This window comes from Carassius gibelio, chromosome B9, assembly GCF_023724105.1.
Source record: "Carassius gibelio isolate Cgi1373 ecotype wild population from Czech Republic chromosome B9, carGib1.2-hapl.c, whole genome shotgun sequence".
NCBI classification, from domain to species: Eukaryota; Metazoa; Chordata; class Actinopteri; order Cypriniformes; family Cyprinidae; genus Carassius; species Carassius gibelio.
In genome coordinates, this window is record NC_068404.1 from 26452855 (window position 1) to 26561232 (window position 108378).

Consider the following 108378-nt stretch of genomic DNA (forward strand, 5'->3'; position numbering starts at 1 on the left):
CAGCTTACTGAAACAAGCTTACTGAACACATAGGGCCTAGCTTACTGAAAAAAGTTCTTCTTTCAGATGAAAATAACAACAACTTGATGTCTAGCATTCAATAAAAAAGGTCACCCAAAATACTTGTTTAGAGCAATTGAAAGAATACAGTAACCAATGTGAACTTGAGGGCTTTAAGCTAATACAGAGAGTGCTTTTCCAAAAAAAAAAAAAAAATTAACAGTGGGAGCCAGCAGCCTGTCATGGAGAAAAAAAATCTCTGAATGCTCCACATGAAACTTTGGTGTTTCGCCCTTTTTCTATCGTGTCTAATGATTTTGATTAATATGCACAAGGGAGAGAGAAAGCAATAAGCGCTCGTGTTGTTTGAAGACTGTGAGTGCTCGCGCGCAGCCGGGGCTCTCTCTCGTACGCGCCCTGTCGGGCGCAGCGGTCATTCTATTCTACATCACTCACTGATCAAATAAGGCTTTGACAGCTGGCACATTAAAAGATCAATGCAGAAAAACTCCTGGATTGGTTATATAACGTTGGACAGAATGTTGATCCGGCCATCGCGTATATTCAGCGCACATAAGGTAAACGTTTTGCAAACGTTTTTTAGAGAAATAAAAACAGGACGACGAATCGATGCGCATATTTTGTGTCAACATATTTTTTGCGTCGACGTCATCGATGACCTCGATGCATTGTCCTAGCCCTAGATCCAAACTATTAATTTTGTCCACATACCGGTCCAGGGCATCCCTATTTAGCATATCCCAGTAAATTCCACAAACTTTCACGATTTTAACATCTTTTTCTTTCTCCCAACTCTGATTCTTCTCATTTGACTTGCTGTATGTTTACATTTGCGAGGCCATCAACATGTCCGCCACTTTCCAGAATGCAATGCAGCGCCCAAGCCCTATTTGCTTGGGAACTAATGTAGTCGGAGTTGCGTTCTCTATCCTCTCAAGTGGTGGACTTCTACGTTCCGATTGATTGCTGCCCCACCGCGTCATATCTCATTACCATAAAGTTGCCCTGATTTCAACTCTCCTCGATGCTCTCAACGGCCTAGTCATGCCGCGCCGCTCCTCGCCGCTGCTACATGCCGGCTTACATTGAAAATGAATGACTTCCGGCCACTTTGATGCTCTCGACGCTGGCGGTGTGAACGCATAGTAAGAGCACGTGTAGCATCATTTAACAGATTACAGATTTAGGTTTGGATTTTTTAAGCTGCAGAAGATATTTAAGTCTTAAAAATCAGTGAATACATCATTAAAACAATGTATAAGCTCTTCTGCATATGATTTAACAACAGGAGATGATAAAGTCACAGTAAATTAAATAGGGTTATGATCTAAGAAACTGTAATCACCTAATTCATTGTCCAGCACTGAAAAGCCACGGTGTATGACCATGTGAATGAGTGGGATTTTTCACCAGTTTAACTAGATCAAATGAGTCTATAAGCCTAATGAAGTCCAAGGCCAGCACACATGAACATTAAAGTCTCCAAGAATTAAAAACAAAATTAGGAATAACACCACTTAAAAACACCGAAAAATTAGCAAGAAAGTCTTTGTGAGGTTTTGGGGGTCGATAAATCAATGCAATCACCAAAGGATTAGTTCAAAGATATTATAAAAAAAAAGTCCGGGGAATTAAAAATGTACATCTGAAACTGACTCATATCCCTGGCAGTAAACCAGGTTTTTGTAACAGAGAACGCAAAATGAAGAAGTCATTGAGGTTAAAAGTCTTATTTGCAGCTGATCTTGCATTGACCAAAGCCAGTCTTACCCGCACCAGGCCATCCGCTAAAGTGAGCGGATATTGTGCACACACACCGCCATGATGAAGATGAAGCAAATGGGGTTGGGGTAGCTGATCAAAGCTATTCATTATTAAATTCTATTTTCACATTTATCTTGAGTGAGGGGGCAGGATAGTCACCCCCAATATCCACCCCACCCTCCCCCGACACCATGCCTGAATAAGTTTACAGTTGTTTTCGGTTTACTCTCTTGTGAAACCTAGGTGCTGATGATATCTTTGCTCTACACCTCACTTTCTGATTATTCACACAGGAAGGAAAGGGACGGGTAGCCTTGTAATAATCAGTTGTTAGCAACCAGTCACTCTCAGAAAATTATCAGTCAGTATCAAGCAATTGACTAAATCCTGAGCGCTATTAATCAGTAAAATCACAGAAAACGGTAAGATAATACTATTTTTGTTTTGTATCATTTACAATCTTTTAATTAAAGATTGATGGATAAGCCAGTATGACTTAATGTGAAATATTTTACTAAATTAAGTATACTTTTTGATTTATGGATTTAAGACCAGTCAAAACTGAAGACATTTCAACACATTTCTGTATTATTATTTTTGCACTTTTAGAATAAGTAATTTAGTTCTTTTATGTTTACAATACAGATAGTTTCAAAGCAGATTCACAGCAATGAACAAGAAAATAACTTATGTTGCACATATTCAACTATAAAACATATATCTTTTCAGATGTAAAGCAGCTTTAAAAAGACAAGTGTCTTTATAGAGCTCAGAGTAGGTCAGTTTTAACAGTGTGAATGTTGCAAAAAAAAACTAAGTAAGTTGATTGTTGTTCAGTTTAATAGCACAAAGTTAAATTAACCTTAGAAAATGGTTGTTTGCACTAAAAATGTATTGTTAATGCTGCCTTAAAATTTTAGTTTATTCAACACAAACATCCAAGTTTTCACTAAGCGCAACTTTAACATTTAATTTTGACTAAACATAAAAAATTTAAGGCAGCATGAACACTTTTTAAAGTTGAAACCGTTTTTTTTTTTTTTTTTTTACAGTGGATAACAAGCTTAATTTAGTAATAAGCAGCTCTACAAAAGGCAGTTAAGAGTTTCATTAAAACTATAAAATAACACAAAATATTTAAGTATATTTATTTCATAAATCACATATTGTACCGAATGTCCAAATTTGTGATGATTTATAATGATTTATAATGATTTATATCTAAATATGCTGGTTCTAATAAAGTTTTCCCACTTTAGTTGGCAGGGAAACATCTTAAACATGGAGACTACTACAGATTTCATTTACCCAGATTTAGTACCTCCCTGCCCAGAAAACCTACGGAATATGAACAGCTTGGCTTTGGTCTTAGTTTACGTCATAGTCTTCTGTCTGAGCTTGCCGGGCAACTTGGTGGTGATCTTCGTGGTGTGCTGCATGGAGAACCGCAGGACATCTACTGATGTTTACCTGATGCACCTGGCCATCGCTGACATGTGCTTTGCCCTAACTCTCCCATTCACAGCTGCTGACCTTCACGCCGGCTACTGGATGTTCGGCACATTTATGTGCAAACTGATTTCAGGCTTGCAGGAAGCCACATTTTACTGCTGCGTCTTCCTGCTAGCATGCATTAGCATTGATCGTTACCTGGCCATCGTGAAAGCAACCCAATTTCTCGCCCAAAAACGCCATCTGGTTGCCATAGTGTGCGCACTGGTGTGGCTATGTGCCTTTTTGTTGTCGTTGCCCATTGTGGTGAATCGAGAATCCTTTATCACTGTAAATTCGGATGTTTATGTATGCCATGACAATTTGACCGCAGAAAACATGGATAGCTGGAGAATAGGTTTGCGGATTCTCCACCACACTTTGGGATTTTTCCTGCCATTAGCCGTCATGGTATTCTGCTACGGTTTCACCATGTGCACTCTCTGCCGCACACGCAACAGCCAGAAGCAGAAGGCCATGCGGGTCATCCTGTCTGTCGTCTTGGCTTTTATCATTTGTTGGCTGCCCTATAATATCCTAGAGTTCACAGACAGCCTGATGCGAGGCAGCCAGGTGATGGAAACGTGTGAGCTGAGGGACAGCATAGACGTGGCCTTATACGTCACACAGGCAATGGCTTTTACCCACTGTGCAATAAACCCTATTTTGTATGCCTTCATTGGAAAGAAATTCCGCAACCAGCTTCTGACGTCTCTCTTTAAGAAAGGCCTGTTGGGGAGAGACACAATGTCGAAATATCGAGTGGGATCTGTTTATAGCTCTGGAAGCACTAGACAAATGTCTGTGACTATGTAGTAAACTGTTGTCCTCTTTTAACTTCCAAATTATACATTTTCTTCCTCTTTATGCTACTGTAAAAGAAATAGTTTAGCCAGAACTGTTATCTCGTTACTATCTCATCCCTGTCTTAAAAATACAGTTTTGAGGTTGAGTCAGTAATGACAGAATTGTCATGTTTAAATGAGCTTTAACTTGCTTCCATATAAACTATAGATGCCGGGCTGTGGATTACGCGGGGGACAAGCTAAACACTCATGTCATCATACTCAAAACTAGAGGGGGCGCTCTCGAGCAAAAAGTAATACGAGGAAATTCAAAAGTGTCCAGCTATCACTGTATGAAAACATGGAAACATGAAAAACATTAAACATACGATTGTGACAATATATAGTTTATTTGTGCTTTTCAAGTCATCTCCAGCAGGTAATAAATAAAGTATATGAACAATGCAGTGTTAATTGGCATAGCATTTATTACAGTATAGAAACTATCCTGCCTTGTTATGTGATAAAAAAGTGTTTGTAGTATATAAACAAGTCATTATTATTTGATATTGTTCAACAGTTATAGATTTCTAAGCCAGTTAAAAGAAGTTTCTTCTGTTCACCAAGCCAGCATCTATTTGATCCAAAGTACAGCAAAACAGTAAAATTTAGAAAAAAAATTTACTAGGCTATTTAAAATAACTGTTTTCTATTTAAATATATTTAAAAATAAAAAACAATTAAATTGCAAAGCTATATTTCGCACATTACTCCAGTCACGCGATCCTTCAGAAATATTTCTGATCCTGATTTGCTGCTCAAAAAACATTTATTAATATTATGTTAAAAACAGCGGAGTAGATTTTTTTCAGGTTTCTCTGATGAATGGAACGTTCTGAAAAAAGCATTTATCTGAAATAGAAATGCTTTGTTACATTATAGATGTCTTTAACATCACTTTTGAACAATTTAAAGCATCCTTGCTAAATAAAAGTGTTAATTTCTATAATTTCCATTCCAAAAAAATACAAATTATACTGACTCTAAGCTTTTGAATGTTATAGTGTATAATGTTACAAAAGCTTTTTTTATTTCAGATAAATGCTGATCTTTGGATCTTTCTATTCATCAAAGAATCCCAAAAAAACTGTTTTAATATTGATAATAATAATAATAATAATAATAATGATAATAAAAGGTTTCTTGAGCATCAAATCAGCATATTAGAATGATTTCTGAAGGATGTGACACTGAAGACTGGAGTACACATAGAGTACAATACAGCTGCGCATCACATAAACAAATTACATTTTAAAATATATTCAAATAGAAAGCAGTTTTTTTAAATAGTACAAATATTTCACAACATTACTGCATTCATTTTACTTTAGATCAGATAAATGCAGGCTTGAAAAGCAGAAGAGACTTCTTTATACAGCATTAAAACTCTTACCTTTCAAAAACTGTTGACTGATAGGTTATATAGAAATGACAAAAAATGTATATTGTGTTTCATATATATATATACACACACCATTTCTGTCCCTCTCACTTCTGAAAAGGTGGCTATGCCCCTGTATAGATGTAAAAGTATAGATAATAGTGTGTTTGTGTATCTTTGACCTTCTGTAGCTTTTTTCACTTATGATATACATCTTTAAAAGATTTTTTTTTTCTGTGGTTAGAGGCTTCAAGGCAAGCTTGTGCTTTGAACGCTGTGTCCATATCAAAATGATCTGTGAAAAACACTCTGCAGAGGTTTCAGAATTTGTTGGATATTAGTAAAAGGGGAAAGTAGAGATTTTCCATTTTGCATTTTTCTATTTTATTATTTTTTAATTTTGGGATTGGTAAAATGTCTTATACTCACCGAGGCTGCTTTTATTTGATCAAAGTTAGTGTTTAGCAATGCAATTCATTCCTGTGATGCCATGATGAATTTTCTAATCAAGAATGTTTTTTCACCACAAACATTTGAAATGTTTTATTAGTTGCTTGTTTCAGGACTTGCTATTTGTGTTCTTATTCTAAAATAATGTAAAAAAAGCAAATTACATTTTGGCTTCAAATGTGTAAATAAAGTTGCTTAAGGAAAAATATGCATCTCACACTTGCAAATTAAACTCTGTTTGGGTAATCAGTCTGCTAGCTCTAGGTCAGGCAATGACTTGATTTCATTATTGTCACCACTTCCTTTCCAAAACAAAACAGAGAGAAGTGAAGAAACCTGTTTTCCTCCTTCAAAGAGCACAGCCTTAAAAAACATTTCAACTTACTGCACGTACAAACAGATATGCAAAATATGAGTAAACTGCAAAAGAGGTATTATGTTTTATCTTCTAGATATATCGATTTTTGTAATATGATTATTAATTTGAATGGCCATTTTGTGTGTTAAGTGTTAATCAAGATAAAATTGCACCTGTCTATGTGGCACGTCATTCATCCGTCTGGTTTGCACAGTTAAAGTCTTGAGAAATGGAAACAGGAAAAGGTGCTTTTGAAACAATACATTCCACTTCTGTATTTTTGCATAAACTCTTCTTTAAGTCTTATTATGCTGTGTCCATCCCATAATCTCTGGTTTATCCTCATAATCTGTGTTAACCTCAGTTTAACCTATTATCAATTTACATATTTCTGTGTGTGTGAATTAAAGCACACTGGTGGTTATTTCCAATATTAATACATAAATATGACTAAAAGAGGGATAAGAATTTAGATATTATTTAAAGAATCAGTGGAAAATGAAATATTTTAGCTAATAATCAATTTCCGCCCTGATGCAAGCATGTCTTTGTGTTGTTATTTTCCAAGAAGGGTCCAGGATGTGGTTTTTCTCTCTTTGTTTTCCACTGTAAGTCAAAAATAGACTAAAAGAAGATGGTTAGACTTTAGTAACTATTGCTGCATTACATGGAAAATTCCAATTGATCTCCATGTAAGAATGTGATGCTGCCATCTTTCTTAAGTCATGTTTTCAAATTTCATACATATATAAATATATATATATATATATACACACACACACACACACACACACACACACGCACACATCGTTTTTGTGAAAAGTGGGGATATCCCATAGGCGTAATGGTTTTTATAATGTACAAACTGTATATTCTATCGCCCTTCACACAACTACACCTAACCCTAACAGTAAACTTTGTGCATTTTTAATTTCTCAAAAAAAAAAAAACTCATTCTGTATGATTTATAAGCGTTTTAAAAAATGGGGACATGGGTTATGTCCTCATAAGTCACCCTCTCCTTGTAATACCTGTGTCATACAGTTGTGTCCTGATATGTCACAAAAACAAAAGCACACACACACACACACTGGGTTTCCATGTTTTATGAGAACATCCAACAAGAATGTTTTTTTTTCTGCTGTACAAGCTATTTTCTATCCCCTAAAACTACTCCATACAGGAAACTGTCTGCATTTTTAGATTAAAAAATAAAAATGTAATTCTGTATGATTTATAAGCTTGGTTCCTCATGGGAACTTAAATATCTCCCCATAACGACAAGGATTTTGGATATTGTATTTTTTTCTATCAGAATGTCCCTATAACATAATTCTTCCTGCCATTAGCTGTCATGATGTTCTGCTGTGGTGCACACTTTGTAATTGTATTTATTTATTTTTTATATTTGTATTTATTTATTTTTTAAAGGGACAATACACATTAATTAACATGAGTAAACAGGTCTACTATGTAAGTGTGCCAGAATTAGTCATTCAGGCTAATTTTCATCCCTGCCCATATCCTTGAAAGACCGTCTGCGTTCGGGTTGGCCGTCCCCGCTCGGTGTTGTACGGTGAAGTGGAAGTCCTGGAGCACGAAGAACCACCGAGTCACCCTGGCATTTGTGTCCTTGGCTCGTGCCATACATCTTAGAGGGGCGTGGTTGGTGATTAGGATGAACTGGTGGCCGAGGAGGTAATACCGGAGCTCCAGGACCGCCCACTTGAAGGCCAATGCTTCTAGTTCTGATATTGAGAATGAGAAGTTGTCGTCATAGCACAAAGCCCCTCCCTCAATATCACAATCTCCGCCATGTTGGCAGAATACCGGTGGCGAAACAGGATTGTTTACATGTGTTGTTAACTTGGTAGTAGAGGAGGTTCTCGCAATTCTGCACTGTTTTACCATGCCTGGAAGTTACTGCTGCGTTAAAAACTGCTCCAGTACCTCTCACGATACATATGGAAAACATAGGAACAATGGAATACAGTTTTTTTTTAGGTTACACCAAGCGCAAAACAGCGGTATTTGGAGAAGCGCTCAAGCATCCAAAATATCGACCCATACGAGCTCCCTGCAGCAGCACAGAGACCTGGACCATTTACCTCATGCACACATATGGACATTGGGAATTATATTGTTTTTGGTTTAAGTTACTACACAATACAGGAGTTTAAAAGCCACAAGTCTTTGGAAAGTTACGAGGCTTTCTGCTGTGGCTGGGTCCATCTTCAGCAGGTGACGAAAACAGTGTTGTACTGACCAAAGTAAGTTTGTTCACATGCATTTTAGCGTATTGTAATTACATTGTCATTTTGGTCAAGAAGTGCATTCTATATGCAAAGTAATTAACTGCAACTGTTTCGTAAACACTAGATTGTAACGAGATGTTCAATGTATACGAACGTTTCCAACATGTTTTGATGTAAGCTAAAGCTGTGTATGTTTAGTTATGATTTGATTTTAGCCCAGTGACACATACTGTACCAGGTTTTTGTGTTGGGGGCTGCAAAGTGGACAAACCAGTTCTGGGTTAGCTAGGGTAGTTAAATATGTGATTGCTAGATGTAAATGTCCTGGTTAGATTAAAGCTATTAACACCGTGAATGCGAGGTGACTTACATCATAAAAAATATAATTTCCAATATCCATATATGTGCATGGAGGTAAATGGTTCAGGTCTCTGTGCCGCTGCAGGGAGCTCGTATGGGTCGATATTTTGGATGCCTGAGAGCTTCTCCAAACACCGCTGTTTTGCGCTTGGTGTGAGCTTGTTCCTGTAAGGTCCCTTTTCTTTCGCCTTATGCTTTTGCATTGCTTTACTTTCTTCCTTTTCTTTCTCGTATTCGTAGATCCTTCTCGATCTGTTCCGCCGACAAAATAAATGCGCAAAAATGAAAGCGCTCTGAAATGTTTAGCGGCGCCTCTGTGAAGTTCTGAAGGCATTGCTCCTGGCAACCGATAGCGTATCCTGCCATCAGGGCCTATCGGCTCAAACCCCTCCCAAATCAACCCAAATCGGCACGTGACTCCTCACTCTCAATAGCTGGTCTTATCTCCTTCTTTCAGGCTGCCGGACTCGATAGGTGACGGGGGCCGATCCTTTCCGTGATGGTATAGGGACCTTGTAAGCTGGCCAGGAATTTGCAGGCAGCCGTGGGGACTTGGGCCATAATGTGATCTCCTGGCTGGAACTCCCGTGACTGTGCCGCCCTATTGTAGTGTCGTTACTGAGCTTGTTAGGCCTTGGCGAGGTTTTCCCGGATGATGGGCATGACCCTGTCGATCCCCTCCCACATCTCCTGTACGTGTTCCACCGTGGTTCGGTGGATGACTGTTGTTCCCAGGCCTCTCTGGCTACGTCAAGCAGGCCGTGGGACTGTCGGCCAAAGAGGATCTCAAATAAGGTAAAGCCGGGGGATGTTTGAGGTACCTCTCGGATTCCGAAGAGTACATAGGGCAACATCTTGTCCCAGTCCCGCTTGTCCTTGGCAGCCACTCGATGTGACATCTGTTTTAGCGTTTGATTGAACCGCTCGACCAAGCCATCCGTTTGAGGGTGGTACACGGTGGTGCGGAGCTGTTTGACCTTCAGGAACTTGCAGAAATCAGCCATCATCCGGGACATAAACGGGGTGCCTTGGTCAGTCAGTATCTGAGTGGGTAGGCAGACCTGACTACTCAGCAGGAACAGCTCCTGGGCGATGGCTTTTGCGGTGGCCTTACGGAGGGGGATGGCCTCAGGGTAGCGAGTGGTGTAATCCAGGATGACCAGGATGTGTTCATGACCCCGGGCAGACTTTGGCTTCCAGGTCTTCCCGATTCGCTCAAAGGGCACCTAGATGATGGGCAGCGGTATCAGCGGGCTGGGGAGAATGGTGCGTGGATGCAGGTGGGACAGTTAAGGTGGGGCAGGTGGCACAGTAAAGCAGGCCGTATTTCACAATGAAGTGAGGAGTTGGATGGGGAGCCGGCTGGAGCTCTTTCCTGTCGGCGGTCCTCACCTGGGCCCAGCAGTGTTTCATGTGGTCATCCTCATGCTGCCTTCTGGCGAAGGCCCCAGCCCCAGTCACCTGCTGGAAGAGGTCAAAGTAAAGATTAGGGTGATGAGAGGGTGACTCATCACCACTGGGCAACACCAGCACGGGGCACTGTCGGGGCTTCTTTGCTGTCTTCCACTTTTGGCGGTTCCCGGCAGGGCTGACAGGCTGGCTGGTGGTGGCGAGTAGGCGGTCAAATCCCAGCCAATCTTTCCCGAGGAGAACCGGGACTGGCAGATCCCTGATGATCCCGACTTCTACAGGCCAGGCGCCAGGGTGACGCTGACGAGAGCTCGGGACACATGTCACAATATTTATTAATTCTATGGGTAAAGTATTCCAAGTATGTATAGCTCTATAAGAAAATACTGATTGCCCAAAAGAACTTCTTCTATGTGGTATAATGCAGTCCCTTCTAGTAGTGGCTCTAGTAAAATAATTAGAATTTAAGAGTAAAATATCTGCAAATTTAATCATATTTTCCCAACTTAAAACCCCACATTTAGTTAACATTTCACAATGATGATATGAATTAGACCTGTTATCCAATATTTTCAGAGTCTGCTTATAGAGTCTTTCTATTGATTGCAAAATAGTCCCACCTGTCTGTGTCCAACTGGAGAGCAGTAATTCATATGTGAAAGAATCATAGCATTAATGTATAACTTTGAGGCCTCAGTGGTGAAATTATTTCTTATATATATAAAATTTGCCAAATTTAATTTAATTTTATTCCCAACTTTTTAAACTTTTTTTAACATGTAAGTTGTGAATCAAGTATTAAACCTAGTTAACTGATAACCCTTTACCTTCAACTGTCACATCTGGATCTGGATCTATCCGGGTCTATTTGCAGACTTTGAAAAAAGCATACATACAGTTTTGCTAACATTAAGACGTAAACAATTTTTTAAACAATTTGTAATCTTAAAATTTCTGCTAATAATTAATCTGCAAACTTGTTTTTTTAGTTTTAGCATTCAAGTTTATTATTGTATCATCAGCACACATCTGGCAATTAACAGCAGGTGCACAAACATCAGGCAAATCATTAATATAAAACTGAATAACAGAGGACCTAATATTGATCCTTGAGGTACACCAACTGAATTTATAAGTGATTGTGAGATTTTGTCTACTTGAACACACTGTTGTCTATTCATTAAATATGATTTTATCCATTCAATTATTCTTGTTGAGAAATTAGAATTAAACAACTTTTTAATTAAAATCTCATGATTTACTGTGTCAAATGCTTTCCTTATAAACCTAGAGAAACAACTCCCACCACACCAACTTTATCTAATTTTCCTTTAATATTTTACAAAAGACACTTCGCGGTTTCTGTTGAATGGTACTTTCTAAAACCAAACTGCATCGACTGCAATGAAAATTATGTGTTATTCAAATGTAATATCTGTTCTGAGATCTTTGCTGCACACGCAACAGCCAGAAACATAAGGCCATGTGGGTCATCCTGTCTGTCGTGTTGGCTTTTATCGTCAGCTGGCTAGAGTTCATAGACACCCTGATAGCATAGACGTGGCCTTGTACGTCACACAGGCAAAGGCTTTCTCTCACTTTGCAATAAACTATATCCTGTGTGCCTTTATTCGGAAGAGAATCTCGCAAACATCTTCTGACATCTCTCTTTAAGAAAGGCCTGCTGGGTAGAGAAACATTGTTGAAGTATTGAGTGGGATCCATCAATAGCTCTGGGAGCACTACGCAAATGTTCAGAAGTCCACCTCGTTCTCCTCAACCAGAGGCTTTGATCCCTCAAGGACCACACCAGTGAGTTTTTAGATCTCGCTCACCAAACCCTCTAACCATCACTGGTCTTTATAATCACAGCCACGGCATGAGAACTATGGCATTAGCTTATTTAAAAAATCTGACCCATGTTATTTTCTTCCTACATAAAAAAAAAAATGTAAAAGGCAAATTATTGTGTGTTGATATTGCTTCACACATGAAAATAAAGTTCCTTCTGAAAAAAAAGTTTACTTACAGTTGTACATAAAAGTCTGTTGAGAAATCGGTCTGCTCTAGGTCGGGCAATGACATGATTACACTAATGTCACCACTTCTCTGACAAAACAGGAGAAATTACAGAGAGAAGTGAGGCATCTTGGTTTCCTCCTTCACAGAGCAAACATACTTGCAAAATAAAGTTACACTTTTAACTTTATAGGCCAATAAAGAAAGTGTGTTATTAAATTCTATTCTTTAAATTTAATTGCAAATATATGAATCTGAATTATTTTCACCCATGGGTTTGTTCATATATAATTTCCTGGTTTTTGTAAGGTTTTGTTTTCAAAAAAAAAAAAAAAAAAGGAAATATGCTGTGGTCAAACACCTGGTAAGACATGATAAGCCTCTTGCGTATATGATATTGGGTTAAAGTTAGCAGCTGTTCACATGAGGATGCCAACTTGAAATATTTTAAGCTGGTATCAATTGTAACAGTCCGGTCGGTTTCTGTATTTTTGTGAAAGGATGGAGTGTTTTCAATTCACTCAACCCAACTAACAGAATTTGTTACTGATATTTGTATAAGTATAGGCTATTTTTCTATTATATTCCAAATTCACCAACTGAAATTGTTATCTGAAACTGCTTAGAATTTGTCCTGAACAACTGTACATTATCAAAGTGAATTACAAAAGGAATAAGGAGTAATTTCAGGCATGGTTAGTAGCAACAACAAAACTTTTTTTATTGTATTTTTTATTTGTTTTTTTACTAGGTCCATTTAAAAATATATATAAAATATTTAAAGTTGCAAGCAGCGATGAAAGGGCCCTAACACCCGTTGGCTTTAGGAAGACAGCAAGCAGTGGGAAATATAAATTGGTAAATATAATTGGAATATGTCAACGTCATTTTTATGTGCCGAAGTTCCAGCTGCCAGCTGGTGGCGATTATAACTAAATGTTGACATGTAGATATCTTCAAACTTTGCACAAGCACAAAATGGGCATGGAAATGTGCATATGCAATTTTCCACAAACATATCAGGATTTATAAAAAGTAAACTAGGCGTAAATATGTGCACACCGTACAGACACTCTAGGCTGTCTAAAAGGTCACTCTAAGTGCCCTTTATGACAAATTGCATAAATTAGAATTGTGAGGTCTCAAAACGCATTTATAGTCTGTATTTCATATATTTCTAATTTATTGTAGGCCTATTCTTAAAGGGTTAGTTCAGCCAAATAGTAAAATTACATTTTCAATGGAGGGACAGAAAGCTCTCGGACTGAATCTAAAATATCTTAAACTGTGTTCCGAGGATGAACGGAGGTCTTACAGGTTTGGAACGATAAGGGTGAATCATTAATGACATAATTTTCATTTTTCGGTGAACTAAACCTTTAACAACAGCAAGACAAAGGAGCAAATTGTGGACTTCAGGAAGAAGAAAGAAAGCACGCATGACGCCATCCACATCCTAACTCTAAGTTTGTGGGTTCAAGTCTCGGGCCAGCAATACCACCTATAGCACCTAACTGTTCCCTGGGCACCACAGCATAAATGGCTGCCCACTGCTCTAGGTGTGGGTTCACGGTGTGTGGGTTCACTACTATGTGTGTGCACTTTGGATGGGTTAAATGCTCTTTGAGATGTGTGACCATAGACCTCCATTATATGAGTCACAGACAAGAACGGTTTGACCTAAAAATATCAAAATGGGAAATACTGCGGAAACAAAAAAACCTACATCTTGGATGCCCTTGAGGTAAGCTAAAACTTATCCAAATTTAATTTGAGACTGAACAATCCCTTTAAAAATCATGTCTGGTGTGTGATACATTTTTGGTTTGACTGTGGATTAATTCTTGTTAAAACTACGAAGTAATTTAGTCAAGAGCAGTGAGGGATTTTCTTTCTTTCATTTTCCTGGATTAACATTACAGCAGCTAGTAGCTAAATTAGGTGCGGTCACTATAAGAGACAATGCATCCATTATAATGATACTCATTCCACCTCTTTCTCCACTGTTTACTTTCACTTATGACATAACCAACAGTTTTTTGACATAATTGTGTATGTATTTGTCAGTACAAGAGACAGAACAGGCAAATGTGCCCCGAGCACACAGAACACCATGTGTGGGTGCTGAACTGGCCTTTTACTGTTGCATGTTTAAACTGTCATTTGTATTTGTTTGTTTAGGTGAAGGAGAGCTCGTTTCAGTGTTGCGGTCTGAAAGACGTGGCTCTCTGCATGCGCACAGAACACAGCGCGAGTACTCATTCAAGTTTTTCCAAGTCTTGTGTTTGAATGCTTTAAACTCCTTTGAAAGTTTAAATTGGCGAGGCTTAAAAACACATGCAAATGATAAGCTTTTGTGACCATACACAGTAATGGCCCGTCTACTGTCCGGGAATGTATTTCCCATACAATGACATAACTAGCCAATTTACCACCATATGATGTATTGTTGTTGAAATTAACTCGTTATGACGGTTTCCTGAACACGGTCGCATTTCCTTTGTTTAAACCAGAGCCATATAGAGAGTTGTGACAACGGAAGTTTGAAATGTTTGGTTGTCACGTGATTCGTGTCGACTTCAAATAGTTCTAGGAAGCGCGTTGGCGGCCACGCGAGTCAATAAATGCATTTATTTTATATATTTATACAACACATATTTATGCAGCATGAGTATGTACTTTTTACGTTACATAGTTCTTTTTTTTCACTGATCTCATGGTAATCTCATATTGATGACTTTCAGGTAGTACAGAGACACGCTGGTAACAGGGGATTTTCAGATCGCACCGCACTATGGGTCAATTAACTGTTAGCAGCAGTATTTACCATGTTAAATAAATGTAAAATTAAGCTTACTGTTTATAATTCTTGCAATTACATATAGTAATATAATTATTTATTATATCTAGTATAATTCTTACAATACTTATTCATGTACACAATATATTCAGGTTTAAAACAACTTAAGCATGTATATAAACATGTTCACTGCCATTCAAAAGTAATGATGCTGAAAATTCAGCTTGGCATCACAGGAGTATATTACATTTTAAAATAGAAAACTGTTATTTTAAATTGCAATTATTTATTACAAGAATACTTTTTCCTTTGTATTTTTATTCAAATAAATGCAATTAACTATTTACAGCAATTCATGAATACATTTCTAATAAATGTTATAGCATGCCAAGCATTCTGTATGTGTCCTTTTTTCATGTTGTCCTTGCATAGTCTTCACCATGGTTTGCTGTACTGCATGGGGATTCTCCACTCGGTCAGAGAAAGGTGTGCAAATGTATGGCTTCCCCTCTGACATGGAGGAGAAAATAATGGTTGGCTCAAGTCAGCAGGAGCAATTTAAATATATAAAAATTACAACAACAAAAAAAAATAGTTAGATAATTATACTTAAATTCTTATATATATATATCAATGTATACTTAACTTTTTTACATGGAAAATGATTTACGATGATTGGAGGGAGTCATTAGTGTTACCTATAACTGTGCATCACCATGTGATATGTACTGTATGTGGGTAGACCAAAAAAAAAAAAAAAAAAAAAAAGTTGAGGCAAACCAATTTGTCATAACCAAAAAATTCAGGAGTAGGCTGAGACCAGATGCTAGTCGCACAATCTTTGTACATCGTCCTGTGGTCAAAAAGAGGATGGCCCTACTCCACGATGCACCCCTAAAACAGTAAACAAACAGCAAATGGCTGCTGATTACAGCTATATTATTTCAGGGAAAACATATATAAAAAGTACAAACTCGTACTAGTTGAAGTAATATTTCTTATTTTGAAGTGATGTGATATTTTCAATATTTAAAATTAGCAATACCATGTAATCTGCCTCTATCAGCTTCAAAGGTTGAGGAAAAAAAAAAGAATGGAGGAAACTCAGAGAAGGGAAAGTGACAGTGAAGAAATAGAGGACATGGCTAGAGTACGGTGTACATTTTAGGACATCCTCAGACCTCAGTCATCAAATGAAAAGGCGTCATGCCTCAGACTAAAAGGCTTCAGTCATCGGACAAAACGGCATCGCGTCTCTGACTGAAAAGCTTCAGGTCTCAGGAAAAACGACGTCAGGTGTCATACAATTAACGTTAACATCAGACGAAACAGACTCAGATAAAAAGTCATCAGACAAAACGGACTCGGACAAAGTGTCATCAGACAAAACGGACTCAGACAAAAAGTCATCAAACGAAAAGGACTCAGATGGAGAATCGCGTTGCCCCGCCCCATGTGACGTCACACGCACGCCGTTCACAGGAAGTAGTAATGGTTGATTGATGGCAAAAGGAGGTAAGCAGCGTCTGATATTTTATATTTTATTCAAATGTTACACTAATTAAGTTATATAGGGAAGAGAACATGCTTTTCGAGAGTCTTGTGTGCACGTTTAAGAAGTTAGTTAGCCATATTGCAACTAGCCAGCTTTTATTTTGGCCAAGTAGTAAAATTACCCTTACGAAAAAAAACATGATTTTACTATCAAAAACCACAAATAAATAAATAAATAAATAAATAAATAAATAAATAAAACACATGGTCGATATAGTTAAATCATGGTATCCACAGATTAACCATGGTTTTGCTACTCACCATAGTTTAACCATGGTGTTTGTAGTAAAACTGTGGTTATACAAATGGTACGTTAATCATTACACTAAAAAAACAATGTTACTACACTTTTACTATAATAAAACCACAATGCATTAAATATAGAAAAACTGTTGTTTCATCTCATAAATAATTATAACAATTATACGTATAAAACTTATACTTATTTAACTTTATAATGGTTTATAAGTCTTATATCGTGACATTATTTATTTAAAATATATACAGTATCTTACTATCTTATTGATATTACAATAAATATTGTTAAAATCAAAAGTGCCATATTACACATTCATCTAATCAGATATTTGATATGTTGGTTGTTTAAGGAAAAATAATATTTTTATTTTCATTATTATTGTTGTAATTATGTATAGTGGTATTTGCCTGCTTTGAGTAAAGTAACAAAACAACAATGCCAAGATATGAGACTTGTATTATATCTAAGGGAAAGATTCTATTGTAAGTTAAGTGGATGCATTATATTCATTGCGTATTATAAATCATAATCTTAAATGCTATAACCACAAATAAGTAAACATTATAACACATTAAAACTGTTGTTATGATTACTCATGAGATGATATGACATATTACAAAGTTTTTTTTCTAATACATTATGCATTCATCATAATGCCATAAGAATTCTCTTATAATTTGTTTTAAATACGGGCTTCATAGGAAGTGTTACCGTTAAGTTTAATCGATAATGTACTTCTTCACTGATGTTATACAATATCCTTATACAAATGGAAAAAAAATGTTTACAGCATCTAATGCTTTTATCTTGCAGTGAAACACATCTAAGAAGATGAATAAAATCAAGTGAGCCACAGAGATGGCATCGTCCAAGAGCACAGGCTTGTATTTTTCTTTTTTCTGCATTGGTAAGAAAACTATTAACTCAAAGAAAGTATATGTAAACATTTAAACATCATATACTAATAATGAACAAGAGTGCAGATTAAGTAACAAATATATAAATGAAAACCACCCAAGATCAGTAAACAATCTTTAACTATTACTGTATTCATTTTATATTAAGGGAGTTCATCCAGAGGCAGCGAGTGAACTTTGTGTCCTGAAACCAGAATCAGTTGGGAAGAATGGAACCAAGTCTACCCAATTAAAAGGCTTACACAGGTAATTCACAACTCTGTTTGTGTGTGTGTGTGTGCGCACAGCTATAGCTTAATGTCTTCATGACTCATCATTTGTGTTCATTTCTTTAGGTCCCCTTCCAGATGCTGATGTCTTGGCTTCTGGTGCAAAACTACGTCAGATTAATCCCAAGCCTTTGCTGCCGCAAATACTTGAGGGCATGTCAAAAGTAGAGTTGTACCTCTTGGTAGTCCACTTTCATTCCAGTGTCCCCGTATAGCTGCAGGTGTTCCTGATCTTAATTTCCCCCCACTACCTGTGCTTGGTTTTCAGTTTGGCTGTAATTTTAAATTTGGCCAGACGGACGAGTGCATGATCCATCTGAAACATTCGTTTGGACTAGTGGAGGTAAAAAGCACCTCTGCTGAAAACATTGCTCAGGTTCCATTTATGAAAATTCAAAGAGGACTAGCCAAACTTAAAGAGACCCATAAGTACTACTGGCAGGTACAAGGTCAGACTGCAGAGACTGGTCTACACTGGTGTGACTTTGTGACTGACACACAATCAGATTTCATAATACAGATGATCTGGCGAGATGATGCCTTCATAACATCAATGAAAGTACTGTTATAACGTTTATCTGGATGTGTATCTTTCAGTGGTATGAATGGACAGATTCTGTTCATATTATAGTATGAACCTAAGATTTATTTTTACATTCATAGTAAATATATACTTTATGTAGTTGAGTAGTATGTAGCATATTTTGTAGTAGATCTTTGATAACATATTAGATACATCACAAATTATAACAATAAATATATTGTACTTGCTATTAGATAAATGTACATACCAAGGTGAATACTTTTTGTATGAAATCTTCTGTAATGTATATGATATGCATATTCTTTTACTACTTGCGTATATTTACATTTGATACATTGTGTGATATAACAAAGAAGATTTTTTTCATGAGTTATTATAAAAATACTTTTCATTGTGAACTTTCATTGTGTCTGTGAAATTATTTTCAGGGACATTTTATTTAAATAATTTCATTATACAAAATATAAAATTTTACATTACAATAAAAAAAGGAAAAACACATTTAATGGTGGTAGGTATGCATTGCAACTAACTGAAAAGGTAAAAAAAATGTAATAAATAAAAAACTACTCTCAAATGTTAACACTGTAACACTACTATTGTAATAATATACATTCACTGCTCAAGAAACATTGGTCCCTGATAATAAACCATAAAACAGCAATTATGCCAGATCTGATTAATTCTTCCTGACAAGGTGAGTGGCACAACAGAATCCCAGATGTGTATTTCCTTGACCCTTCGAATCACTCTTTCCACCAGAAGTCTGAGGCGTGCAGTGGTCCTGTGTTTTTTCACAGTCCTGTTTGCTGAACTGCTTGGCACATTTGAAAGGTGGAATGATCCGTCTAGCACCAATACTGGAGAGCATATATTCAATAGTGAACCCCTTGTCTGTCATAACCACATCTCCACTGCACCACACAGAGCGACCCCAACCAGACCTTTGAATGTGGTAGTGCACTTATAACTTCAGAGTGGAGTTTCAGTGATGTAGGGCTTTCACAGCAGATTTCTGTACAGTCCAGGATGACATGCAGGTTTTGATTGAACGAACAGTAATTCTCTGGCATGGAGGAGCTTATTTGTTGCCTGGAAATCTAAATGGGTAGTGAATCCAGGTAATCGTCCTGCTCAGCATAGCCACGCTTACCCAGAAAATGTCAGCGATAACTTGATTGACTGAAACAAACAAATATATATTTAATTATAAGACAGAACCATTGTATTTACAAAATCATTTAATTCAACAACTGGTGTTAGACTCATACAGGTATGTTATAATTAGACCAAGATTTCAATCTAATAAATTGAAAGAATTTGCTTTACCAAGACGTAAAGTGACCATGGTTTTATTATAGTAAAAGTGTAGTAACATGTTTTTTTAGTGTAATGATTAATGTACCATTTGTATACCCACAGTTTTACCACAAACACCATGGTTAAACTATGGTGAGTAGCAAAACCATGGTTAATCTGTGGATACCATGATTTAATTTTGTGAGTGTGTGTGGTTTTTTTTTTATATAGTAAAATCATGTTTTTTTCGTAAGGGTAATTTTACTACTTGGCCAAAATAAAAGCTGGCTAGTTGCAATATGGCTAACTAACTTTTTAAACGTGCACACAAGACTCTCGAAAAGCATGTTCTCTTCCCTATATAACTTAATTAGTGTAACATTTGAATAAAACTGTTAAAATATAAAATATCAGACGCTGCTTACCTCCTTTTGCCATCAATCAACCATTACCACTTCCTGTGAACGGCGTGCGTGTGACGTCACATGGGGCGGGGCAACGCGATTCTCCACCTGAGTCCTTTTCGTTTGATTACTTTTTGTCTGAGTCCTTTTTGTTTGATGACTTTTTGTCTGAGTCCGTTTCGTCTGATGACACTTTGTCCGAGTCTGTTTTGTCTGATGACTTTTTTTCTGAGTCTGTTTCGTCTGACGTTAACGTTAATTGTATGAGACCTGACACCTGACGTCGTTTTTCCTGAGACCTGAAGCTTTTCAGTCAGAGACGCGATGCCGTTTTGTCCGATGACTGAAGCCTTTTAGTCTGAGGCATGACGCCTTTTCATTTGATGACTGAGGTCTGAGGATGTCCTAAAATGTACACCGTAGTAGAGAGGAGAGACAGGGACAGGTGACACTACCCAGTCAGCCAGCAGCAAGTCAGTCAGCATTCCAGTGAACTGGGTCTATTAAAAAAAAAAATTTAAGCGACAAAAAAAAAATAATTGGTCCCCTCAGCACTCCTGACCTGCATTATCACTGATGCTCCATCACAGAATAGTCCAGTGGCACCACTAATCCGCCACCTACCAGCACCCACAGAATGTTACTTTTATACGCTAACAAGTTTAAGTATATAATACAGTAGTATTATAATAGACCGGTTATATAATATAGACAGGTAATGGTAAATTAATCACAATGACTAAAAACACTCCACCCATGTTTTCGCAAACTCAATTCATTCTAAACTTATATCAATAGGGTGCATTTTATTATTAAGTAATTTACTTATTTAATACGTGTAATAAAGAAACGTTATAACCTAATTTTTACCACTTCCAGTCACCGCGGTCACACGTTATATTGAACTAACGTAATAGGCTATGTAACGTTAGCTAACTTTCCCCACCCTGCAAAAACAAAAATATGTTTAGACTCCTTTTTTCTAATTCCAAACACGATGGATGAAACTGAATTAAGGGAACAGATTTTACAATTAATAGGTTGTTCGTTACAAACTTTATTCAGCTCTAATCCTAGCCTAATCTGTTATCTGATAACATCCCTTAAATCTACTCATTTAATGAGTAATAATCTACTTAAAGGTTTTAATTTGCAATTTATTGTTATTAAGATGTACTGATAATATACAATCTTATCATTTAAACGTCTTACCTTTTAAAGAGCCACACAGATGGGAAATCAAAAATTACCTGTATTACAGTATATGATGTAGCTGTCCATCAGTGTAAACAATGTGCAAAGTAATTAAACCAAAAAGTACACGATTTATAAAGTTATTGGCTTCTAAAGTAAGGAGTCGACTCTGAATCGCTGAAACGAGTCGTTATAGATTTCAAATCTTTTGCCCATCTCCATGTACGTCACTAGAAAACTTTGCATAATAATCTCCGCCTACCGTCTGGGGAGAAACGGAACTCTGACCACCTGCCCCACCCCCCACACAGACGCTCTGGTTAGCAGTTGGTGTGATGGCATCATGTCGAGGAGTAATTTTCCCGATAACCCCGAAAAGAACTTATCGGACGATTACTTTCAGATGTAATCGTACGGATAAGAGCAATACATCAATCGAATCTGTAAAGGGTCTACTTATTTTTTGGATACAGACATAACTTTGTGCAGTTATAAAATAAAGATAACAAACAAGGTGTGCTGTCTGCAGCCTTTGTCTGCGCTGATCTTCATTTACAAACAAGTCATTAAAAAGAAGTGTAACTCCGTGAACACTCAACGAAGAGACATGAGAGAGATATCTATAGAAAGCTTGACCTGTCTACTTTAAAACTAAACAAGTGCTGCCAAAATACAGATATTCTGTGATAAAGTAATCCATATGAAAACAACGCGATGTCTGTTTTTCATGTCTCCCTTCGTTATATCTAATGTGACCACGCCCCCACGCTGAACGCGCTATTCAGATTCAAACTGAAGCACGCGGCTTAAATATACCCACAAAGAAGAAAAAAGCAGCGAGACTGTTCAAGTTTTTTATTTTACCGTTTGCTTCGCGATGAGAGGAATAAGACAATTCACCCCAAAAAGATGCTAACGCATTGTTTACCGTGAAGTTGTGTGCGGAACAACCAATCAAAACTATGTCAGTTGACCAATCAGAACACAGTATGCAACCGAAGGGTGGGGTTTAAGGAAACTGAATATTTTGAACAGCTTCGCGCGAACCAGATCTCTGAGAATTGAAGTAATTTTAACATGATAATTTGACAAAATGACAATGTTTTTTTAACCTTGGATTTAAACCTGTTGTACAGGATTTATAAACAGTGATGGGAAGCTTAGAATTGTCATATTACTGGCTCTTTAAAAGTGCGTCGCAAACGGTTTTCTTTCTGCTGCATCTCTACGGCGCAGCATCGGTTTGCTGCAACTTCCAGGAACTATTTAGAGGCTCCACGAGCCGCCATTGCTATAAAAAAAAATAAGAGCGTTCCAGTGGCGTAAATGGAGTTGTCGCAACTCTCTCTATATGGCTCTGGTTTAAACCACCCTAGTTCTACAACATAGGGCCATTGTTAATGAAGTGAAAGTGACGTGAAAGTTCAAGGTGCTCAAGGGCACCTCAGTCATGGTATTGCCAGCCAGAGACTCAAACTCCTCAACATCATACTCTTTAACCATTAGGCCATGACTTCCATTTGACGTTGCATGCATGTTGAGGAAGAACTTCTGCTATTTAACCAATCAGACAGGTTATAAGATGTTGCTGTATTGAACATGGCACCTGATGACTAATTTACTATGTTTTGTAACATGTCATTTTGCTTTATTTGATGTTTGATTCATACTGGCTTCCATCTCCCGTCATACTCCGGGGTTTAATGGATTTAACAAAGGGTAACTTACGTCATCGACAGGCGACTGCACTGCCCCGTGTCACTGATTAAAATGGGAATTTTCTCATGATTTACAAGTAGTTGAAAACATTAGAGATAGTTAGTAATCAGCTGGACAAAATATAACACTAGCCTAGTGGTTTTTGGATATTTTACAGCATATCTTACAAATTGTATCTTTAAGCCCATATATATCACTTGCTAACCAGCAACTATGCTTTAACCACGGGGTGAGAACTGTGGTTACTACCACATAAATTTGCAATGCTGTTTGTGAAGGTTCGTTTGAACTATGGTTTAGGGCAGTGATCCTCAAATCTGGCTCGCGAGATCCAGTTTCCTGCAGAGTTTAGCTCCGACTCCAATTAAACACACCTGCCTGTGATTTTCTAATGATCCTGAAGACACTGATTAGCAAACTCATGCGTGTTTGATTAGGGTTAGAGCTAAACTTTGCAGGAAAGTGGATCTCGCGAGCCAGATTTGAGGATCACTGGTTTAGGGACACACAGAATCGGTATGTGCAACGTCGGAACTTGCGACCATCGTTCATTGGCTAATAATGCCTTTGGGAAACTCACCCCTGTGCAGAGGGGTTACCAGGATGTCATGTTTGGGGGGGCATTTGGCTTTTTTGGGGGGGCAACATAAACAACTGAAGAAATCGGCGCAAAATTAAGCTATACTACACACAATCTGTTTTAGTGCATATCTTTTTCTAAGCCAGGAACCCAGATATAGGTACAGGGCCCCTATTAGACTATAGGGCTGTCACATAAATGTTAGTTAAACCCGGTCAACATTAATAATATGATGATGATATTATTATTATTTACAAATTCATATATAGAACAGATCACGGTGATTGCCTGATGATGAGTGACAGGTTTGCTTGTGAGAAGACTTGCTACACGAGTAGGCTTTTTAAAAATTAATCTGAAGTCACGTTTGTAGACAAGAGGTAAATTAATTTGTTTCTTCTAAGCTGTTCCAGACGTAGGTGCTACCATAAATTCACCAGTTAGCCTCTTATAAGTTTCTTTGTGAATGCGGCCCCAGGAAAAAAAAAAAAAAGGCATATGCTCATTTGAACAGTATGAGAACAGTATTTGAATGGTATTCTCTGGTTGTAAGTGGCTTTGGATAAAAGTGTCTGCTAAATGAATAAATGTAAACATGTAGGCCTAGATAAAAGGGAACATATTAGGCTACAGGGGGTAAGGAGACTTGGAGAGTTGAAATAAAAAGATATTTTTGTGAAACTATAAGAACTGAATTTATGATCTCATTAGCAGAGGCAACATAACTATTTTTAAATATGGTTTTATTTTTATTTTATTTGTTTATTTAATTTTATTTATTATTAGTGGTGCTTGACATAGGCAAATGCTATTATTATTTTACAGGGGTGTGGAGTCTGTATGGGTTTGTTCTCCCTCAGGGGTTGAGTGATATAATAAAAATCTAATAAGTCTGTTTTTATTTTATTTTTTAGAAATCATGATTTTATCCTGATTCTTTGTCATGTTGTTTTTTCTATTTTGCAAGCTGTTTGAGAATCACGGCCAAACTAATTTCCCTATTATAAAGCATTTTAAGGTAACAAAATATGAAAAAGTATGGCAGATATTTAGGCCAAAGTGCATGGGTGAAGAACATTTTATCTTTGTTATTAAAAAATGAGAACAAAGAATCACATTAAAAATACAGATATTATACAAATAAAGTGTTTTATTTTCAGGTACAAGAGATGTATTTAGCAGGAGCATTAAAAAAATTAATGAACAAATATAAAAATAAAACACTATATACACTGATTCCTATTAAAGCAGCATGTACTGCCTACTGTCCCTTTAAGACTTGCATGCATAGACATGCATCCTCTTTCAGTTGTTTACTTTCATTCTAGACATATCCAACTTAGTCTATACATAAACCTTGTGTGTTTCGACAGTATTAGCACAGAACATAACTTAGAAATCAGGCACAGTTTGAAGGGCTTTTTCGTTTTCGTGCCGCGCTTTGATTAGAAGAACCGAACGTCAGAAAAGCACACGAATGAAACTTTTAAATAAGCAGTAAGGATTTAAAGCAGATGCAAAATAATAATAATAATAATTTTGTGAATAAGTGCAGTATCCTGTTTGAGTAACTCTACCGCTGAGATAACACGTATGTTAATGTATAATAATAATTCCGTGGCGCCAGAACTGCAGATGATAGAATGTGCGCTGCGGCACAACGCAACAATATTTCTTCAAAAGCAGATCGTGGAGACATTTTTATCGTCCACAACCAAAAATATTAATATACTACCCTCGGCAGAAATTGAGGACAGGGGGCAGACCGGACCGCGAGGCACTTTAGCGTTAGACCTCAAAGTCGTAGTTGCAGAATTCTCTGACTTTCAAAAAACCCTGTTTCAGTCAAAATCACGATGTTCCGCTCTCAATGCACTTCGAACCCATACGCTGTTTTGGGGTGTCAACTGGAGTGGCTAAGCTCATTTGTGCCACTGCTCTAAGGCTCTGCCAGGTAAACATTTCATTGGCGTTCTATTCTCACATGATGCACTTTTTCTGAGCCCGTAAGCCTGAATCGCGCGCGCACTATCAAACAGCGCCAAACTGAATTTTGTTGGGTCAGACTCATCTGCTACTGATGGAAAAATATGCACAAAACAATCAACTTTTAAATGTTTATTTATCATCAGAGGGACAGTCCGTTTCTCGGGGAGGCAGGGCTTATCCTAGGGGAGGCACTGCCTCCCCCAGCCTCCCCCTAGACACGCCCCTGCCCCTGTGTGTCTTTTTAGGCTTGCCTCAGCCAGTTGGTGGAGGTCGCAGGGGGGGCCTGGGCACCTATAATCATCACCACCTTTCACCCTTTCAGTGACGGCCCTGTTAAATAGCAAGCCCTTTGAGTGTCTTGTTCATCATTTATTTTCATATAAAAGCAACAGAACTGAAATTCTCTCATGTTTATCAGTAGCACAGCTCACAAGGAAACTTTTGCAATGCAAGTTAAATATTATAATTTTTTTTAACGTTTTATTGGTGCAAAGATGAGAAGTGGTGAGGTTATTTTGTACAACATTTGCAACTGCTTTATTGATCACTTAATTAGGAGCACCACAAATTAAAATTATGTCATGCTATTTGGACTACTGAATAGACATTTAGAAGTTGATTTTAAAATGCTAAGTATTTAAAATTAAAATAAAGCTATGTAAACACTTGAATTTTTTTTTCAAAAAACAAATTGGACACTTGGCCCAAATACAGGAAATGCATCATTTTATCAAGTTGTCAAGTGCAAAGACCACAAGTGTGGGTTTTTGGACAAGGCAATGCTATGTTTGAGTAAGTGTAAAGCATGAAATATCCTGTTGCAAAACAGAATGCGCTATGATTATATCTGAACATTGACGTGTAGATGTGTTCAGGCCAGTATTCTTACCATGCCTTTGGGAACCATAATGCTGACTGTGCGCCCTGGCAGTAATCAGACAGCAGATAGCGCTAATACTCTCAGCTGACGAGATCAGCTTGCAAAAGTAGAAGTAGAAAACACATGCATGTTTTCATTTTTGATCCAACATTATTTTCTACTTGAACAAAAGTCACTTTCTCACCAGAAGTCTGAAGATCGCTCGTGACATCATGATCAGTCGACGTTTCTCATCTACTAACATTAGTGTGACCAACAGAAACAGACTGAATGAGCTGATCATCTGATGGACATATGAAGCTCAAAGAGCTAGAAAGCTGCCTTCAACAGGTGGATGGATTCGAGGAGCCCAAAATACTCCTGGAGCAGTACCCCACGAGTCCGCATATAGCGGGTGAGCATTATAATACTTTGATACACTTAATTATGATGTTGTTAATTAATGTCAGATGTGTCGAATTTCTGGAAGTGGTCTGCTTATGCTTCGCATTAGTATACTTGGATACTGTCCTCACGATTCCTGTAGTGCACACTGTGCGCAGTATGCACGCTTGATTGACGTTTCCTGTGTGACCAATGATCAGTATTTTCTTTGTTAGTTTTTTTAAGAGGTTAAAGTTGATTTAAAACATTTTACATAAAATTGGGTTAACAATAGAAAAGTTACTGTTTCGTGCAAAATAACAACTGGAAGCCTTAAAAATGTAAAATAATGATAATAATAATTGTGACTTTTTATCTCTCAGTTGAGACATATATTTCTCAAAGTTATTTCACAATTTAAAAAAATAAAAAACTTGCAATTCTTACTATTTGTCTCAGAGTTGCTGTTTATCTAACAATTTCAACTTTAAAGCTTGCAATTTTGAGTTCGTTCACTTTTTATATTTAACTTGCAATTGTGCAAAATAAAGTCAGAACTGTTGTAACCTCACAGTTATGAAATGAACTAGGGTGGATTTTTAAGCGAAAAAGTTATCATCTTTATATTTTTTATTAACTTAATATTTTTATATTGTGGCACAAACAGGTTGACTGTAGCCACTGTTCACATGCTACTTTAAAAACGGTGGACATTATACATTTTAAATTAAATTAAAATTAAATTAAAAATTACATTTATGCATTTAGCAGATGCTTTTATCCAAAGCAACTTACAGTGCATTCAGGCTATACATTTTTTACCTAACATGTGTTCAATGGGAATCGAACCCACAACCTTTTGTGCTGCAAATGCAATGCTCTACCACTGAGCCACAGGAACAAGAAGTAAGAAAGTACAAATTTTAGAAATTGTATGATAACATTTGGGAGTCTTTCGTCTGGGATAGATGGCCTTGAGTGCTCTATTTGTTTTAACATAATTCATCATGTGTTCTCACTCACTGCAGGCTGTATGTTGTACACCATCCACAACACATTTGATGACATTCAAAATAAACTAGTTGCAGACCTGGGCTGTGGATGTGGGGTTCTGTCTGTAGGAGCTGCAGTGCTTGATGCTGGGTAAGAGCAACTCCATCCTCCATACTCTAGTTCTTAAAATATATCTACAAAACTAATCTTTCCTCTTAAGACTGTGTGTCGGATTTGACATTGATGAAGACGCCTTGGACATATTCAAAAGAAATGTTGATGATTTTGAACTGTCAAACATTGACATGGTCCAGTGTGATGTTTGCTCTATTGGATCCTCTTACGCCAAGAAGTTTGACACGGTCATCATGAACCCACCATTTGGCACGAAGCACAACCAGGATAAGAGTCATCTTAAAGTCAACAAGCATTGATGTCAACATAATTTGATGCATTTGCAAAACTGTCAAAATAATATCTGTTGTCGAACAGGTTTCCCATATTCAATTGGTCGATGTTACTATATACATATCTTACATTTCAGGCATTGACATGCAGTTCCTGCGGACAGCGATTTCTATGGCAAGTACAGCAGTGTATTCCCTTCACAAGACCTCAACACGAGATGTAAGTTGCTATATTATGTCATAATTTCACAGCTACATTTCAGCTATATTCATAAGAAAAACTTACAATTGAATTGCATTTCCACGCAGCACATTCAGAAGAAAGCAGATGATTGGAAAGTGAAAATGGAAGTCATTGCAGGTAATACTTAGTGAATCTATAAACATACACTAAAGATTTGGAAAGGAATATTAAAAAAGACACATTAAAGTAGTCAAAAGTAACAATAGAGTCATTTATAATGTTAAAAGATTTCAGTTTCAAAACAAATGTTCTTTTGAGTTTTTATTAATCAGAGAATCCTGGGGGGGGGGAAACACACATATATATATATATTCAAATAGAATGCAGCTATTTTAAACCGTAAGACTATTTTACTATATTTCTGTTTTACTATATCATTTTATCAAATATGAGTGACTTTATAAACATTATACATCTTGCCAACATAAAACTTTTAAACGGTGGTTAAAGTTTTATTGTCTGAACACCAAGAGCATGAAGGATCTTATGCAGAACGCTGTAAGTTGTAATAAGCTTTATAGCACATTATAATATGATGTTATTTATCCTCAACTGGTGTCATCCCTTCACAGAGCTCAGATATGACCTGCCAGCATCTTATAAGTTCCACAAAAAGAAGTCGGTAAGTGAATATTTTGCTATAAAACCTACAAGTAAATTGCCACAAATATTGCACTGGATAAAGACAAACAAGTAACGTGTTTCTTTTTTTCTATTTTATTATTTTAGGTTGATATTCAAGTGGACTTTATTCGATTAACTCTAACATAAACGGCAAAAAGAAATTTGTGTTGCTTTGCAAAATTTTTGTATGTATATATATGTGTATATATATATATATATATATATATGTGTGTGTGTGTGTGTGTGTGTGTGTATATATATATATATATATATATATATACATAAATATATAACACACACACTGTTCTTCTAAATAAATGTTATAAATGACCATACTGCATCATTTTTGGGTGGATACCACAAAAGTAAAATCCTAGGTTCACAACTGTTTTACAAATACAAAATCTTCCAAATACATATAAATAATAGTAGGGAATAAATACATTACTTGATTTAAAACACCAAACAGGTGAGTTTTTTGCAAATATTACGGTCTAGAAAAAAGTATTGTGCAAATATCGAAGTGATGTAATCTGCTGTTCAGTATATATTTAGAAACAGCTCTTTATTTTCCAGCACAGATAACATACAAACTGTGTCTCGCATATCATCAGTGAAATGTTTTAAACAAATATAATATCATTTGACATTACACTACCAGTTTAGAAGAGTGGGGTCTAAAACTCTGACATTTTCAGGATAACAATTCAAGTGATGAACTGAACTAAAAATGAAGAATTCCTATTAGTTTGTCTTCCTTTTGGAGTTGGTGTGAACAAAACCTGATGCCCATGTTCTCCAGCATGATCTGCTCCAAAGAGCATCTTGAGCTTCAGTGGACAAACATCTAACCTACACAAAGAGTCATATAATTCATGTAACTAATTTGCAGCATTCCTACACAGTATGGAATTAGATTTTTAGCCATTTCCAGGTCTGGATAAATATGCCATTTTTCCTTGTTTACTAAAATATAAAATTGATCATTTTCAAAAACACGTCATTTTTTTCATTATTTGGAGCAACAGTCTGTGCAGGCATAAGTTCAGTAAATGTGAGAGTGGATTTTTCACTTTGGAAGTATTTACAGATGATGCTGAAAATAACCTAAAATAATGTTATGTGGATGAATACATTATGGGTGAGGATGTGAACAGAGTAATAAATGGAAGCAACCATCATAATATTGGATGGCATATTCTGCTACCATAATATTTTAAATACAATGTTATTTTTTACATTTAATAAGGTAATCAGTGACATTATTTAGTGATACTATTACTTCAAATATGTACATGGCTACAATTATTTAGCAAAATAATAACATGCATGCATAGTAAACATGTTAACAGCTGGATTTTTTATTCATTTATCAGATGTTAATTATGGTCTGGAAAAACTTAGTAACTTACTTAACAGTAAAACTATGTCACACAAAAAAAGGGACAAATGTAAAATGTAGCATAAAAAATATAAAATTGTTTTGGGGTAGTCCTTTTTATGATTTGTAACTTTTTTTATTTTAGCCTCTTCTCAATTTCAAACTTCATTAGTTGACTCTTGTCTGAAAGTATACTAGTGTTTTTACTGGGTTTACAAAAATATATTTATACTTTTTTATATTGAGCAAAACAAAATTCACCAAAATTCTTATGACAATTTGGAACCGGTGTTATTTAGCAACATTGAGATACTATTAAAGTTTAATAAAGTTTTTTTTTTTTTTTTTTTTTTTTTTTAATAAAGTATAATAACCCATCGTTTTTGCAACCAACCCAGAATAACTAATGATGAATGCTAATGATGAAAAAAAAAAAGATTACTGCATTTTAACTTCTAATGTTTCTGACAAAACTATGTAAAAACAAGCTTACCCGACTCGCATAATGACTGATTGACACTCATCCTTTCTTTGCTGGAGAAGTTTTATCCCCAGCAGTGTGCCGTGTGCTTGGACAGATCAGACGTGGTCCCTGGATTTAGTGTCAGCCACTAGACTAGACAATGTCAAGCTCCTACAGGTGCATCTCAATCAATTAGAATGTCGTGGAGAAGTTCATTTATTTCAGTAATTCAACTCAAATTGTCAAACTCATGTATTAAATAAATTCAGTTCATACAGACTGAAGTAGTTTGTCTTTGGTTTTTTTAGTTGTGATGATTTTGGCTCAAATTTAACACAAACCCACCAATTACAATATTTCATAAAGAAAGCGAATTGTTGGCCTTCTGGCTCCTTTTGCTTTAATTACTGCCTCAGTTCAGCGTGGCATGGAGGTGATCAGTTTGTGGCACTGCTGAGGTGGTCTAGAAGCCCAGGTTTCTTTGACAGTGGCCTTCAGCTCATCTGCATTGTTTGGTCTCTTGTTTTTCATTTTCCTCTTGGCAATAGCCCATAGATTCTCTATGGGGTTCAGGTCTGGTGAGTTTGCTGGCCAGCCAAGCAAACCAAGACCATGGTCATTTAACCAACTTTTGGTGCTTTTGGCAGTGTGTGCAGGTGCCAAATCCTGCTGGAAAATGAAATCAGCATCTTCAAAAAGCTGGTCAGCAGAAGGAAGCATGGAGTGCTCCAAGATTTCTTGGTAAACGAATGCAGTGACTTTGGTTTTCAAAAAACACAATGGACCAACACCAGCAGATGACATTGCGCCCCAAATCATCACAGAGTGTGGAAACTTAAAACTGGACTTCAAGGAACTTGAGCTATGAGCTTCTCCACCCTTCCTCCAGACCTTGGTTTCCAAATGATATACAAAACTTGCTTTCATCTGAAAACAGGACTTTGGACCACTGGGCCACAGTCCAGTTCTTCTTCTCCTTAGCCCATGGTCTGTGGTTCCTTTACACGTCTGTGTGTGGTGGCTCTTGATGCCTTGACCCCAGCCTCCATTCCTTGTGTCACCCACTACTAGTAATTCAACACAGCCGAGTCCTTCAACCATGTGACCAAACAAGCATCCCATCTTCAGAAATACATGTTCAAAAAGCCGCAATTTGGATTTTTCAGTTGACTGGGAAATAAAACCAGTTTTCACATTTCAGTTCATGGCAGTCTGGAGCGTGTAATCCTAATGAGGATTAAAGCCATTGCACAATAAAACCTAGGTACGGTTCCAAGGGCAGACGAGCACCAAGAATTAATCCATTCTAAATGCTTGACTGTTTTCTTAATGCAAGAGCATTTGTTTATAGCTTAGTGATGGTGAATTATTGGTGTTTAGTTGCCACTAAGTCCACAGGGTATAGTAAAAGGAAAGAAATAACTCACAGTTACCGTGGAAACATATTATATTAAAATATTCATATTTTTTAAAAAATGAAAAGAAAGTTAATAATGTCCTTAGATTTATCATCAGTTCAAGCTGAAAGAGGAACAGAGTGACATGACAGACACAGTGATGAATCTCGTATGTGTTTGCAGTTCACAAGCCATGAACGGTTAAGACAGCTGACTCCACTGTTTGACTCTCGCTCTCATCTCTGTCACAAACACACACACACACACACATACGTGATGCACAAAACTCTGCATTTGAACATTCAATAGCAAATACTTTAACAAGAAAACATAGTTACAGTCGCTCATTCAGAAGGGTCAGACTGTCGTAGTAAAGTCAGAATGACCTCCTTTATAAGTTCATGAAATGTTTCTATTCTGTTGTAAATAATTGTATAGATTCCTAAATGCATCTACTTTTGGAAAGCCAAATAAAATGCTTTTGCTTTCTCCTAGATACACACACATCTCCCTGACATGACTGCTTCAATACTCAGTGTGTAACTGAAACCACGCCTTCTTTCTTTGCTTGAACATTTGGGCGGCATTATGCAAAGATTTCCACATAGTGATGTAGACATGTGGGGGCGTGTTTAAACAAGACGTTTTAGCGGGGCGTGGAAGAGTCTTATCTTTGATAAAGAATATATCTTTGGATATGATACTTTGGTATTTGCAGCTTTACAGATCTTCACTGTGCCCCAAGAGCTTGTTACACTACAAAGAAAAGGGAAAAATTGAAATTGCATCATATGACCCCTTTCAATTTTTGTCATGTGATTAGAAGCAAGAAATGTCCATCATATATCTGACTGTAAAGAGCGCACCAAGCACAAATATTCAAACATATTTTGGGGAATGGAAAGGAGTGTATATATGTGTGTGTCACACACACAAAAAGCACGTTGACAGATTGATTGATTATGCTGAACATTTTCACACTACGCTATTTAAAATTCTTCTTGAGATCTATGTGTGAACCTGACCATCCATGCAGAGGGTTTCCCCACCAGTGGCTCAAGACTTTGGGAAAACGCCCCATGCAGCTCCACACCACCTTAATAAGGACAGACAGGATTTAAAACACAGAAAAACCTAAGTGTTTGGTATATATATATTGGCAGCACAAATTGGCATCAGCTATTTAATGTAATTTATTCACAAAAGGGACTAAAACTCTTTATTGTGTGTTGAAAAGAGACAGACTCCACTGCAAAGCACAGTTTGTTGTTGTTTTAATCAAACACTTTTCACAAATCTGGAATACAGTGGTTTTAGTTAACAGTAACAACAAAAAAAGATATTTTGCCATACTGTCGTTTTAGAAATTGTAGTGTTATGAACAATGTGAGCAACAGTTTGCAATGAAACTCAGGCTAGAGCTTAAGATGCTGGAATGTTATGTGGTTCAGATCAGGATCACTGACAGGTCTTCAGACTGTGAGCTGTGCCGCCTCTTTCACTAAGGGCTTCAGGGCACCGATGTCCCCCAGCAGTGAAGATATGCCCATGCAGCACCACTGCTCACCACCTCCGGCAGTAGAAGCACTGAAGGACTGCAGCTCCACACCTGCATCTGCCAAAACTCCTGACAAAAGATAGGAAAGCATCAATTAACGAAGCACTTTCAGATCCCTGTTTTCTCAAACAGACTTTAAAGAGTCATTCGTCACCCTCATGCCATTCTAAACCCATATGTGACCCTAGACCACAAAACAAGTCATATGGGTAAGTTTTTTGGCAAAATATGGTTTGTTATAATAGGACAATATTTGACCGAAATGCAACCATTTGAAAAAAAAAATAATAATAATAATAATAATAATAGTTTTGAGAAAAATCACCATTACAGTTGTCAAAATGTAGTTCTTAGCCATGCAGTTTACAAAAAAAAAAGCCACAGATCTTAATCAAACATAATCTTTATTTAATATTCTAATGATTTTTGGCATTAAACAAATATCTATAATTTTGACCCATGCAATGTATTTTTGGCTCTTGCTACAAATATACCCATGCTACTTTTGACTATTTTTGTGGTTCAGGGTCACATATGTCCATCTTTCTTCCTACATATTTTAAAGACTGTTTTATCACATATCATGAAAGTATATAGTGACCAAGGGGTAAAGACATACACATGACATGCAATTTGTTATGCAAGTATATTATATATACACATATACATCCATATACAGTATATATTGTTATTGGTGCAGAATGTGAATCAGCCTTTACTGGTTACGGAGAGCAGGAGCTCAGTGGAGTTGGCAGCTTTGAAGAACAGCAGGTGTCCAGTGAGAGGAACAGGCTGTCGAAACACACTTCCATTCAGCTCCAGCAGCACAGGAAGCCCGGCTTGCACGGAGCCAACAGCCTTATAGCTGCTGCCGTTCACAGAGACCTCCAGCACACATGCCTCACACTCATTGCCTTTATGATCCGTCTGCACCTGGAGGTTTGTGACATAGGGACAGAATGGAGCACTGCTGGGAAAATAAACCACCTAGATGGCGCTTATACTTTAACTTAACAAACAGATTATGTTAAGAATGAAAAAAAAAAAGGTTTTGTAAGGTAGTCTTACTGTAATTCCTGTCTCTGCAGCTAGGGGCAGTGCATTCACCAAGTTAGGGCCTTTCTGAGGAACTTCAGTGAGCAAACCAACTACAGCTGCTGAGCTCAAAAACCCAGTGGACTTCTTCAAGGACTCCCCTGAACAGCAAAAATAAATAAATACAGATTTTGTAATATTATATTTACACTATATAATACAATGCTATAAAACAGATATCTTGCCACAAGATAGTATCACTGTAATGATTCAATTGTAATGCCATTTGACCATAACAGGGTTTTATATTTAAGAAAAGATAATAATTAAATTGATTGTAAATATATATGTATAATTTCTGTTGTGCAGCCCTATACATAAAGAATTTAAAATTAAAATAATCTTATTTTGTTACTTCCATGCCACAATGACCATTAACTGACATCAGAGAACCAGAAACATCAAAATGCATCGTTCAATCATTAAAAATATAAATTCTCAGCCAGTTAAATATTTTACATCTAAGGGGCTCTGCTGACAAATGTTGGGAACCCCTGGACTTTATTATTGTTCATCCAAAAATACAAATTCTGTTATCATTTATATTTAATTATGTTGTTAATTTCATCAAGATTAAGTTTCTATAATTTAATGTGGATTAACAATTTGATTCTCAGAAGTGTAGCATAAAATATGTTTGATAGACCACAAGCTCTGAGATGTACATATGGAAGGGTAAATATTTAAGTCTTGTGTTTTCTGCCATGCATCATGGAAATGACGCGTCAAGCAGTAAAAGAAAATGTACATACTCTCCTAACAATAGGATTGATTTCTTGTCATATTTCTTTTAAGAACTCATTCAGTTAATTTGTGAATGAAAACAATTTTTGACAATATATTTGGGTGAAATATTCAACCTACCAAGTGATGTGACATGGACCTGACTGAAGGGTTCTTTAGAAGCAGTGCAGGCCTTCAACACTCTGCCCATAGACTCTCCCAACAGGATCCACTGATGAGAGTCAGGAGAGAAAGAACTGGCCAACACCTGAGCGTTCACCTGAGGATGGAGAAAAGTCTTCAAATTGTGGTCTTTCCTTCCGTATAGTGACATACATCCGCGTGAAACTGATTATTGAAAAAGAAAAGAATGCAGGGCAGGGACTGGGTTTTATAAATCGGTCGATCACTGGATGAAGATGGAGCTGAATGTGACCTTGCAGCCAAATTTAATGATTGGAGAAGTCCGGCATGTGTCATCAGAAAAAAATATATTACTTTTCCACTTTAAGATCAACTTGCATTGAAAATTCACCCCAAGTACAGTTGTAGGTGATTTAGGTTTTTGCTGTTAATATACTTCCTCCTGCCCCAATTTAATAGTTAATGTAATATTTTACACCATTATCAGCATCAAAGGCTATATTAATGGAAAACTGAAGAATAATGAGATCTAAAATTATCGTAATACTTCAGTGAAGTATACACAATAAATTAACTGTATTCTTTAAATAATTTTCTTTGGGATTTTAGAAAAGCAGTTTTGGATAAATATCGGTGGTGAAAATCACTTCAAAAATATTTGATGTTTGTCTTAAAATAAATGTGCATTTACAGCTACTTCTGTATTTGATAGTTGTTCTTAATCATTCAGATTAAACTTTTTCTTTCCAAACTTTTTTATTGTGGCTGAGAAAGAAAAAGTCCTCATAAATATACAAAATGTCCATGAAAAACGTAACATCCTTTCATAAAGTGTAATTTGTGTCACTGTAAAACTAAGTGTGACTCACGGCTCCCACTAAGGCTTTGCCCGTGGCCATGTCCACAATCTGCAGGGCGATCTCCTTCCCACAGCGAGCCTGTGCTTCTTTAGTGCTGGCTCCCAGATGAGGACAGCTGATCACATTGGGGTGGTTCACCAGCGCCCTGTCCTTTGGGGGCTCCTAGACATCATTAGTAAGATTATTAAATTTGTCTGCATGCAATGCATTAATCAGCGGCAAAAAGCTAAAACCCTTCTCAGACTAAGTGATCAACAAACTCTTACCTCCACAAACACATCCAGCCCTGCTCCTCCACACTGTCCCGACTCAAGAGCCCGGAGGAGAGCGGCTTCATCAATGATGCCGCCACGGGCACAGTTCACCACCTTCACGCCCTTCTTACACTTAGCAAATGAAGCGTCATTAAGGAGACCTGTGTAACATCACCAAAGGTCTGATTTTACACTAGGACAATTCAAACTAAATTAATTAAATAAGAACTGCAAAATAGTCTATTAGTGCAATTATTAAGCTGCATAATAATAATAATAATAATAATAAAAATAATAATAAATTCACTCATTCCTTTTATTATTAAAACAAATTCATATTATTATATAATATGTTTATTATATAATAAATTATATATTTTTTATTTGGTTATAAAATTAACAATGTTTATTAAAATTAAATAAACTGAAATAAAAAATTAAAAAATTCAGCCAACTGTCCAGAAAACATTTTCTTTTTTATTTGTTAAAAAAAAAAACCTTACCTTTACTTTAACTAAAATTTAAATGGAAATTATAAATATAAAAATAATTCATTTTGAACCAGTTTTATAAATTTGTAGATATTTTTGAATGACACCTTTGTATACAAATAAACATACACACTCAGGATTTTAGTCTTGGCTTTTACTGAAATGTGCAAAATGTTTGTGTGTGTGTGTGTGTGTGTGTGTGTGTACCTGTGGTGGCGGGCATGAGTGGAGTGTGGACTGTGATATAATCACACTGTGGCCACAGCTCCTCCAGAGACATCTGCTCCACACCCCAGCCCGCAGACACCTCTGAAGGGGTGATGGGGTCGTAACCAATGGTCTATCAGGGATGCAAAAAAATAGAAGCTTAAACTGCATTTGCATTTCAAGACAGGACAGTTTTTAGGACTCCATGATCTTACCTTCATACCAAAGGACTGCATTCGTGTCGCCACCTCTTTGCCGATTCTACCAAGCCCTACAATCCCAAGAACTTTTCCATACAGCTCTGCGCCCATGAACTGCAAAATCATTAGCAAAGCACTCATCCATTTACTATCTACCATAACAACACATTCAGTGATCACAATCGATTAGTGTCGACTGGCTTAACACAGATGGGAAAGTATGGCTAAGGAATCACAACTCCTGAACTATATAGTTCCTGAACTATATGTACTATGCACACATTCAGTATGTGTAGAATACATGGATGATTTGTCAAAATGTGCAATTTACAACATGATCGTGCATGCAATACTCTTATCCAATAATGCAATGCCCTTAACATCCTGGCAACAGCCACACAGAGGACAAAATGTGCACATACCTTTTTCCGATCCCATTTTCCATCCTTCATTGACATGACAGCTTGTGGGATATGTCTAGAAAATACAGAAAACCTTGATAAATATTTGAAATATATTTGAATATATTAAGATATGAAACAGGAATAACAATAGGAATATAACAATAAATCAATCTTAAAGGGGTTATATCAGGTCTTTTTAATCAGTTTTTCCCCTCTGAGGCCCACTTATACATCTAGAGTCCAACGCAGCAAAATTGAGTTTAATTAACTACCCTTTTTTTTTTTTTTTTTTATTGAAAATGATTTTCTACCCTATTTTAGGCACAGAGACATCAGAGTTTAAAAGAATTAAACCACATTTTATAATACAGTTAATTTTTTCATCTTAAAACAATGAACAGAAGTCATTTAATAAAACAAGTTATTTATTAATTTGACCAGTTTACCTAGACAAGCTCATCAAAAGAGCACAGGTGAGCTCAGCAGCACTGATTGTGTTTCCACTCGGAGTGCTAAAATTAGAAAAGATAGAAATACGAATAAACAAACAGATTATATAAAAAAATAAACAAACAAACAAACATTTAGGAAAGGAACTCCTGGCCATTCTACTTTAAGGAATAGTTCATGAAAATGATGGAAATGTACTCAGGCAATTCCAGATGTAGATGAGTTTGTTTCTTCAACACCGATTTGGATCAGCTGTTTGGACTCTCATTCTGACGGCACCCATTCACTGCAATAGATCCATTGTTGATCAAGTGATAGAATGGCAAATTTCTCCAAATCTGCTCCCACAAAGAAATAAACGCATCTACATCTTGGATGGCCTGAGGGCGAGTTCCTTAAGAGCAAATACAAATTTCTGAGTGAACTATTCTTTTAACATCTCCTTCGATGTTAGCATGGGAGGCAATAAATGTTGTCAATTAATTTCTTTGTGAACTACTACATTAAGACAAGAAGTAAGAATGGTGCACAACTAGAGCAACCTGCTTTAGCAGTGAAAACAAACAGAAATGAGGTCAGAGCAAGACTCGGCATGCTTCATTACTTCATGACAATAATGCCTCTCTTAGTCGCTGCATCCACATCCACGTTGTCTACTCCGGTTCCGGCCCGTCCAATGATCCTCAAGTTACTGCCAGCATTGACGACATCAGCAGTAACTTTGGTTGCTGATCGGACCACCAAACCATCATAATTCTTGGGAGTAAAAAAAATAATAATATATTATATTTGAGACATGTAAACAAAACTGGCATGTTGTTTCCCCAAGAAGAAGAACATGTGACATGAAAATAAATTACACATCAACATGCATTCAGCTTTTTAACTTAATGCACATGCCTTCCTGATAAAAGAAAAATGATATGCATTTTATTTACATCCTATCCGAGCAAATACCTAATAAATAAAAACACAATTAAAAACTCATGCACAGAGCAAAACAGGTGCATTATGCACTGGAAAAACATACTTCGGATAAATAAGCTGATGCTTTACTTGGCTTCTATTAAATCATTAGTTAAGGAACGAGTCATATGGTGCAGATACAGGCTGCTGTTGCATCAGACTCGTGGAGAGGAGGAGGAGGAGGGGGGTGACAGTCACACACACAGACTTCACCACATCCAACTGGCACACATTCATGCTAATATTTTACCACACGCCAAGCTGATGTTACTGCTGCTGCTTTAAAATGACGCCATTCAAATCAACGCACTTTATATTCCAATGAAGTTGCATGCGCTGAACTTGAGAGTCAATCAGTTAAAGAATCACTTGACGTTACCTGAATCTCTGCGATCAGCTCTTCTTTTGTCATCTGCTGCTTCTCCGTCACTTCAATGCCGTTCTCCAGTAGAATGGTTTTGCAGCATGGATCGACGCTTTCACTGATTAAAACGCGTTTGACTGATACCGGAGCCATTGCTGTTTATTCGGTGACTCGACTCTCCTCAGACTGACTGATGCTCCGTGACGCTTTTTTAAAGATCTCTCCACGCATAAACTCCGCCCTTCACGCGCCTCCCTATAAGTTCGTCCTATAACTTTATTCATTTACAATTTTTTGCATTTAACTTGTATTCTTTCATGCATGCATGTGTTTATTTATGTGTTCAGTTATTTTTATATTTATTCCCACAGTTATTTGTTTTAACATTACTTTTATTTATTTATTTTTTAATGTATTTTTATTTATTTTTTTATTTCTGCAAGTTTGAGTCTCTGTACTATAGTACATTTATTATACAAATAATATTTTTATTTCAGATTAAAGAGAATGGAAGATGAAAAAGAAGGTTAGAACAGGTCAGTTGGACTAATTCTTCACACAAGATCTTGCATCTGACCAATTACATGAGCACATGACATAGATTTAAATAATTTGTTAAAAATAAAGCTATCGTTATATTTACTGGAATAGAGCGTGTGACAACTAGTCATGCATAAACTATGCAATACATTAAACACACACACACACACACACACACACACGCACACACAGGTCCTTCTAAAAAAAAATGCATATTGTGAAAAAGTTCATTATTTTCCATAATGTAATGATACAAATTTAACTTTCATATATTTTAGATTCATTGCACACCAACTGAAATATTTCAGGTCTTTTATTGTTTTAATACTGATGATTTTGGCATACAGCTCATGAAAAACCAAAATTCCTATCTCTAAAAATTAGCATATCATGAAAAGGTTCTCTAAACGAGCTATTAACCTAATCATCTGAATCAACTAATTAACTCTAAACACCTGCAAAAGATTCCTGAGGCTTTTAAAAACTCCCAGCCTGGTTCATTACTCAAAACCGCAATCATGGGTAAGACTGCCGACCTGACTGCTGTCCAGAAGGCCATCATTGACACCCTCAAGCGAGAGGGTAAGACACAGAAAGAAATTTCTGAATGAATAGGCTGTTCCCAGAGTGCTGTATCAAGGCACCTCAGTGGGAAGTCTGTGGAAAGGAAAAAGTGTGGCAAAAAACACTGCACAACGAGAAGAGGTGACTGGACCCTGATGAAGATTGTGGAGAAGGACCGATTCCAGACCTTGGGGGACCTGCGGAAGCCCCGAGTCTGGAGTAGAAACATCCAGAGCCACCGTGCACAGGCGTGTGCAGGAAATGGGCTACAGAGAAGCAGCACTGGACTGTTGCTCAGTGGTCCAAAGTACTTTTTTCGGATAAAAAAGCAAATTTTGCATGTCATTCGGAAATCAAGGTGCCAGAGTCTGGAGGAAGACTGGGGAGAAGGAAATGCCAAAATGCTTGAAGTCCAGTGTCAAGTACCAACAGTCAGTGATGGTCTGGGGTGCCATGTCAGCTGCTGGTGTTGGTCCACTGTGTTTTATCAAGGGCAGGGTCAATGCAGCTAGCTATCAAGAGATTTTGGAGCACTTTATGCTTCCATCTGCTGAAAAGCTTTATGGAGATGAAGATTTAATTTTTCAGCACGACCTGGCACCTGCTCACAGTGCCAAAACCACTGGTAAATGGCTTACTGACCATGGTATTACTGTGCTCAATTGGCCTGCCAACTCTCCTGACCTGAACCCCATAGAGAATCTGTGGGATATTGTGAAGAGAAAGTTGAGAGACGCAAGACCCAACACTCTGGATGAGCTTAAGGCCGCTTTTGAAGCATCCTGGGCCTCCATAACACCTCAGCAGTGCCACAGGCTGATTGACCTCCATGCCACGCCGCATTGAAGCAGTCATTTCTGCAAAATTATTCCCGACCAAGTATTGAGTGCATAACTGAACATAATTATTTGAAGGTTGACTTTTTTTGTATTAAAACACTTTTCTTTTATTGGTCGGATGAAATATGCAAATTTTTAGAGATAGGAATTTTGGTTTTTCATGAGCTGTATGCCAAAATCATCAGTATTAAAACAATAAAAGACCTGAAATATTTCAGTTGGTGTGCAATGAATCTAAAATATATGAAAGTTTAATTTTTATCATTACATTATGGAAAATAATGAACTTTTTTACAATATCCTAATTATTTGAGAAGGACCTGTATATATACATATACATATAAAAATATATCAAATAGAATCATTTGAGTCAGGTCGGGAGTTCGGAGCGGGATCGCGAATCATTTGAGTCAGTTCGGGAGTTCAAAGCGGATTCGCGAATCATTTGAATCAGTTCGGGAGTTCGTAGCGGGTTCGCGAATCATTTGAGTCAGTTTGGGGATCGCGAATCATTTGAGTCAGTTTGGGACTTCGATACGGGATCACGAATCATTTGAGTCAGTTCGGAGCGGGTTCGCGAATCATTTGAGTCAGTTTGAGGATCGCAAATTATTTGAATCAGTTCGAGAGTTCGGAGCGGGTTCGCGAATCATTTGAGTCAGTTCGGGAGTTCGTAGCGGGTTCGTGAATCATCTGAGTCAGTTTGGGAGTTCAAAGCATGTTCGCGAATCATTTGAGTCAGTTTGGGGATTGCAAATCATTTGAATCAGTTCGGGAGTTCGTAGCGGGATCGCAAATCATTTGAGTCAGTTTGGGGATCGCGAATCATTTGAGTCAGTTTGGGAGTTCGCGGGATCGCGAGTCATTTGAGTCAGTTCCCCAGCAAACAGGGGACGTCCCCGGACGTTCAGAACATCCGCTTATCAGGTCCGCAGTACATCTGCTTTATAAAGTTCGCTGGCGGGCGTTCGGCGAACGTTTGGATTTGACGTTGTTTCATCCCTCATCTGCCATTTCCATTCCAACACTTTATGGAGATGAAGATTTCATTTTTCAGCACGACCTGGCACCTGTTCACAGTGCCAAAACCACTGGTAAATGGTTTACTGACCATGGTATTACTGTGCATTGAAGCAGTCATTTCTGCAAAATGATTCCCGACCAAGTATTAAGTGCATAACTGAACATAATTATTTGAGTCAGATTCTGAAATCTGAGAGTAATCAGTGTTGAGTCTGTATCATTCACCCTGCCTTCTTTAAATGATTCAAAATAATCAAAATTTGAAAACAATAGAAATTTAGAAAAGTAATCAAATGTAATCAGTTACATTACTTAAAGTCACTTGAAACAGTAAGTAAGGTAATTTGTAATCTGTAACCTATAACATTCCAAAGTAACCTTCCTGGACCTGACACCTTGCAACTCAGACAAAGATAGTTGACAAAATCAAACTAATATAAACTCATATTGGATTTTAAAGGGTATTTCTGCCTAAAACAAAATCCTAAAAAAAAAAAAAACACTCTAATAATAACAGATTGCTAAATAAAATAAAAAAGTTTTAATTTGCAGATTGATATTATTATTATTTTTTCTATATAGATTTGAATACATTGTAAAATAAAGTTAATGTTAAATTAATAATTTCATTTCTGGAAAAAGAAAATAGCAGTAACTTCTGTAATGAAAATTTTCATTAAATCAGGAGTCTGTTTTCAGCATTTACACATAAAAATCATGATGCCTTTCAATAATATAATTGAACATAGCTACAATTACGTTTATGCATGTCGGTCATCCGGTAATTTCCTCAGACACGGCCTTGAGTTTTCGCTTTTGTTTGGTTGAAAAGGTATTTATTCTTTTATATTATTAGACATTATAGCTACCGTAACTACTGTTTATCTCCTAATGCTTACATTTGATTAAGTTTACCATTTTAAAACTTTTCTGAAGTTGTCCCGTGCGGCTGCTGACGTTAGGCTATGTGAACACTTTCTAAGCTAAAGTTAGCTTGTAAAGCTGAAATGATTATACATATATAATATTGGCAGATATTGAACTTAAATAAGGCATACGTTATGTCCGCTAAATTTCGGTCTTAATAAATCTTTTGTCAATGGATAAACGATAGTCCTAGACATATAAAGTCATAACACTACTGAATATGTTCATTTTGTTGTTTTAGGTTAGAAGACAATGGGAAGAAATGCCATCGACTAACCACAGCTGACAACCAGAGACACGCGGACACGCCATCCACCAAAAGACACACACACACGAAAACAGCCCTGCAACTTTATGATTGTTCAATTAAAATAAACGTATTTAGCGAAAGTCCCCTAAACATCCCAAATGGTTGCTGCACGTCCTGTGAACGTCCCCGTGAATGTTTGGGGGACGTCTTCGTGAACGTCTGCTCGACGTCAAGCGGACCCTACACGCTGACGTCCAGGGGACATTCACAGAGGCCATTTAGGGGATGTCTTGGGGACCTTTTTTTGTTCGGAGCGGGTTTGCAAATCATTTGAATCAATTCGAGAGTTCGGAATGGTTTGCGAATCATTTGAGTCAGTTTGGGGATCACGAATCATTTGAATCAGTTCGGGAGTTCGTAGCGGGTTCGCAAATCATTTGAGTCAGTTCGGGAGTTCAGAGCGGGTTCACGAATCATTTGAGTCAGTTTGGGGATCGCACATCATTTGAATCAGTTCAGGTGTTCGGAGCGGGATTGCGAATCATTTGAATCAGTTCGGGAGTTCGTACCAGGTTTGCGAATCATTTGAGTCAGTTCGGGGGTTCAAAGAGGGTTCGCGAATCATTTGAGTCAATTTGGGGATCACAAATCATTTGAATCAGTTCAAGAGTTCATAGCGGGTTCGCGAATCATTTGAGTCAGTTCGGGAGTTCAAAGTGGGTTTGCGAATCATTTGAGTCAGTTTGGGAGTTCGGAGCGTGAATCATTTGATTCAGTTCGGGAGTTCGGAGCTGGTTCGCAAATCAGTTGAGTCAGTTTGGAAGTTTGGAGCAGGCTCGCAAATCATTTGAGTCAGTGCAAGTGGGCCGGTACGCACCGTTACTCAGTACCGCCACTTCAAAATATAGCTCTTGAGCGTGCCGCCACCTCTCCGTGTGGCCAGAACGTGCTTTTAGCGTACCAGTATGTTCATTTGGACATCTGTTTTAATAAAGGTTTTAATCCTTTGCCTGCACTGCCGCTTTTCAGAGCGCCCTTCACAATGCACGCTTCCTAATTCATCCCACGGAGAGCAGAGCCTACACACCCATACACCCTTGAGATTTTACAAGTGAAAAGCGCATGCGTCGCTTTTTCCGCTGTCAGTCTCAACAACTCAACGTGGCCGGAGAGGGTGTGTGAAATGCGTACACTCGGCTCTGTAAAAAAACAAATACAGTGAAAAACACTTAACGTAATATGCTCTCCTGTCTTCAGACTCTGAGTGCTAAAAGAACACGGTCAGAATCAGCTGACTCGCTAGCTGACACCCCACCAAGCCGGAATGATATAGCTGGAGGTCAGCGGCAAGCTAATGAAGTAATGCAGTAGCTCTTTCTAAGGGTATTTTTTCAAAATCCTTTTGCACATTTTATTTATTTTCAGTAGTTCTTACTACCTCAAGCTAATTCCACAAACTAATAAAATGACTTATTATTAAGGTCGCCTGTGGACTGCTGTATATAAAACCCCTTCAATATAGTTGTAATAGAGTACCTGCACCTCTTTTGGGCCACTTAAAGCACTGTATACATATATATATATATATATATATATATATATATATATATATATATATATATATATATATATATGTGTGTGTGTGTGTGTGTGTGTATAAATATATATACACATATACATATATATATATATATATATGTATATGTGTATATATATTTATACACACACACACACACACACACACACACACACACATATATATATATATATATTAATAATAAAAAATATTAATAATGGGGGGGGGGGGATTAAATAAACAGGGGTATATTAAACAAAGCACATTACATTCACAGGAGAAGATTGAACAACTTACAAATTTCAAATGTTTTAAACGTAAATAGCCCCAAAGCAATGCTTTAACTCGGCTGAGTTTATTTTCTAGAAGGCTGGCTGTTAAATGAGGTTTAGCATGACGTCACCTACTTCACTTGCAGGGTTGCCATGGAACAGTGTAACAGAAGTTCAAATGGTTGCCGAGCAACACAGTGAAGGGAGTACAAACATGTTTCCAAAGCTAGCCAAGTTTGCCGAGGCATTAAGGAATAAACATATATAAAGATATCAAGATCAACGAATGTGAGAGGACATAAAGAAACAGTTAAGATGGCAACAACCTCAATTACAACAGGTGTCGTTCAGAACGTGCGGAGGAACGGCTCGAGTCAACGAGGTGAGGATGACTGGTGCACCAGGATAGCTAAAAGATTGTCTGTAAAATTATAATAATTACTGGTCAAATGCACACAGGTGTGAGCTCGGAGGTGGAGAAAATGGAAGCGGATCTTCGTCAAATGGTCGTTTTGTCTAAATCGGAATGGCAGCGCGTGCAGGACAGTGTGAACGGAGTCAATCAACGCAACCGGAGTGAGATCGCAGCGGCGCAAGAGCGCGAGGCGCTGCACATGCGCTCAAGAGAGCAAGTCAAACACTGGACCAACACCATCGCTGTGAGTACACACTCATATAGATACAGATAAGTGGAGTACACACTGGAGTCTCTGGTTCCAGCTCTCGCGTTAATCAGAATGAGCAATATTTTTGTTTGAAAAACCCACAATTCAGGCTAAACATAATATGCGGAAATTGTTTTTTTTTTTTTTAAGGAGAATATACAATTATAAATATCCAATTATTAGTCAATTAAGAACAATCAAGAATAATTCATTAAAAAGATCATTATAATTTAGAAAAAAAGTGTGTATTCTAAAATTATTCTAATATAATTAATAAAACTATTAAAATAAAATATAAATAAAATAATATTATTTTACTGTTACTATTATTTTATTTTATAAACGATTCTAAAAATATTCAAATTCTATTCTTAAAAAAGTATCTAACTAGATTTCTAATCTTTTTGCATTGTATCTGTTTTTTTAATCATTTATTATACAATTAACAAAAGCAAAAAAGACCTCTAACACTAGATTGCTCTTTTCTTTATTCTATTCTATTTGTTTTCTCTTTATTTACTATTTAATTAAATTGCCCTTGCTATGACACTGCGTTTAAAATAACTGAGACTTGTTATAGTACTTGTATATCATTGATCTTTTGTTGTTTTTATTGCTTCCATTGTCCTCATTTGTAAGTCGCTTTGGATAAAAGTGTCTGCTAAATGATTAAATGTAAAAAATAATTTATATATGATAATTTTTGTTCAAATTGATATGACTGTTTTTGTGTCTAGAACAATGTTATTGTTGATAGTAGAACTTAATTAAAATTAAAACCTTAAAGAAATATAATAAATATAAAATATTTTTAGTTATATTTATAATTAAGTTCAACTTCATGTACTAAAATAATTAAAATAAAAACGGAATAAATTTATAAACGCTTCATGTATAAAACAAAAACAACTAAAAATGATAAAAACACAACAAAATGACTAATATGTGTGTGTGTGTGTGTGTGTTTGTGTGTGTGTGTGTGTGTGTGTGTGTGGGTGTGTGTGTGTTTGTGTGTGTGTGTGTGTGTGTGTACTTTTCTCCATCCTATTAAAATTTTTTCTATGTCTGTTATAATATTAAATTTGATTGTAGTTGATTGTTTATTTATTTATTTATTCATTTATTTGTTCGGGACAATGCACATCAATGAACAATCTAACTTTTCTGTACAGACTGTAAATGAGCCAGGTTATAGCATAAATGCTATTTTTCACCTGTAATTTGAATGCTGTCTTGATGTAATATTCTTGGGTTTTCTTAACAAAAAATAAAAGTAAAATAATTACTATAAATGCTTGGGCTAATATAAGCTATGCATTTGACTTGTGCAAAAAGTCTTCCATGGAGAAAAACAGATTTCTTTTTTCCTTAAAGGGACAGCGACAAAAAAAGCTTGAGGCCAAAAAATTTCGAGAGGCGATTGAAGAAGAGGAGCGGAAACAAATTGACATAGAAGAAGCAAAATACCAGGCCCAGATACGGAAGGAGGCCATCGAGAAAGCAAAAGCCCAGCAGTACTACCAGACCGACAGAGTGAAAGGCTTCCATGTCTGTGTCTCTCATTATTTAATCACACTTTTCTGATGTGAAACATTAGTAGAAACTATTCTTTTGTTTTTTATAGAGTGCTCTGCTGCTGGCAGAGGTCCTGAAGGAAAGAGAGGCTCAGGTTGAACTAAAACGCATGAAGCAAAATGCCAGAAGAGACATAGACACCGATATCCTGGCCGAAATAGCTTCCAGAGAAGAACAGGACATTCAGCATGAGCAACAGAAAGCCATACAGAGGAAACAAGAGCAGCTGGCCACTGCTGAGAGTGTGAAACAACAGTAAGGAGACATTAAAGTGCTTCAGTGCATTCAGCAACAATGATGTAGTTAATACGAAAGGACCTAATAAAAAGAACCTGATGTTTCCTGCTATATTAGGATAAAGGATCATGAATTGAAGAAAGAGCAGGAGAGACAGGAGGTCAAGCGTGAGGCTGAAGAAGTTGAGCGACTCCGAGATCTTCATCTGTGGGAACAGTCCATGAACGAGCGCAGGAAACAAGAAGAGAAGAGAAGCGTGATGAAGGCTCATCAGGTGAGGCGCTTGTTCAACAACATTTACAGATAGAGTGAATCAGATGCTGTTTTGAAATCTGTTCTTCTGTCTTCCATCAGGATTATTTGACCAACAGAGAGCTGATGAAAGCAGCAGAGGCTCAGAGGCACGAGGAAGAGGAGGAGAAACGCAGGCAGCTCACCAAACATAAAGAAAAAGTCGTGAAAATGAGGAAAGAGAAGCAGGAGGAAATATTTAGGTACTGTAAATAACATGCTAATACAGTGTAAATGTGTCTTGTGGGTATAAATGTCAGGATTCCCACCAGTGCCAGAAAAGATTCATTTTCAGGAGCTTTTTTTTTTTTTTTTTTCATTTATGAAGGCATTTTTTCCAACTGTATAAAACACAACATGCCATATTTATGTTAAACACTTCCAACCAATACCTAACTTGATACATTACATTCAAGGCTAGAAAACTGATAAAATAAATGAGAATTTTAAATATGTTGGCCATTTTTGCTATTTTAAAACATCATGAGCTTTCCGTGTTATTTAAAGATTATATACTGTTTAACTTTTACTTTTAAATATACTAGCCTGGTTTAGTTTTAATTTTTTCCCCAGTAGTTTTAATATCTTTAGTACTTCTATACTACAACTTATTGTATTTCACTTAGTTACTAAAGCAGCACTTCTATTTTTATTTAAGTCGTTTACATTTTCTTAATTGAAGTAACATTTGCTTGCAAACCAGCTTAACCAGATATCTTCAATCTGCCTATTAAGAGTCCTTACTGGAACATTTATACATATATGCTGTGTATATATATAGTATCACATATTAATAAATTCAAAAGAAAAAAGTCATGAGAATTCATTGTGTGGGAACCCTGGCAAGAAAGATTAATTCTCTTCACTGCTTGCTTTGTCTCAGCACTGGGCTTGTATTTGCATCTCGTTTTGCTTTAGAGAGATCCAGAGACAAAGAGAGACTATTATACAGAAGTTAGCAGTACAGAAGCAGAAACAAATCAGCAATGAGGAAGAGATCATCGCGAAAGCAGTCGCTGAACGTGAGGCCAAACAGGCTCGAGAACAGCGTGAGAAAGAAGAAAAACATGCAGCCGTGTTGAACTCCATCGCTGCACACAGACAGTCCAAGGTATATAACATCTTCTTCATGTATTTGTGCAATCAGATGATTTAACTCTTCAAAGTTTGTCTAGTAATGAATGATTTAGATAATTATTTGATTAAACTAAGACAAGAGGCCATGTATTACAGTGGTTTTGTCACAGTAATATTGCATTTATGACAAATTAAGTTTGTGTATATAATTTGAAATACATACACTGTTTTTAACCCTGTTTTAGAGGAAAGAGCAAGAACAAAAGGCAGAAGAGGAGAGACAAAAAGCCCTGGAGATGCTGAATGCAAAGAAGGAAGCAGATAAAATCTTCATGAAAAAACAAGAACTTCAAGCTCAAAAAGCTAGAGAAGAAGGAAAAACACTACAAGACATCTATATACAGGAAATGGTGGGTTTAGCTCTTAAGACATATTAAGACATATTAACTCACCTGGGACATCTAAGATGTACATGAGTTTGTTTCTTCATTAGAACAGATTTGGAGAAATGTAGCATATCACTTGCTCAACAATGGCAGTGAATGGGTGCCGTCAGAATGAGAGTCCAAATAGCTGCTAAAAACATCATAATAATCCACAAGTAATTCACACCACTCCAGTCCATCAGTTCATGTCTTGAGAAGAGAAAAATGCATGTTTGTAAGAATCAAATTCATTATTAAGACATTTTAGCTTTGAATTATTGCTGCCTGCTAAAATACAAGTCTAATTTTGAAACAGCCATCGTGTCTGAATCAGGAGAGAAATATGCACAGATCAAGCACCATTTACAACAAAAACAGTTCTAAACAAATATATTGTGGATTTTATTGTGAGAGGACAACATGGAGTGGACTTTCTTTCACTGGAGGAAGCGTTATTATGAATGATAGACATTAAAATTAAAAAACACCTTAATGATGGTTTTGTTTCTTACAAACAAACAGCTTTCTCTTCACAAGATGTAAAATGATGGACTGGAGTGGTGTGGATTACTTGTGGATTATTGTGATGTTTTTATCAGCTATTTGGACTCTCCTTGTGACGGCACCCATTCACTCCAGAGGATCCATTGGTGAGCAAGTAATATGAAGCGAAATATCTCCAAATCTGTTAAATTTTTTTAAAACAAACTAATCTAAATCTTGGATTGCCTGAGGGTGAGCAAATTACTATATATGAGTGAACTGTTCCTTTAAATGTGTTTTATGCTATGCATGTAACTATGATTTCTTTCAAATGCAACATGGGTTTTTGTGAAGGCTGAGAAACATGCAAGGCATCAGCGTACAAATAAAGAAGAGAAGGACTTTGCTGAGAGGAACACTGCTCTCATCGTTGAGGAGGAACACCAGTTTCAGAAATACGCCGAACAGGTCTTTGAAACAGCTGGGAAGGCAGGGAGAAACACCTTCCCGCTCATGAAGGCTGCCAGAGAGGGCATCGGAGGGGGTCTGGGGCCCGTGTTTGGTGGACTGAGACCAAGTTATCTAGTCCATGATGAGTCAGGTGTTGAGATGCCCAGTTATGTGAGCGGCACCACTCAAAACATAAAAGAGCTGCACGAGACCCCTGACATTCAGCAGTCCAAGAAAAGACTAGGATTCGCCTTGTAAAACTTCACCACAGCTGGTTATAATCACTCTCTCATACTTTGCAATAATAAAAATTGTATGCAAAAGAAATTGTAATCGCAGTGTTTTGATTAAAATATTGCTTTTTAACCTCAAATCTAATTTCTTGTTACACAATTTAGTTTATGTTTTTTTTTTATTTAGAAATATTCTGATGTATAAAAAATTTTGTTATAAAAAAGTTTTATTCCTGGAAACTTAATAATAATAGTCAAAACAAGCTTAGTTAAAAGTCAAATTAAAGTATGATTTGCTTTGGGATGCCTGTATAAAAATATTTAAATCTATTAAATATCAATAAATTATAGCTAATAATTATTTTCCTGTTACCTGAAAGGAGTTAATTTAAAACAATTTGATATTTTAGCTTCTTTTCTTTCTTTCTTTCTTTCTTTTTCATTATACAAGAAAAACACAGACAATGACCAAGAAAGGCATTATTTCTACAATAAAACAAGATTATTAATATGATGGCAACATTGTTAACAGCTATACCCTCAATCCTGGATATACATTTTTTTTTGTTATGTTTTGTATTTCTCCCCTTTTTAACAGCAACTAAATATTTTAGCATTTTCAAAAGTAGCCACACTTTGCCTAAATTGCAATTTTAAATCATGAAATAAATATATTGTCCAGAATAGTCAACCATCAATACAATTAAATATTTTTGAAAATACAATTAAATATTGGGAATTAAAAAATATATATATTTGTTTATATATTATTTGCAATATCAATGTAATGATGTATTCTTGTAATGATAATGATTTGCACATGCTATTTATAAATTTTTTCATATATTTCTACCTATTATCTTTTTAATATATATTATATTATATTAGTGTATTGATAAATAATATTAACTCTAAATAATATCGTGTATATATCCCTCCTCCAAACAAAATCATTCTTTTTCATGTTTTTTTTTTTTTACTACAAAACATGACTTTTATTTTGACAGACACCATGACTTTTGGCGTGAGCTGCCTTAAACAGGAAGCAGGTATTAGGATTGACTTGTGTAATAAAGGCCTTTATTCTGTATATCTATGATGTCACCCAAGATTTGCTCTCAACTTTTATGTAGGTGTTTGCTAGCAGACATGTTAAGGGCATTAAGCAAATTAAGAGTTTGACAAATCAAAATTCAGCTGATTTAAGTTATGGCAAAAGCAAAACTAAGAAGCTTTTAGCAAGATTTTTTTTTTTTTTTTTTTTTAAATGAAACACTATATTTAAACAGTGAGTGTATTTTTCGTTTTCTCCATAGGGTTAAGTGTAAAAGTGGTTAAGACAAACCAGCTCGAGAAGAATCACAACCGTATGATTTGATTTGTTTGATTGGTCTAGCAGGTTAGAGTACTGCGCTGCTATTGGCTGATGGTGTGGAGGAGAAGCAATGCAGAAACCTTTAGCTGATAAACAAGTGAGAGGAGTACTGTCTGCATTACATTCACATGTCAGAAACTCATTTACATTTACATTTAGTCATTTAACAGACACTTTTATCCAAAACGACTTACAAATAAAGACAATGGAAGCAATTTAAACCAACAAAAGAGTATACAATATACAATTCATATGCTTTTATTGATTGATTGCCATTTAATGTGATATAATTTACTGTTTAAAAGTTTGGGCCAGATAAGATTATTATTTTTTCTCTCTCTCTCATGTCTCTCATGCTCACCAAAGCTATATTTATTTAATAATAAAAAAATACAGTTTCAGCATCATTCCTTCAGTGTCATGATCCTTCAGAAATCATTTTAAAATGCTGATTTGCTGCTCAAGAAACATGATTATTATTGTTATTAATTAAAAAATGGATCAGAAACTTGTGGTTAAATAAATTAGTATGTTTGTCTTTTTCGAACTGATTTATAACTATTTTTCTGAAGTACTCCGGAGCCTTTCACTGTGCTAAATTATGACCCATCGAAGGTGGAGGAGTTTTTTGACGTGTGCATTCAACATTTCACGTAGTACATTATAGTAAGATTCTTCCATAATACATTTATAAACGTTTCTAATCTTAATTGGAATGTAACCTGATTTTGCTGATTCAAACAGATTCATTTTACCCTCACCTGCTGGTTCTCTTGGCCTACACACTGGCTTTAGCTGATTAATCCCCTGAGGAAGTGGTCAAAGAGATCTTAAATGTGGACTTTCTTACAAAGTTTGATGCCCATCTGGAGAGTATGTCTTTGTGCATTCATTTGAAACTTAAAGGAACAGTTCATCCCTAAATTAAAATTTGGTAAAACTCCATTTACCCTGAGGCCATCCAAAAAGGACACAAGTTTGTTTCTTTTGGAGAAATATGGCATCACATCAGAAATCTTGTTTTCCACACTTTAGCCAACAGCTCCAAAAACAGACATAATATAATTCTCTAAATCTGTCTAGCATTGCCTTTGATTTCCAGGACTCCAAATCATTCTGCAAAAATTCCTGCACATGAAAGGAGAGGCCCTGATGAGGGAAAAGACATTTGGAGAGTTTAGGATATCTTGTATTTCAGGTCAGTAGACAGATAATGCATAATTCTGACCGAAGTGTGGTTTTGCTAATAATGCGTCTTCCTACAGATTCCTTATTTTGAATGGATCTTTCCACAGAAGATGCATTAAAAGAAGACATTATCTTGAAACGGTAGACATCAGATTGTTTGCAGACTGTGTAATCTGCAAGATTAGTAATGCAATCTTATTTTAATTGCTCATTTTGTAACAAGTGATATTACTTATGTGAATTTTCGTTCACAAGGAAGAAATGCATAGCTGTTTGCCTTTAAATATGTATTTATTATGCATCGTATATAAAAGAAAAGAGGTGTGTATGGATAACACTTTTTTTTATTATTATTATTTTGGCATCCATTGTAGAAACTGCACCACATTTCACAACACAACCTAACATGAAATTTAAATATGTGGTTATTTTTACTCTTAAAGTCAACATGAGACATCATTCACTATACATTTTACTATGTTAAAGAAGAGGGATGAATAGTTTGTAATGTTAGCATCAAAATGAATTTGTTTTAGTTGCAATTCATTTTGATTAAAACTTTCAAAGACGGGGAATGTGCATTATAGTAAATATAGTAAATGTTTGGTTCTTGTTGTTGGTTTTGCTGCTTTAAAATATAGTTACACTTTGCTATTGGATACAAACTATAAAAAGTGGTTATGATGTTTTAAAGTTTAGGCATTTTTGCTGTGTTTAATCTCATAGTAACGCAGGAGGCGCCGGCAGCGTATCGCATCTCTCGTATCATTCCAGTCCACTGTTTCTTGTCCTCCTCATACCTGTGAAAAAAGAGGGGTTTTTAGATTTAGTCCCAATTGCAATGATACATTACATGTTAAAAGTTTAAAATTTATTTATTTAGTTTAGAATGTTTTTTTTTTTTTTGTGATTTCAAAAGTTCGTTAGTTTATTTTTGAAAGAAGTTTCCAAGGCTGCATTTACTTGATCACAAATACAGGAAAACAGTAGTATCGTGAAATATTTTTTCCGATTTTTTAAATAATTTTTATATATATATATTAAAATCTAATTCATTCCTGTGATGCAAAGCTGAATTTTCAGCATCATTACTCCAGTCTTCAGTGCCACAAGGTCCTTCAGAAATAATTTTAAAATGCTGATTTTATTTATTTAATAACTGTGATACAGGATTCTTTGATGAATAGAAAGTTCAAAAGAACAGCATTTATTTAAAAAAGAAATAGCTATCAAATATTTGATCCCATAATAGTGCTTGATGAATAAAAACCAGATGGACTTTTGCTGCAACACTTACTGCCAGATGTCAGTGATTTCTGATGGGACACACTGTTTGTCCTCGTTCTCCTGCACCGCGAAGCCACCCACAGCATACAGGACACCAGCAGAACTGACCAAATTCACAGAACTTCTCTCCTGCATAAACTCAGAGAACGGCTCCCATCTATAAGGGGAAAAAACAGTTAGTTCTGTAGAGGATAACAGGATAACCACCAAAATATTCCAGTTCAGTAAACATAAGGGTGACTTTTAAATAATATTTTTCCCTGTTTTTTCATTTATGTCTCAAATGAAAAAGTTATTATAAATATTATAATAATCTCCAATCTATATGGTTCACAAAAAAAAAAAAAAAAAAAAAAAAAAAAAAAAATATATATATATATATATATATATATATATATATATATATATATATATATATATATATATATATATATATATATATATATATATATATATGTATTGCATTGTTTTAATTGGTGTTCATTTGATAGGTTTTCCATGTGTCCTCAATATCATTTTATACTTACAAGAGCCAGTTCCTTTGTGACATCATCCTCCTGGAAGTGACTTAATTTTGGAGGGAAAACTGTTTTGTACGTCTCTGTTTCAAATCTTCACTGATCACTGGCTAACTTTAGCTTTCATTTAGAGTATCTTTGCACTCTTTTTAAATACTTGTGGTTTCAGGATTATGTGTCGGTTAAAAATGAGTGATGTATTACGTACTTGTTCGTCCCAAAGTCATAGGCTTCACTAGAGGATAAAAGGCCGTCTTCATTGACCCCTCCAACCACAATGATCTTTCCTTTGTGGACTACAGCTCCAAACATGGACCTGGGTGTCTTCATGGCCGCCAGCTCTTTCCATTCGGACTTTTTGTGGTTGTATGCAAACATCTTGTTGATGGTTTTACTGTTCCAGAGATTAAAACAAGCAATTACGCCTAATTTCAGGCTTTTATTTTGTATTTAAGCTTATGTTAACTAAAATCTGACTTACTTCTCATCCGTCTTTCCTCCTATGCAGTAAACTAGTCCGTTTTGTGAGATCACACTGTGACCGTGAATTCTTAAGGGCAGTTTTTTGGTCTCCTGCCACTTCATCTTACTGCCAAGAGCAACAACAAGAAATTAGATGGACTTCTTTGGCTCATGGAGCAGAAAATATAGAAGAAACTTACTCGACATCATAACACAGCACTGAGTCCAGAGACTCCTCGCTCTGCAGGTCTTTACCAGCAACTGCAAACAAGAGGTTTTCAAACTCCCCCACGGCAAACAGACATCTGGGCGATGGCATCGGTGGCAGGGCGATCCAGTTTGGAGAATGAGTGTCCAGCTGAAGAATATGCATGATTTTAGAGGAATTACGAATGTATGTAACTTTTGTTTTATTTTCCTTGCCTTTGTACTAGGTCTGTTAATGATTTGGAACTTTTCTGCTCCTAGAAATATAAAGTCATACAATTAAATGAATAGTGCACCCAAAATTAAAAATTTAGTCAACATTTATTCGCCTTCATGTCATTCCAAGTCATTATGCAACACAAAAAGTGGGGTTTTTACCCTTAAAAACATGAACCCAGGATCATTCTTAACTAAACCTAAAACCCTTAAATACATGAACCCAGGATCATTCTTAACTAAAACCCTTAAAATTTTTTATTACTTAAAATATTTAACATTAAATATGAAAAACTTAATCTTATTTTATTTAAGCTAATTGCCAAGGGAACATTTTTTAATTTTTAATTTATCTTGATAGAAAAATAACTAAAACTAAAATAAAAAAAGTAATATAAAAAATTACCATAAACAGACATACTGAAAGAAGTCCCAAAAATAACAAAAACATTAGCATTTTTTTGTTTGGATGTATGAAAATGCGTGTTTAAAACCACAAGAGTATTCATAACCAAGGGTTAAAAGTAAGACAACACATGGTTATGTACAATGTGTCACTCTTTTCTGTAAGTTAAAGGGACTTTAGCTGTAAGCTCCAAAAAATGGCAATAAATAATAATAATAATAAATAAATGTTACGTTACACTGTAATGAATTGCTGTAAAAATTACAGCATTATTTTACAGCCGCGGACTGTTTTTTAATAATACAGCATATTGCTGTAAACTGCAATGCATTCTGGGGTCACGTGTAGGTCTGACTCAAATTTACAGAATTTTGCTGTAAATTTCAAATCTTCGGAGCCGCATCGTCAACGGTCGAGGAGATTAACGTTAAAGACAAGAGGAGTGATTCACAACTGTGGTAAGTGACTTCAGTTTTTTATATTTCTTGTTTGGTAGTTTATAGTATATGAATGCATCTACATTCGCGGATTATATTGGTAACCCCAGATTCAAGCATCATCCGTCCGCGGGGCGCGAGGCAGAATTGCGCGGGGTTTCAGTAGCGCGGTCGCGGTAGGATTTCACACATCCCCCGGCGCTATAGCAGCCATGGACAGAAAATCTCTGGAATCCTTCGTTATGAATGACATGTTTCAGTGCTAATAGTTTATATTCACTGTAACTTAGTGTTTATCAGCACACTTCGTCGTGATTATTTTATGATGTAAAACAACTTTGCACATGCAGTCATCTGTTAACACGGGCGCCGAAATAAAACGCGTTTCTAAAGCCTCGCGGTCAGTCAGGGCCGCTCACGGAGGATGTGTGTGTCATATAAATTCTCAGTGGTGCTTTTCTAAGAGGTTAACGTAACCAGTGAGATGTAGATTTTTTTTGAGCATTTGCTAACTTCAGGTAACGTTAATGTGAAAACTTTAACAAATCTGTTTGATATAAAGTCTGCTTTGTATAGTTAGCCTAATTTATTACCTTAGGGCGACCAAATACGTTTTCCTTGAAATTATTAAATATGCTATTTATAGATATGTGTCTATATTTATGTCGGCCGGCAAATCTTGTGTGTATTTTGGCACAGGGTGCACAAATGCTCCTTATCAGTGCGGTGACACTTGAACAAATGAACTGATCATGCGCGACACTGACCAATAAACAAACGAGTTGTTTTATTGCGTCTATGACTTGAATCTTATCATCAGTTGTAGTGATGGGAAGTTCGGATCATTTTACCGAATCGGACTTTTGAGTCTCGTTCAGCAAAATGAACGAATCTTTTTTCGAGTCATTTCAAATGAACGAACAACCAGAAGGTTCAGGAAGAAAAAAACAAAGTGCTTGCAGTCTGTTTCACATTAGGAGGCATTTTGCTTCATAATCGATCCACCACAAACCATATGCAACTATGGAAGCTCAACTTCCATTAAATGGACTGAAAACGCTCAAGTAACGTTATAGGTCTCAAAACGCTTGCTCTGCGCCAGTGGATACACACCATAGACAGTAAAAGAAATATGTGCATGTCACAGACTGTCTGGGCATGCACTTCCGCGTTTCAGAGATCCGCCTTTTACTTTCCGTCAACATTACATTAATTAACGTTTAGAAAATTTATTTTTGACATTTGTGAATCAGTTCAGAATCGTCTGCTTATGCATTGCGATACATTTAAGAATCACATTTTTATCCCACCCCTACTAAATATAGTATGTAATGTAAATGTAAAAATCTGAAATACAAAAAAAAAAAAAAAATGGTATAGGTATTAATTACTATTGTGATATTGATTGTTTTAGGAGACACTTTGACAAGTGGGCACTGGATGCTGAGTATTGAAGGCGAGGTGGTGTGTGAGGGCACTCAGCCCAGTTTCCTGTCCGGCCTTGCCACTCTGTTTGCTGCTTATTACTAGTTTAATCTTGAGTATCAGGAGGAAGCAGTGTGTACCTTGGAGTTCATTCAAAGGTAATGGTTGAATTCTAACAACTTCAGAACCAGCATTTTATAGATAAGTTATATCAGAACATTCCTTTTAATAATGTTATGTTATCAGTGTTATTTCTGTTGATGCCTTTAAAACAATGTGTCTTAACTCGAGAAGAGAATATATTTGTCTCCCTATTTAACACCAGCAAGCTATTGAGTTAAATATGTTTTTTTTTTTTTATTAGTGGACATCTCCAACTTTCTTGGAGGTCCTAAAACCGATCTTAATTACATATTGTCTGTTTCATGACCCTTTAGGTGCTTTGTGGGCATAAATCCAGAGAGAGGACCCAAAGCCAAGGGAAAAGTGCCATCGAAATAAAAACAGGACAAGTGATACAGAAGAAAATGTGTGGCAGTCAACCCACATGTTGCCACTCTTCTGTGCAAATTCCAATGGAATTTCTGAAATGTAAGGATACACACACACCAAGATTGCGTCTTCCTTTTATTGTTCTCTATCTGCCTTTGACTGTACCTCTCATCCCTCTGTCTCTCTCTGACTGTACCTCTCATCCCTGTATCTGTCTCTGACTGTATCTGTCCTCCCCCTATTTGTTTCTGAAAGTATTATTATGTTTTGTAATATATCTAATGTATTGTCCTCTTTACTCTTTTCAATATTTCTAGTCACACTTTGAATCCTGGGATGGAACTTCATCTGGAGCATAATTGTTATTTGGTTGATTTTTATCTGTTTGATGGAAAGTTTGTATGACTTCTGCAAGTGCGCGGCTCCTTCCGGTCAGTCATGCATCACTTTTTTTTGTATGACTTGTTTGGCAATATTGGTCTATTCCTTAATTATGATAGCTATCTGAAATTGTCTTTGTGGTTTTTAAAGGATTAGTTCACCCAAAAATGAAAATTAAGTCAATAATTACTTATGTCGTTTCACACCCGTAAGATCTTCGTTCATCCTCACAACACACATTAAGATGTGGCTCAGTGAAGCGTGCATTTCTAGCAAGATCATTTCTTTTTTTCAATGCCCAGAAAGCCTCTAAAACATTTAAAACAATTCATGTGACTACAGTTGTTCAACCTAAATATTATAAAGCGACGAGAATACTTTTTTTGCCAACCCCCCCACCCCCATCTCCCAAAACAACGATTTTATTCAACTATATCTAGTGATGGGCGATCTCAAAACACTGCTTCATGAAGCTTAGAAGCTTTACGAATCTTTTGTTTCAAATCATTTGCTCAGAACGTGTATCAAACTGCAAAAGTCACACGAACCATTGAAATTTCAAAACACTTATGACGTAACGAAGCCTCATTTACTGAAATCATGTGACTTTGGCAGTTTGATATGCTCTGATTTGAACTGAAAGATTAATAAAGCTTTGAAGCTTCATGAAGCAGTGTCATCCATCACGAGATACTGTTGAATAGTCATTATTTAGTTTTTTGGCACACAAAAAGTATTTTCATTGCTTCATTACACTAAGGTTGAACCACTGTAGTCACATAAACTGTTTTAAATATGTTTTTAGTACCTTTCTGGGCATTGGAAAGGGAAATGATCTTGCTAGCAATGTAGGCATCACTGGGCCATCAGGTTTTATAAAAAATATCTTAATGTGTGTTGTGAAGATGAACAAAGGTTTTAAGGGTGTGGAATGACATGAGGGTGAGAAATGACAGAATTTTCACTTTTGGGTGAACTGTTTTAATATGACCATGTTGGTCATGTTTCGGTTATAACGCAGTTTGAATATTTCTTTGTGTCAAGGTCCATGATGGCCATTATGTTCCAAGTAATAAAAAAGAAATCATGCCAAAATTTCATATCCATTTAAAAAAAAATGAAATAATTTTAAAATAAATAAAAATGAGTTCAAAATAATATACTTTTTATGTCATTTTTTAATGTAAATTTGAAAGTGATTTATAACATTTTGACCTGTTTTTTCTTAGATTTTAAAAATGTTATTTTTTTATTTTTTTTGGTGAATTAAGTTATGCATTATATAACACTTTATGCAGTTAAAGTTAAGTCAGCAATAGGGAAAATATATTGTATGCTATCATTTTACATACTTTAAATATAGCAAATACACATATGCTTTTTTTCAAAGAATTGCTTTGCACAGTAAACTACTTGAAAGTGTGCATTTGCTATTTAAATAATTGTTAAATGCCATATACAATGTATTAAAAATGCAGTATATAATATATTTTTTTGTAAAAATGCAGTATACAAAATATAAAAAAATTACTGTAAATTTTACAGTAAAATACTGGCAGCAGGGTTGCCAGCCAGTTACTGTAAATTTTACAGTAGTCTTACTGTAATTTAATTTACAGAATTTTACTGTAATTGAGAATACAGGAAAAATCTGTAAATTAAATTACAGTACGACTACTGTAAAATTTACAGTACCTGGCTGGCAACCCTGCTGCCAGTATTTTACTGTAAAATTTACAGTAATTTTTTAACAGTGTACCATAAAATTAGTCTTATGTGCTAGTCTTGTGTCACCAAAAGAAAACAGAATAACCTTGTGGCGAGTAAATGATGAGATTATTTCCATTTCGAATAAATCACGGTCTTGACAACAACAATAGCATCTACAACCTTGTTTTTAAAAGGCGGGCAATTTCTAATTAAATGTCAATGAATTTATCGCTCTTCAGCTGAAAAAAAAAAAACCCTTACTTAAAATGATTTAATCAAAATCGTTTCTGTATGTTGTTTAAACTTATTCTATGAGAATAGATATGACCACACCATATAAAAATGGAGTTGTAGTTATAATCCTTGGCGTAAACAACCTTTTGTTAAATAAATGAGTGACTTGGCCTAACCTGGTAGAAATAGCACTGCAGTGGGGATTCCTTGTCTTCATCAACAAACAGTCCTCCCAAAACATAGAGCAGGTTCTTCTTCGACGTGATGCTAACATGATTTCGAGGTATCTGCTCTGCCATGGCTGCAAGGAAGCATTCGTTTTCATCAGCATCATAGGCCACAGCCGCCGTGTCGTTTACCATCAGGATGAGATCCCTGTTGAACATCCCCAGCCGTTTGCTGGTATTGAGATAACCAGGCAAGACTTTTCCCCCCTCTTCGCCATTCTCGCCCTCCTTATCTTGTGGAAGTTTTCCAGCAAACGCCTCTTTGATGGCCTTCAGCTTCTTGGCGAGCTCAGGGTCGGCCTTGATGATGTCGTCCTTTTCCACCTTCTCCTTGAAGTATTTCTCAGGTAGTAATCGGAAACGGATGTGATCGAAGGCATCTCCCAATGCTTTCGTCCGGTTCTCCTTGTTCTTCCGGACCCATCTCATCAAGAGCTCGAACACGACCTCTTCTTTTTCCACGTTTAGAGCATCGCACCCGATGATAGCGAACAACTCGGGAGCGTCGAAGTCAAGAAAGTTCTCATCCTTGGATAAAGTCTCAAAACGCTCTGCTATAAAGTCCCTAGCGGCTATAGCAAGTCTAGGGCAGTTCAAAACCAGTCCCATTCTGAAATTGGCCAAGCAGTTGGCCAAAGAAAGCTTGTTTTGTAGATAGTTGACGCAAATGGTGAACACCGATGGGATTTGGAATCTGTTGGCGACTGCGAAGACGTCTTGTACATTCTCATCTGTGATTTCGATGTCTGCCGAATAGAGATAGTTCACAATCATGTCCATAATAGTGGGATCCACGTTCTCCAGCACTACTTCCCTGCTGGAGTCTTTCTTCTCAACACCATCTTCAGTAAAGAACAGCTCTCGGAAATACGGGCTGCATGCAGCCATGATGAGTCTGTGGCAGGGCAGACACCGGTCTCCAGCCTTCAGAATACAATCCACAAACTTGTTCTCCTTCAGAAGCTCCTTCAAACCGTCCTGGAGCAGGGTGCTCTGAAAGAGCCTCAGGTCCTCCTTGATACTCACGGGCTCCATCTCAAATGTTGCAGGTCTTGAAGAGGATGCTGTACTTCCTCTTGTCTTGCCGTCTCAGTTGAAAGAGGCTGAAATAACACAGAGCTCCAACACAAACCCCCTTCAATTTAAGTCCGCCCCTCTAAATATAGAGCCCTCATAAAGTCAGAAAGAATTCAGGCTGACCAAACAGGAGCCCAGTGTCGCATCATGCAGCTGTCAAAGACTGAAAAAGACAACTGTGAACCTTGGACACACTCAGAGGTCAGGGCTGTTTCGTCAATGAATGTGTTTGGTGCTGTATGACTACAGGATGGAAGGAGTGACGTGTCAGTGGGAATTCAACAGGTGTCTGACAGTTTTAAATAATTGTAAAGGTGCGTGTCATTACCTCTGTTTTGCACATGGTGTCATTTGTACAATTAGTAAGTTTATAGGTCTGTGACTCATTCATGTCATGGTTTCCATTTAAAAAAAAAAAAAAAACAGTTCAGCCAAAAATAAAAATAATGGTGTCATTATTTATGCACTTTCGTGATATATAAGTATATTTTTGTTGTTGTTGTTATTTTTGGAGCTTGACAGACTATAAACGGTAATTGTACATAGCAAATAATGAGTGTACATTTTTCTAAATTTACATTTTGGTTCCACAGAAAACATAACGGCACACAAGTTTTGAACAACGTGAGGGTGAGTAAATAATTATTTTTGTGAGTTTTCCTTTAAATGCTCTTTTTACTTTACAACCTTCTGTTGCTTCAAATGTCAGCAAACATCAGCTGCGTTAATCAGCTCTTCTGGTCATTTGTGGAGTAGTTGAGCTCCTCTGGCACATTTTTAAATGGACATGTCATCCTGAGCCAACAATCTGCACGTGTTGGTTTGATCAACCCACTACTATGAAAACGGTTTAAACAAGTGTCAAAAACATGATCAAACAACAATTTCTATCATCATTTTCACTCATACATTTATTACAACACAACAGCAAAATCAGCACGTAAAGTTCTCTACATAAAACCAATATACATATATTATTTTGTATTTCACACGTATATGAATGTTCCTATTTCTGTGTCTATTCATCTAACACACAAGTTTAAAAATGAACTTTTAATTTTACATACACTTGGTTCACATTTGATTTGTAAACATAATTACTTATGAAATATCAAAAACGGTTCTGAAAATAAATAAAATTTTGACATTTTGCTAATGAAAAAATCTTAATATTGGATATAGACAATGCAATGCGAAAATACGTAATTTTTTAACCCATGACTTCCCAGAGTCCCTGTAGTGTGAATCCATCTTTTAATTTCTCTATAGCCAGACCCAGCTCTTCAGAGAACACCGGCTCACGATCATGTTGCTTAAGAAGAAGAAAAGATGTCATTTAAATGGAAAGTTCCTCTAGACTGATAGATAGATAGATATACAGACCGACAGACATAGAATTTACCTTATTTCCATCTGCAAAATAAGCCTTGAGGTGAATAAGAGAAGAAAAAGCACATCAGTGATTGTGTGTAAAATAAAATCTACAATAAGTATTAAATAACAGAACGTTTCTGATGTCAGAATCATCAGAGCGCTGTGTAAACATTTCTGATACCAGGCAACAAAAGTCTGTGTTGATGGGACATTGTGAGTTGTGGCTTATGCGATCTGCTATTTTCAGCATGTGACACACACACACACACACACACACTGTGTTGAAAGCAGAGTGTCATTATCTCCGAGAGTAGCACATGAGGTAAAACTCACGGTAAAAGCGTCTGTGTGCTCATCTGGCTCAATCTCCACGTCATCAGGCGGCTGATCTACTGTCAGCTCCTCCAGAGGCTGAGGCTGAGACAGAAAGCTTATGTTATTTACCAACTTTTTTTGCTTTTAATTTACTGAAATGTGGAACCAATAACAAATAACAAAAATCTTCAATCCTACCTTTTCTTCCATCTCATATTCCACACCAAAAATGGGGTTTGCCGAGTACACTTTGTGTAAGGAGTTGATTTCCTTCACTGCATCTTGTAACTTGTCCGTTGGGTCGATCTTGAATCCCAGCACATATCCTCCTGTCTAAGAGAGAGGAAACAGCACAAAATGTCACGACATTCACACCACCGAATTAATTCCACAACGACAACCGGTCAATAGTTTTGGGGTGTGTAAGATCGATCTGTAATAATGTTCAAGGCTGCATTTATTTGATTAAAATACAGTAATATTGTGAGATATTATAACAATTTAAGATAACTGTTTTCTATTTGAATATATTTAAAAATGTAATTTCCTGTGATCATTACTCTTCAGTGTCACATGATCTTCAGAGCCATTCTATGATGATTTGCATCTCAAGAAACATTTCTTATATCAAATATTGAAAACATTTTTGTGGAAAGCGTGATACATTTTTTAAAGATCTTTGATAAGCAGAAAGATTACAAGAACAGCATTTATTGAATAATGTAAATATTTTGTAAAATAAATATCTTTATTGTCACTTTTGGTCAACGTAATGTGTCCTTGCTAAATAATTTCTTAAAAAAAAAAAAAAAAATGTGCCTAGTAAATGTACAAAATAGTATCCCATTAAAAATTATAGTAATTTTAAGAAAATATGTGCTTTTAATGAAAATTTAGGGTCATTATAGGTCACATCATATGACATAAATGTTATTTGTCCAGTGATCTTGGTTCAAACTTACCTGTTGAGAGCTCTCAATCACAAGAGCATGTCCAAATTTAGAGTCTCTAATCCTTATTGAGCGCTTCAGACAAAACAATAGGAAAAAGAAATCACAGTTACAACTCATTACTGATGGCTGAGTCTTTTGAGGCAAAATAAACACTTACAATTTGTAGATAGGGAATGCTGACGTTGAAGCTCTCGTTCATGTTGGCATGCCACACTATCCTCACGTTAGTAATGAAAAACGTTCCAAGATTACCCTGAAACACAAGCCCATGCTTTGTTATTTAACGGCACAGCAACAGACACGTCTCAGTCAAACTCCTATTAAACATTCAATCCACTGAAAATACCTGATCACTGGACAGGTTCCAGACTCCATTGATTTTGTCATAAACCTGCTCCTGCGGCAGAAGCCTCAGCTGTTTATTCTGAATTAGAGCTCCTCTTAGCTTCAGATCTCGATACATTTTGGAAGTTTCATAAGCTCTGAAAGAAACACAATTGATAAGTTAACTGTACTAATACTTTACAAGTAAAGGCATGGCTTAATATTTCTTATTATTTGTGTCAGCTGAATGAAAAAAATACAAAAATGTATATATTTTATTGAAATTCCAATCATTTCGGCATAATATTTTGTTCTATTTTCTATTAAGTTTATCCTATGCAACATCTCTTATAGGCTTTCCTATAATATTATTTCCTCTGAATAATTGATTTTATTTAAAGGTTCAAATTAACCAATCAAAAACTCTACTTTCTGGTGCTTTCTGTTTTGTCAGATTATGTGGTATTTCTTTATGTCCCTCCCACCTAAGATTTTTTTTTTAAAGTATTAACTGTGGTTAGAAATAAAAAAATTAGAATGTATTATTCTGCAGTTCACAGAATATTGTATATATTGAGCGACAAATCTAAATGCTAGATTTAGTTTGTTAATTTAGTCAATATGCCAACTCAGAAAAAAAAAAAAGGAATAGAAAAAGATAGATTATTTGAACTTTTATTAGTCACTATAGTGGTCTAATGGTGTCATTATGTATAGCTTATGTACCTGTGAACAGCAATGACAGATGTGAACAGTCTTGGACTCCCTGGGACCACATTGGTGAATATGAACTCAAATCTAGTGTTATTAGATTTGGTTAATATGTAAAGTGCTTCAGTCTGACCTCTCAGTTTCTGGAAAAAAAGGGAAGATTTTATATCAGCCATTAAAAAAAAAGAATGAGGAAAACATGCATTCGGATGACTCACTGAATTCGCTGTCCTCGTGGTGATATTTATAATGCAGTTGTATCCCACAGCTGTTAATAAATAAAAACAGAAGACAAATAAAAAGGTAAAAGACAACTAATGTCAAGCAGCTCTCTGATGCATGAATGATTACATCACAAATGAAGCATTGGTTTGACTTAAATACAAGAAAAGCATCCAGATGCTGTTTTATGAGTGCACTGTCATCTGTTCAGTGCAATGAAAGATGTAACGCTCACACAAGTTGACCCTTGGTAGTGCCAGTGAATGCCAGATTATCCTCAAATTGGTCACCAAGAGTCTTCCTGTATAAAGACAAAACGAGACGTCCCGATTAATGCAATTGAATATACATAACGTTACATAAAGGTAACCACATGTAACAAGGCTGAAATAATACACTTAATCACCTCTGTCACCATTATTTCCCTTTGTGTCCTCGATTGAATCCAGACAGTCGATGAGCGCTTCGCCTGGTCTGGTCTTCATCTGTCTTAAGTGAAGAAGAGAGGAGAATAAAACACTAAATGGTTGTAGTGTCTGAGCTAGCAGATTAGCCTCGGGACTTACTGCGGAGTGATGTCAAATCTCACGTCTCTGTCCTCCCAGAGAACGTCAAACACCGACGCCATAACAAGTCCTTACTGTCGGCGCTTTATACGCGAAACTAAACCAAAGGAAATATAGTTTTCTGTCGATAATATTGACTGATCCTCTGTCACTGTGCAAGAGGATTTAGCGCAGAGCGTCTTCACGTCACCACGGTAACATCAGTGAGTACGGCGGTCCGGAAGGGACAAACCGTAATTATCTAAAAGTAGATTCAACAACAACAAAATTGAATATCATGGAAAAGTTCCTTATTTTTTTGTTATTAAATGAAAAAAAGCAAACTTTCTTATATTCTAGATTCAGTGCACACAAACTGAGTTTTTATTATTATTATTATTTAATTCTTGATGGGTATGATTTACAGCTTGGGAAAATTAAAAATTCAGTATCTCAAAAAATATGAATGTTTCACATTCAGTGCGGCGTGGCATGGAGCTGATCAGACTGTGGCACTGCTGAGGCGTTATTGAAGCCCAGGTTGCTGTGATAGCAGCATTCATCTCCTCTGTAATGTTTGTCAGATGTTACTTATCTTCCTCTTCACAATACCCCATAGATTCTCTGTGAGGTTTAGGTCAGGTGAGTTGGCTGGTCAATCAAGCACAGTAATATCATGGTCAGCAAACCACTTGGAAGACTGTGGGCAGGTGCTAAAGTCCTGCAAAATGAAATCAGCATCTCCATAAAGCTTGTTAGAAGATGGAAGCATGTAGCTCTGTAGCTCTCCAGTCTTCCTCCAGACTCCAGACCTTGATTTCCAAATGAAATGCTAAATTTACTTTCATCTGAAAAGAGGACTGAGGACCACTGAGCAACAGTCCAGTTCTTTTTCTCCTTACCCAGGTGAAATGCTTCTGACGTTTTTCCTGGTTCAGGAGTGTCTTGGTTCTAGGAATGTGACAGATGTAGCTCTTTTCCTGAAGACGTCCGAGTGTGATGACTCTTTGATGTGCTGATTCCAGCTTTTCCTGAAAATCTTTCTAAGGCTGTGGGCATCCTTGCCTGTGCACCTTTTCCTACCACATTTTTCTTTCCAGTCAACTTTCTCTGAATATATTTTGATACAGCACTCTGTGAACAGCCAGCCCTTTCAGCAATTACCTTCTGTGGCTGACCCTGGCTGACTTGTGGAGGGTGTTGATGATTGTCTTCTGGACAACTGTAAAATCAGTAGTCTTTCCCATAATTTTGGTTGCATGTTCTAAACTATCCCAAGAGATACCCAGTATTTACACTCAAAATTAGTCAAACTAATCAAGCTCAAAATGGAATATTCGCATTTTTCTTATGTCTATCTATCTATCTATCCATCCATCCATCCATCCATCCATCCATCCATCCATCTATCTATTCTCGGTCAATAACAAGCACAAAGTTAGACATCATTATTAAACAAACATTTTATTCAAGAATTCCACAACAGAACACATTCAAAAATATCATTTGTATTTGTATAAAACAAAAAAATGTCTACAATTCAATAACAACTTATTTCAGACAATGGTTAGGAAAGGGTTAGTTCATAAAAAAAGGCAAACATGTTTTGAATAAAAAAATTCAGGAATGCAAATCTATTTTGTCTGAATATTATCATAAAGCTAATGTGACACATGAAAAAGAATATATACAAAATGTTTTCTTTTTTGAAAAACAAAAACAAAAATCACAATTGCCTTTAAATTATTAGGACTTAGTGGCTTAACTATTTGATTTGTTTGTTTATTTGTTTTATTCCCTACAAATTGATAATATCCCCATAAAACCCCTAAGACATAATTAATGATATTTCAGTCTACTAAATCTGCCTGTGGCTTCACTCAAGTCACAAATTGTAACTTAAATTTTAAATAAAACAAAACATATATACAATCAATTCCCAGTGAATAATATTTCTGCATGTCACAACTGTCACATGTAGAGCAGTGCACAGATTCTCAGTGGATGCCAAGAAATATAAGAAATGTGAATAAATGGCCTTTGCAGCTTCATAATTACACCTGTGTTTCACTTTAGCAGGTGCGTTTTCATGAAATATTTTTGACTTATTTGGTGCATAAACATTTTCTCCAGATCCTGAGCTTAAAGATAGGGAACATTTTTATGATATTATAATAAGAACGTCTGAATGCTGTAGGCATCTGTCATTGGGGTACACCATCACCAGCATAAAGTTCATTTATTGGGGTTCATTGTAGAATCAGCGATGTTGATCTTCATCCCGCTTAGCCTGCTATGAAAACAAAGGCAGAAAAATTCAATAAAAGATGCCAGAAAGATGCAAAGCATCACATTTTGGAATGCAACTGGTTCTTGACTCGAGAACGAGTCAATCTTTCGTTTGTTATCTGGCTCAGCTCCGCGTTCATCTTCAGTTCTCTCTTCACAGCAGTTCAGTCAGTGTACTGTTTGAGTGCATGCATTACTCCGAGATGTTGGTTTGTTTGAACTCAGAGGGAGGGTCAGACACATTAAAAAAGTTAACAGCTCAAGTCATTTGTGGATTAATGCGTATTGGAGACGCGAACCGTTTAAAATGATTCAGTTCAATTTGGTGAACTGGTTCAAAAAGATCCGGTTACATCGAATGATTCGTTCACGAACCGGATATGACAAACTACTTTGTTTTGAACTCTCTCACAACAGACACGGAAGAGAAGACAATGCTGAATAAAGTCGTAGTCTTTGCTATTGTTGGACCAAAATGTATTTTCGATGCTTCAACAAATTCTAACTGACCCTCTGATGTCACATGGACTACTTTAATGATGTTTTTCTTACCTTTCTGGACATGGACAGTATACCGTACACACAGCTTCAATGGAGGGACTGAGAGCTCTCGGACTAAACCTAAAATACCTTAAACTGTGTTCTGAAGATGAACGGAGGTCTTATCGGTTTGGAATGACATGAGGGTGAGTCATTAATGACAATTTACATTTTTGGGTGAACTAACCCTTTAAACAGTCCATTCATGCTAAAAAAACCCTCTAATGTAGCTGAATTAAAACAATTCTGCAGGGAAGAATGGGCCAAAATTCCTCCACAGTGATGTGAAAGACTCATTGCCAGTTATCGCAAACACTTGATTGCAGTTGTTGCTGCAAAGGGTGTCACGGCCAGTTATTAGATTTAGGGGGCAGTTACTTTTTCATGTAGTGCCAAGCAGGTTTGGACAGCTTTTTTTCTCTTTAATAAATGAAATAATTATTTCTAAACTGCATTTTGTATTTATTCGGTTTATCTTTGTGAAATATTTATAATATTTTGATGATCTGAAAAAGAAAGAAAGAAAAAAAGGGATATATATGTGTGTATGTATGTACTGTATGTGTGTGTGTGTATGTGTGTTTTTAAGGTTTCACTTAATATTTACATTTCATATTATTTGAGCTTCATTTCAGTTACCAAAATGTATTTTATTTGTTTTAGTTTTTATTAAATAACAACATTAAGTTTATTTTTATGTAACAAATGTAACAAATATTTGTTATAAATGTAATAATTAATAACACTGCTGTGGACAGAGATTATCTCGAATGAACTCATGTCCGTAGGAGCGAATGATACCTGTGCTGGTGAGGACACACGTCTTCTTGCATTCTTCTTCTGTCTGGAAGCGGTTATCGTTGCCCTGACAGCCTCCGTACCAGAACTGAGCACAAGCGTTTGCCTGTTTGTCGTAGTACCAGTGAATGACATAGTTTCTACAGGAGCCCTGACTCAGACTGAGCGAACACCGAGGATCCAGAGGAGCCGATTCTGGGCGAAGGAGAGAAAGTTCTATCACTTAACACTTTCAGAAAATAAAAACTATTTTTTTTTTTAAATTAGTTCTGAAAACTTTCACAATTCTGAAAACTTACTATAAAAATAACTATATTTAACCATTCAGAAAACTTAGTATATTAAATTTAATATAGTCAAATTTTCCATATTGCCAATAGATTTTAGAACAACTTTTGTATACAAAATTAATATTATTTATTATTTTTATGACAAAATATCTTTAGCTTATCTGTAAAATTTATGTCAATATTTATGTTTTATTACTGCTTTTGTATAAACATAGTATTTTGTTATCCATTACTTTACATATTAATAATATAATTCAATTTAATACATTTTTGTATCTAAATTATATTATAATGTTATGTTATGTTATATTATACATTTAAAACTATTATGTGTAAAATTGTATAATTATAGATTTATATTTATTTGTATATTTATATAATAAAATATCGTTGTTATTATTATTTTTGTCCAATTTATAATATTCCATATTATCCACGTTTGTTTTATGTAAAAAAAAAATAATATTCAATTAAAATCTGTTTTATTTGTTATTTTATAATATAAATAAATAGTTTGATCATACATATATATATATATATATATATATATATATATATATATATATATATATATATATATATATATATATATATATATATATATATATATTATTCATTATTTTATATTATAGAAACATAATGTGTAACATTTAATAATTCAATATCATCAATAATTGTGTAAGAACAGTTGTATAAAAAACTACCTTTTGTCACTACTGGACGAGGCTTTGCATTCACATTCACTGAAGTAGAATGTGTTGATACTGATGATGATGATGATGATGATGATGAAGATGATGTTCCAGGCTGTACAGGTTGCACGGTCTTATTGACTACAGCAATAGTGCTTCCACTTTGGGTTTGTGTCTTGTCTAGATCCTCGCCCCCATAGTCTTTCTCCACCTGCACAGAAGCAACAGCACAGAATCAGACAGCGGTCGGGTTCATATCAGTCTGCATTAGTCTAGCGTTCATAAGATATTCACAGGAAGTTAGTTGTGTTGATTGACCTGTGTTTTGATAGGGCCGGTGTTGATGGGAAGAGTTATGCTGTGTCCTCTGCCTCTAGAGTGAGTCTGAGATCTATCCAGTGAAATCTCCTGAAATCTGTTCCCATGGCCATTATTCCCGTATGAAGAAACATCCTCTTGGCCGTTACCGTTACTGTAGCCATATCTGTTGTTTCCGTTCAAGCCGTTGGTAATCCGGTTGAAGTACAGGGCCCCGTTCTCATCCTCACAGAACTGGCTGACCAGCTTAGACTCCAGAGCTGCAAGATGAGACCCAACACAGAGCAAGATGCAATTATATAACCTGGACTTTACATTTGAAACTTTTCATCTTTGCAATTAGGGTTATCTTGCTGGTGATACTTGCTGGTGATTTTTAAAAAATGAATGAAAATGAGTTTTAAAGAGTTTTATTAGACTAAGACCCAATCCCAATTGTACCCCTTACCCCTTCCCCATGTCTCGATTCTCTTTTGGTTGGAGGTGTAGGGGTAAGGGGTAAGGTGAAGGGCCAGATAGCCCTTCAAACGAAGATTTTTCGGGACCACACTTCAAACGAAGAGGTATGAATTATCTCGGCAACATGTCTGCTACAGTGCAAAAAAAGACACATAAGTGTTCCTGTAGCTCAAGTGGTAGAGCATTGCGTTAGCAAGCACGAGGTTGGGGGATCGAATCCCGGGGGGGGGGGGAATTGTTAGTCTGTATGCAATGTAAGTCACTTTGGACAAAGCGTCTTATTGTCTTTTGGACATTAAGGTTCTGCTAAATGCATAAATTTAATTTTAATTTAATTTAAATGTAAGCATTTTTTTGGCATTAATCAATTTTTTTACGAAAAGTAATCATTTGTTTTATGTTACATTTTATTGTGAGTTCCTATTAACGGTCATGTAACTCAAAGAAATGTTTGCAAAAAATCGCTAATATTTGCTAACGTCATATCAATACAGACTGCATGATAATGCCAGAGCTTATGTCTGATCGGGGCGATAACTGCCGTAGACTAATCCCTCCAATAATTAGAAATCACTAAACCATTTTCACTGATTCATTTTAGGGAATCTGTTCAAATTGTTCATTTCAATAATCCGATTCAGACCTCTAAAATACTCATGAAAGTCTCTGGGTGGCATGTTTTCATTTATTAAATTGTTCATATGTAGGTATTTGTAGGTATATATATAAACAGATTCCCTTTGCATTATACATTTTTAAAATAATTGGTGATAATGGCTGTTTAAAAAAAAAAATTGTAATACAATTGTATTCTATTTTTTCAGCATTATATTATATTATATTATATAGCAAAAAAATGTATGCTATTTATGTATTTATTTTACATTTCCAAAAATATAATGTAAAAAAAAAATTATTGGCCTAACGACAATATTCAATATTGTTAATAAAATTTTTTACATGTCTGAATGTATGAAATATATATTGTTTCATATTATATTTCTTTTTAATACATTTTATTTTTATATAAAAAAATAGTATTTCATATCAAATATAATATTTTACTCTATTTTTCACCCTGCTGACAGTATTTATTGTCAAAATTTGTTTTATGACAACTGTAAGAAAATCTAGCGCAATATATTTTTTATATTGCCCAGGCCTAAATGAAAAAAAAAAAAAAAAAAAAAAACTTTCTGTATATAGGTTAATTTTCTCCCATGCTCACCTGGCAGTGTGTTGTAGTCATCAATGAGGAACATATGTTCACTGTCAGGGTCAGAAGCGATGAGGTTGAGCTCCCTCAGGAACTCGGCCTGTGTTGGGTCAGAGGTGTTCACGATTCCCAGCGCATACATCTCGATGTTCGCCACTTGAGCCTCTCGTACTGCCATATCCAGCTTAACAGGTTCTCTCTTATCCGTCTGTCCATCTGTAATGACGATGGCTACTTTTCTGACCCCGTTCCTGGCGCTGTAAAAGGCTTCTTGCGTGGCTTTGCGGATGGCAGTGCCAGTGTAGGTGCCCTCTCCCATGTAAGGCATGTTCCTGATCGCCTTCTTGACATCCTGCTTGGTCATATACCTGGCCAGGTTAAACTCCAGATGGACGTCCAAGCTGTAAAGAACTAGACCGATTCTTGTGGCATTACGGCCCACTGTGACGCGGTCCACTAAAGCTGTGACGAAGTCCTTGATGATCTCAAAGTTTTCCGGGCCCACGCTTTCAGAGCTGTCAATCACAAACACCAGCTCCATGGGCCTTTCCTTGCACTTAATACCACATCCTAGAAATATATGCAGTCATATCATATCATATGAAACACCTGTTTTACTCATTATCAAATAATTTGTTTTGTCATAATTAAAGTGTAGAACTCACCACAAATCTCCTTAATTAGCTTGATTATGTCTTCTCTCTGAAACATAATAAAAATGACTGAATTTGCTAATATTTACAGTGCATGTGTATGCACTAAAATTAACACATTGATCAGTTTGATTATGTCTTGTCTCAGAAAAATAATTAAACAATTACTGTATTTACAAGTATTTGCAATGCATATGACTGCATAGTTCTCCTAAAATTAACTCCTTAATCAGCTCAATTGTCTTCTCTTTGTTAAAACACTGAAAAACGACTGAATTTGCTAATATTTACCATGCATATGTTTGCATAGTTTTCCTAAATTAACTCAGTATTATAATGCATTTGGTTGCATACTAAAATGTAATCATTCATTTCTGAAAAATCATAAAAAAATGACTGAAAATACCAGTATTTGCATTGCATATGGATACATAGTTTTCCTAAAATAACTTACTTTAACAGCTTGATTTTCCTCTCTTCAAAAATAATTAAAAATGAATAAATTTGCTAATATTTACAATGCAAATGATTGCATTTGTCTGAAATGATCTCCTTAACTGGCTTGATAATGCCTTCTCTCTAAAAATTATTAAATTATAGAATTTTAAATATTTGCAATGCATATGGCTGCACAGTTTTTATAAAAATTAACTCCAAATACAGCTTAAAAGATGCAAATTTATTAAACCTTACCGTGAGCCCTTGTTCGCCCTTGATTCCCGGTCTTCCCTAAAGAGAGAGATTAAAACGCTCATGTTGTACAATATGATTTAGTGTTCACATTTAAAACTCTGCCTGCTCTTCCACAAAAGCTGGTTTATAGTAACTAAATGAACTCACAGCTAGACCTGGCGTCCCTGGGTCACCCATGTCACCTCTCATTCCCTTGAAGCCCCTCTCGCCCTGCAAACCACGATCACCCTGCAGGACAGAGATTTACAGATGAATTAAAGGATTCACATCATACATTTTTACTGATGATTTTTATTGCTGTAGTCGAGTTCATTTGGGTCATTTCTTGCTATTGTGCCTCTAAGACATCTATGTAAATTCTCTTTACACATGTAATATGTGATACAGAGTGCTTCACTTATGTATAAGCTACATGTCTGCTGCCGAGTCTTTATGTTGTCAGTATGATTTAAACCAACGTCTCACCTTGGAGCCTGGAAGTCCCTCTCCTGATGGGCCCCTCGGCCCTGTCACTCCAGGAGCCCCCTGATCACCCTGATGGATTTAACAAACAACGTTTATCATGACTTGAACACAATCCTATGTTGTATTAGAGCTGGACGGTATTTTGAATATTCATGATTTCATGATATATATCTGATATGATACATATATAATATTAGTATGGTCCACATCCCAAAAAAATAAAATACTGTCATTATTTATTCACTTTAATGTTATTCCAAACCTGTATGACTCTCTTTGCTCTGCAGAACAAGACATTTCAACTGTTTCGATTTCTATTGACTTCCATTATATATATATACATTTTCAATTGTTAGGCTGACATTATGAAAACAAAACACCTTTTTTTAAAGAGTAAATACAGAAATATCCAGATGAAATGTTAAATAAATATATAATTTTAGTTCTATCACCCCTCGCTTTAATGCAGGTAGTTGATAGTTCACCTACTTTGGGTCCCTGAATGCCTTCCCCTGGGGGTCCTTGTGGTCCTGCAGGACCTGGTCTTCCCATGTTGCCCTGAAACAGCGAGACAGCAGGATTAATATGAGAGGAACAGACAGCTTGTCTTCCTCAATCCCCACAGCAACACAGACAGACTCGCTGTGCATGCTGGTCAGAGCTCTTGTTCTGGACGTGTGGGGCGGTCAGTATCAGTCTCACTACTGTTAGGAGAGTTTATATAAGATGACATGGATATCAGTCTTACCGGTGGTCCCTGCAGTCCTTCACCAGGTGGTCCTGGCAAACCAGGCAAACCCCTGAATCCAACGTCTCCCTGGAATGAAAGCGAAGTTTTACCAAAAGCACCATTTCAATTTATTACATCTATGCAGGATATTTTAATGTTTCCATCATGTGTGTGACCCTGGACCAAAAAGAAAAAAAAAATACAGTCATAAGTGTAAAATATACATCTGAAAGCTGAATAAAAAAAAGCTTTCCATTGATGTATGGTTTGTTAGGAAAGGACATTATTTTGCAGAGATACAACTATTTGAAGGTGCAAAAAAAAAACTAAATATTGAGAAAATCACCTTTAAAGTTGACCAAATGAGGTTCTTAGCAATGCATATTACCAATCAAACATTAAGTGTTGATATATTTACAGAAGGACTTTTACAAAATATCTTTAACAAAACATGATCTTTACTTAATATCCTAATAATTTTTGGCATAAAAATTCTGACCCATACAATGTATTTTTGGCTATTGGTACAAATATATCTGTGCTACTTGTGACTGGTTTTGTGCTCCAGGGTCACAGATGATTAAACACACTGAACTCTATACAAAGGTCATAATAGTAAAGTATATTATGAGTATAAATAATATATTTGTTTTTTTGTTTTTTTATGCTACAATCTCTGAAGCAATTGGTCATTGATACATATACAGAAATCAGTGTGAAAATATTAGCATTTCAAAGGATAGTTAAAACAAGTAATACACAATTAACTTAAGTCCCTCACAGAGCAATGACTAACTTAAGCTCTATATTTCCATTCTGTTCATTTCTATGTGGATAATTGTGTAGACGTTGTGTAAATAATCATGCCATATTTAATGAAGTTGAAATTGCTTAACATTTCTGAAAGCCACAATTGACCCTTTTATACGATCATGAATAAATGAAGTGGAAACTTCACCTTTGGTCCAGGAACACCAATGCCTTCAGGGCCGGGCTCACCCGGTGCTCCTGGTAAACCAGGCTGACCCTGTGTAAAATAAACACACATGCTCACATACCCAGCAACAAACTTAATTGATGGGAACTGTGATAAAAAAGCGTTAAGTGAAGTATATGGGCATGCAGTGATGTTTTATGGAAATAGGTATTTGTAAGAAGTTGCTTACCACTGGACCAGGAAATCCTTCACCTTTAGGCCCAAATGGTCCAGACGGTCCTGGGTTACCTCGATCACCCTAAATGTGATAAGGAAGGAATACCACTTCATATTTACTGGTTAAATGTTTGGAATAGATATGTTTTTAAAAGGAGTGTTTGCTCAAGGTTCCATTTTTTAAAAATCAAAAATACAGTAAACACAGTAATATTGTGAAATATTATTATAATTTAAAGCATATTAAAAGAAAAGAAAGCAGCAAAACACTTATAATACTAAGAAACTTTATTAATATTTAAGCATTCATAATATTTATTAATAATTGAGCAGCAAATCAGCATATTAAAATGATTTCTGAAGGATCATGTGACAGACTGGAAAAAATTAAGCTTTGCATCACAAGAATAAATTACATTTTAAAATATATTCTAATAGAAAACAGTTTTTTTTATTGTAATATTTTACATTTATTATTATAATTATTATTTTCTTATCAAATAAATGTTGCCTTGGTGAGTATAAAAACAATACAATTATTCCAATTGTCTATATAAAATGTTTGCTGTTTCATAATTAGCATTAACAAAATGTCTCTTTATAAATAAATTTCTTTCAAAAACATGTTTAAAAAAAACCTCAATATTATTCCATAGTTTTGACCAGTAAGAAAAAAGCTATATAGAGCTGATTTATGATTAGATTAGTCAAAATCTCTTTACATTTTCTTTTTCTTTCACAATCATTACACAACACTTTTGATCCGTTATAAACATATTGCTCAATCAAACTCTCTTATTCCTTTAACTCTTTTCTTCAATGTTCGACAGGTTAAAGAGTCCCACCCACCTTTGGCCCAGGCAAACCGTAACCAGTCTCTCCAATCGGTCCGGGAGGACCAGCGGGACCCACATCACCCTGAAGACACGAGAAGATGAGGTCATGACATTACCTCTCTGTGTTATTGATGAATGTGAAATAGAAACGGTATGATTATAGTGTTGGCAGTGGGCCATTAATGGAAGACATCTCCCAGCCTGCAGGGGATGGCACAGTTGTAGTAGCTTAGCATTGTTACCTTTGATCCTGCAAGAGCTCGTCCAGGTAATCCCGGCATGCCCAGCCGTCCTGGCGTACCTGGCTCTCCCTAAAAAACAACAGTGTAATGTTCCAGTGATGTAACTGCATTACTGCTAAAACTATGTGAGAGAGAAACCACAGGCATTTCTTGCACTGCTACTTCAAACAATGAGTGGTTTGGTAAACTTGGAGTTAAAAAATAAATAAAACAAATCTATATATATATATACACATAGCTTTTACTGTCACTTTTTATTAATTTAATGTGTTCTTGCTGAATAAAAGTAATTTCTTAAAAAAATAAGCATGGTCCAAATAAAGTTCTTAGTAATGCATAATAATTAAAAATTAAGTTTTTATATATTTACAGTAGGAAATTTACGAATATTTTAATGGAACATGATCTGGATGGATGAAAGATTTTTGTCATAAAAGAAAAAACTAAAATTTTTACCCATACAATGTATTTTTGACTATTGCTACAGATATACCCCAGTGACTTAAGACTGCTTTTATGGTCCAGGGTCTCAGTTAAAAAAATACACCAACCATGGGGAAAAACACTTTTGGTGGACACCTTACTCAGCCTTACTGACCCCAAACTTCTGAACAGTAGTGTGTAATATATGATTAAATATACTGTATTTAATACTAATGCTCAGTGATTCCCAGTTCCCAGAGAATCCACATGCTGGTAAAATTAAAAAAATAATTATAATAATTATAGCCTGAATGCACTGTAAATTGCTTTGGATAGATGCATAAATGTAAATGTAAATGATTATAAATCGATAGTTTTACTGTAAGAACATTTGTTTCTATTAAATCATTTAGGCCTACATACTATTTTCACAGCGTAGTCATTTAACTTGTTATTTAAAACATTTTGTAATGGAGAAAACGTTAAAATACTTCCAGAACCAATGTTGTGCTCCATTTCTTTAGTTATTCTCACCTTTGGTCCCGATGGGCCACTTATGCCAGGAGGACCTGACAACCCTCGAATGCCACGCTGGCCTTGATCTCCCTATAAAGATTAGAACTCAGAATATCAGTCAACATATACTGTAGATAATGATACTTGAGTCTTTTTTGACATCCACCAGATTAACAATATACTCATACAGGAAGAAAATCTGTACCTTCTCTCCTTGAGTGCCAATCCCCGGAGCCCCCTCAGATCCCCTCAAACCTGTCGCCCCAGCTTCACCCTGATGAAGAGAAACACAATGCATTTACAGTAATATCCACTTAAAGGGATACTCCAGCCCAAAATGAACATTTTGTTAATAATCACTTACTCTCATGTCGTTTCAATCCTGTAAAAGCTTCGTTCATCTTCAGGAACACTATTTAAAGGGGGGGGGGGGGGGGGGGGGGGTGAAATGCTATTTCATGCATACTGAGTTTTTTACACTGTTAAAGAGTTGGATTCCCATGCTTAACATGGACAAAGTTTCAAAAATTAAGTTGTACGTTTGAAGGAGTATTTCTGTTCCAAAAATACTCCTTCCGGTTTGTCACAAGTTTCGGAAAGTTTTTTTCGAGTCTGGCTCTGTGTGACGTTAGATGGAGCGGAATTTCCTTATATGGGTCCTGAGGCACTACTGCCGGAAGAGCGCGCGCTCCCGTATAGCAGAGCAGAGAGAGGCTGAGCACAGCGAAATGTAACAAAAGGAGTGTGTTTTTGGTTGCCAGGCCAAGACAACCCTGCACAGATTACCAAAGAAAAAACAGCATTAAGGGACCAGTGGATGGAGTTTATTTTTACAGAGCATCAATGGAGTTGTGCAAGTGTTTGTGTTTGTTCCCTGCATTTCTAAAATGCTTGTTTTACAAACAAAGCCCAGTTTGACGACGGATTTGCGTATCGTTTATTTCTTAAGGATGATGCAATCCCAACGAAAAAGGGTCACGATCGTGTGTTGGAACCGCAGGCGGTGAGTAAAACTGCTTAAAATATCTCTGCCTCCTTGTTAGTGCGTCCCCTCCCATGCCGGAGACCCGGGTTCGAGACCCGGGTTCGAGCCCCGCTCGGAGCGAGTCCTTGCTGCTGCTGCTCTCGTTCAGTTTCAGCCTCGGGATCTGATTCTGGATCATAAATAAACGGCTGAATCTGACTGTTAGCCGTGGTTTGTTTTGGATGATGGTTTTTCCCTCACAGTAATGTCACAGCTTCCAGATGCTCTCAACGCAAAAGCCTACTGGCGCTCGTGATTCTTTAGCTCCGCCCACACGTCACGCCTCCAGGCGGTCGTGTTTTTCTGGGAAAAATCGGTAAAGACTATCTTTCTCTTATGAATATAATAAAACTAAAGACTTTTTGGAGTTATGAAGGATGCAGTACTACTCTATAGGTACTCAAGATTAACAGGATATTGAGTGAAAACAAGCATTTCACCCCCCATTTAAGATATTTTGGATGAAAACCGGGAGGCTTTTTACTGTCCCATAGACTGCCGAGTAAATAACAGTGTCAAGGTCCAGAAAAGTATGAAAAGCATCGTCAGAATTGTCCATCAGCCTTCAGTGATTCAACAATTACATTATGAAGTGTCGATAATACTTTCTGTACGCGATTAAATAAACAACAACTTTATTCAACAATTCCTTTGTCAACAGTCTCCTCTGTGTCTCTCCATATCACCATATGCTGCGTATGCTCTTCTTTGTCAGCCGTGCCACAAGGATGCACTGTTTTCTTTCAAATCAAAGAGTAAATACACACAGAAACAGTGCATCTTTGTGACGCGGCTGACACAGAAGTGCGCAGGCAGTTTGAGTGATGTGGAGAGACACAGAGGAGACTGTTGACAAAGGATTTTTTGAATAAAGTCTTTTTATTTTAAATTTGCATATTAAAAGTGATCTCGTTGCTTCATAACGTTATGGCTGAACCACTGACGACAGATGGACTATTCTGAGGTCTGATGGACCTTGACACTGTTATTTACTTGGCAGTCTTTGGGACAGTCTCAAGCCTCCTGGGTTTCATCTAAAATATCTTAAATTGTGTTCCGAAGACAAACTTTCAAAAGATTTTTTTGAGAGAAAGTGATTAATGACAAAATTTTCATTTTGGGGTGGAGTATCTCTTTAACTTGCCTATTTGACTAGAGCCTTATCTAATCTCAGTCACGTTAGATGACCTCACACCAGTCCCAACATCAGAAAGCGGAGTTACCTTTTGTCCTGGAGCTCCATCCTCGCCAGGAAGTCCAGGTACACCAGCCAGTCCTGAGGCACCAGGGTCACCCTGAAGAAATAATATCAGTACTAAGTGCCATTTGTAAAGTCTTCATCATAGTCAAAAAACTAGCTGCCATCCCAAATGTCCCATACATTTTTAAACCTACACCACCCCAGGTTTAAGAAAACAAACCTTTGGTCCAGGTTCGCCCTGCCCTCTCTCTCCCGGGGTTCCCATCTCTCCTGGTAAACCTTGTTCTCCCTAGAGAACAAAATGGAAAATAATAAAAAGATTAAACCAAAATCACATTTTTATGGTTCCTTTGACAGCTTTCCATTAATTATAATCTTTATCAGAACCAACCTTGGGACCAGGGAAACCCTCTCCAGGGGGCCCTCTTCCTCCTGGAGGCCCTCTCGGACCCTCAACACCCTGATATTGAGAAACATTGCATTAGAAAACACAACATATAAGATCACTAATAAAAATGATATAAATAATAAACATAGCATTGCATTTAAATTATTATGTTTACTGCATTTAAAAAACATAGGAAATCAAATGTTTAGAAGTTATTTTTCTTTAAGACATCTCTTATAATCACAAAGGCTAAATTATTTAATCAAAAACACAGTAAATATTTAGCAATATTTTGAAATATTATTACAATTTCAAATAAATGTTTTCTATTTTAATATACTTTTAAAAGTAATTTATTCCTGTTGTGCAAAGCTGAATTTTCAGCATTATTACTTTCGTCTTCAGTGTCACATGATCCTTCAGAAATCACTGAATATGCTGATTTGCTGCTTAGTTATTATTGATTAATATTACTGATGCTCAAAAATTAATAAAAGTTATTATTATTATCAATGTCAACAACACAAGTTTTGCTGGTTCCTTTTTTGTGGAATCCGTAATACATTTTTTAAAGGATTATTTGATAAAGTTAATAAGTACAGAATCGATTTGAATAATAAGTATTTTTTAATATTATAAATGTTTTTACTGTCACTTTCACTCAGTTTAATTTTTGTTTATTGATATTTTTAATATTACTTAAACCAAACATTTGAATGGTAGTGTATCAGTTTTTGACTTAGATGACAACAATAAGAAATGTTTCTTAAATTAGCTTGTTAGAATGATCTCTGAAGGATCATGTGACTATTCATCTGTCTGTTTGTTATGACAAGGTGCAGTTTAACTGCCCTTACCAAAAAGTAGTATACTTCAAGTTTATTTTACTAAGTATACTTAAGTAAAGTTCAAGTATATTTTTAAGTATACTTTATGTAGCAAGTATTCAAATATCTGTGTTCTAGTAGTATACTTATAAGTGTACTGTTTCAATACTCTTTGGGACTAAATTGTCCCACTTTCTAGATTATAAAAGTATACTTTTAAGTATCCTTTAAGTATAACAGTAGCAAACTTTTTTACAAACAACTAGTTTACCTATATGTTGGTAGTTTCTACTGCAGTTATACTAAAAGTTAACTTATACACTTTGAAGTATAGTCTCAGTAAACTACTAGTCTAGTAGGTTTACCGTTACTGCAAGTATACTCATAAGTTTTCTTCAGTGAACATTACATCATACTTTAAGTATACTACTGTGTTCATATTTAGGTTTAATTTGTATTTGTTGTATGAATATCTGAAAATACAAAACATCCAAAGCTTCATGCATTATTTTTTTAAACACTTTAATGTGGGTAAGTTTCATAAAAAATCAAGAAATAAAATTTTGAACAAAAAGCTGAAAAAAGACTATGAATTGGATTCAGAATGAAAATCAGGACGTAGATGGAGTCGATCAACACCCCAAAACTTGACTGTAATTATTACCTCTTCATCAGTCAACATTTTATTCCATAACATAATAACATCATAATTTGATGTTGTTTCATGTCAGATGATCATGTTAGATTACATGTGTTAGTATCTGTTGTTTCTTTTTTCTTCTTCAATTGTATTTTTTTTGGAAATTGTGCAGAAGATGTGTACTAGCGCCCTCTACTTTATAATAATGGAAACACGGATTTTAGGAGTATAGCGCAAATATATTTAGACTATTTGTAAGTGTAAGTAAAGTATACTTGAATGTAATTTTAAGTATATTTCTGAGGAGTACATAAAGCCCATTTCTGAGAAGTACATAAAAAAGTAAACTAAAATCATACTTTGCTATTTTTTAGTTTAAAAGAAGTATACTAATAACACACTCGAATAAACTGATTTTTCATACGGGTGAGCACAACTCGATATATTTTATGAAATAATGCATGTCCAGTCATGTACATTTTCTAAATTTATTGGACCCTGTAAACAAGTCAAGAACAGTTAAGAACACATAAGTCAAGGATCGGACACGTCGTATCACCTTTTCTCCCTGAATGCCAAGCCCTGGGAGTCCAATCGGTCCTGGTAAACCTGGAGCCCCAAGTTCTCCCTGAAGACACAGAGACATGAGTCCGTTTCAGATAGAGTAATACATCTCTAAAATCCTGAGATTGAATTTAGGGACTATTTTGAGCATAAGAAATGAATGGTGTTTTATTCAATATTAGCAGGTAAGCAGAACTCATCTTTTCCCACAGTAAGCTGAGCTGCGCCGCCCTCCCATCTGCTCTTTCTTACTCTTTATTACCCTCCCACAAGTCCCTGGTGTTTAAATGGGAACTTAAGGCCAGTTTGCATACTTCATTAAGCCTTTTGTGTGTCGTAGATGGTGTGGTTGTGTAAATCCCATTCATGGGCTGATATATTTACAGCCCACCTTACTGCCTTTGATTCCAGTGCCCGGCTGTCCTCTTGGTCCCTTTGGCCCCTCCAGACCCCGGTCCCCCTGTCAAACAAAAGAGGCGTCATCAGCCCAGTTTCTCTGAAATGCTAGCCTCCCTTTCTCTGCCATTCGGGTGCATTTACTGCATTGCATGTATTGTTTCTTCATCTGCGGATTTAGAAAACACCTGTTTTTCTGAATGATGATAATACAGTGTAATCCCTCAGGGAGCACTAATTGTTGTTTATTCACAGTGGCTCAGTTTGTGTGATGGTCGTTTGCACCGATAACGATTAAATTAGAGCTTATCCAAGATTATTTTTTTTTATATTGGTTTTATTCTATTTTGTAATTTCAAACACCACTTAATTAACAGTTATTAAATTAAAACCTTCTCCTGCAATTAATTTCTAGTGTTATGTTTTTTATATTATTGTCTCTAAATGCATTCTATTTATTTTTACATTTTTATTTATTCTTAGTAATTTTATATAACTTCCATTTAATATTATAAATTAACTTTTAGATTTGCAGTTTTTAGTCTAAACTTAATTTTGTTATTTGTTCTTATCATTTTTATTAGTTTCTTTTCATATTTCCATGTAGAGAAAATATTTTTTTAAATATATATAAAAATATGATTATTTAGTTTAGTTGTTTTTTTTTATTATTTGATTTCAGATCCATTTCAGTTACTGTAAACTATTTTTAATGGTTTTAGTTGAAGCTAATGATAACACATTTCTTATTGTCAAATGTATTTAATTTGTAAATATTAGCAGAATATAAACTGATGAAATAGCATTGATTAGAAAAGTCAACATGTAAGTATATGCTTACTAATGACAAATGCAAGATGGCTTGATTAAATGTGTTTTCATTTCCGCAATAATTACCTTAAAGATAAAGCAATATTATAAAGATTTATGATAATATTCACAAAACATTTGATATATCTAGAGCATGTATGAATCCAAAGCAATACATTTATTTCTCTGGAAATATGGGTCAAAAAATTTATTAAACATCCAACCAATGCCCCTTACTTCATTCACTTCAAATTGTTTCAAAACCTGAATTGCATCTTCATGAATACTGAATATCATCATAAATCTGAAAAATATTGAGATATAATATTAGTTTACAGTAGCATTTTATACACAGTTCTGGCTTTGATGTAGACCTAGTTAGAAAACAGATCCATTAAATTCTGTCTTGCATCCTCAGGCTGGTAATGCTCGGCTAATTTATCTGGAACATACAATAATTAATAGCCTTGGGTTTTGAAATGAGGATTTACCAGGGAACTTTAAGCCTCTAATGAGGTATTATTAAAATGACAAGTCTTTAATGTATTTGTAGATCTTCTCAGATTGCCTTTGGCTGCTACAAATCTCCAAGTAGATTAAAGAGCATAGAGACATTAGTGAGAATAAGTTTTTTCGGGGGGGCTAACCTTACCTTTGGACCTGGAAAGCCCTCTCCTATTGGTCCTTTCTCTCCTTGAACCCCCTGTGGCCCTTGAGGCCCCTGATTTGTTGAAGAAATGTGAGTGAACATGTCATATAGTCAAATCTATGGGTGTAAATTCAGTATGTGTTGATTAGTAAACCGTTGTGGAAGTACTGCTTCTGTACTTACAGGCAGACCTGGCTCGCCTATGCCTTGCGGACCAGGAGGACCTGGTCTTCCCTGAAATCCCATATCTCCCTGCAGACGGATCAAAGATGTGAACAACTCAGGAGAAAAAGTAAGAAATACTATAGCAAAAAAAAAAAATCTAGAATATCTGAGAATCCACAATCATAACCATCCATGACATCTACAAAAAAAAGCACAATGAAAATCTCCTTTTGAGTAAAAAAAAGCACATTGGAGAGGATGCTGATATTCATAAGGCCATTTATAAGTAAAATGAAATTCTTATGGCTTGAAATGAGATATTTATAACAGTATAATAGACTACTTGCATAAAAAGCATATACTGTAAATATAGTTTTTCACTCTTTTTCTCCCAATAATATGTCTTTGTAAGATGATATTTAAATGCTTAGTTTTATGATCAAAGCTTTGTATTTTCAAAACATGTAATGTAATGCAATACAATGATGATAGAGAGACATTCCTCAAAGGTTACTTTTTGATACTTTTTTGATGTGATTTTTCTAATGAATGATAACTGGATAGTTAAGTAAAACTATGGTTTTTCTAAAGCCATTCTTATGCTTACTGCAAAAATCCACTTAAACCCTTGGACATTTGTATAGTTATACTAAAAGGACCTTAACTTGCTAACCTCAATCAGACAACGGAGGGCTTGTTGTAGATTATGTGCAATGGTTTTTAAGAAAAGTTTACTTGATGTTGATCAATTAGACTCCTTAAAATATGATACACTAGGCATTATGGGGTTCATGATTAAGGTGTCTCACGGACGATGGGAGGACAAACACCCCCCAACCCCCCCCCCCCCCAAAAAAAAACATCTTAAACCAGCCTAAGGTGGTTTGCTGGTCTGAGTTGGTCTTATGTCTCAGCCAAGGTGTTATGATGGTTTAGCTGGTCTCTGCAATTTTGGAGAATTTCAGAATTTGGAGATTTGCATTCAAAAGGTAAAAACGGCTAACCTTTGGTCCAGGAAGACCAATTCCACTGTCGCCCTGAATTCCAGGAGGACCAGCAGAGCCGCGCTCACCCTGTGATTAATTACAAACAACAACAAAAATACAGATTAGATACAACTAGTTCATTAAACATCACATTCATAAGAGAAATGAGAGAAATAAGGTCTCATGTATGTCATTATCTTAGTGCTGTCAAACGTTTAATCGATTAATTTTGAAGATATAAACTGTATGTGTTTGTATTTACATATAAAGTTTACACAGAGCACACACATATATTATGCATTTGAAAACTTTTATTTTGGTTGTGATTAATCGCGATTAATCGTTTGACAGCACTAATTTTTATTTGTAAGGACAGTTCATCCAGAAATTCATCCAGAAATTTTGTCATAATTTATTTACTCTCAAACTTCCAAAGCCACTGACTTCCGTGGTATTTTTTTTCCCCCATACTATACCATCCTTCTTCCAAATGTTGTGCTAAAGAGAAGGAGGAAATTCATACAGGTTTGGAACAACAATGAGAGTGAATAAATAAAATATAAATCATTATATAAATATATATATAGCATCTCAGAACTACTAAAGGTAGTCTTTGTAATCAGGGAATTAAAGTCGGAACCAGAACCGTTAAATTATTTACGATGCCTGTCCATATTTAGGGTGCTTAAGAAGCATTGCACCATCTGTAGAAGTATTATTATGGATTATGGCCTTGTATTTTGGCCAGAAGTATCAGTTTAAAGTAAAATCGTCTTAATGATGAATTAGCTTTTTTACAAACAAGCAGCCTTGTACTTCATAAGATGTAAATTAATGGACTGTATTTGTGTGGATTATTGTGATGTTTTTATCAGCTGTTTGGACTCTCATTCTGACAGCACCCATTCACTGCAGAGGATCCATTTGTGAGGAAGTGATATAATGCTACATTTCTCCAAATCTGTTCCCATGAAGAAAAAAAAACCTCATCTACATCTCAGATGGCCTGAGGGTGTGAGTACATTTTCAACTAATTTTCATTCTTGGGTGAACTATTCCTTTCATTTTCAACCAGGACTTGACCCATAAAGAGATGTACTGTGTAAAAAAAAATACAAAGTACAATCCAATTTAATCAAGTAGGTTAATCTGCTCATGACATTTACAGCACGCTCTCATGTGCTGCCTTTCCACATGCTGGAAATTCTCTCAGTTCACGTCACCTGCATGTCTGTGCATGAATTAATATTTTGCACAGGATTTTTCCATCATGCACATTTCTACTGTTATTAGCTTCCAAGACAATAATCTCAATAAACCACCCATAGTCCATTTGGTGACCAAACAAGCCCTCTAGCATCTCACTGGTTGACTTTAAACCTCAGGTTTTTAATAATAACGGCTGTTTATATCACGGTATCATCTATTTTTAGATGAAAAACATGAAGTACAAAACAAATTTGTTTCATGGTGGGCTGTGACATTTTGTGAACCTGTGCATGTATAAAGAAGGATCCCTAATTAGTGAGGACATCTGCAGAGCTGTCTGAACCTCTGAATGCTTCCTGCTGTTAAATTAAACAAGGGGAGACTACTGGCAGAGCAGCAGATCTCTATTAAAGAAATCCAAAACATGTCAAAACACGCTGGATGCAGTTTGTGATCCCTTTGTACTGGAGACATAGAAAATTGTAAAGAATTGCATCTATTTTCAATATAATAATAGTTCATAGTCAAAGAAAAAAAGGCATCATTAAAGAGCCATAAAAATAGTCCTTATAACCCATGCCAATATTTCTAAGGCCATGCAATAGACCATCGTCAGAGTCATTTGGACAGGAATACAAACAAGGCTGTTAGGAATAAAAGTACTGTGTTTTTCATGTATTGTACTATTGTTTAAGAACATACTAACTACTCAGCTGATAAAACTTCTTTCTGAAAAAATCTTTCAGTACATAGACTCCACAAAACAAGTTATGAGCTGTGATCTTGGAGGACCTTGATACAGTGGATGCCATTGGAAAGACTAAACATGTCCCTCACAGCCTTATGTTATTCATGTAAAAATCAATGTCATCTAATCTGATTAAGGTCTATAGCTTTCTGTTTGTAAACAAATTAAGTGTTATTAACTTTTAAATATTCGTGTTCCACAGAAAAATTATAATAATAGCATACGGGTTTAGAACAACATGAGGAGTAAATAATGAAAGAAATGAATTGTTGGATGGACTATTCCTTTATAATATGACTAAAACAAGTAAGACAATCTCAGATGCATTGTAAATGGATGCAAACATCATACTGTTCTTGTCAAGGCCTAGAAACATAATGTTTTCTTCTGTTAAATGGTAAATGAGTGCATCATTTAATCAGAAATGGAATTAAATGATTATTCCTTCTAAAGAAATGTGAATGCATCAATATTTCTCATAAATTTTTGCCAGAATGTTCTAATGGATTTTATCTAATGATTATAGCAAACAAACAAGCTTCCAGTGCATGGGGTTTCTCATGCACAATAGCATGCTGGAATCACAGGAGACGGTGAAATTTTCCAGGTGTGCGTGTTAAACATGATGAGCTGACATTTTCAGGATAATGGTTTGTGATTATAAGCCACAGACCTTCTTTCCCTGTGGGCCTTCTGGTCCGATGTCACCCTGTGGTCCTGGTAAACCCTGCAGGGGAAACATCAAAGAGTGTGTTACAGTGTCTATCATCAACATATGAGTCTCTAAGACATTATCTGTAGACACCAAAGCATTATGCTGCTTTACAATACAGGAAAATGTACGTTTAATCATATGTTGGGGGAAATTCAACATGTGTTTTAACATTTACCTCCTGAAATATATTGAAGCCAGTTTCCAGCACAGGGTAAAAGATTAGGTAATCAGTAACTGAAACCTTTTTTTTACTGTAAATGTTACTGATTTTTTTTTTTTTTTTTTTTTACATTTTAAACTATTTCCATAAAATACTTTTAATATTATTTACTTTTTTTTTTCTCACAAAATCCGGAGAAAAAAAAAAGTCTGAATTGTGAGATATAAAAATTCCAAATCAATTTATATCACATTTCTTAGTTTTTGTATTACAATTATGAATTTACATCTGGCAGTTCTGTGTTTTTTCTCAGAATTGCAAGACAAAAGTCTGAATTGTGAGATAAAAACGCGATATAAAAAAATTAAATGTCATAGTTATTAACTTTTATATTTTTTAATCTTGTGTTGGAATCAAGCATTTTTCAAAATAAGCTCTCAGATTTAGATTTAGTTTAGTTTTAACATCTGTCTCAGGTGATCTAAATGCAAGCGGTCATTGCAAAATACAGCTGTAAACGGCTCACTCAAATCACATTTGCATATTCAAAAACAAATGCTCACCTATTCACCTGTCAATCAATTACAGACTAAAAAAATAATCTGGTGTAGGATTTACTTTTAAACAATATACACTCAAGAATTGCTACTAAATTTCACAAATAATTTACAAATTTGAAAAAAAATTTTGTTGCAACACTCTAAGGGTTAAAGGCATTAAAAAACATTATGGCTTTAAAAGAAATCAACTGTAAACCATAAACAATGTGATTAAACAAATTACATACGCATATGTATAAATAAAAAGTCAGATGTTATATTTTTTATTAAATAAATAGATATGTAATAAATGTATCAAACCCACCTGCAGACCTCTGGCCCCTTGAGTACCAACTGGACCTTCAGGACCCTGTCAGATGGTATAATATAAACACATTTAGCATTTGAAACATATTCTGTATTACTGTGTTCACAACATATTGGAGGAGTGTGTAGAAACTGTAACTTCTGAAGGGTTACGCACTCGGTCTCCTTTGATTCCTGGAGTGCCACATTCTCCTCTTTCACCCTGTAGATGGTCAGAAAAAATCATAATCATGACAGTCTCATATGCCTCCACATAAATATATTATAAATCAATGCAGGGATTTAGTACCTTCTCTCCATTGTAGCCTGGTTTCCCCTGGGAACAAAACAGAAAGACATTATTTATGTATGTATTATTCTTTTTTATTTTTTACGTTTATATTTGCTTATTGGTCAATGATGTGACACTAATCTGGATCTATTTTCTATTTTTTAATGCAGTTCATACACACATTCTTGAAAACACATTTTAATTTGTGAATTAATATTAATTTAAATGTTTTTAAGGCTTAAAGTCTCAAAAAAGTGTGGTGTAAAACAATCTTGGAATTTTTTTTTAAATAGTTTGAACTAATCTTAAAAACTAACTTAAACATACTAATTAATGTTTTGAAATAACAATGAATTTTGTCCAAATCAAAGTCAGTGTTATGTAATAAAATTTCATCACCAGAAAACCATACAACAGGAAATGACATCAACACCAACATGGTCATCTTTAATAATTGATGATTAGTACAAATGTGTAATTAGTTCACATTTGCAAATAAATGAACTTGAATCATTAATAATATGCATATGCATACACACGTTGTATACAGTATACACTATAAAGTAGTGTTTTTGTGTATGTTTGTGTAAATTTATATCTATATATATGAAAATAAACATGTAAAATAAAAACATTTTTCACAATAATTTCATACATTTATAAATAAATTCTTTGAAAATTAAGAAAATTAAGATTAAGTTGTGTACAATATCTGATAACAATTTTCTTGATGATTACGTCACTTCCTTAAACCTTTTTCCTGTGTTTTTTTTTTTTTTATTTGTTCAGTCATGTAGCAAAATATTTGACGAATAAGCAGTGATTTTGTGACCTTGCCCCTCACCTCTGTTCCTTCACGACCAGGAAGTCCACTCAAACCAGATTCACCCTAACAAGAGCACAAAACAAGTGTTTTTCAGAAAGGGTTATAAAATACAGTTTGTCAGTCTTGATTTCTGTACAATTCATTATGAGAAAGTGTTAATGAAATCTAAAGTAGAATTATGAAGTGCATCCACAGAAGCAAGCGCAAAGCAGAGAGAATGACAGATAGACAGCAGGACTAAAAACAAAATACTGACCTTTTGACCTTTAACCCCAGGGGCTCCATCCTCACCTGGGCGACCCTTCTTTCCCTGCAGGGGAGATAGGAGAAAGTGAGAAGCTGTGTCAACTCCACCCAAAATGTTTGCTCAATATAAAAATGAATGACCTCATATGTCAGTTGGGTTTATTAGACCCATAAAACTACCCAATCAAAAATTTTGTGCATGCAAAGGGATAGTCCACCCCGGAATGAAAACCTGAATGCATTTCTTTCTTCAAAAGAATAAACTTTGTTTTAAAAAAGTTTGTTATCAAAAAGTTTCTGGACACATTGACTTCCATTTTACGGAAAAAAACGCCATGGGACCCAAAACTTTTGGGTTATCAACATTCCTCAAACTATGTTCCACAAAAGAAAGAAACTCATATAGGTTCAGAATGACATAAGGGTAAGAAGATGACAAAATATTCAGTTATGGATGAACTACCCATATACCGCATTTTCCGGACTATAAGTTGCACTTTTTTCATAGTTTGGCTGGTCCTGCGACTTATAGTCAGGTGCGACTTATTTATCAAAATTAATTTGACATGAACCAAGAGAAATGAACCAAGAGAAAACATTACCGTCTCCAGCCGTTAGAGGGCACAGAGCACAGAGCGCCCTCTCGCGGCTGTAGATGTTAATGTTTTCTCTTGGTTCTTGGTTCTAAATAAATGCGAATTATAATCCGGTGCGACTTACATATGTTTTTTTCCTTTAAATTTCCTTTAAAATGTTGTTGAGTTCATTATTATTATTATTATTATTATTATTTTTACCAGTACAAATGAAACAATTCTTTTTAAATCAATATAACAGTACTACAAATGACCAAGGACAGTCTATGAGTTCACTTGGCAGCTGGTCAGTGCTAAAAGTGCTGACCAGAGGAGGTTCAACTAATGAGAACAATTACTGAGGCCTGTCATTTAAAGTCATGGGAATGTGTGGAATCCAGAGAGGAGAAAGCACCTGGATAATGAGGGTTAGGCGTCTGTCAATAAATAACTTACTCTAACATGAACCTGCCTCCTACACATTTCAGGTTAGCATTATAAGCATTTTCAGCCAAAACATGCAATTACATTCTCTTCACTTTCAACAGTCTGAACAAGAAGGATTCTTCTTTTGAGGAATCTTATTTTGTGTTTTGCCCAAGGTGGTCCTGAGGGGTCCTGAGAAAGACGATAATTATCCTAACTTTTACAAAGCGAAGCAGCTATCCAAAAAGTCAAAATAATGCCTGTCTCTTCATCCCTCAACGGAATCCGTACCTCTTAGGAATAGAAAAAAGGAGAAAAATGTGCCTGTGGGCTCGCGTGGAAACACGTCCCATGTTGGAGGAAATTTAGAAGTGAAAATACTCACCGCCGGGCCGCTGGGTCCTCTCTCGCCCTTCTCGCAAGCACACTTCAGGGACAGAGGACACTAAATATAGAGGAAAGAGTGTAAATAAATGGAAAAGCCAGTTTTATTTGCTTTGTTTCAATAAGGCAGAGATGGGGAAAAACTACTTTCTGGCCGAAAAAAAAGAGTGTTTGTGTGTGTGCACACTAAAAAAATGACCGTAAATTGAATGGTAAAAGACTGTAAAAATGCTACAGTAAAAACCTGTTAAATGGTTAGTAGTAAATTACCCTACTATATACAGTGTAAAACTGTATTAGACATTACATGTGATTTTACGGTAGTATACCGTATTTGGAAGCGAAAAAAACTAGAGTTTACAGTGAATACAGTGAAATTTGACATTCTCAATTCAATGCATTACATTTCAAATTTGATGTTTTTTTGTTGTTGTTGTTGTAAGATTAAATATTTCTTCTTAGGTTTTTTTTTTTTAATCTGTTTTGTATATTAGGGTTGTATGTTACACCTAATTTTGTCTAATGAATGTTTATTGCATTATTTAAAGGGGTGGTTTACTGTTTGTTTTTTTTCTAGGCTTGATTGTGTTCAAAGGGTGCAGTCTAACATGTGTTCATGCTTTGATAAATAAAAAAACATAATATTTTTCACATAATTTACCTTTATTCCACAACGATCTGTCCCTTCTCTGACAAATGCCTCGATTTATTTTCTGTTTTTATTTTTTTTTTATGTCCACTGCTGTAGAAAATTTGTTTTGAAACTTGTGAATCCATTAGAATCGTTAGAAGACAGAATCACGATTCCTATATGCACAGATTGTTACGTGCATCCCTAGTTTACTCTTCCTCTTCTCTATAGCAGTATAACCTTTTCCCATTCTGTTGCATGTTCCTGGGGGCGGGTTTTTCTGGGTTTGTGATGTAACAGACCTTTTAAAAGATGATATGTCCATTTGCATTGAACTTTCAGCGCTACAACTTTGCAGATATTGCTTATGCTCAAACAGCAACTAGCAAACCAACTAACGTTAAAAAGTGAAATCGCAATCAACCACCCCTTTAAGTTTCATATGTGTTACCATGGTGGTGTTTAGTGTTTGTGTGAATGACACTGTGCAACTTCAATATATGTTATTATTTAAAAGCTGCTTGTGATGGGCTTTGGTTCATCATGTGACTTTCTCATCATCACCGGCATTTGGTGGTTATCAGTGTGTTACTAGGTACAAGCTACAAAACAGATTTCAGTACTTCAATAGGTTGATATATTAACATTATATCAGTTATATACGTTATTTAACTGTTGAAACCATAAAAAAAATGTTGCTACCATTTTTTGTTTACAGTAAAATTCCAGTAACTACAGCTGCCATCTTTTTACTGTAAATTTTACCGTAAATTTTTTTTTTTTACAGAGCATTTTAAACTATTACCATAAAATACTTTAAATATTATTTACTTACCCCATCGTTTGCCAGCTGAGCCTGTGTAGAGAGTAACAGGACAAAAATTAGATTCTGTCCAAATTTTAGCTGCTTTATTATAATTGCTGCTCTTTGGCAAGCCTTTCATTTGTGCGGTTAGGGTAAACAGTACAAACAGTTAATATCAGGCCATACATTATACAGATCTCCCAGAACAACAAATGTGATTAAAGGAAAGGGTATCATTTAACATGCCTAGTCTTGCTTTACATTGGAATTATATCAAAGTGTTACTGTACAAATGAGGGGGAAAAAATAAACCTGCAGGATGTATAATAACAGTATAACAGCAGGAATGACAACAAGGATTTATGGAATATATAAAACCAGATGCATAAGCGACAACAGGACGTGTTTACTCTAGTCATAGTAAATGAAGTGTAGAAAGGCTAATCATTAGCTGTCCCAAAACGGTAAAAAAAAAAAAAACACAGCACAGCACATAATTATTTTATCTTCTGTGTTTTCTAAATACAGTGTCAAATATGATTAGCTTGTCTTGTCTGCTTTAAACTGTTTTAGCAGGTCTCCCAGCCTGGCCAAATGGCAAGTCCAACCATAAAAACCTGGGCAATTAAGACCAGCAAACTGATTTTCCAATGATTAATTTTGATTTTCTTTTTGTCATTTGTTTAAATCCCAACATTAACTGTTTACTCTGTCAGCGTTTAATGCAAAGCATAAGAATAACTCTTTTGAATCAGTTATTTGATTCTTAGTGAATCAAACAGCAGAACCAATCCACAGCACAACAAATAACTCTTATGAGTCAACTCAGTTATTTAAATCAATCATTCAAAAAGATTCAGATGTTTGTATAAGTCTGAGGGATCATCTGAATGGACCCAATAATAATAATAATAATAATAATGTAAAACTAATAGAAACAGTATACAGTATAACAATTAGTCAGTTTTAGAATTTTAAGAACTGAGTCATGAATGTGCATTTAGAGTGAATTTACCATATCCTTGAACTAGAACCTTGCTTGGAATTCCAAATGACTCTTTTGAACTAATTCTTTTTAGTGAATCAAAAACATACAGTGCAAAAAAATATTACTATCCTAAAAATAAATAAAATAAGTTGAAATTCAGCAGTTAGCTACCGTTTGAATCAGTCTAAAATGGAAACACCATTTTCAAGCTTATATCTTTAATTGGCTGTGTCGAAAAATGTATGATAAATCAAGTCAAATCCTGGAATAAAATGGAACGTTGTGAACTGAAATGGAATGAAATCTGGAAATCTATATAGATGCCCAAATGTGAACACAGAGCTCTACTATGTTAGTTGGCTTCTTCTCTGTTGGAGAAGTGTTAGTGGCTTGTAACTCTTAAAACACTCTTGAACAAGCCCAGACAGAATCAGGAGACTTTTTGTATTTCCTGAACTCATTTCAGGGAAACAATTGCTACACTTTATTTTAAGGCGTCCTTGTTACCGTGTGCATTTACTAACTATATGGTAGGATTAGGGTTTGGCTTAGTGTTATATATGTAATTATGCATAATTTATTGTCATAATAGAAAGTACAATGTAACATTTAACAAGGACACCTTCAAATATAGTGTTACCAGATAAATCTGTTGAATGGATTTGAACAGTAATAAATGAAGCTGAATATAGCCTTATTGGTAGCTGAAGCCAAAATAATGAACACAAATATACTCAAGTTGCTGGAATGAGTATGATTAGTGCAGTTCCAAGAAATGTGTGTGGGCCTGTCTATGCATACAGTATGAGAACAGAATGAGTGATTGGCAAAACCATACTTACAATCTGAATTATGACTTTTTCCATGACGTTCGTGTCCTGTAGATTATAGAGGAATTTGCTGGCTGGTGTACTGGCCAGCAGTCTCAGGTTTGCTGTGTTGGTAGGGTCATTGGCGCTACGGGTGATGCCAATCGTGAAGACCTTCACGCCCTGGTTCTTTGCGTCAGCCATAGCGGAGAAGATATCAGGGTTTCTGGGATGAAAAGTCCCATCTGTGAGGAGCAGGGCGATCTTGATGCTTTCTGGGCTCGATTCTTCCACAAATATCTTGGTCATGTTGGTGATGGCGTAGGTGGTGTAAGTGCCGTGGCCGATGTAGGCCATCGGTGCGATGCTGCTCTTGAAGCTCTCAGAGCCTCTCCACTGTTTAAGGGTCTGCTCGATAATGACGTGGCTGCTGTACTGAAGCAGGGCCGCTCTCCAGCTGAGTTTGCGACTTGTGTCCAAACGGATGCTCTGGAGGCCTTCTATAATGTCCATAGTGAACTGTTTCTCCTGCTGGTGGTGGTCCTTGGCCGTCTCAGAGCTGTCCAGCAGGAAGGCCAACTCTAGACTGCAGTCTTCATCCAAGATGGCTGATGCCACAGCATGGGCAAAAAATGGAAAGAGCAGTGTTAAAGAAAGATTCAACACAGTCAAATAAAAGAGGAAATTCATTAGGCCGCCATATGTTTTTTGACAAAACATAAATTAATACATGATTCATTTTGACTAACTATTCATTTATTCCCTGATATGTAGTGTATGATTCAGCATATTTCACTGTACTTAGTTTAATATTGTCATTAATTAACACAGCTATCAACACCACAAAATGGCCAACACTGTTTTCAGATTAATAAATAAATAAATAAATAAATAAATAAATATATATTTTTTTATAAATAAATTACTTAAAATTTATATATTTAATAAATATAAAATATTTAGCAAATTAGATGTTACATTTATTGAGTAAATTACATAAATATATATTGAGTAAATTAGACCATTGTGGGAAATTAAGTGTTTTATAAAGTGAAGGTCAATTTACTATATATATATATATATATATATATATATATATATATATATATATATTAGTCAATGACAAAATAATGTGTGTGTGTGTGTGTGTTACTGGAAATATCTAATATGTTGTGTGTAAGATAACATTCATAATGCATATTAAGAAGATTTATATTTTATAAAGTATATTTATACTGAGTAAATTTGATAAATTAGATACATAATATTTTAAAATATTTTAAGGAAATTACATTATATAACTACATAAATAAATGTACATATTAGATATATTAAGTAAACTGGATAAATGATAACGTTTGTTATAAAATTGTTCATAATAACTTATCTATAAAATAAAAGTTAATTTATTAAAATAATAATAATAAAGTAAATTGACTGCAGCAATTTGTTTGCATGTCGTTCCATTTTTCATGCTTCGTTCAATTCAAATTCCAGAATTCCAGTTTTAACTTCAATAAAATTGGGAATTTAAAAGGCAAATTCACTTCTGAATAGTTTCTGAATAGTGCTCAGTGCTAAGCCCTGCCATTTATTTAGCTATTTGTCTTTTTTTTTTCTGAAAAAGTTGCATTACTCCACAATGTTTCAGAAAATGTCCATGTCGTCGTACAAAAAAAGAAGAAAACTAATCCTCCAAATCTCCTAATAATCCTTTTTGGACTCATGAAGCAATGCAGTCTGTCATCTGATCTTCCTTGCAACTCAGCAGCTCATCAGTCTTCATGTCACCAGTGACAAAACATGGCCTACCAGCTCTCATACAGATATGAATAAATCATGTTCATGTTAAGAGAACTGAACGCCTCAGGGCTCCAAAATCACTACATCCAGACACATCCTCCTCCGGGACGGCCTTTAAATATGCTGCTAGTATGTCTAGTATATCCTAACATGACATTGCATGTTTTAAGGCATAAAACTAACTTTATGTTTCTTAGACAGTACGTGATGCACTGATAGCGATCCATGATTTTACAGCTTATACATAGTAAAGAAAAGACACAAATATCCTTATTGGGTGTCAACCACTTTTATGGGTGAAGTAAACATCAAATGCATTAGCAACCATAATGTGACACATCTGAGTGAAACAGGATATTCAATAAGCAAACATGTAGGAAATGACTTGATTTTATCCATTGACAATTGATTGGATCATTAAAAATCAACAAAATCCACAACAGACCATCTATATCATTTATTTACTCTACTAAAACAATGCATGCACATTCTCACCTTGACCGTCATGTTTCTGCAGAACGGCTGCCGTCTGTCCTCTAGTCTTAACTCTTGTTGGTCCAGTTTTTTCTTCATAGAAATCCTGAGCCCAAACGCTCAGCAAAACAAAACACAACACAGACCAGCTTAACGTACGAGCCATGACCGCCACTCCTGCAAAAATCATAATATATTAGTATACTAATAGAAACTTGAAAAGAACATGTCCAGATCACAATTTACACTTAAATCAAAAGAGGAAGATTAAATTGTGCATGAATGGAATTAAGCTTATTTTAAGGCCATTAATTGTAATTTTCTTTATAATATCACAAAACCTTTTATAAAACAACAACAACAACAAAAAATGGCAGCAACGAATGTCACATAAATAGTTTCACTTGCAATGCAATTTTTATATTTATTTTTTTTAATGCAAAACACATGATCTTTCTCTGCAAAATCACATTTCATGCCAAAATCATGTATGAAGAGAATTAAGCTTAGTTCATGGCCATTGATTGTATAAATAAAAATGGCAATAAGAAAGTTCGCAATGTAAAAAATGTCCTCAAAATATTACATAATAATTTTCATTAGTGTGAAAAAATATGGAAAACGTCATGAAAATGTCACATGCAATACAAAAAGATAATTTATTCTCATTTTATTTATGAAAAACACATTTTCTTATTTTCTTTGTTTTTTCCTCAAACGTGAATCAATAAACCATTATCTATTTCCAAGGGCACATAAAACAAAAATGATATTATTTTTATACAAACCTGCTTGGCATGTACTATACATTATAGTAGTATATAACCTTCCATACAGACTTAATTACCCGACTAAAAATGCAAAGCTCAAAGACAGCAATAAAAGAAAGGCTCATATTTTTATTAGCTGTTGAAAAGTGACTCACCTTTGGCAGCAAAGCCTCTTGCCACAAGCGAGCAGTGCAGGTGTGCAGCTCAGCGTTCCTCAGGTGACGTCTGAGTGAGTGAAGCAGACTCTGAAGTGAATCACCACAAGTAGACGACGTCCTCAGGCTGTATCTGCCGCTGTCACAGCCCATTTCCCTCCCACTTTTAAGGCGAGGAGGACCCACCGAACTCTTTTCTGCATGTATCCCCTCAAGACTGCAGAGAGAGTGAATCTAAAAGCTTGGAATGTACCATAAAAAATTATAAAAACAATGCTCAAAAGATATTTAGGCTTAAATGCATTATTATATTATTGAAAAGCCCTTGCTACGTGTACGGTGTTAACCTAACTGAGACTTGTTATAGCACTTATATCATTGCTTTTTGTTGTTTTTGATTGCTTCCACTGTCCTCATCTGTAAGTCGCTTTGGATAAAAGCGTCTGGTAAATGAATAAATGTAAATGCAAGATTTGTGTATTTGAATTGCACTTAAAAAGTCCTTCGACTTGGACTACACAGTTTTGATGCATAATTATCAGTCCTACATAAATGAAACTATAAAAACCTCTATAAAAACCGAATGTGTTTTAAATAAGCAGTAACCAGGTTTATTTATTTGTCACCAATGAGTCCCAATTGGTTTCAATGCATTTTAATACATTGTATATTGGTTATTCCAAATATGAATTACTTTTGTGATTTTTTCTTCTACTTCTTAGAGTCGTTCATTATGAACTGTCATTGTGAAGTGAATTTGAAAAGATATGCGGATGTACAGATACTGACAGTACTATTCTGCTGATCTACTACTGCTGGTTTAGGCTTTTATGCCACAGGACAGGCTGAAGATATATGAGACGAGGCAAACAAAGAGGAATATGGGTGGAGTTAGTTTTACAAGTCTTTAGTCTTTCTTCAGACATTCCACGAGATGCTAAGGTGGTTGTCATGATGATCAGAGGGCTTGACCTCAGCTAGTCTTTTCTTTAGCATTGTCCGTTCCCTCGGTCCTGGTCATCAGGGGTGTTGCACTGGCTTAAAATAGCACCACAATGTGAAGTGAGATCATCCCTGCCATTCTGAAAGAAATACTGAGCGGTTTCCAAACAACTATGATATATACACACTGCTGTGCAAAAGTTTGAGTTGATTTTTAAAGCAGTCTCTTAATCAACAAGGGGGAATTTATTTGATTAGAAATATATTAAAATAGTAATATTATAAAATACTATTGCACTTTAAAATAGACTTCTACTATGTAATTTATTCCTGTGATGCAAAGCTGTATTTTCAGTATCATTACTCCAGTCTTCAGTGTCACATGATCCTTCAGAGAAATCATTGGTATATACTGACTTACTTCACAAAAATTTTTATATAATCATTTTTGTATACAGCTTTGCTGCATTATATTTTTGTGTAAACCGTATTGTATTTTTTGGTGAGTAGAAAGGTCAAAAGAACATCATTTATTTGAAATTTGTAAAAGTATAAACAGTAATTTAAAATAAATTGCATGGCCTGAAGCATGTTTTGATGTTCACTAAATAGTCAAATATATTATTAAAATTCATGAGAATATAACATTTTCCCATTTTACGGATAGAGCTGTACATATTTTTTTTTTTTTTATAAAATAGCACAAACAGAAAAAAAGCTGTATGGCAACAAAAAAGGAATAGAGGAATGTTTGCAGTTTATATATTATCTGGGGCATATTTTTCGGTTGGTTTCTGACCTGAGTGTGAGCGTATGTGACCTGTGACCGAAGTGCAAGTATGATACAAGTGTTTGCACGTCCAGAAGCCGAAGCTGTTTTCTTCAGCTGTGCTGTGGGTGACGGGGATTTCAGTTTCAGACTCTGCAGGCTATGACTGACACTCTGGAATGCTTTGTTTCGGGAGCAGCACATTCTACCCTCTCGGTGCCATTGTGAACCATGGATAAGGATTATGGTAGAAAACTATGAATGTAAAAGAAAAAAAGAAATCTCTTTATTATTTCAACAGCAACAGGAATGGAGAGCTGGGGCCTGTTCCATAAAACAAGTTTACAAAATAAGCCAGGCTTATTTGGTTAACTAGTTTTATGAAACAGGCCCCAGAAGCCTCTTTCTTCTCAGAGGTTTTCCTAAGATTGTTTTTTTTTTTTTTTTTTTGCCAGCTTTTGTCTTTTGGTGGAAATATTCTTTAAATTGTTATTTTAGTCAGTTATACTCACCTAAATTGGCATCTGTTTTTAGTCAATATAAATAACATATTCCCAGCGATAACATTCTTAGAACTATTCTCTCAAAGTTCTGAACAAATGTAACACTCCAGTAACATTATTAGAATGTTCATTCAAAGTTTTTTTTTTTTTCTGGAAATTATTTTCATTATTTTTGACCCTGGACTAAACCAGTTATGAGGGTAATTTTTTTTGTATTTATACACAACCTGAAAGCTGAATAAATAAGCTTTCCAGTGATGTATGGATTGTTAGTTTAGGGTAATATTTGTACGTGATACAACTATTTTAAAATCTGGAATCTGAGAGTGTAAAAAAATAAACATTGAGAAAATAACATTTAAAGTTGTCCAAATCAAGTTCTTAGCAATGCATATTACTAATCAAAAATTAAAAAAATATATTTATGTAACATGATCTTTACTTTATATCCTAATGGAATAAAATAAAAAAAAGGTATTTTTGACCCACACACTGCATTGTTGGCTATTGCTACAAATATACCAGTGCCACTTTTGTGCTCAAGGGTCACATTTTGATGTTTGTCTAACATTTAAAAACTTTTTTCAGTGTTCAGGGAACATTCAAGGGCAGCATATGTATAATGTTTGAAAAATCATAGAACAGTCCCATTGCATATTCAATTTAAAAAAAAATGGTTTTCAGTACTTAATGGCAACATTAGCAAAATGCTCTCAGAATTGTATTTTTGTTAGCTGGGTTAGTGGATGAAAACATATAAAAGTAAATTCAACACATGTATAAACATGCATCACCATTTAACATAAATTAACAATAAGAGTATACTATTGTAATAATGTTGTGAATCTTTATGATTTTGTAACTCGTCATACAGTTACAGAAAGAGCATGTTCACAAGATGACTGACATATTTTGACTTAGTCCAAATGAATTAAATCCACAAGTGAATTTGAACAGATTTGATTATTTAAAATCATATTTGTATAAATCTTTATTCCTTAATTCAGTATATTTTAATAAAAACAATGATTATCATCACAATGTTTCATCAGATCTATCATTGACAATTCTTCACTGACAAAATGTTGTGTGGCATTTTTGCTAAATGATTCCAAATGCAAATTTTTCATCAATGAAATTAAATATTTTTATTTACTAATGAACATTTTGTTTCTCAAATGTAAAGCCAAATGATCTTCTTAACCTAAAGGACTAAGGCAATCTTAAAGGTGCAGCTCAGCCACAAATGATGAATTTTCTCTGAAGACTGACTAAATGAAGCATGCATGCAGCAGTGCTCTGCTCTTTCCATTGTTAGTAATCCCAGCTGTGGAGGGAATGAACAGCGACACACTGGAATGACTGTTAAAGCTGCGTTTCTTTAATAATACGCATCAAAGGCGAGGAAATGACCAAGAGATTTATCAGGTGAGAGTCTGTGCAAAAGTGCAGATGTTGGGGCGTGGCTTCAGTTGTGGGCGGAGCCACAATTGTGGTGGGAGTTTTCCACCAATGCAAGTTTGCACTGCTGTCATATTAGGAGGTGGTCCAGGATCATCAGCCTTTCAGTTTGCAATTCAAGCTCCATTCTCCAGCTAATTTTTCAACATGGAAGTAAGCTGTTCACTGTGAATGTGCCAGACTTTATTAGCCAATAGGCCTATAGGTAAATAACTACAAATTTCCTATACAAACCAGTGTGTTTACGACTACAATCATATATTAAAATAATATGATAACAAACAGCAGTTTGCAATATCAAGCGACTTAACATACTGTTTTGACACAGCTAAAAAACTGGATGTAAACTGCTATGCTATGTTGGAATTACTATAACTGAGTTTCCAGCTAATAAAAAGTGTCACAACTTTGTCAAACTCTGAATTACAAGTTGGAAACTTGGAAATTGTGGAGGCTTGAACATTTAGGGAAGTTATGTGGTAAGATTGTATTATGAAAATTATTCTCTCCAAGCTGCATTTATTTGATAAGAAATATATTAATATTGTAAAATATTTTTTGAATTTAAAACATGAGTTTTGTATTTTAATACATTTTAAAATGTATTTATTTCTGTGATGCAAAGCTGCATTTTTAGCAGCCTGTACTCCAGTCTTCAGTGTCACATTCTAAGATGCTGGTTTGCTGCAGGAACCATTTCTTATTCATTAAAATAAATCATTTAAAAGCTTGAATGAGTGCCACTGAGTATTTGAACAATATAAAAATATTATTGCAAATTTTATGTTGTTCATTATTTGTGATACATTGTGACATTATTTTTTTTCATATTTAAATCTCACGATTTAGACATTAAAAAAGCAATATGACAGAAAGGGGTCCAGAAAGGGCCTCAAGACACCATAATACATCCTTTTGGCAATACTTTGGCATTAGACCATGCTTGAATCATTATAACAATAAGACTTTTCCTTATTTTGGAGTAAAATGTGCATGTGGGCATCGCTGCTTAAAAAAATGGATTTTGAAACTAACGTTGAAATCCGATCTCCCAGAAAAGAGCTCAAAAAGTCTTTAAAACCAGCCTCAAGACTTGCAAACCAGCTTAGGCCAGTTTAAGATTTTTTTTTTTTTTCAGGGATGTTCTTATAAAAATATTTTTTTTCATTTTGCTTTTATTTATACTCAAAATGCTTTACATATCATATAAATAATAAATTAAAAGATCTTAACAGTCAAGTCCTCTCTCCAACAGTGTGTTTGGAAAGAATTACAACAGACAAAACAAAAGAGACACAAACAGAGTCTTTGACACCATTGACACCATTTGACACCATTCCAGTGGTTCCCATCTAAGGCAATTCCCATATTCACATCACTTCTGAGGAAGAAGATTGTCATGGCAGTGGGGTAAAGAAACACTGACCAGGTCAAATGCAATCAAAGGCCAGCTGCAATGGTCAGTTATGGCACGGACGCAAACTTGCCTCAACTTGATAAGATGCATGAAATGGCAACGTGCAATTACGAGAACACAAAGGACTCCAGCATTTTGACCGCAACCTCACAGCCATTAAAAACTCACACGGATGATATAAGGACTAACATACCTAACCTCAAAGGTTAAAGATCTGAGCCGGTTCTCAGGTTCACATCCTAGAAATACCATCATTTCTGAAACAGAAAATGCTCTGCTACACGATTAAATATCCTCCAATTAGGACTCAAATATTTAAATGAAAACATCTTTACCTAGTTAACTCGAGACTAACATGCTATCAGGTGTGAACATCTATAAATCCATCAAGATGTTCTATTCTATAAAACATATATACAGATGCAGACCAGATGACCACTATACAATTACACAAACTACCTGTTATTTCCCCATATATATTAGTTCAGAAAAGACACCAAAATGACTACACTAAAAATTACAAAGAGCAAAACGTTGGCAAGTACTGTAGTTTTATGCCCAAGCTTGTTTATTTGTAAATGAAGAAGACATGCTGTTGTTATGTTATCAGAGCAAGGAGGAATACATGTTGAGTCAATACATGGCCTTAAGTGCTGGAAGGAAGTGGAACTGCAAAGTGAACAATGCATTTCTATATGTGTTATATCGCTTGAGAGCTTTAACTAACACAGTTTGAATGGTTTTATATTCTCAGGAACGAGGCTACATGCAGAACAGTACAATTTATCACAAATATATATATATATATATATTTTTTTTTTTTTTTTTTTTTTTAAATGCTTGGAATAATGCAAATGCATATATATAATATATTTTGAAGAATTGTGGGATCCAAACACCATTGGAACCTATTTATTTTTATTGTATGGACAAAAAGGGGTGAGTAAATAATAACCCAACGTTATTTTTTGGATGAACTATTCATTTAAATTTGAACATTATAATTAATTACAAAGTTTCTGCATGTCCTTCCACAAATTAAGTCTTAACAAATTCTTAAATCGGAGCAGAAAGTCAGAAATTCATAAAGTTAACCCATTAAATGTTGCATTGCACTGCAAAAATCTTCCTCGGTATGTTTTGTTTTATAATACAAATATCTAAATATTCTTAAATCTGGATATTAGGCAAATTGAAGATAAGAAGTGTAAATTAAAACATGAATAAATATCTGTCAATATTATATTATGTTGATCTTTCTGAGGCCAGCGGCAGATTTGTGTTTTGGTTTCATCATTTTGATCAGTTTCTTTCTTTCTCAAACAATGTAATTTTGCATCTTTTTATCTTGATTTAAGAATCTATATAGAGTAATGGAGGTTGGTTGGAAGTTGTATTTTCAGACTTTGAAGTATAATACAAGGCATTTACAATCAGAGACCATATTAATGTATATAGTGATGTAATGTATTGTGTTCCATTCATACCTGCATTCCAATAAATGTTCTTTAGTTGATCTTATACATAATACATTTTATAAAACCTGCAGAAATCCTGAATTATCTGATAAGCATCATATGATATAACCATCTTGGTTGGAGAGAGCTAAAAAAGTTGTTGGATTTCAAACCCTTCTAAATTTGCTAATTAGTTTAAAATGCCCTTATTTGAAAGGCAATATCTGACTTGAATGTAAGACCCACAATCATCAGAGATTTTTTAAATGAATCATAATCAGATGTTTTTCTTTTAACAGACCTTTTTCAACTCATTGCAGGTGTCCTCTGCCCTCTCTAAGGCGTCCTGTAGTTCCTTCACTTTTAATTCTCTGTTCACGGCTACTGCTTCAATTTCAAAGCTGATAAAAAAAAAATGTAAACCATGAGAAAGGCAAACTAAGCATAAAGATACACAAAGAGGACTGCCTTTATCATACTTTTATGGTACGTACTTGAGCCTGACAGTGTTATGCATTATGTACTTATCCTCAAATGGAAAATGAGGCATTCTGGCTGACATTAAATTGTATGTTACATGGAAGGAAATAAGTATAAGGAAATAAATGTATAGTGTTGGAATGACTTGAAGCTGCGTAAATGATAATGAAAGTTTCACGCTTGGGTGAACTATTCCTTTAATAAACACGGAATGTGCTATCCATACAGAAAGTCTAGTGTTGCATAAGTCGTTTCATGTGTTTTGAGATTCATACCTGTTTTCTGCATCCAGTCTGCCGTTCTCAGCTTCCTGTCTTTTCCGCTCCTGCTACTGAATTTAACAAAATGAAATTAAATTATTTTAACTCCATCTGAAAACAAACAGCAATGCAACTTATAATTTATATTAAATCTAGGCTGACCATACATTCTCTTTTTCCCAGAAGTGTCACGGCTGGGTTACTTCATATTTGCTGATTTACTAAAAATGTAGTTTGACCAATAGCGTGCATGCATTGTGCATAATCAACCAATTGTGGCATGCGAGAAGGTGGGACCTTTGCAGAACGGTCAAAGCAATGCAAGTATGCATACATATAACGTATGAGGACTGCAGAGAGCATGTCAGTAGGCAAACAAAGCCAAAACCCTGACATTTTATG

The 108378-nt window shown here is 35.6% G+C and overlaps 7 protein-coding genes and 3 long non-coding RNA genes across 14 annotated transcripts; 5 read left to right on the forward strand and 5 right to left on the reverse strand.

The window, feature by feature from the left end:
* Positions 1-992: 992 nt before the first annotated feature.
* On the forward strand, positions 993-7042 carry LOC127964603 (C-X-C chemokine receptor type 2). Its single transcript, XM_052564864.1, has 2 exons — positions 993-2207; positions 3045-7042. Exon 2 carries the CDS (start codon positions 3067-3069, stop codon positions 4090-4092), a length of 1026 nt encoding a protein of 341 aa, XP_052420824.1. The 5' UTR covers positions 993-2207; positions 3045-3066; the 3' UTR covers positions 4093-7042.
* A 9105-nt stretch (positions 7043-16147) lies between these two features.
* Positions 16148-18984, forward strand: LOC127964611 (uncharacterized). Its single transcript, XR_008155080.1, has 4 exons — positions 16148-16669; positions 17781-17874; positions 18033-18130; positions 18220-18984. It is a non-coding gene; the product is annotated as an uncharacterized LOC127964611 (long non-coding RNA).
* A 7012-nt stretch (positions 18985-25996) lies between these two features.
* On the reverse strand, positions 25997-27094 carry LOC127964612 (uncharacterized). The gene is made up of 3 exons (XR_008155081.1): positions 26947-27094; positions 26772-26859; positions 25997-26212 (listed from the first exon to the last, which is right to left on the reverse strand). It is a non-coding gene; the product is annotated as an uncharacterized LOC127964612 (long non-coding RNA).
* On the forward strand, positions 27016-29639 carry LOC127964609 (rRNA N6-adenosine-methyltransferase METTL5-like). The gene is made up of 7 exons (XM_052564870.1): positions 27016-27156; positions 28154-28268; positions 28339-28519; positions 28662-28745; positions 28835-28886; positions 29342-29391; positions 29499-29639. The coding sequence occupies exons 1-7, from the start codon at positions 27057-27059 to the stop codon at positions 29538-29540; spliced, it is 624 nt and encodes a 207-aa protein (XP_052420830.1). The 5' UTR covers positions 27016-27056; the 3' UTR covers positions 29541-29639.
* A 4252-nt stretch (positions 29640-33891) lies between these two features.
* LOC127964598 (D-3-phosphoglycerate dehydrogenase) lies at positions 33892-40576 on the reverse strand. Its single transcript, XM_052564860.1, has 12 exons — positions 40366-40576; positions 39625-39776; positions 39017-39082; positions 38589-38643; positions 38182-38280; positions 37967-38099; positions 37281-37429; positions 37024-37176; positions 36152-36290; positions 35261-35388; positions 34912-35125; positions 33892-34261 (listed from the first exon to the last, which is right to left on the reverse strand). The coding sequence occupies exons 1-12, from the start codon at positions 40501-40503 to the stop codon at positions 34107-34109; spliced, it is 1581 nt and encodes a 526-aa protein (XP_052420820.1). The 5' UTR covers positions 40504-40576; the 3' UTR covers positions 33892-34106.
* Positions 40577-46533: 5957 nt separating this feature from the next.
* LOC127965426 (cilia- and flagella- associated protein 210-like) lies at positions 46534-51871 on the forward strand. The gene is made up of 9 exons (XM_052566243.1): positions 46534-46723; positions 46801-47000; positions 48381-48554; positions 48631-48836; positions 48936-49092; positions 49173-49312; positions 50028-50220; positions 50432-50596; positions 51449-51871. The coding sequence occupies exons 1-9, from the start codon at positions 46657-46659 to the stop codon at positions 51800-51802; spliced, it is 1656 nt and encodes a 551-aa protein (XP_052422203.1). The 5' UTR covers positions 46534-46656; the 3' UTR covers positions 51803-51871.
* Positions 51872-54612: 2741 nt separating this feature from the next.
* Positions 54613-63586, reverse strand: LOC127964441 (kelch-like protein 41a). Its single transcript, XM_052564656.1, has 6 exons — positions 62292-63586; positions 56808-56965; positions 56627-56734; positions 56354-56539; positions 55638-55784; positions 54613-55140 (listed from the first exon to the last, which is right to left on the reverse strand). The coding sequence occupies exons 1-6, from the start codon at positions 63375-63377 to the stop codon at positions 55029-55031; spliced, it is 1797 nt and encodes a 598-aa protein (XP_052420616.1). The 5' UTR covers positions 63378-63586; the 3' UTR covers positions 54613-55028.
* LOC127964443 (uncharacterized) lies at positions 57664-61329 on the forward strand. Of its 4 annotated transcripts, none has more exons than XR_008155050.1 (4): positions 57664-57894; positions 59288-59456; positions 59736-59889; positions 60108-61329. It is a non-coding gene; the product is annotated as an uncharacterized LOC127964443 (long non-coding RNA). The 4 variants fall into 4 exon arrangements; XR_008155052.1 differs by lacking the exon at positions 57664-57894 and adding an exon at positions 58373-58391; XR_008155053.1 differs by lacking the exon at positions 57664-57894 and adding an exon at positions 58531-58937.
* Positions 63587-64312: 726 nt separating the features above from the next.
* Positions 64313-68107, reverse strand: LOC127965392 (Bardet-Biedl syndrome 5 protein homolog). Its single transcript, XM_052566200.1, has 12 exons — positions 67885-68107; positions 67725-67807; positions 67554-67619; positions 67315-67364; positions 67112-67239; positions 66408-66543; positions 66219-66314; positions 66071-66133; positions 65307-65441; positions 65127-65210; positions 64822-64845; positions 64313-64731 (listed from the first exon to the last, which is right to left on the reverse strand). Exons 1-12 carry the CDS (start codon positions 67944-67946, stop codon positions 64630-64632), a joined length of 1029 nt encoding a protein of 342 aa, XP_052422160.1. The 5' UTR covers positions 67947-68107; the 3' UTR covers positions 64313-64629.
* Positions 68108-69311: 1204 nt separating this feature from the next.
* Positions 69312-108055, reverse strand: LOC127964480 (collagen alpha-1(XXVIII) chain-like). Of its 2 annotated transcripts, XM_052564697.1 has the most exons (39): positions 107992-108055; positions 107538-107637; positions 102429-102653; positions 100688-100904; positions 99784-99939; positions 97519-98093; positions 95719-95739; positions 94254-94313; positions 92878-92931; positions 92640-92684; positions 91814-91840; positions 91682-91726; positions 91523-91567; positions 90457-90510; positions 87845-87913; positions 86859-86927; positions 86679-86747; positions 85212-85280; positions 84816-84884; positions 82793-82861; positions 82622-82690; positions 82424-82495; positions 80382-80450; positions 80195-80266; positions 79238-79306; positions 79009-79077; positions 78173-78241; positions 77965-78033; positions 77025-77093; positions 76766-76834; positions 76277-76345; positions 75959-76039; positions 75812-75847; positions 75131-75167; positions 74478-75035; positions 72791-73050; positions 72485-72683; positions 71494-71685; positions 69312-70156 (listed from the first exon to the last, which is right to left on the reverse strand). In XM_052564697.1, the coding sequence occupies exons 5-39, from the start codon at positions 99926-99928 to the stop codon at positions 70149-70151; spliced, it is 3621 nt and encodes a 1206-aa protein (XP_052420657.1). In that variant the 5' UTR covers positions 99929-99939; positions 100688-100904; positions 102429-102653; positions 107538-107637; positions 107992-108055; the 3' UTR covers positions 69312-70148. The 2 variants fall into 2 exon arrangements, with proteins under 2 accessions (XP_052420657.1, XP_052420658.1); XM_052564698.1 differs by lacking the exon at positions 102429-102653.
* Positions 108056-108378: the final 323 nt, after the last annotated feature.

What these genes read in the sequence shown, in the direction of transcription:
- LOC127964598 (XM_052564860.1), bottom strand. Translation starts at nt 40,503, where the DNA reads ATGGCTCCGGTATCAGTCAAACGCGTTTTAATCAGTGAAAGCGTCGAT. An exon ending in AGAGGCATTATTGTCATGAA is followed by an intron (nt 39,083 to 39,624) that starts GTAATGAAGCAT and finishes TTCTAATTTTAG; the next exon opens with CACTCCGAGTGGAAACACAA. An exon ending in TGCAGTCCTTTGGTATGAAG is followed by an intron (nt 38,100 to 38,181) that starts GTAAGATCATGG and finishes CATCCCTGATAG; the next exon opens with ACCATTGGTTACGACCCCAT.
- LOC127964480 (XM_052564698.1), bottom strand. Translation starts at nt 99,928, where the DNA reads ATGGCTCGTACGTTAAGCTGGTCTGTGTTGTGTTTTGTTTTGCTGAGC. An exon ending in GAGGACCCAGCGGCCCGGCG is followed by an intron (nt 92,932 to 94,253) that starts GTGAGTATTTTC and finishes TCTCCCCTGCAG; the next exon opens with GGAAAGAAGGGTCGCCCAGG. An exon ending in TCGTCCAGTAGTGACAAAAG is followed by an intron (nt 71,686 to 72,484) that starts GTAGTTTTTTAT and finishes TCCTTCGCCCAG; the next exon opens with AATCGGCTCCTCTGGATCCT.
- LOC127964441 (XM_052564656.1), bottom strand. Translation starts at nt 63,377, where the DNA reads ATGGAGCCCGTGAGTATCAAGGAGGACCTGAGGCTCTTTCAGAGCACC. An exon ending in TGCAGTGCTATTTCTACCAG is followed by an intron (nt 56,966 to 62,291) that starts GTTAGGCCAAGT and finishes CATATTCTTCAG; the next exon opens with CTGGACACTCATTCTCCAAA. An exon ending in GGAGGAAAGACGGATGAGAA is followed by an intron (nt 56,540 to 56,626) that starts GTAAGTCAGATT and finishes TCTCTGGAACAG; the next exon opens with TAAAACCATCAACAAGATGT.
- LOC127965392 (XM_052566200.1), bottom strand. Translation starts at nt 67,946, where the DNA reads ATGGCGTCGGTGTTTGACGTTCTCTGGGAGGACAGAGACGTGAGATTT. An exon ending in ACTACCAAGGGTCAACTTGT is followed by an intron (nt 67,365 to 67,553) that starts GTGAGCGTTACA and finishes ATTTATTAACAG; the next exon opens with CTGTGGGATACAACTGCATT. An exon ending in AATATGAGATGGAAGAAAAG is followed by an intron (nt 65,211 to 65,306) that starts GTAGGATTGAAG and finishes TTTCTGTCTCAG; the next exon opens with CCTCAGCCTCTGGAGGAGCT.
- LOC127965426 (XM_052566243.1), top strand. Translation starts at nt 46,657, where the DNA reads ATGGCAACAACCTCAATTACAACAGGTGTCGTTCAGAACGTGCGGAGG. An exon ending in GCTGAGAGTGTGAAACAACA is followed by an intron (nt 48,837 to 48,935) that starts GTAAGGAGACAT and finishes CTGCTATATTAG; the next exon opens with GATAAAGGATCATGAATTGA. An exon ending in ACATCTATATACAGGAAATG is followed by an intron (nt 50,597 to 51,448) that starts GTGGGTTTAGCT and finishes GTTTTTGTGAAG; the next exon opens with GCTGAGAAACATGCAAGGCA.
- LOC127964603 (XM_052564864.1), top strand. Translation starts at nt 3,067, where the DNA reads ATGGAGACTACTACAGATTTCATTTACCCAGATTTAGTACCTCCCTGC.
- LOC127964609 (XM_052564870.1), top strand. Translation starts at nt 27,057, where the DNA reads ATGAAGCTCAAAGAGCTAGAAAGCTGCCTTCAACAGGTGGATGGATTC. An exon ending in GAAAATGGAAGTCATTGCAG is followed by an intron (nt 28,887 to 29,341) that starts GTAATACTTAGT and finishes ATCCCTTCACAG; the next exon opens with AGCTCAGATATGACCTGCCA. An exon ending in AGTTCCACAAAAAGAAGTCG is followed by an intron (nt 29,392 to 29,498) that starts GTAAGTGAATAT and finishes TTATTATTTTAG; the next exon opens with GTTGATATTCAAGTGGACTT.